At 36.2% G+C, this 143,017-nt stretch overlaps 13 protein-coding genes and 1 long non-coding RNA gene across 16 annotated transcripts; 5 read left to right on the top strand and 9 right to left on the bottom strand.

The window, feature by feature from the left end:
- Window positions 1-6,934: 6,934 nt before the first annotated feature.
- Window positions 6,935-15,177, bottom strand: tap2a (transporter associated with antigen processing, subunit type a). The gene is made up of 11 exons (XM_030148094.1): window positions 14,619-15,177; window positions 13,579-13,693; window positions 13,356-13,486; window positions 13,017-13,222; window positions 12,418-12,615; window positions 12,188-12,316; window positions 11,145-11,333; window positions 10,815-10,988; window positions 10,050-10,209; window positions 9,765-9,901; window positions 6,935-7,402 (listed from the first exon to the last, which is right to left on the bottom strand). The coding sequence occupies exons 1-11, from the start codon at window positions 15,130-15,132 to the stop codon at window positions 7,196-7,198; spliced, it is 2,160 nt and encodes a 719-aa protein (XP_030003954.1). The 5' UTR covers window positions 15,133-15,177; the 3' UTR covers window positions 6,935-7,195.
- Window positions 15,178-15,948: 771 nt separating this feature from the next.
- psmb9a (proteasome 20S subunit beta 9a) lies at window positions 15,949-18,097 on the bottom strand. The gene is made up of 6 exons (XM_030148095.1): window positions 17,782-18,097; window positions 17,613-17,680; window positions 17,351-17,482; window positions 17,056-17,185; window positions 16,656-16,797; window positions 15,949-16,481 (listed from the first exon to the last, which is right to left on the bottom strand). Exons 1-6 carry the CDS (start codon window positions 17,830-17,832, stop codon window positions 16,354-16,356), a joined length of 651 nt encoding a protein of 216 aa, XP_030003955.1. The 5' UTR covers window positions 17,833-18,097; the 3' UTR covers window positions 15,949-16,353.
- A 643-nt stretch (window positions 18,098-18,740) lies between these two features.
- psmb12 (proteasome 20S subunit beta 12) lies at window positions 18,741-21,936 on the bottom strand. The gene is made up of 6 exons (XM_030147144.1): window positions 21,801-21,936; window positions 21,232-21,302; window positions 19,920-20,051; window positions 19,625-19,754; window positions 19,383-19,527; window positions 18,741-19,034 (listed from the first exon to the last, which is right to left on the bottom strand). Exons 1-6 carry the CDS (start codon window positions 21,846-21,848, stop codon window positions 18,907-18,909), a joined length of 654 nt encoding a protein of 217 aa, XP_030003004.1. The 5' UTR covers window positions 21,849-21,936; the 3' UTR covers window positions 18,741-18,906.
- Window positions 21,872-24,880, top strand: LOC115428264 (proteasome subunit beta type-7-like). The gene is made up of 8 exons (XM_030147141.1): window positions 21,872-22,005; window positions 22,265-22,349; window positions 22,665-22,762; window positions 23,117-23,257; window positions 23,380-23,495; window positions 23,910-23,968; window positions 24,187-24,338; window positions 24,628-24,880. Exons 1-8 carry the CDS (start codon window positions 21,944-21,946, stop codon window positions 24,737-24,739), a joined length of 825 nt encoding a protein of 274 aa, XP_030003001.1. The 5' UTR covers window positions 21,872-21,943; the 3' UTR covers window positions 24,740-24,880.
- An 848-nt stretch (window positions 24,881-25,728) lies between these two features.
- psmb8a (proteasome 20S subunit beta 8A) lies at window positions 25,729-31,913 on the top strand. The gene is made up of 6 exons (XM_030147142.1): window positions 25,729-26,166; window positions 27,044-27,185; window positions 29,277-29,388; window positions 29,683-29,812; window positions 30,795-30,999; window positions 31,473-31,913. Exons 1-6 carry the CDS (start codon window positions 26,032-26,034, stop codon window positions 31,559-31,561), a joined length of 813 nt encoding a protein of 270 aa, XP_030003002.1. The 5' UTR covers window positions 25,729-26,031; the 3' UTR covers window positions 31,562-31,913.
- Window positions 31,914-34,635: 2,722 nt separating this feature from the next.
- On the bottom strand, window positions 34,636-43,738 carry LOC115428263 (H-2 class I histocompatibility antigen, Q9 alpha chain-like). The gene is made up of 8 exons (XM_030147140.1): window positions 43,601-43,738; window positions 41,266-41,532; window positions 37,063-37,341; window positions 36,311-36,601; window positions 35,478-35,579; window positions 35,362-35,379; window positions 35,135-35,207; window positions 34,636-34,757 (listed from the first exon to the last, which is right to left on the bottom strand). Exons 1-7 carry the CDS (start codon window positions 43,656-43,658, stop codon window positions 35,161-35,163), a joined length of 1,062 nt encoding a protein of 353 aa, XP_030003000.1. The 5' UTR covers window positions 43,659-43,738; the 3' UTR covers window positions 34,636-34,757; window positions 35,135-35,160.
- A 10,862-nt stretch (window positions 43,739-54,600) lies between these two features.
- LOC115428262 (major histocompatibility complex class I-related gene protein-like) lies at window positions 54,601-63,096 on the bottom strand. Of its 2 annotated transcripts, none has more exons than XR_003936596.1 (8): window positions 62,966-63,096; window positions 60,621-60,887; window positions 57,306-57,584; window positions 56,602-56,910; window positions 56,175-56,273; window positions 55,945-55,962; window positions 55,684-55,780; window positions 54,601-55,432 (listed from the first exon to the last, which is right to left on the bottom strand). XR_003936596.1 is itself a non-coding variant. In XM_030147139.1 (8 exons), the coding sequence occupies exons 1-7, from the start codon at window positions 63,021-63,023 to the stop codon at window positions 55,737-55,739; spliced, it is 1,074 nt and encodes a 357-aa protein (XP_030002999.1). In that variant the 5' UTR covers window positions 63,024-63,096; the 3' UTR covers window positions 54,601-55,432; window positions 55,716-55,736. The 2 variants fall into 2 exon arrangements, 1 of the variants encoding a protein (XP_030002999.1); XM_030147139.1 differs by having other exon boundaries at window positions 55,716-55,780.
- Window positions 63,097-67,657: 4,561 nt separating this feature from the next.
- Window positions 67,658-77,318, bottom strand: LOC115428261 (major histocompatibility complex class I-related gene protein-like). Its single transcript, XM_030147138.1, has 8 exons — window positions 77,199-77,318; window positions 74,892-75,152; window positions 72,268-72,546; window positions 70,874-71,164; window positions 69,468-69,569; window positions 69,364-69,381; window positions 69,155-69,206; window positions 67,658-68,327 (listed from the first exon to the last, which is right to left on the bottom strand). Exons 1-7 carry the CDS (start codon window positions 77,299-77,301, stop codon window positions 69,160-69,162), a joined length of 1,101 nt encoding a protein of 366 aa, XP_030002998.1. The 5' UTR covers window positions 77,302-77,318; the 3' UTR covers window positions 67,658-68,327; window positions 69,155-69,159.
- Window positions 77,319-79,729: 2,411 nt separating this feature from the next.
- On the top strand, window positions 79,730-87,940 carry tapbp.1 (TAP binding protein (tapasin), tandem duplicate 1). The gene is made up of 8 exons (XM_030147137.1): window positions 79,730-79,936; window positions 82,571-82,762; window positions 82,883-83,131; window positions 83,818-84,177; window positions 85,383-85,706; window positions 86,560-86,661; window positions 86,894-86,922; window positions 87,048-87,940. The coding sequence occupies exons 1-8, from the start codon at window positions 79,876-79,878 to the stop codon at window positions 87,057-87,059; spliced, it is 1,329 nt and encodes a 442-aa protein (XP_030002997.1). The 5' UTR covers window positions 79,730-79,875; the 3' UTR covers window positions 87,060-87,940.
- Window positions 87,941-88,435: 495 nt separating this feature from the next.
- On the top strand, window positions 88,436-100,336 carry daxx (death-domain associated protein). Its single transcript, XM_030147135.1, has 11 exons — window positions 88,436-88,754; window positions 89,297-89,553; window positions 90,187-90,627; window positions 91,500-91,631; window positions 91,724-91,840; window positions 92,278-92,509; window positions 92,782-92,951; window positions 95,332-95,476; window positions 96,351-96,888; window positions 97,382-97,517; window positions 98,421-100,336. Exons 2-11 carry the CDS (start codon window positions 89,320-89,322, stop codon window positions 98,478-98,480), a joined length of 2,205 nt encoding a protein of 734 aa, XP_030002995.1. The 5' UTR covers window positions 88,436-88,754; window positions 89,297-89,319; the 3' UTR covers window positions 98,481-100,336.
- Window positions 100,337-108,304: 7,968 nt separating this feature from the next.
- zbtb22b (zinc finger and BTB domain containing 22b) lies at window positions 108,305-118,367 on the bottom strand. Its single transcript, XM_030147838.1, has 6 exons — window positions 118,210-118,367; window positions 114,514-114,738; window positions 112,450-113,196; window positions 110,687-110,965; window positions 108,748-109,595; window positions 108,305-108,675 (listed from the first exon to the last, which is right to left on the bottom strand). The coding sequence occupies exons 2-6, from the start codon at window positions 114,736-114,738 to the stop codon at window positions 108,471-108,473; spliced, it is 2,304 nt and encodes a 767-aa protein (XP_030003698.1). The 5' UTR covers window positions 118,210-118,367; the 3' UTR covers window positions 108,305-108,470.
- On the top strand, window positions 116,433-123,069 carry LOC115428676 (uncharacterized). Its single transcript, XR_003936669.1, has 3 exons — window positions 116,433-116,647; window positions 121,881-121,953; window positions 122,970-123,069. It is a non-coding gene; the product is annotated as an uncharacterized LOC115428676 (long non-coding RNA).
- Window positions 120,846-128,004, bottom strand: kifc1 (kinesin family member C1). 2 transcript variants are annotated; one of them, XM_030147837.1, is made up of 17 exons: window positions 127,916-128,004; window positions 127,182-127,276; window positions 126,805-126,904; window positions 126,486-126,539; window positions 126,175-126,252; window positions 125,729-125,924; window positions 125,448-125,613; window positions 124,736-124,903; window positions 124,474-124,587; window positions 124,304-124,390; window positions 123,906-124,103; window positions 123,568-123,732; window positions 123,232-123,370; window positions 122,985-123,124; window positions 121,919-121,992; window positions 121,667-121,742; window positions 120,846-121,504 (listed from the first exon to the last, which is right to left on the bottom strand). In XM_030147837.1, the coding sequence occupies exons 2-17, from the start codon at window positions 127,260-127,262 to the stop codon at window positions 121,460-121,462; spliced, it is 1,881 nt and encodes a 626-aa protein (XP_030003697.1). In that variant the 5' UTR covers window positions 127,263-127,276; window positions 127,916-128,004; the 3' UTR covers window positions 120,846-121,459. The 2 variants fall into 2 exon arrangements, with proteins under 2 accessions (XP_030003697.1, XP_030003696.1); XM_030147836.1 differs by lacking the exon at window positions 127,916-128,004 and adding an exon at window positions 127,825-127,846.
- Window positions 128,005-128,762: 758 nt separating this feature from the next.
- On the bottom strand, window positions 128,763-140,060 carry znf384a (zinc finger protein 384 a). The gene is given in 15 exon segments (XM_030147201.1): window positions 128,763-131,952; window positions 132,512-132,636; window positions 132,639-132,669; window positions 132,791-132,856; window positions 132,858-132,870; window positions 134,735-134,902; window positions 136,597-136,821; window positions 136,964-137,040; window positions 137,176-137,339; window positions 137,992-138,113; window positions 138,878-138,992; window positions 138,995-139,049; window positions 139,052-139,176; window positions 139,179-139,203; window positions 139,992-140,060. Coding segments are annotated over 15 exon segments (1,788 nt in total). The 5' UTR covers window positions 140,055-140,060; the 3' UTR covers window positions 128,763-131,538.
- Window positions 140,061-143,017: the final 2,957 nt, after the last annotated feature.

Raw genomic sequence — 143,017 nt, 5'->3', positions numbered from 1 at the left:
CAGTTGGTGACATCAATTGTTGGAAGGGCTTTCACTGGGTTTCAGTAGTTTGGTTATTGAAGACAAGATGGCCTTGAATTGAGGGAACCAGGCAGCAAAACTCCAATGCTGTGATTTTTAAATTTCATAAACCTATATTCACAATAGAATGAAGAAAACATATCATATTATGGTTTAAACTGATAAAACACACGATTTTAATAAAATAAGTTTGCTTTTAATGGCAGCAGTGTGTCTCAAAATAGGTGGGTCAGGGCCATTTTTAATACTTCTGTAGCATTTGTCATGTTTTTTTATTTTATGATGTGCTACACATTTTCACCCAGGTCAGTTCAGACTCAGGCTCTTCTACTACAAAGCAATGTTGTTGTAATGGATTCAATATGTGGTTCAGCTGTGACAGTTTAAGAAGAGAAAAGGTCAGCGGCAAACAAGTTAAAGTCCACAATCTAGGTCTCTAACCCAAACTTCAGAAAACAGGTCCAAACACAGTGAAGCAATACAAGGCAGGTTCAAAAAAGTACAAAGAGAGCAGGCAAAATCCAAGATCAAACACTGTCCAATCCAGAAAAGGCCATCCTGAAGACAAAAGAATGCAAAAAAGCGGAGTATGAGGGAAACACAAGACAATCTGGCAAGGAACATGAAGTATATACAAGGGATAACTAAACATACACTTTAGACAATCAGATGTGGCAGGAACACAAGGGAAACAACATGAAAGACACATAACAAGCACCAACACTTACAAAATAAAACAGGAAATAGGAAAAACTTCAAAATAAAAACACAGAACTAACACATTTGCATTGTTTTGCTGAGATATGCAAGACCTTCCCTGAAAAAAGACATCATCTGAATGGGAGCATTTGTTGATCAAAAATCTCTATATCCCCCTGAGACCCGAAAGTAAAGTTATGGATTTTTACATTAAATAACTGCCTTGATTGGAAAATGTATGATGCAATTTTATATTAAGTAACAACATTTTGAAATTGTTTCACAATGCAGTTTTTTGCCTATGAGTGCACTTCTGCCCATCTTTAATTTTCAGAGACTGCTTCTAGAAGGTGCTCTTTTCATATCCTGTCATGTCACTGACCTTTTGTGTATTACTTCGTTGTAAAATGTTTCTCCTGCTGTTTCTTTTTAATTGTATATAGCCTTTGTTACCCTCGTCCCCCATTTTGTAAACCTACTGTAGCCATCAAATCTAAAATTACCTTATTGAAACCTTGAAATCTCTGCCTGATTGTGATAACAGAGCCCCCCCCCCCCTTTTTTTTCCCCTCTCTCTTATTTTAAAATTTTATTTATTGAGTTTTTATTCTTTTTTAATTATTATTATTATTTAGGTATTTGTTGTATGTATTCAGTACTGTTCACATGTCAGTATTGGATTTACATCAAGAATTGTCTTCTTTCTGGTAGGGTGGGAGGGAATGGAAGTCTTTTCAGTCACATTGCACTGTCATATTGTTGCCTGTGAAATGGCTTCCAATAAAGAAAGTTGTTTTTTTTAATGTTTAAATTACCTTATTTTTATGTAAAATGCAAAATTTGAACATTTAATATGATTTCTGTGTTCTATTGTGAATAAAATATAGGTTTATGAGTTTTGCAAATAATTGCATTCTGCATTCTTTTTGCATTCTGCATTTCATAAAATATCCCATATTTGTTGGTTTCTGGTTGTATAATTTCTAGGCTCCTTCATTTGTATGGCGCTCACCCAGTGGAACCATCTCCACCACTGATACCATCAACAGCAGATCTACCTGGGTCATGTTTAGGAGTTTCTAACTAATATAATAGGTTTAAAATTCAGATATCAAATATACTTGAATAATGAACATTGTATTACGTAAATAATAACATTTTTCTACCACTTGTACCAACACTTAAAATTAGTTTCTGTAAGCCTTTAAATGTGGCATAAAATCACCATGCCATATTCATCATTTTATGTAAACAGTATCTGGCAAACTCTGATTTGGAGAATTAGTCTACTATTGCGAAAATGTGTTAATTGATAAAAGATCTCTGCCAATCTGTTGAATCATGCACTAGTTATTTCCAGTTTCATTCCACTTGGGGGCAATAAAGAGCTACCATTCATGTCTTTTGCCAAGACTTGTGCCAGCCAGTTTGTTCTACCAACTCGGGATTTATAGGAAATCACGTGGTTGCTTGGTTTGTGTGGTGAATATGCCTTTGATAAACACTTGGGGTGCTGTTGCATTTTTAAATAGCATCATGGCACGATAGCAGCATCAATCACCCTCCCGCCATAATGCCACAGGGCTCCAGTTCAGGCTGTGTGGTGTGAGCTTAGACTTCTGATTCAGTATTAAGTCAAGTATTAGGTTGTAGTTTTTTGGTTAGAGAGTCACAAATTGAAGTGTAATAATACATCTGCAGTGGCTTCAGACTTAGTTTTCTGTCTGTTGTGCAAAAGTCTGCATGAGATTGTGTCTATTTTTAAACCTGCCAAGACACAGCATATTTAGATGCACAGAGTTTCAAATATCTGATGCCTCCTCTGTCTCAGATGAAACAAAATATGATGCTGTAAGCTGTGTAACTGTTTTGTCATTTGTCAGCTCAAGTGGGTTTCATATGCTCTCATGTGGCTCTGTGGCTTTTCTAACAGTTTTCACTTTTTCTCCACTCAGATAATTGTGGTTTCCTGTGGATCTGCACCTATCACGAGCTCTCCCTGAATGAAAGCATTTCCCAAAGAGAACTGAAAATACTGTTTCATACAACACCACTGCTGGAAACCACTTTTCAACCTCTTGGGATTTATTAATTACACTGGTCTACAATTTTTTAGAAATGATTTGCTTCGGAGATTAAATGTGCTAAATGTTACGTATTTTAATAAGACTAATTGGAAAATAAATGACAAAAGTGCCGGTTTGCTGATGTTTTCAAGGTACATGATAAAGTGTTATTACACATATATATTGGTTTATGTACATTTATATAATAGTTTTATAAATCTTCCACTAAATAGAACCTGTAAAGTGAATGTATTCTAATGTGCAGACAGTGTTTTGAAGTAGATCTTGTAGCTCTGAGACAAATATTCCTTTTGAGTCAAACCCATTCTCTCGTTAATTCTTGAGTTTCACATTTTGACCCAAGGTTGTATCTTGGAAAGTTCAGCCACCCAGCATTTTTTACTTGATTTTTCTTTTTTAGTGACTCTCATGTGGTAAACTTTCATTACTTTTATTCTAGAAGCATTTTCCTTGTAGACCAGTGATATTTTCAGCCTACTGAAGATAGTTTGCAAACTTGTTCTGCTGTCATCAGTAGGTGGCAGTCACGAGCAATGATACCACTGTTTACTGGGACTTTGTGAGAGTCACTAAATTTCACCAAGCAGGGTTGAGCATTTACAAGAAATCACATGGCTGATGATAAAAATGCCAAATCCAACCAACTGAGGCGCTGTCACATCCCTTAAAGGCTCTGTTACAGCCTGGTGTTGTAACTGATGCAGGATCAGTTCATGTCTGTACAGTTCTGCTCGTTGAACTCATTAACAGAATTCAGATCAGTAGTTTAGTTATTGCCTGTTACAGTCTGTGTTTGGCTCCCGGGACTTTCCTCCATTTATTATGAGCCCTGTGTGTTTCACTGAATGTTTTTTTGTTTTGTTTTGTTTTTGTTTTTAATGGAAACTGTCGACTACGCAATGCCTCACAAATAAGTAACCAACTCCCTGGGGAAATCAGGGGATTCTCACAACACAAAGGGGTTTACCTGACTATTAAACAATCCAAATGCTTTCACTGGTTCATGCCAGAACATTGAATATAACAATTAACACCTCAAAGAAACACACTAACCCTTCAGCTCTGGCTTATAAGAATCACTTGATTCCCCAATATCAGATTTGGTCCCATTTACCGGCTCATTTTTCAAAAATATGTCAAACAATATTAAATGAGGGGTGCAAAACAAGCTACGATGGTGTCATTTCTGTTGGGCGTCATGCTGCTTCAGTTCCTTCATTAGTTTTGGTTTGAAGAGTACAACAGTAAGTAAGTATCATGTTAGTGACGCTCATTCATCCTGTCTCTCTGCTTGTTCCATGTAAACAGGATTCATGTAAATAAAAATGTTCCATTATATTTGTATCTTGTTGTAAGTACACATATCATAAAAGGCTAAAGATGAAAACAACTGATTTCTGAAGGATGTCTTCTCTAGTTGTTGAATGACAGATGTAAAGTAAATTTGCCTCATTAGGAAGTCTTATTAGGAAAAGCCTGTATTTTGATCTGTCTGGAAGTTAGTAAAAGAAGAAATATCCTGTTTTGTTATTGTTGTTTGTTGCTGCTGAATTTTGAGCAGTTGTCCAAATGCTGATATGGACGTGTAACCCTGAAATATTGCTTGTCTCACCAGGGCTGTGGGTAATGCGGGTTACAATGGTATTCTTGGTGTTGATATGTTTTGTTGTCTTCTGTGCTAATAATCACCAAACGGCAGGACGGTTTCAGCATGCTTTATTATCAGCAACTCAGCACAACATACACTGCTTGCGCTCCACCATGGACTTAACTCTCATGTCACGCCAAAACAGGTCGTACTACAACCAATAGGCAGGAACCAAAATATTAAGAAAAGGCAAGAAGAAACATATAAAAGAATATATAATATAAACTGACTAAATAATTAATGAAATAATATGTAAATTACAACATAACAAATGTCAAAATAATAAACAAAAATTAATGATTTGGAAATAAAATAATATTCAAATTAAATGTTACAGACGTATAGATGTATATGGAGGGAAACATGCATACAGCCTGGTAGCCTTTGTGGAAAATGTATTGAATTATAATAAATACAGTGTGTGTCCTAAAGATACATGTACAAAGAAATGTTGTGCATTGGAATGCGGTCTGTCACATGGCACTGGGAATATTTAGAGTTCGGCAGAGTCCGGCAGGTTGGTGCAGTACAATGGTAACAGAAAGTGAAAGAAAGCAGAGACGGGACTTTCCAGCAGTGTTGTCAACTTGGCAGAGATGTGGTTCAGCAGAATGCATAACTGGTTTGGCAAAAACTCTAGGGCAATAAACAAGTCTGAGGTTTCAAACACATACTTATACACTTCAAAGAAACGTAGGTCTGAGCATTAATCTTTTCTGTTATACTGAAAGATACAGTGAACATGCCCATGATATGTATATCCTTTTTTTTTTTTTTTTTTTAAATTTCCTTTAACGTGCCAGGTTTTCAATCCATCCCTGCGCCGTCAGCCATTTTGTGTCCAGGTTTTGAGCTCTTACCCTAAGATGGCGGGTACCGGTTTTTACGTTCACCTGCTGTTGTCATGTGCAGCACACAACTGTGGATGAGAAGCAGCCAAGTTTACCACTGAGTCACCATACCACATGTAAAACTTGTATCTGTTTTTTCAACAACAATGAAAAACTCAACCGTATTTTATTAGCTCATCCTTTTTTCTTTTATAGACACCAACGAAAATTATTATCACACAAAAGAGCACACACACTTCTTGAGCTGATGTTGGAATAAAAGATGTGATTGGGAGCAATGAAGTATTAGAAGTTATGTAGAAACAAACAATCATTGGACGTGACTTAGGTAATATGCACAGATTGTATAACTGCATATCAAGGTATTTGAGTGACAAAACTATTGCATTTTGTACTAGTGCATTTTCTTCTTGCATCTTGAAACTACATTTAGCACCCCAATATTATGAATAATCACTATTGTGCTATTGTGCTGTAGACTCTCAAAAAATTAATAACAAATGTTTTTGTACTTAAAACTTCTCAAAATTTAGGTGAATTTAACTCTCACACCTTTGTTGCACATAGTAACCATTTTGTAGAAGCACCGATGGTTTGACAAAATGGCGACATGATGTTTCCTATTTCCTGTTACTGAGTTTGTTCTTGGTCGATAGAGGGTGATGGTGTTTGCAGGTAATGTTGCATATCACGTCATTGCATCTTTATGATGCATATCACCAGGCAACTCTCCAAAAAGCTTTGTGCCAAACAGAAACAAAAACATGCTGTCTGTTCGGGACTTTCCAGCTTGTGTAAAACAATGAAGCCAAACCTGTACCACATTTTAATGCACTCAACCAACTGCAGGCAAAACTAAAACTACATTAGATTATTAGATTATAGATAATTTAAAAAAAAAAAAAAAAAAAAAGGGCAAGCAAGGTAACATATTTACAACTGCTACATACCATATCATTTTAGTCTTTTGATTATTATTCACTTATTGAAGGTGAATCCCTGAAACCAAACACGAACTTTAATTTTTTTGCTTTGGGAATTAACCCTAAACTAGGGGCAGAGATAGTTTTTCGGTTTTTGGGCTTTTTTGCCTTTATAGGACTGAGGATAGTTGAGAGAAAGCAGGAAGCAAGATTAGGGAGATAATGGGGAACACCATGTGACAAAGGTCGCCCATACTGAGGGCCAAAACAGGAGATACAGTTTACCGTCAATGTGCTAACACGCCCTAAGACCAGGCCACACCTGCCTCTGTACTTTTGTTTTTGATTTGTTTAGTTTTATTATCTTTGCATCCACATATTGGCATTTAATCATTTGTGTGTGTTGAAGAAATGCTGAAACCTTTGTAATTATGTTAATGTCCTGAATGTGTAACACAAGCCAGAATATTATGGATCCACATGGTGTTTAAGTGACTTTCTGGCAGAGGTTAGGTGAAATGACCATGACCCAAAATGTTTGATACTGTTATCCAGTCTTCAGTTTTGGATGAACCTACGTATAAACCTTTGTTCCTTCTGATCATAAATGAAGGTTTATGGTAGTAAGTAGATGCCAGTTGTTATGTTTCACTTTTATACATCTTTACAAACTGCAAAGGCATGAAACTAAAACACACACCACGATTTAACCATTCAACAATCTTATTTATTTACAGATTCATCACAAAATTCAGCAAAAATGAAGAAAAATTCACAAAGTTCTGAAAGTGTTATTAAGTCCATATATATTGAAAATAATGTAAATATGAATTATTGGTTCATTCTTCAGTATTTATACAACCTATCTGAAAGTAGGCTAGTTGCTGTTGGACATTCTTTAACTCACACAGAAAACAGATATTTACAGAAAACCATATCATACATATCATCTGTCAAATTATCACTTTACTGAGGTGAGTTTCCCTCATTGAGACACTTCTCCCTCAGTTTGTAGTACACCCCCTTCATGTCCATCAGCTCCTGGTGAGTTCCTCGTTCCTGAACACTGCCGTTACCAATCACAATAATCTGATCTGCCTTCTCTATCGTCTTCAGCCTGTGAGCGATCACCAGCAGAGTCTGGTTGTGACAGTTGGCCAAGGCCTGTTGAACCTGTAGAGTCAGTGACAGAAATATTGTTTGAGCTCTCTATTTTTGAAAGCCACAATATGTCAGCGAAAGCAACAGTTTTTATTGTTGTTGGATAGATAGCTTTAACTGAATTTAGAACATTTATATATAGAAAAATAATGGAGTGATGATATTTATTTTTACTAACCCATAAAGACCCTAACAGCCACCAGCGACCAAAACCATCCACTGATCTAAAATTATTGCCTGTTGATCCATTAATCCTATCAATACATGTAAATAATTGTTGTAAAATGCAGTTTGTCATCTTTTCTTTTCATTTGGACGTTCATATGGTCCGTAGTGAACGTGGAAACACCGTCATCTTCTACAGTGTTGATTCACCAGTAAAACTCATGGAGTTGGATCAATGACAGTGGATGGAGACACTTAGTTTATGTTCAGTTAGTGACATATTTTACTGAAAAAGTCATTTTCCTTCAGTTTTCTCTGTTTCTGATATAATAATCCTCAACTATAATCTGAGCTTTTATGAACATCTACATGATCAGTGAATTAAACATTAGAAAATACCTCATTTTTACTGTAAAAAGCCAAAATACAGAGGGTAATTTTATAATAAATGGTGATAAATCACTTGAGAAAAGTTATATATAGAGAAAAAACAATTTTGAAACTGCCACATAAGTAGCACTGGGTCGTTATGGGTTAACATAAAATCACCAATGACCAGAAGCTCATTAAAAGCAGGATATATTATTATGTGATGGATCATATTTAAAATATAAAAGTAATGTTTGTCTGTTTTCTTATATCTTGTGAAATACATTTGGGTTAAATGACGGTGCTGCACTGTTGGTAATAACACATGTAGCACTACATTGGGAGTCAGTACATTTACATTAAATATAATATTCCATTATTGTTCAGAATTTGGCAATATTCTGAATTTGAGACATATTCCAAATGAGGAATATGAGGTCATGAGCATTTTCCGATTCAGGCATGTGGGATATGTCAACATTATTCTGGTTTTATGAGGATTCTTTGGACATGTACATTTGGTAAATGAAGTGACATTTGCAGGTTGTGACACATGACCTGTGTTTATGGTCAGCTGGTGAAAGATGGAGAAGATACAGTTGCGGAAAAACATTAAACCACCCTTGTTTTCTTAAATTTCTTGATCATTTTAAAGCCTGGCACAACTAAAAGTATATTTGTTTGGACAAATATAATGATAACAACAAAAATAGCTCACAGTAGTTTAATTTCAGAGCTGATATCTATCCATTTTTCATGGTTTTCTTGATAATAACCAAAATCACTTCAGTTCTTACATCAATAGCTATGGCATTGTACTGACAAAAACAGTGCTTTTAGGCATTCCATGTTTTCTTTTCTGTCTGTTTTGATCACATGATACACACAGGAAGTAGTACTTGATTGCATAACCATTGTTTTTGATGACTTTTGATGGTCTAATAATTCTTTCCACGACTGTAGAAGACCCTCTCTGGTAGAGAGGAAGGAATCCAAAGAAAAGAAGAAACACACCGACTGTAAAGTATAGTGACAGAGGATATAAACAGGTGAATTCACACACTGGAGTGTCTGCCACCACTCGAAAACTGCGATAAATTATTTTTGATGGGGGTATGCACAACTGTATGTAAACAGGAATATTAGAGAAATATTCATTTACATAGGCCATGTAAACAGCTTATTTGGAATATTGTCTTTTTCAGAATTAGGGAAAAACAATATTAGTGTTCATGAGAAGTAAACGCTTTGGATTAAGTGTACACACTAAACATGGATAAGAACTGGATGATATTTTTTTTTAGGGCAAGTTGTATTTGTTCCTTTTAACACTTTTAGCTCTGAAGAGTAACAACATGACAACTACTGAATTCTGTCAATGATGTAATAATCATCCTAATTACATCTTTGTATGATTTGTTTTCAATAAATTGATAATTACTGAAGCACCTCCCTATTTACCTCTTTTATGTTCCTGAATGTCCAAAAATATATCAAAATATCTAAAATACTGATCTTTTGGTGAAGCTTTTGGTGAAGTGTTTTTGGGACAGTGTTCATTGATTTATTTATTAGAGGTCGACTGTTACTGTATTTTTAATGGCTTATGTCACAACGATAGTTTGGAGCTGATTAACTGGCCAATATGCCTAATATTAAACATCACCCTCCATAAGCACAACAATTCCATTATTGATCTAAAGTATTCTGTTGGTCTATTTCTATGCCTATCTATCCATCATATTTAACCAATACCAATAATTTGTGTTTGAAACGTAAACAAATCTACAGACATCTGACCTTGAGGGCATGTTGTTTCAGAAGTACCAATAGACTGTACCTTATTTTCACTCTCACTGTCCAGAGCGCTGGTTATTTCATCCAGAATGAGAACCTGTGGTTGTCTAACCAGGGCTCGAGCAATGGCAATCTGCTGCCTCTCACTCTTGGATAACTGGCCACCCCCTTCACCCACCTCTGGAAAAGGGGCAATAGAAACCAGACACAGAGATATGAAGGGATTGAAACGTTACATCAAACTAATTATTGTAATCAACATTTCAGAAAATATTAAAGGAAATCTAATGGGTTTTTCCAATGCTGAGGAGCAGTTGTAATAGTTTACCTGTATCATAGCCTTTCTCCAGTTGTTTGATGAAATCATGGGCGTTGGCTTTGCGTGCAGCTTCCTGGATCTCTTCCAGTGAACACTCAGGAAGCCCGTAAGCAATGTTGTCTTTGATGGAACCAGAAAAGAGCACAGGCTCCTGGCTCACCACTGCTATCTGTTAAAAACACACAGACTAACCTTATTACATATATACATATATATGTTTAACAGACAGAATAAAAGTTCATTTTACATTTAAGTCATCCTGAATAATTTCGTAGCATCATTTTGTGGATTTTTAAAAATCATATTATTAAAGCTTTTATGGAAACAAAGAGACAAAAAAAAAAAAACAAAGACCTGGGAAACAACAAATAAATATGCTCATCAGGCTCCACTGACATTCTGATTTATAAAGTCGCCTTTTTCAGCTTAATATTTTCCTCATAATTACGCACATTAGATTTATATACTCAACAGTGTTTTGTCTCACAATATGGGAATTTGTGAATACAAGTTGCTTATGTGGTGTCCTGTATTCAGCTGAAAGTCCTTGTCTTATTCATTAGCTCATGAAGAAGAGCCATGAATTTGTTGACTTTGAGATGAATGCCTGAGGAAATATTATAAGCTCTTCCAATGAGTCTGGATCCATGTTTGATCACACAGTAAATTATAGATGAGCCAACCTCAATAGGTTCAGTCCTACTGAATTCAATGATGTATTGCAATGCAGACATCATAACTAAATCAAATCAACATATAAAAAATGACAAATACCTTCTTGTGAAGGTATCGGTGCTCATAAGATTTCAGCTGCTCATTGTCCAGTAGGATTTCTCCACTTTGAGGTTCATAGAATCGCTGCAGCAAACTCACACAGGTGCTCTTTCCTCCACCAGATGCACCAACCAGTGCCGTCACCTGACCTGGCTTCAGCTCCAAAGAAAATTCCTGAAAAAAGTTTACAGTTTTAATGCACAGTAGAGCTGCATGATTTAAGGTTAAAATGACAAACAGTAGCAATAAAAAGGTTCATTAACTGTCTGATTTATAAACATAATCCTTACAATAAATCCATTAAAAGTCCACTTGCTATTATAACCTCACCTGCAGCACAATTTTGTTGGCATATGAAGGGTAGGCAAAGCTGAGTTGGCAGAAGCTCACATGTCCTGTCACCTGGTCCGGTGCTAATTTTCCCTCTGTGCTGACCTCAGGTTTTCGGTCCAGGTACTCAAAGACTTTGCCAGCAGACCCCACAGAGTTGAGCATGTCACCAAATATGTAGGTAAGAGTCTAAAAGACAGCAATCATATGACAAAGATCAGTGGATTGTTAAATACACATAAAAGTCATTATAAAGAACGCACTGTTCTTTTTTTAAAGTGTAGAACTGGCTAAACACAGTATGTTTGGTTTGACATTATTTTGTTGTAGCTATGAGCCAGCTATTACTCTAAAGTCATCTGGTCTGAGCTTCCTGTGTAGTCTGAAGTGATGAAACTTCCTTTTCAGTCTCTACTGAAAACAACTTTATGGTTGGGTACATACATGCATATAACATTTATCAGCCACTTAGACTTTAATATAAAAACTCTTCATTTGTTGCATATTTGTCAGTTGCACATAAATGAAACAGACAAGGTTATATAAATGTATATTATTTATTGATGTTAAGTGGGTGAACTTAGTTGTATGTGTGTGTGTGTGTGTGTGTGTGTGTGTGTGTGTGAATAAACTTTACATATCTAAAATACTCTGGGTTTATTAGACCAGTGCATAAATCTTATCCTTGCTTATTAAACTGACAAATATGCATTGCACATATTTTCTTGATTTATGTTAATATGTAATCCAGACAGATGGAAATTCTATGAACACATAAATCTTAAATGTTAGGTTTTAATATTTTTTAATGTGCGCAATTTTCCTGTTACTCCAAAACAATGGTTCATGATTTTGTATGATTTTTGGTTGTTATGTTTATTAAAATAAGTAATATGACTGTCTTGGCTTGCCACACCTTTTTACCTGATTATGTAATGTTTACTGAGCTTTCAATACTTTCAGTTTTAGTAACTTCTATTGTGAGTTGCGACAAGCAGCAACCCAGAGAGCATCACAGAATATAGACTAAATATTGGCCTTACCCTGATGTTGTCTCCAAGATCTGACTGGTAGAGGATGAAAGAAACCAGGTTACCAGTGGTCATCTGTCCCCTCTGGATAAACAGTCTGCCATAGTACAACATTAGGACCTGCATGGCCAACCCTGTAAACTAGACAGACAGACAGACAAACAAATACTGTAAAGAAAGTCAAGTTAAACAAACACAGGTTAATCACTTTTAATAAATAAAAAAACAAACAAACTCCTCACCCTTCGTGCAAGCAAGTAAATGGCACCGATAATATCACGACGGGTCTTGAGCTTATGTGTGTCCATCAGACGGTTGCCATAGCGATGGGCTTCATATTTTTCAGTGTTAAAGCTTCGCACCAAGTGAATACCAGATACAACTTCATTTGCTGCTTCATTTGAATGAGCTAACGAGTCCTGCAATGCCAGGGATAGTCTCTGTGGGAATAATCAAAAACAGGGATGTAAGACTATTTATTTTTCAATTTTGTATTTTAATCAAATTAAATTAAATGATATTAAACAAAGTTGTGGTGGAATGAATAAAGTCTGTTTTATTGTATTGTATATTCTAAATGGTTAAATGGTGAAGGATTACCTTAATGTAATGGTGACTAATTGATATTTTACTTCAATTGGTTTAAAAATAAAAATTGACAACCAACAAATGTGTTTGACTTTTTTTTCAGATTGTTTTAAAAATATCTGCTGAATTAGTGTGTAGTGTATTTTTGAATATGTAATTATTAATAATACAAATCAAAAATTACTTGTTGGTACCAAACTTTGTATACATGCAAGTCTGTGGATCACACTGTCATTGCACTTGTTCCCTTTACCTGATAGTGTGTGTCATAAATATTCTGTATTAGACCAGTGATGGGTGTCTCCATTAACATAAGGAATGTGAGCTTCCATGAGAGACTCATCATCAGGGAGATCATGCCCATTGTCTTGATGAACGTCCTCAGTAGCACGTTGACATTCAGACCCACTGTTCTTGCCATCAGGTTTGTGTCTTTAGACAATCTGGATGTGATTTCACCTTCACAGAGAATGAGGAGAAAAGAGTTTTTTGTCTTTACTGTCAGGTTCTCTTACATGTAGCATATTCTCTTCATTATAAAGAAAAAAATATCCATACAGATTACATGTGTATTTCATTATGAGATTCTTACCTGTCTTTATGGTCTCAAAGAATCCAATTTCCTGTTTGATTAAAGCGCCAAACAACATGACTTTCATTCTGCATGTGTATGAACTGATGGCACACATTAGGAGGCCTCCTCTGCAGCCTGCACTGGCAGAGCTAATGGGTCAACAAACCAAAGAGGAAGTCAGACGGAGTAAGCAGCAGACACATGATGGTGGCTGAATGTAGAATAAACCACTCTAACATACCCTCCTAAAGAGTACAGGCCCATGAAGAGGAGCGCAGTGAAGAATTCATTTGGCTGGTACTGACTACCAAGGATGTCAATGACTCTCCCAGTGTAAAATGGAATGAACATCTCACCTGAGGAGACAATCACACAGTAATCATGGCACATGTACCAAATACAGTTACACAACTAGCTGTCAAAGAGTATTAATTACACACAGCAAACAAACTATTAAAATGCAATTAATTAAATTGTTTTTTTTACCCTTTGGGGTTTTACCCTTGGCCATAGAGGTATTGTCATATCTTGTGTCCTTGGGTGTTGACCTTGACCTTCTTTGTCAAGGTCAAATTTAGGGTCATCACATCAAATTTGGCCTTTGACAATGGTATCGACATGATTACTCTTTACCAAATAAACCTATCTCCTTCATGTTTGGTATTCAGGTGCAGCTCAGGAAGCTTTTGGATGAGTTGTTCGGGTATTGACCTTGACCTTCACTGTCAAAGTTAAATTGTGGTTGACACATCACAAGAGCTGGATGACCTACACTTTCATATCCTTCAGGGTCAGGTGCAGGTTTAGTCATGGGGGAGATGTAAAGCTCATAATAGTAAGTGCAAAGGTCATTATAATAGAACACAGAAAAGTGAAGAAAAAGTGACTTTTTCAACTAAATATATAATTTACTGAACATAAAAGCAAGTGTCTACAACCAGTCATCTAAAAACATGGGTTTTACTGGTGAATCGCAGAGCCTCTGAACGTCTAAATGGGTAAAATATGATGAAAAGTGTCAAATCTGTGACACTTTATTTTACATGAATTATTTACAGGTATTGACAGAGCTAGTGATTAACAGTTTATTAAATATTTTCCATCACTAGATGCTTTTGACTGAAGTCTTCAAGTTAAGTGGCCAATATATTTATATTCTATAATTTTAAGGTCCATGGCTTTGATCATGCCCTGTTACTCATGCCAGCTTTTTTAGAGGAAGAAATCATCATCATCATCATCATCATCATCATCATCATCATCATGCATTCAAATACTCACAGAGGACAGCCAGAGTCAGGAATATAAACCCTCCAAACAGCAGTGGATACTCGGGTTTGCATAACCACAGGACTCTCATAAACAGTACTCGAGCCTTTTGCTTGTTCTTTTTACCGGCAGCCTCTTCATCAGTGTCCGGGAGAATGACTTCCCAAAACAGAGCAGCGGCCACCGACGCGCCGGTGCTCATCAGCCAACACCACACATCCAGAGCCAGGCCACATCCACTCTCCTCCTGGTACACCACTCTGGTCCCGGTCTCAAACACCGCCGGGAGCGCACTGTGCGTTACAATGAACCGAACCGGAACCGGTGTGAGATCTCCGAGAGTAAACAGAGTAACGGCAGTCAGTGCCAAACACCGGAGAGCCGCGGTCAGCCAAAGACGCGCAAAATATCCAAAGACGCTCAGACTCACCGCAGATCCCGATGCGTAAAATACACAAAGGTCGACGATAACTGCAAGGGTCAGAGCAAGGAGTTTACGTTGAACTGAGGCTGTAGTCCCTTCCATTTTACCGCTGATACACGTCCTCGAATGACCTGCTGCGGTGCGGGAACTTTATTTTACTGCTTATTTACTTTCAGTTTCATTTTCCTGCAGCTGTAGGGGTTTCCCTTAAACACATCTTCATAACAGCCCATACAAATACACAAAACTATCTGAGATAAACATGTATAACAGGTCCGAAACATGGGTTAGTTTATTCTAATGTGTTATTATTACCACCAGTTAGACTGAACTACAAATGCTTTATGTAGAGGACAGTTCTGTCATGTTGGTATCTGTGAAGACAGTGGGACAGAAAAATTTATCATTCAGTGTCAGTCTTCATGGGACTTATATTTTTGGAAAACGCTAGAACCCTTCTTAGACTTTTTTTTAACATCCAAAAATGAATATGAGCTCATAAAACCAATGCATCTTTTGTGACAAACATAATATTCACCAAAGAGGCTTAAACAAGGTCTTCAATAGATTTGATCAGTGACTTAATCTGCTATCAAAACGTGTTTTGGACACATTCTGGTCTAAAATCAGTTTCAGTGGTTCCTGACACATCTCAAAACACATAAATGTATAAATGTTTAGTAGGTATTTAGGATATCTGAACAGATATTTGAAAACAGTGTTTTGCAGTATATTCCATTAGAGTATGTGTGTGTTCTTTCACATAAATACTGACATTACCACCACAAACTGATACAGAAAAAGCAAAACTGGTGCATAAAAGTGCAGGACATTAATTGATGCTCAACATTTCTTGGGAGATAAACAAAGAGGATGAACTGTTAACTGTATAACCATAGTCAAACATGACAAAGAAGCTTAGGGTATCAGAATTTTATTGATCAATCTGCCATGGAAAGATTTGACGATAATGAGCTGAACTGTTTATTTTTTTCCCATCATGTAGTTCAGTGACAGTGGATATTTAGTTAGCTCGGCCCATCATCATGTTAAGAAGAGTGAAATGTTATTAACAGGTATCTGCTATGTCTTAATATCTCAGAGGTTTATCAACTTTTAAATGACACAAATAGACTTTACATTTGAGACAGCTTTATGAAATATAATGTGATATTTTTATTGAAAGTATTGGTTAAAATATTCTAACTGATGTTTTTAGTGTCTAAACACTTCTTAAGGTTTTGGTTACTGTCAGTTGAATGAACTAGCTGAGTGTGTTCTGCACAACAGTGACTTGACAGAGTAAAGACAACAGTATACTGATCACTGATCAAAAAAAGTGGGTAAATCATTTCCCAGAATGACTTTCTCCTCTGTGCTCTGTTCATCTATGGTGACAATGTAGGCCACTCCGCCACTGGAACCATCACGGCTCATCGCCAAAGACAGGGCTGAAAGAGAAAGTAAAAGGACAGCTGAGATATAAGGAAATTAACTATTTGAATGATAAAAATAATTAATACATCATGAAATATTAAAATACAAGATCCATCAGAATCCAAGGCTTCAACAATCCAGTTATGAATAACATAAAAAATCTGCATTTTGTGTAGAAATAAACTTACTGTTGGCAACAAACTGCTGGCACTCCTCCTTGCTCATGCCTTTACGATATTCAGCATCAACAAACCCATACACATATGAACTTCCAGAACCACCAACAGCAAATGGCTGCCTGGTCAGGAGACCATTTAGGGTTGCAAACACCTGAAATGTCAAAAGGCAAAAAGGAAAACCAGGTAATGATAATGTCGTTCTTTGTAGCCACATAAACCTTAAAGTCAGGTTAAGATATTTAAACCATCTTGCAAAACTACACCTCCTCCTACATCTCCTCTATAATCCAGAGAACTTTATCAGAAGTTGTAGAGTAGCCTATTTTTATCATAACATTTTAATGATCTTTATCATTTAAAACTTGATTCTCCTTCATCCTAACTGCAGATAAGACATGTGATTACTGACCTGCCCTCCTTCTCTCCTGTCCCAGCCGGCCACAATGAGATGTGCTGAAAGCTCCTCCTTGTACTTGTATGAGATGTTCCGCACCAGGGTGGCAGCTGAGCGAACCTGAGGATCTTCACCGATCTCAATACTGACACAAGAAGACAGAACATCATGAACTCTAACAAAGAAGTTAAAAAAAACAATATGTTTGATGATTTATAATATTCAAAATTTTGGAAATGGAATCGTCTCTATTAGAGGAAGACTATGTATGTACTATGTATCCCTAAGTCTACTGTTAATGTGCATGTACCTGTGAACATCCAGCTGGTAGTTGACAATCTCTGCAATGGTCTGAGCATCTGCTGCAGAGCCTGACAGAGCACAGTAGATCTTGTCATGGAGGGGAGACAGTTTGTTCATTACTCTGTTCACCACTGATGCTCTGAAAGGAGGAGGAGACCATGATGGAACAGATGGAACAGATCATATGAGACACAACAAAGACAGTTGGAGAAGTCTGAAAGTCACTACTGCCACAACAATGACAGCATAAATGCAGTGGACAAACCTACCCTGCTGATACTCTGGAATCAGACCCCAGCACAACTCCCCCATTATATTCTATGGCAATGATGGTGGTCTACAAACACAGGGAAACAAAACTATCGGTTTTATTACATTTGATCCGCACATGCGCATTCCAATTCATCAAATGTCTTCAATACACAAAAGTCCACTTACACCAGTTTTAACCTCCTCTGACAACCATTCTGGCCCGGTTTCTCCCAACATGTTGTGTTCTGTCCTGGAGCCTCACTTGACCGATCTGATGAAGTATCGACGACGCCAAACGTAAACTGAAAAGTTTAGTCGAGTCCAACAGCTTTCATGTAACTCTTATTTCCTTTTTACTGCGTATAAATGTATTTAAGTAATTTGATTCAAATCGAGCTTCTGTTATTTATCAGACGGACTTCACCTCTTCTGTAAATCGAAATTGAAAGTTCAGTAGTCCCTCCTGTGCCTCTGCAAAGTGCGCTCCTGCGCCGAGTGCGTAATGCGCACAGCTCTTTTCACTGAGGAACTGGATCTTCTACGTCTGCTGCAGACTATGTGATAGGATAACTGGACAAAAGCCTTAATACATGTCACCCACATTCTTCATCGTTTGTCAATAAATGCCTAAATATCATTTAATTTAATTTTAAATAAATAATGGTATTGTGAATATGACTACATTGTCTGAACCTATTTTTACAATGGAAAAAAAAACTGGTGATTAAAGCCTGTGTTAAACAGTTTAACCTTATTTTTTGAAGGACTGTGATTATTATTGCTGTTTTTTGTGGACAGGAGTAGTGAGGAGTAGGAAAAGTGGTAGAAGTTCTAGTATACAGGGCCCATGTAATGTCTGTCAATCAATCAATCAATCAATCAGTCAATCAATCAATCAATCAATCAATCAATCAATCAATCAATCAAACTGTGTTTCTAAAGTGCCAAATCAAAACAAAAGTTGTCTCATGACACTTTACATTTAGAGCTGGTATAAACTAGACTCATAATAATTCAATTCACAGACACCCAACAGATAATAAACATTTTGTTCATATTTGACCAGTGACGATAAATGTAAGTTTAAATCACTGAACATACTTCACAGCCCAGAACTCAAGTTAAGAAAAGGAGAAAAAGCAAGATGTTTTTGGCAAAGCTTTATCTTTATTTTTTCCCACAAAACTACTGTGCATGATTTTTAATAGCATTCCTGGTAATAAGAGTATGGCTCATCGTGGCTTCAAACGTCCCAGGTCACACTCTCCTTTATGCAGTGTTATCAAACTCCCATTGGTGTTTGGAGGGCAGTCACTCATCATGGAACTTGGGTAGCTTGTCACCAGGTACAACCACATGCTCCACTCCTGTTTCCGTGATCACCACCAGGTGAGCCACGCCCCCACTGACGTTGTCTCTGCCCATGGCCAGAGCAAGAGCTGGGAACACAGGAAGACAGAGACGAAGCAAAGAGAGAGCAGATGAGGAAGGACGATCCATGGAGGATGAACTCAACATGCACAGACACAACCACCCAGTCATCAAAATAAAAAATGATTTTTAATTCACTCTGTTTCTGTTATGTGCAAACAGAAGGCTTTACACTAAAGACAAAAACACATACTATGGCCATTTTCAGGCAGTTCTAAAAATTACTTTGACAAACATAAACCTCCTGACCAAGAAAATACAATCATCTGATGAGTTTTGGTGCAAAAGTAATATAATATAATATAATATAATATAATATAATATAATATAAGATAATATAAGATAATTTAATATACCATTGGTGGCAAATTGTAGGCATTCGTCTTTGCTCATGTTTGGTTTGTATTTAGCATCAACGTAGCCATAGATGTAAGTGCTGCCTGAGCCTCCGATGGTAACTGGTTGACTGATTAACATCCCACCAAGAGACACGACATAAACCTGGAGAAAGATAAAGACATAAAGTATTATCATGTATAATCATTTTACATCAGTAAATGATGCACCTTTCATTTCTGGTGTTGTCAGTGCGACTCACCTGTGGTCCTTTTTTCCTGTCCCAGCCTGCTGTCATAAAACCAGCCTGCAGCTCCTCTTTGTTTTTATAACACAACTCTTTCAACACTGATGCTGCTGCTATGACTAGTGGAGGGCTCTCCATCTGGACACTATGGGTCACAAAAAATCAGGAGGTGAGATTGTACCAAAATATTGAATATTCTGCTTCCTCCTGTCTATTCCTATGTGAAATGGTATTTCTGTGCAGACAGGTACATAGTGTTTGTCATGTGTGCATGCATGTGTAATATGTTAAACAGTCCTATATGTGGCACCTGTGGAAGGACAGGTGAAATTTAGCAGCTTTGATGACAGCCTGGGCGTCAGCCAGTGAGCCAGCCATGCAGCAGAAGATCCGGTCATGAACCTGAATCACTTTGTTGATGGTCTTTGAGGATACATATTCCCTAAAGAGAGAAAGACAACAAAGACATAATGCTGTTAGTTAATCTGAAGTTCTCAGTACTACAAATGTGTCTACATGGATGACTTCAACATTTTACTCATTTAGTTTCCCATGGATTCATTGGTCATAGGCCATTTTTTCTCCCATTAGATAGATTTTTCTGAATGTTAGCATTTGTTGCAATTCTCCAAATTATTCAGAGTAATAGTCCTTTCAGATGTATAGATACTCTGTTGTGTTACCATGTCCCCAACTCTGTCCTAATAAAAGAATGGCCTCTTATTAACACATCAGTAATGTTTAATTATTGGTTTCATTCCATCACTTTTCACAATAGGAACTGGATGCAGAGTGCTGTCAGAGTCTGTTCTAAGACTACTATTAGAAAGCAGAGTGGTGCAGTGGAAGTGTGCTGGGCCCCCAACCCAGAGGTCGATGGATCAAAACCATCCTCTACTGAGATCTCTTTCCTCAATTTCCTAAAGATCCAAAGGATCTATAAAGTTCTATCTAATCTAATCTAGTCTAATCTAATGGGCTCCCTGTCAGAACCCTCTACACCCTATGTGAACAGGAGACTGTGAGAAAACTGGGCAGAATCCTTCAGGATACTGTCCCACCCTGTTCCCTGAGTGAGACCCCTTAAACCCAGGCCCAAAGTACAGGACACAGAGGAGACATACAACCGTTATATACTGTACATGGCTATCCAGCCCCTTAACTCCTCAGTCACCCAAATTACATTTAAATAAATCTCATATATGCAAAGATATATGCACTTTCACTGCAAAAAATTGCAGTGACACAACTATATATTTAAACTGGTGTGTTTTATTTTTTTACTGAAGGACTCATGCTTTCTGGATAAATAAAGTTATTTCAGTTGAACTGAACTAAACTGACAGTGACAATAGCTCTGTTCATTCCGGCTGTATTTCTGATGTATGGATGGCAAGTATTGATCAGATCTACAGTTAGATCACACTGTTGTTAAAATACTTAGCAGTATATTTGAAAGTTTGAATAACTACACACAATGTTTGGTAAAATGTTATGGGAAGCTCTTATTGTTTAGAGCTGAACACACTGTGCTGTGAAAACATTACAGATCTTCTTGCTCATTTGTAACTTGAATTTGTGAAAACATCTTCCTAAAAAGTGTTTTGTCACAGCATCCTCACCCTCCAATAGAAGCCCTGGAATCTGACCCAATCACAACCCCTCCATCAAATACGGCTGCCAGGATGGTGGTCTGGGTCAAACAAAGGAGGAGACAGCAGTGATCATTAGAGAGGTTTAGGAGGCTGTACCTTTTATTCATTTATTTATTGTAAATGGTTAAACTGTAACATTTTTAGTATGGCACATGATAGGGGATTATGCATCATCCCAGGGATGTCCACTCTATCCATTCACTCAGACTGAATGCAATCGAATTGAATTGTGGGATATGAAGTTCTCTAGGGGCGACTTTGACAAGTCACTAAAAATGAAAGTGTAGGTTTAGTCGTACACTTATTTATCAAAACATATTTAATGTTGATGTTCGATACACCTTCTACAAATGTACCCACACATACACTCAGCCGATTCAGTGGACGTAAGTTCATTTTATTTTGGGTACAAATCAAATATGGCATCACCTGTTCCATTCACGGACCCTCTTATCCATCATTTTACGCATATTAAGCCGCAGTGCTGCATCAGTACTAAAACAGCCCATAACAGTGGCTCGGTTCGGTTTACTCACCCCTGTGCTGACTCCTTTGACTTGTGAGTCCAAACAACGCTTCTCCATTTTTACGTCAAAATCGAAAGAGAAGCAGAGCTGACGTTCTGAACAGCGACCTCAGGCGCACCGGGACGCGCACAGAAGCCTCAGACCGCTCCGGTATGGCGCTCTCAAATATCCTCGAAACTCCAGCTGCTGGGTTTAATTTCGACAACGTTGTAAGGTATGGGCTTCTTCTTATGTCCTTAAAAACAAACTGTAACAGTAATGACCAAAATGAAATGAAACTGTAGGCTTCAACTTTCATCGGGATCAAAAGTGAAAGTAACTTTTTCCTGCTTGTTAGTTGAACCTCAACGCCAATATTATGAGGATGCGTTGACTTTTAATATATCTGTAATATAAAGTAGTCGTCAGTAGTTTTAAACAGACTGCACCTGTGACCCCCCCCCCTCCTCTTTATCCTTTCTCTCTCTTCATAGAAACGCTGCATTAGAGGGTCTTTTGGAAGAGCAGCCACCTAAACCTCTGAAAACAGGCACCACAATAGCAGGCTTGATTTTCAAGGTAATGGATATGATGATGATGATGATGATGATGATGATGATGATACTTGATGAAGACTGCAAAATCTTGATTTCACTACATAAAAGACCTCTCCAGCCTGCACAGGACATGAGCTGTAGTGTCAGAAAATCAAATCTGGAAGACAAGCATATTTTTCTTGAGCCATCAGTTCATATAATAGCATCCCTCAGTACACCAACATGTATTCACCATAATGCATCACAAAATATAACTTTGAAGATACAGTTAATGTCTCTACAGCTCATACCAGGTACATCCATGTAATATGAATAACCTTTGTTTGTGTTGGTGCAGGATGGGGTGGTGCTGGGAGCAGATACAAGAGCAACTTCCAGTGAAGTGGTGGCCGACAAGATGTGCGCCAAGATCCATTACATTGCTCCAAATATATAGTGAGTTCTGCAAAGACAATTATGGATAAATCCACCCACTGTGAATGGTCAGTGTCAAGCTACATATGTCATTTGTTTCATATTTGTTTTCTATACACTTATACTCTTCTTCAGAGATTTTCTACCCAAAATGCTCCACACTGACCCCTTAATAACTGTTTAGGTTTGCTACAAGTAACAAGTGGAAATGGAAATAAACAATTCCTAAGTGTTTTCCTGTTCAAGATGTGATTGTTGAATTCAGTACATGCAAAATAAGCCATCAGTCTATCTCACTATCTGTGTATTCCCCAGAGTGACAGAGAGCTTTTATTCCCTCACAGTCCTCTTACTCTGTCCTTTTCTCTCTTCCAGTTGCTGTGGAGCAGGTACAGCAGCAGATACAGAGAAGACCACAGAGCTTCTGTCCTCCAACCTCACCATCTTCTCTCTGAACAGTGGGAGGAATCCTCGCATGGTCATGGCTGTCAACATACTCCAGGACATGCTGTACAGGTCTGTGTTCCACGCTTCCCCCTGTCTGTGAATGAATGACACATTAGGCAATATTAAGTAAAGAGTCTGATACTCTGTAAACTCTCACTTCATCATGCACATGATTTTGATCTTTCCCTTAGGTATCATGGGAATATTGGAGCCAATCTTATACTGGGAGGAGTGGACTGCACTGGAAATCACTTATACACAGTGGGACCATGGGGGAGTGTAAATAAAGTGCCCTACCTTGCAATGGGTATGCCACCTAATAGTATAATCCTGTAAAAACATATCATTCACTTGTAACACTGGTGTAACATATTCATCATATTACTGCCATATGATTTTGTTCTTGTTATAGTTATACACTTATCTCTGTCTAAACCACTACATTCATTATCACAGCTGTTCTTTATTTTCGTACAGTTTAACATGCTGTTCTATATATAACAGAGCTTTTTCAAACAAAGTATTTGCAACAGGAAAAGTAAATGTTTCCACTTTCTAGAATGATTATTAGATAAACAGACCTACACTTATATAAAAATATCACATATTATGATTTAAACTTTATATGTATTGTCAATATTAATTAACTGTAACTGTTAACTGTCTTTTGTTTACTTGAAAATATCCAGTTTGTGATACAGCTGAGTTTGTTTTCATGCAGGATCTGGTGATCTGGCTGCTCTTGGTATTCTAGAGGACAGATTCAAACATGATCTGGAGGTACATCACCTGAGTAGCTGCTGCCTATTGTGACAGTGACAAATAAACATGATTATTTAGATGTGATTATAAAGTTAGCAGTACCTTTGGGTCTTATTGCACTAGCGTGAAAAAGAAAATGGCTCTTAAACTTGATTTACAAAATCTTCTCTCTTCTATTTCTTATTTTGCATGTGTCCATTTGTGACTCTCTACATCATTTACCTAAACTCCCTCAGCTGGAGGAAGCCAAAGAGCTGGTGCGTGCTGCGATCCATGCCGGCATCATGTGTGACCTGGGCTCAGGCAACAACATTGACATATGTGTTATCACCAGGAAAGGAGTTGACTACATCCGACCCTATCAGGAGTCAGCGTACAAAGACACCAGGTAAGAAAATATGTTTATGCAAGATCTACTGCCCAGATGCATTTTAAAAAGGCATGTCTCCATTAGATTATGTTGTAAGTAGTGAATACATTTTGTCTGTCCCCACTTTTGTGATTAACATCCAAACCCTTTTGTTTTTTATTACCACTGTTATAATATATCCCACAATAGCAATGCAGCACAAACCATTTGGCCTAGTTATTACTGTCACATTTCAACACTACCTTCATTGTGTATTTTCTATACAAGGATGCTGTCATAAATCAATAAAGTTTTCTCTTTTTTTTAGGAAGATTAAATATAAATATCGTCCAGGCACAACCCCGGTTCTGACACAGAAAGTCGTCCCCTTAAAGCTGGAGGTTGTACAGGAGACTGTGCAGCAGATGGATACAGCCTGAGACATGGAAACCACACCAGCACTACGAGGAACTGCTATAAATCTTGTCCTAAATATTTTCATTGTCATTATGTTTTCTGCTTTGCTGCTGTGCTTCTCTGGGATTTCTTTGAACTGAATAAACGTTTACTACAAACTATGATTATCTATGTGTCCAGAATGTTTGACTGTTGTAATTTGTTTCTTGTATTATATCAATCCCCAAAACAGCTGGTAATAAGATAAATCTGTGATGATAGCATTGTGGAATCATTTGCTTAATGTCAGAAAATGGGATGAATAATACATTTTTCTGTGAAGTAAAGTCAACAGAGGTTTAAGGTGACTTTTGGATGCTGATTTACAGTGTATGTGAAGGACTAATCTATCATGTAGCATGAAAAACATCAAAAAAGTTACTGGTGGATTTGAATAAAAACTGTTAAATTATAACTTTGTAAAAACCCAAATTATGAACTCAAATTTTGTACAGTTTTGACCCTGAATGATGAGCCACAGCAAAATTAACAGGGAGTAAGTGGTCATAAATTGGCAGAATAAAAAACATCCAGAATCATAACAGGTTGCGTGGAATGTATAAGTTTGAGAATCAGATTTCTTTTTGTTTTTCTTATTTTGATTATCAAATAATGTTTATATTTATACTTTGGTTTTCTGATGAGGACAGAATGGTAAGGTTGTGTAAATGTTCATTTTCTGCACGTCAGAAGGGTTTATTTATAAGCTGTCCAGGTTACATGGATGACAATAAATGTATATTAATAAAATACATATATGCAATCAATCTAACAAGAGAACACATGAAACAACATAGAACCAAACAGACATTCAGAGTCATAATACTGTGTACATTCATTTGGAAATCCAACCATCATTACACAGAATCTTAGCAAAACCTAAATACTGTATTTTCACTTAGTAACTGATGATGAGAAATAAACAGGACGCTCTCCTATTGGTTCCTGCTCCTTGAACCAACTTTTGCTTTGTCATCGGAACATCATAGTTTTATGGATACATTAGATTTACTTTAAAAAAAAAAAAAAAAAAAAAAACAGCCAAAGTTTTGTATAAGTGTGTGTATTTTGGAATAATTCTTAGTTATGTGCTGTTTTAGATACGTTCTGAGAGAAAACGCGATATAAAATTGTCCTTAAAATCTCTTTCACTTTCGAATTCTGTGTCGTAAGAAGGTGAAATTGTCCTCGACGCGTTATCCGTCGTATTTTGAAGCTTTTTACAGTTACTTTAATCCCACAGGCTGTACAGTACTTCAGACATATATTCTAAATAATGGCTCTCTTTGAGGTGAGTGGGTTCAGGTCTTATTCTGAGGTCCGAGGCAGACAGACGCATCTCGCTGATCGAACCAACCACTACAACTTTGGAACCAAAACGCAGGAGTTTGCAGTACCTGTGGGTGTAGATGTGAGTATTATTTCACCAGGTTTGATCAAATGTTAATATACTTAGAGTCAATGGAGCCACAAGCGTCAGACGCGATGCGGATATCAAGTTATTTAACGCGTCGTTTAATTTGTTTGTGTGGTGTGTTTGGACTTTAAGGAAAATCGCATCAGGCATTAAATGTGAGACAAATAAAAAATAATAAGTACACTACTGTGCAAAACGCCTTGCTCACCTTTAGATTTGTTGGTTTTAAAGGGTTGAAATGAGCATACATTTTTATTTGTCATTCTCTTGCCTCCACATACAACAACAAAATACAGGAAATAATGTGCACAGCCTTATAAGACACACAAAAAACTGAACTAATTAGGTTTTAAATGTTAAAGTTACAATTTAATGTGACCCCTGACCCCATGAGAGGAAGCAGCACAAACAATTAGAAACATCTGACATGTGTAGAATGAAACTTAGTATAAAACATCAGAAAGTTAATGCAATAAATCTCATATTATCTGAAAAACAGGGTTAAAGACATGTTATGTGCAAAGGAAGCTCACACTAAATACGACCACTTTGGTTTATAGAAGCTATTTTTCCCTGTAACTTGTTTTTTTCTGCTGCACATACTTCACATACAGTATATCCAGGTTTGATCTTTATACAGAGACTGAGAAACACATATGTGGTCATTAGAACCTTACTAAACCAACAAATATAATGTTGGACTAGGACTCTTGCACAGTACTGTATATATTCTGAAAAACCTATTCATATACTGTATATATAAGAAATCAAGTGATACATAATTCAGCTCTGGTGTTCCTTCAACCTGACGTTTAATGTTCCAAGTCACTCATCACCATTCATCCCACTGTCTTTTTTGTTTTCATTACAGCCATCAGGGTTTCTCAAGACCTGTAACCATGATGGAGGTGTGTGTATTGACATGAACCATGGTACGACCACCCTGGCTTTCAAGTTCAGACATGGGGTCATTGTGGCTGTGGACTCCAGAGCCTCAGCTGGACGATACTTAGGTAAATATGGATGTGTGGAGAAGGAGATGAAAGTATTGTTTATTTGGAAAAAGTTGGAACTGCACAAAAACTTATGAATTGTGTAAATTATATAGCCTACTCCTTGACTTTCTAAATGCATTTTGACACAGTTAAATCCTTGAGTAAATCTTCAAAAATGTCACTAAACTGGCATTACTTATTGGTCTCAAATGACTTTTTGTTAATAACACAGTTATGTGTACTGTGCAGTAATGCATTCAGTCAGGATTAAGTCAACATATTCTTGTTGGTGTTTGTGAGTTAGTGAACAAAGGCTATAAAACCCAAGTGAAAATATGTGTTAAACCTTTATAGGACACTCAGAAATACTCTAAAGTTCAAAATTTCAACCTTAGTGTGATATTGGAGGACATAACAAGACTTTATTACTTTTGTGAAAATTTTCAAAAATGTTTGTTGTCATGTAGAAAATCAAGATCAGTGAAGTTACCATATTTGGTTCCTTGCCCATATGTGGCAAAAAAAGAGAAAGGAACATATATTTTTGAACATTAGAGCGTCATGTTTAGATCAACATAAGTGCTGATCCAGGCACCTTTCAACATCAACATTATCACTTTGAACATCATTCAGACCTCAGAACACTGAGGTCATCAAACGCAGGGTTACTAGCGACTCCCAGAAATATTACAAAGAAAATGGGGGACGCAGCCTTTACTAACTATGCACCAAAGTTATGGAATACAATTCTAAAAGACATTAGAGAAGCCAGTTCACTGAATATATTTAAAACCAAATTAAAAACATTTTTATTCTCATTAGCCTTTGAAAGGAGATAAAAATGGGGTCACAATTCAGGAACGAGGAATGTGCGGTTTTTATTTTTATTTTATTTTATTGTATTTCTGTTTTTATTTTTTATTTTATTGTATTTCAAATTTCATCTTATTTCTTGCACTTCAAAAATTATGCATAATCAAATATTTTAATGTGCGCTGCTTTTATTTTTATTTTTATTATCTCTCAAATTTCATCTTATTTCTTGCACTTCAAAAATTCTATGCATAGTCAAATATTTTAATGTGTGCTGTTTTTATATTTATTTTTATTTTATTGTATTTCTCTCAAATTTCATTTTATTTCTTGATGTATAATCGAATCTTAATGTATTTTAATATTGTATTTTTTCAATCAATGTGAAGCACTTTGGCTTACAATTTCTGTATGAAAGGTGCTATACAAATAAAGTTTATTATTATTATTATTATTATTATTATTATTATTATTATTATTATTATTATTCCTTACATTAGTACCATTACTTCATGGTACCTAACAAAGCAGGTACACTCACTGTTCATGCAGAGGTGGACCTTACAGACCCTGTAGACCACATTTGACCTGAGATTGTTGTCTCACTGTCCTCAGTCTAACTGTTGCTGTCACTGTCTTGTCATGTAAATGCGCGGAAATGACCAAAATTACTCACTTGCCCTTATAAGTAAATTTTATCATCCCATCATGAGTGCAAACAGATGTGAACACTGCGCTGTTATCAGGACAAAACAGATGGATGTGGTAATGCAGTCTTTAGTTCATCACAGCACTAAATCAAGGCTAAACAGACATTACATACAGACTGACAGCACTGTAGACCTCACAGTGGCCAGCCTCATGTGCCTCAGCTCCTATTCAGGATCACCATACGTACCTGGTGCATTTCCAGGGACTGAAGTTGTTATACATGGTATGGACTAAAAGTTCCATTTGCACATCTGTCATTTCATGATTATTGCAGTCATTACACAACCTGGAACTGTCTTGATTCATGTTAACGTGTGAATTATTCAACAAACATTGATACAAAGTTCCTCATCTGCAAGTCATTAATTTCAGTTTGATTATTGATGGTGCATTCCTAATGCCCTTCAGTAAAGAATGGATGTTGAATACTTTGCCTGAAGCCACTAAAAGCAAATTTTTCCCAAAACTGAGCCAGTTATGGTTGCTCATTCACATACTGTACAAGAGAATATCAAAATACCATCTTAGGGGTTACAGATAGTCAGTCTGGGTCGTTAAATATCTTAAATGACTCTTGTCTTGCAGCATCCAATGACGTAAACAAGGTCATAGAAATCAACCCCTACCTCCTTGGCACGATGTCAGGTAGTGCTGCGGACTGTCAGTACTGGGAGAGACTCCTGGCCAAAGAATGCAGGTTCATCACATTTATAAGTTTCTTTAAAATGTATTTTGTGTTTATTTTTCAGTATTGTTGAATGTTTTTCTCACTATGTTAGCTTTGTCTTCTTTTCACATATCTAAGTGTTTGTTTCATTTTATTTTTTTCTTTTAATGTCAGTATTAACATTCTTACACATATCCAGTTTCTGTTTTAAAGCTTCATGAGCCGCAAAATAAACTGTAGATATTTACTAGAAGGTTGAGTGCATACGTAATTGATCAACTTCAAATACATTAACAAAGTATTTTTTGTATTTTGTCATTACAGGCTTTACAGGCTGAGGAACAACCACAGGATCTCTGTGGCCGCTGCCTCCAAACTTCTGTGCAACATGATGCTAGGATACAGAGGCATGGGCCTGTCTGTGGGAAGCATGATCTGTGGATGGGACAAACAGGTAAACTATAATGAATATGCACATCAGTGTTGGGAAAGTTACTTTTGAAACTTAGCAGTCCATAGATTACAAGGTACCCTGTTAAAATGTTATAAGTAATGCTCTTTTTAATGCAAATTGCTTAATTTTGATTAGTTTTATAACAGTGGAGCAATACAGATGAGTGGTCCAAAAGACAAGATTAACAGTAATGTATGAGCCCTTTTCTTACTTCATAATGAAATTATGAATTTCAGAACTGGAAGCCATTCGTGTTTTTTGTGTGGTCGGATGGTCACAGACTTGGGTCACTTTTTATTGATTTGATTGGCATTTGAGAGGCAGTGCACATTTAACAAGAGAACTAATCAAAAACAACCCTCAAAATGTACAGCAAAATACACACAGATTTTCTAGACACAATGACAGCTCCTTGCAAGCTTGATGTCTAGAAATCTGTCAAAAGAAGGAATTCCTTATCAGCACAAAGATACAAAGCGACAGAATGAATCCTACATTCTACATACAAGCTTTACTGAAAAGAATATACTCTGATGAACCTTTGTATTTATCAACATGTTGATTTTAACAGTTATTTCACTACAACTAGCTATTTTTTTCAGTGATTTAATGGGTAATGATTGCATTTATGTTGTAATACAATATAATTACACAATACTGTTAAATGTAACGGATTATTCCCCATCAATGGTTCTAGTTATGATTTAATAGTTATGGTATAATATCTAATTATAGAAGGGGTATGAAAAGTAATTTAATTTGGAGGCAGTGTATATTTTGATAAATACTGTATGTAATCATAAATCAGTATTTTACAAAGCTGCAATAAAATATAACAACTTAGAGGCATTAAACAATGAGAATATAGGTCATCATTTGTGGACTGGTTCATTGTTGGTAGAGATGTTTTTGTCCTTCTTAGTCCTAGTTGTTTGGGAGTGAAGACCCGTCAGTTTTTATCTAATGTGTTTGTGCCCTTCAGGGTCCTGGTCTCTACTATGTGGATGATAATGGAACACGTCTGTCTGGACGTATGTTCTCTACCGGCTGTGGAAACGGTTATGCCTATGGTGTGATAGACAGCGGTTACAGAGAGGACATGACCGTCGAGGAGGCGTATGAACTGGGCCGTCGAGGCATCGCTCACGCTACACACCGAGACGCCTACTCTGGAGGAGTGGTCAATAGTGAGGACTTCATTATTCAATTCAGTTTTATTTGCATAGCTCTATATCACAACAAGGTTGATTCCCAGGACTTTACAAAATCAGTTGGCTATGACACTAAACAACAGTCAAATAAATGGTAGATGAAGAAAAAGGATGAATGTACCTGGCAAACTCCAAAAACCCAGTGGGAAAAGAGAAGCCTCGGGGAGGAGGAGTGAAGGAGAGATCCCCTCCCCTGGACGGACAGGCTGTGCATTTATGTCGTCTGTCAGGAGTGAATCCCTGCTTTTATAAATTAATTTCCTTTGCTCAGTCATCATTCAATATGTCTCCTCTTCTGTCCTTGTCTGTCAGCTATCAAATGAAAGTATAAAATGCGTAATATTAGTTCTGAAATGTGTAATGCTGTAATTTTCATTCATTTTTTTGTTACATGTAGATAGTATATGTCGGTATATGTGTGTTAATTTTTGTGTTTTGTGTTTGTCTAGTGTACCACATGCAAGAGGACGGCTGGATAAAGGTGTGTAAGGAAGATGTGTCAGAGCTGATCCACCGCTACAGAAAAGGAATGTTCTGAGTTTGACACAAAAATTCAAACAAACCTCAACACTGAACATTGTAATGTGTTTCTTTCTGCAATTATATGACATAATAAATGACTTTTCAATTCAACAACATTAAAAACTGTTGTTTTTGGGGTCAAATACAGGTCATGATACAAAGAATTACTTTCTTTCAAATGATGCATTGCAGTTTCAAGTCATCATGGTTAAAATGTTCAAAAATATTTTTGGGATGTTATTTTTGACAGTCTGTAATGAATTCCTTAGAGTAAGTAAAGAATAATTGTATTACCAGTACAACAGCCATCTCCAAATAAAGATATTTGTTCAACTGTTGTGCTTTCCTGTAATAAACCCTTAAAGAACTATTTCTGTGCACACTTCCAAATAATTTTTTCTTTCAGTGATGCTATGAGATTAATCACCAGTTATTACTGTATTATTCACTGCATTTTTCTTTTAGTAACTGAAAATCAGGTATTTTCCTAAATTTAATTTTAATGTTAATAAAAGCTTGGGGTAAATTCATATGCTATTAAACCTAAGAAAACTGAGGCAACAGTACCTTTTCTAGCAAAGTAAGCCATATGTTTAGAACTGTGACAAAAGTTTACAGTCACTGTCATTTGTCAAACTACACGTTTTACTGGTGAGTCAGTGTTTCAGAACATGAAGGTGTTTCCACATTGAGTCTGGAGCCTCTGAACGTCAAAAACAGACTCATCTGATACTGTTGATGTTTAGGCACGACGCTTGGTGTGGACCCAAAAGCTCGAGACACTCAAAGTTCACTGATAAAGGGATTTATTTTAACAAAAATACAAAAACAGATGAACAAAAGGAGGAAGCACAATGTGCTCAATATTAAACTAGAAAAACCTAATGAACTAAAGGAGGAAGTACAACGTACTCAACATAAAACTAAAAACCTGATGTACAAAACACATGGAAACAAGATACATATTTAGCACATGGAGGCCTTCACAAGGAAACAGAAACAACACACTGACAACAGACAAAGGGAGAGGGGAGAATATATAGGGAAGGCAGGGATCACAAACAGGTGTGGGCAATTACAGGAGGAAACCCAGGTGCAGAGGGAATTAGGGAAGACAAAAACGAGACTGATAGAGTGCTGACAAAACAGGAAGGAGACCACCATCACCAAAATAAAATGGGAAAAGGCAAAAACCAAAACCCCTAAACTAAATCAACACACGTCAACATATGACAGTTGAAAAGCTGAGAAACTGCATTTTACCTGAATTATTTAAAATTGATAGGATTAGAAATTAAAAATTTTAGATTAGTAGTGGATTCTGGTCACCAGCAGCTGTTTAGGTTTTTTAAGATTAATATGGTACAGCATGATACAAAGAACAAAGTACGTATTTTAGAGTATTGAGGCAGTTTGAACTGAAAATGAGAAGAAAAAAAAGGTGGCGGAAAGCCACAAGTAATATATGTTGTAGAACATGATGACATGATGTATTGCATTTGTTAACAGTAAAACATTCACTAAAATATTATCATGAATATTTTTAATAGTATAATAGAAACAGTTGTGATGTCACCTGTTGCTATGCAGAACTCATATCCATAGGTTTTACTTGTGAAGTGATTGGATGTCATGAAAGTAACAGATCAAACATTTCTAGCAAACATTTCATTATTTTAAAATATACATTGTAAGTTATGCTTGCACAAATAGTGGCTGAAGTTGTTAGTGATGACGTTATTCTACACTGGAAAATTGTTGAGATGCTGGTATGTGTAGTGTCCTTACGAGCCTGGATTTTTAGGCAGCAGGGTTTTTTTGTTTTTGTTTTTTTTGTTTGGGTATTCAGTCATGTATTTTCCAAATTGGTGCTGGGACCTATTCCAGACATGCAGTCAGTACAAGTGTCAACAAGCATTGACTGGATTTGACAAACTGTACTGATGCAATACAGACACCTCAATGAGGAAATGAATTTTCACGTAACGTTGATGAGAATTGTTTCATTTACCATTTGAATCTATGATCATCTGACCACATACAATGCATTTGTCTTTCAGTTACAAAATGAAAATCCAAGTTTTTTTAGCCTTTAAGAACAGCTGACTTTCATTTGGTCACAGCTGTGTAAGCCTGTGTAATTCTAAAAAGACAGACTTTTTTTTTTTTGGAAAGTTGGAGATTTTATTGAAAAGCAAAATAATAAAAGAGACAGGTGCAACTTAATTTGACATTCATTTGCACAAAACACAAAAAATGATTTCCAATATTGTCTTCCCGACATACTACAGCAGAAAACATCCTTGCAGTGCTGAGAGATTTAGAACCATACACAACCCTTGTACTATCCAAACTAAAATGAAAATTCACAGAACAAATCAAACATTAGAATAAAAAGCAAAAGAACCACATCCATAATCTACCTCCACACACCTAGTTCAAAGCAAAACATTTTAATAATTATGTTAAAACGAAATATATAAGAAAAAGTATATACACAACTGGATTAAAAATTTGACTGTCGTTTTGGGTAGAGTGGCAGACAAGACTGATACAACCAATATATGATGATTAAGTGGTTTAACTGACAAACTAAAGTGGGACACCAAAGGAATTTAGTCATTAATAGAAAATCCACTTCATATTTCTATTCTGCTTTCACTGGTGACTTGCTACAGTTACAGGGTTAAACAGAAAAATAATCCATCACATGTATACATACAATTGATGGTTCTGTGGATCTTAACATAGTTTTAACTGATTTACAATACTGGTTGCAGTAATCTAAATAAAAAATGAAAAATGTATGTTATGTCAGATCAGGATTAATCAGTATGTGTGGGCAGATTGAAAGAACACATAAAAAACAGGAATGTGTCTATGTAAAGCGTTTTTGACACTAACAGAAAAACCCTCCATCAACAGAAATATTTAACCACATATATGGCAGATATATAATCAATCAATTCCAAGAGATTTATTTCATTTTAAATCAAATTACCAAATTATCAAAACATTTTAAAACAATTTAACTGAGATAAAACACGTTACTTTTCTGTGAACCAAATACCTTTTCAACTCTGTTTTGTATTTAACTAATTCAAAACGTCCAACCCTGATTCTACCGCAGTATCTGATAAACAATTCATACGTTTCATGTTTTCATCAGAGGAATATTCTGGCACAGCTTCTTTATCCACAGCAAAATCTGTCTGAAACAAAGAAAAAAAACACAAATTTCAGAAATAAAGACAAAAAATATTTCACATGCATTTAGACAAAGACACATTAATTTTTTTTACCTAAACCTAAGACTTAAAACAATTAATTCTGTTGGTCACTGGCTTAAAATAATATCAATATGTCAGATTTTTCTAATTAGTCTAAACTAATTTTACAAATAATTCTACGTTATAACTGATTCCCTAATGTGAAGGATCCTTAACATATCTGTATCTCAGTCTTAATCATCTTAATTAACATCTTATGAGAAAATGTCACAAAACCCATTTAAAATGTTCCGTGTTTCTAATGTGGATGTCAGACAGACTGGATCTGTGAACAGGATGACCCTCCTGATTGAACTCACTGTGTTCAGGGTGGTGTGTTCATCACTCAGACTTTAGGATTCAGTTCCTGCTCAACCTCAGGGTCGCTTACAGCTGAAAGGTCAGAGATATGTTATTAGTTCAATCATCAAACAATAAAACACCAAGTTATTTAATTAACTGCAAAAAAAAACAAGGGAATATCAAGAAATCATTTTTATCTACAAACTGTTTTTTTAAGAAACAACTGAAAGAATAAAATACTTACGAGATGGAGGACGTTTGACTGAAAAAAAAGAAAAATAATAATAATAATAATTAAATGCTGTTTGCTACACTTTGACTCATATATATTCAAAGATGATTTTTGGTATTGTCTCTCACCATTCTTCTTTTTGTAAATGAAGAGTCCAACACCAGCAAGGATCAAGGTACAGAGAACAACTAACGCAATGACGATGATGATGGTCACGGTAGCGGTCTTCTCTATTGAACAAATAGAAGAAAAAAGAAAAAAAGTTGTACAAATGGAATGACATCCTTTAATCACTTCCACAGTATACAGATAACATTGACTTTGAATTTTTAGTAACATTTATATTTTTATTTACATAACTTTGTCTATTTAGATGTATTCTATGAAAATGTGTAGATTAATGAGCAAAAACTATGTTCAAATTCATTACAGCCAGTTATACTGAGCTAAAACTTCACTTGGGCTGATATATAGTTGCATAGATAACTATTAAAATTCCTGAAAAAAGATTGTTGGTGAAACTACACAATAACTTTAATATAATAAATATTTTAATCTGCTGACAATGATCTCCTGCTGCCTACTTTATGCCTAAATATCTATGTGAAACTGGAGTTCTTTAAATTTTTCCATCGATAAACAGTAAAATTAACTTGGTACATTGTAAATAAACAGTGCAAAAGAAGAAGAGAAAACACAAGTGATTACAGGATTTAAAAAATAACTCCTTTACAAACATTCTGTCTTTAAATTGACAGAAATTAGAGAATTGTTTGACCTTTATGAAAGTAACACAAAAATCAGAAGAAGAGAATACACAAAAAACTAATTAAATAAACTAGTAGTAAAATCATACAGGGAAACAAAAGTTCCTCTCAAACACATTAAATATTACTATAAATAAACTGACAGACTAATAAACACTGTTCTCATCCTACATCACTTCTAATTCCAGTCTCACCGTTGGTCTTGATCACTTCTTTCTTCAGTTCGTGGGTGATGTCATCAACACCTGAGAGCTGAAACACACACTCGTACTTGGTCTCGTCGTCCAGTTTGACCGATGAAAGGTCAATGCTCATCTGGAAGGTTCCGTCGTTGTTGGGGAGGATCTCGCCCATGTCAACGTTGTCATGGATTTCCACTCCGTCTTTCTTCCAGTGCATCGCGGCTCTGTTGGGGTAGAAACCTGTAGCGTGACAGGTGACTGGGGCGGTGGGAGACTTCTGCAGGAAGGACACTGTGGGACGATCTGGAGTAAAAACACACACAGTTTAAAGTCTGTCTGTTGTTACGTCATATTCATGTTGTCATTTCTGTTTGATGAAATAAATAAACCTGAGTGAAAGGTGATAAAGAAAATAAGGAAATGAAGGAGAGGAAAAGATGAGTGAGGGGAAGAAAGAAGAGAAAGACAAGACAGAAGGAAAAAGAAAGCATGACAATAAAGGAAAAATTAAGTACAGAAAAGTGTCAGAAGAAAAGAATCTAAACAAAGGAAAAAGCAGTGATGAAATGTTGAAGACTGACAGAATAAAGTAAAAAACTGGAAGTGACATGCAACGATTTGAGAAAGAGAGAGAAAATCAGTACATTGAAAAATATTGAGTTCTACATGTTGGTTGGTATTTATAGTAAATATTTTTTGTTACTGATGGCAAAAAAGAGGAGCTACATGAAGTTATCAGTTGATTTGTTATCAGGTTATTCTACCTGTTCTCATCAGAGAGTTCCTTCCATACTCCACGTACTTCTTCAGCCACTCAGGACAGATCTGGGTGTAATAGTTCTTCTCTCGTGCGATGTAACCTTGGATATTTTCCCACTTGTGTTTGGTGATGACAGCCTGTGGTACTGGAGCAACAAATATCTCTTCCTTCAGGTCTAATGATACGAAGTCTTCTCCATCATAACCCCACTGAGTGAATCCATTGACCTCTTTAGTCTCATCATCCCATTCACAGCCGTACATCCTCTGGTAAATGTGGGCACCTGACAGAGACACAGACATCCATCAGTAACCCACAGTGACATCACACCACACACACCTATTATCACTGAATATCACATGTTCCCACAGAGACCCACTGATCCACAGACACTAAACACAAACCCTCCTCCTGCTGCTGTTACTGACTCTACATAAACCACTCACAGACAATCATCATGTGGACAGTGTGGACGTTTTACAGACACACACACAGACCAGAGACTACTGGGAGACACAGACAGAATCCCACTACACTGGAACACCCACTACACTTGAACACTGCCTCCACACAGACCCACACAGTTTATCTACACTGCTGAAGGTCCAGTGGCTTCATGTGACCCGGAGCTGAGGTCCGGACCGGCAGACGCAGATTCAAGCCGGTCCTGGACTTGACATGAACACCAGCTGAAACCCTGCACCAGTAGATCAGTCCTATCACCTCCTCTTCCTGTGAGATACTAGAGCGGACTGTCCTGACGCTGATAGAAGCTTCCACTGGAGTTTGAGTCCAGGATGAACCACTGGAGTCCACCTGCTCCGTCAGAACACAGAGTCCAGACCAGCAGTGTGTTACTACTACTGGGCACAACACAGCAGACACCGGCAGGACCAGTACACAGACTGGGAGGCCGTCTGTGTGTCCCCACTGGTCCATCCATCAGTCATTTCATAGAAACCACAGCTGTTTCTACCTGCACATGTGACCTGATGGACGAACCAACACACTGTGTCTGGACAGTAGAGGTCAACTCATCTCATCTGAACTTCTATGATGGATTTACAGCTGCAGACCATTATTCCTTTCATTAACAATTAATCTGTTGGAATTTTATTCATCTGTTAACCTTTTACTTTACAACATGTCAGAAAATACAACAAATGTCCATCAAGTTTCTAAAACCTGTGGTGAAATCTACAAACTGTTTTTTCTCCTTATTGTCACTGACTGTTATTTCAATGATATAAAACCGAAAAGAGCAGAAATATTTTGGTGTTTTTCCTCAATAAAAGACTTTAATGATTATCTGAATATACAAACTGGTGCTGAGTAATGTTTTGTTGATCAGCTAGTAAGTTTATTGATTAATCGCTTAAGCTTTGTAACATTTATGATAGAAAATAAAAATACAGTCAAATAATCAATCTAACCTAAATTATAGTTGTATTATATGTTTAGGAGAGACACTGATTTCTTTAAATATTGATGACTTGCTAGAAAAAAGTTGGATTAATCTATAAATGTTTTTCTTCACATAATGACAGAAAATTAAAAAAAAAAAAAAGTTTCATTATCATTGGCTGATTTTTATTTCAATGATATAGAACAGAAAAGTGCAGAAATATCTTGGTGTTTTTCCTCAATAAAAGACTTTAATGATTATCTAAAATTTAAATTGGTGCTGAGTAATGTCTTACTAATCAGCAAATTAGTTAATTGATTAATCACTTCAGCTTTGTAACATTTATGATAGAAAATAAAAATACAGTCAAATAATCAATCTAATCTAAATTATAGCTGTATTATATGTTTAGGAGCAACACTGACTGATTTCTTTAAAATACTGATGACTTGCTGGAAAAAAATTGGATTAATTTATAAATGTTTTCCTTCACAAAATGACAGAAAATAAAAAAAACAAAAAAAGACTCATCATCACCGTCTGATTTTTATTTCAATGATATAAAACAGAAAAGAGCGGAAATATCTTGGTGTTTTTCCTCAATAAAAGACTTTAATGATTATCTGAATATACAAATTGGTGCTGAGTAATGTTTTGTTGATCAGCTAATCAGTTTCATTAATCACTTCAGCTTTGTAACATTTATGATACAAAAGAAAAATAGTCAAATAATCAATCTAATCTAAATTACAGTTGTATTATATGTTTAAGAGCGACACTGACTGATTCCTTTAAATACTAATGACTTGCTAGAAAAAAGTTGGATTAATTTATGAATGTTTTTCTTCGCAAAATGACATAAAATTTAAAAAAAAAAAAAAAAAAAAAGGTTCAACATCACCAGTTGATTTTTATTTCAATGATATAAAACAGAAAAGAGCAGAAATATCTGGGTGTTTTTCTTCAATAAAAGACTTTAATGATTATCTAAGATTTAAATTGGTGCTGAGTAATGTCTTACTGATCAGCAAATCAGTTTATTGATTAATTACTTCAGCTTTTTAATATTAATAATAGAAAATAAAAATACAGTCAAATAATCAATCTAATCTAAATTATAGTTGTATTACATGTTTAGGAGCGACACTGACTGATCTCTTTAAATACTGATGACTTGCTAGAAAAAAGTTGGATTAATCTATAAATGTTTTTCTTCACAAAATGACAGAAAATTAAAAAAAAAAAAAAAGTCTCATTATCATCGGCTGATTTTTATTTCAATGATATAAAATAGAAAAGAGCAGAAATATCTTGGTATTTTTCCTCAATAAAAGACTTTAATGATTATCTAAAATTTAAATTGGTGCTGAGTTATGTCTTATTAATCAGCAAATTAGTTAATTGATTAATCACTTCAGCTTTGTAACATTTATGACAGAAAATAAAATTACAGTCAAATAATCAATCTAATCTAAATTATAGTTGGATTATATGTTAAGGAGCGACACTGACTGATTTCTTTAAATACTGATGACTTGCCAGAAAAAGTTGGATTAATTTATAAATGTTTTTCTTCACAAAATGAGAGAAAATAAAAAAAAAAAAAAAAAAAAAAAGTCTCATCGTCACCGGCTGATCTTTATTTCAATGATATAAAACAGAAAAGAGCAGAAATATCTTGGTGTTTTTCCTCAATAAAAGACTTTTATGATTATCTGAATATACAAATTGGAGCTGAGTAATGTTTTGTTGATTAGCTTATCAGTTAATTGATTAATCCTTTCAGCTTTTTAACATTAATGATAGAAAATAAAAATACAGTCAAACAATCCATCTAATCTAAATTATAGTTGTATTATATATTTAGGAGTAATTCTGATTGATTTCGTTAAATATTGATGACTTGCTAGAAACAAGTTGGATTAATTAATAAATGTTTTTCTTCACAAAATAACAGCAAATTTAAAAAAATGTCTCATCGTCACCCTCTGGTCTTTATTTTAATGACATGAAACAGAAACAAGAGGAAATATGTTATATTTGAGGAAAATCTGGTGTTTTTGCTTGATAAAACTGACAACTGGAATACTATAAATAACTGGTGTTGATTGTTTTGTTGATTTGTTTAATGACTCATAATTCTAGCTGCATAAATGTTTACAACAGAAAAGAAAAATGCATTCACGTTAAATTAATCTAATTTAATCTGTTTCTATTATATATTTGAGTGCGGAAACTAAGATTCCTTTCAGTGTCAATTAATATGGAGATGAATTATTTACTTTTTTACAAAACAGAAAAAATACAGATTACATGTTTTTAGAGTCCAACTGTGAATCTACTAATGTTTTTTTTTTTATTTGACAAACATTTAGACATTATTTAATCATTAATTCTATAAAACAGACAAAAGCAGAAAATACTGACATTTGAAACCATAAACTATTAAATCCTTTGGTGTTATGTTTGATATCTCAAATATTTTCTAGTTCTATTTACAGACTAATCCTTTCAGTATTGAATATTATGATGTATATTTTTTATGGGAAATATGATGAACTGAAGTAAAGGTAAGGAAGATTTTTTGTAATCAATTATCTTATAAAACATTTTACCTGAAAATAAAAAAGGAGAATGTCTGTCAGGTTCTTGAGCTTCAGACTATCTTTTATATGTGTATGTGCTTGTCTTTGGGACTGTGTGTGAGTGGAAAGTCTTATATTAAACAGCTGAATAAAACACTGATGAAACGATGAAATAATAAACATTATTTTAGTGACGACTGATTAAACATGAACAAACCTCCAGTCTGGTTGAAACGCGGCTTTATATTCTCAATGCTGACTTTGAAGACCTGCTGGGCATTCAGACAATTTCCAGTGTTCCTCTCCCAGTACTGTGGATCATCTGCTGTGACTTTGTTCATCCACTCCTGTTTGGCTTCTGCTTTCATGGTCTTGCTGTCATAGTAATCCATCTGAACATCATCAACCAACCCAACAGTCACAAACTCTGGGAAGTTTGGGACTTGAGACGACGAGGTGTAGAAATACTTCAGAGAATGAATCCCTGTAAGAGAAAAGTAGATGTGATGAATTTACTTTTATATATGAACAGTTTTATAAACAACTTAGGCAAATATTTATCTCTTCACCAAAACCAAAATTCTGTGCTGTCTTCAGGTAAAACCATTTATACAAAACTTTAATGGAGAAATTCTTAAATGTAATAGTTCGAAAGTTCAGTCTTAAATAATGTATTTACTGAAATTAAACCAAATATGTGAATCTAGTCACATGGATTAGTGTTTGTTTTTCCAAGGTCTAAAAATTATCCAGTTTAAAAACGAACTGACTGAGAAAAGTATTATAGTATTAAATGCATTTATATTGTTTTAATGAAAAGAGTTTGAAAATATACATACTATATTTTATTAACCTGTAACATTAGTGTTACTCTAATGTTTAGATAATTACAAATGACCACTGACATGTTTCCTTTCTAAGAATTAAACTCCCTTTTTTTCTATATTTAAGGACTACAAATATCACTTTTTAACTAGAATGAGAAAACAATAGTCAACACTTTGCACTTGCAATTTATATATTTTGTTTTATGTAGTTTTTAGCAGATTCAGCTCTGAGCGTTTGTGGCACAAAAACAATTACATTTAACTTAATTATACTTATTTTTCTCATATCACAAGATTCATTTTTCAGTTGTTATTTGAAACAGACATATTCAACCTGTACTATGTCCCAAAACGTTTTTTGTTTTGTTTTGTTTTGTTTTGTTTTTTCCAGAAAATAGATACACAGAGAATATAGATATAGCTTTTTCATAGTTGATTCACCTTCTTTTGTTTTTTTTTTAAAGAATCCTCTGTCTTTTCACATACTTGTCATAAGATTCTTATTCAATGTTAAGAATCAATTTATTACTGATGAAACAATAAAGTAAGTTACTTAATTCTGAAAAATACTTAATTAAAGCTTTAACAACCATACATTTTAATTCTGGATGAATGTATCGATTATTTTCAGATTAATCATTTGGTTGGTTTTGTCAAATTTAGGTGATTTAGTATTTTCACGTCTGATTTTATATCCATAGATCTACATTAATTAAACTATTAAATTACTATGTTACTCTGCGTCTATGGTATTTCATTAAGTGAAATAACAACAATATTACATTAAAAACATGGAATCCTTAACAGCATTTTTTTTTTTTAATTATTATATTATTTCTGCTTAAGAAATTACAACAGAAATTCCATTGTCTTATTAAATCTATAAATCATTCAAGACTGTAAAATATCACAATGCAATACTCTGTGTGTGAAGTTTTTATTTCATTGTTATTGTTATTAGATATACAATAGGGGTACATGTAATATCTTGTAACATGCACTTTTCTTATGAAAAATATTAAACAGCATAACATGCCTTAATTGGACCAAATCTTTTCGCTTAAATTAGTTCATTATTTCAATTGTAATATTTTAAACACAAAGCAGGAAACTGTTTGGCTTCATCAGGGGTCAAACAGCGCCATCAACTGACTGAAACTGGTACTGTGAAATCTAAAATGCAGTTTCATGTGAAAATATGGTATATGTATAATAACTACAGCCTAGAAAAATATGTTACATTAACGAGCCAAGTACAATTACATTTCCTTATATTTTGTTTCTTCATTTGTGAATGTGCGCTGGTTCTTCTTCGCTCTGCGCAAATGCGCAGCGTCCTGTCATTTTGGAAAGTACCAGATCTGTGACCGATCTAAATACTGTTGATAAAATATAAAGTTACTGATTGAAACAACTAAAAAAAGAAAACTGATCTTTCTAAAGTCACATTTCAATAATATAGTAGATAATTCCTGACAACATTCAGCACTGACCTAAAATATCACAAACCAATGAGATGAACAGACATTATTTACTAATATTATAGGAAAAATAACTGCAATGTCTGAAAATACTCCAACAGTCTGTAGACATGTCTTTAGCACCAACACAGTTCAACTAAAGAACCTGTAAAATATAAGACACATAGAACAACTTTTAAGAAATCAACTCATATAAAGACTTTTTTTTCAATGAATATAATGATTTAAAAAGTCCAAAACTCACTTGCTGCTGCCTCATTCAGGACAATTCCCAGGATTAAAAGAAGAAATAAACTCTTCATTGTTGTTTGTTAGATCAGACAATAGTATAGTAGTTCTTCCAAGCACAGGGTAGAAATGAAGCTGCGTTTGTACAGACAGAAGGATAATACTGAGGCAAAAGGAGGAGGAGTTTAAATATTACATCCAATGACAATTCAGGATCAGGGCTCCGTCACATGTTTCTGAGTAATAATGTCCAACAGAGGTTAGTAACGAAAGTAAAAATAAGAACTGAGACAAAAAAAAGGAAAAGACAAATGAACATCTGACAGCTCACAGGTTTATTCATTCTCATTTATTTTTATTCATTTTTCTCTCTGTCCCTTGAGTCAAATAAAATCCAGTCTTTAGATAGATAGATAGATAGATAGATAGATAGATAGATAGATAGATAGATAGATAGATAGATAGATAGATAGATAGATAGATAGATAGGGCATCTGAGTAGAACTGAAAGGAACCATTGAAAGTCATTGTAGGAGGTATTTTTCAGTTTAGTTTTTTGTTTAAAGTTAATTTACCTTTTTTATTTACTAATTCAGTATTTTTTGCTAATAGTCTATTTTTATTTTTTATTTTTTTTATTTTTTTTATTTTTTTGTGGTTATTGCTTTCATTCTTTAGTATTCAGCAACTTTCTGTTTTGTGTTTTGTCATTGGTTTAGACCGTGGGCACCTGGGTATAAACAGGTAGCACAAAGTTAGACCAGCAGGCACCTGGGGGGCCTGTGGTTTTTTATCAGACAGGATGAGCAGGACAGACAGCACAAAAGGCCTCAGTTGTTGTTTGTCTGCAAAATCTTGAAAATAAACTACCTGAACTACATCTATGATGTGGACATTGTATTTTTTGACTGTGTAAACCACAAACCCATGGTGCATCTAGTGATTATTTGAGTTATGTTAAAGTCTTAAGTTCAGTCACTTTTAAGTTGATTTAATTTTGATGACAAATAGCCGTTACAGTCATTAAAAGTCAGCAGTGATCATAGGCTTTAACTATTTTAAGACGTCTCACATATTTGTATATTTTGTCTCTTTTTTTTTCTCGTGATTTTTGTCTATTGTCTTGATTCTTGTCTGTTGTCATTTATCAGTTTTTTGGGATTTTTTTGTTTTTCCCTTGTGGCTATTGCTTTTTTTTTTGTTTGTTTCTGGTGACTTGTAGTTTCTTGTTGTGATTTTGTAAGTAAAAATAAAAATGATAAAAAAAAAAAAAAAAGATATCTCCGTTTACGTTGGCCACAGCAGAGGGCACAAATACATTTTAGTTCCAGTTCTTTTTGTCAGAAGGACCATTAGTGTCCTGTCAGATCACAGCAGCTTAAACATTAGTTGTAGGAGGTGGGTCAGACCAATGTAAACCCAGGTTGTCTTTTTTTCCACAGCAGGTTAAATAAATCTTGGGTTACCTCTGATGGGGTCCAGTTCTGTTGTTGTCCTGGTTTTCCACCCATGTCAGCTTGTTTCTGTCTCTGACCAAAAGGTTCTCATCCCAGGAGACCATGTTAAAGGTGAGAACACTATCAGTCAGTGATCTGTACTTCAGTGACAGGGTGTGTTTGTTTACATGAACCCTTTATAGGACATTCACAGAAATATTATGAAATTCAAAATGTCAACCTTAGTGTGTTATTGGAGGACCTGACATGACTATATGACTTGTGTGAATTTTTTCAAAAATTTTTATGTAGAAAAAGGTCAATGAAGTTACCATATTTGGTTCCTTACCCATAAGTGACAAAATAAAAAGAAAATAATCAATCCAAGAAATATATTTTAAAGATACATAAAAACACATGTATTGTGAAAGGAACATGTATTTTAGAACATTCAAATATCACTATTAGAGCATTAAAGTAACATAGTTGTGGAAAAAATTATTAGACCACCCCTTGTTTTCTTCATTTTCTTGTTCATTTTAATGCCTGGTACAACTAAAGGTACATTTGTTTGGACAAATATAATGAAAACAACAAAAATAGGTATTAAGAGTTTAATTTCAGAGCTGATATCTGGTCATTTTCCATGTTTTCTTGATAAAAACCAAAATCACTTCAGTTCTTACATCATTAGTTATGGCATTGTACTGACAAAAACAGTGCTTTTAGACATTCCATGTTTTCTTTTCTGTCTGTTTTAGTCACATGATACACAAGGGAGTTAGTACTGGATTGCATAACCATTGTTTTTGATGACTTTTGACGGTCTAATAATTTTTTTCCATGACTGTAATCACTGATCCAGACACCTGTCAACATCCACATTATCCCTTTGAACATCATTCCTTACATTAGTACCTTTACTTCATGGTACCGAACAAAGCAGGTACACTCACTGTTCATGCAGAGGTGGACCTTACAGACCCTGTAGACCACATTGGACCTTACAGACCCTGTAGACCACATTGGACCTGAGGTTGTTGACTCACTGTCCTCGATTTAACTGTTGCTGTCACTGTCTTGTAATGTGAGCAGAAATTACCAAAAATAGTCACTTGCCTGATAAAGGGTTAAAACTCCTTAATTTTCTTCAAACATAGAGAAGCTCCCTGTCCTTTTTGTAAATACAGTCTGCACTGGGCTGAAAGGTCAACTTTTCATACATAGACATCAAGTCCATGTAGAAATGTGTAGTTTATATTTGAAAATAAAGTTCAACCTTAGAAACAAAGTCAGATAATGTCTTCCACCCAAACATGTGATCCTCTCAAATCTGATTTACTACGTCCTCTTGAACTGATGGAGAAATGAAAACTATCTGAACAGTGAAATTTGACACCAGTGTTGATGTTTGGACACTTGAGGCTTAAGTCCATGAAGATGAAGAGTCTTTTATTGTCTTAAACCCATCATCTGGCCCTTTCACCTCTGTCGGCTGATTCCACCTCAGCTGATGTGAAGCTGAAAACGTCTTGAACAGAGAAATTTGACACCAGTGTTGATATTTGGACACTTGATGCTGTTTTTCACTTCACCTTTGGAAAAGCTTTGCTACAGTAAAATGACCTGAAGACACATGACATTTAGTTTAACATGGATTCAATAATCTGCAAAACAGTCAGTCCTGCGATGAACTGGCGACTTGTCCAGGGTGTACTCTTGCTTCGCCCCTATATAGCTGGGATAGGCTCCAAGCGACCCCCATGACCCTAGTGAGGATTCAGAAAATGAATGAATGAATGAATGAATCTGCAAAACACAAAACCAGTATCTTCATATTTTCTCTCAGGCTTTCGGTCACCTAACTGTTTCTGTTCATTTGTTTTGTTTCATTTTACTTCTGGTCACTGTGAGTGTTTGTAAAAGTATTTCACAAAAAGAATTTATATTATATTCAAGAATAAAATACAGACATTAACTGTGGCTTTCTGTCATCTGATCTGACGTCTAGAAACATGAAAAGTTCAGACATTTTTAATTTCCTGTCAATTCAGCAACACTTTCAGAAAAAAACTTGTAAATTGTGTTGTTAAACATCTTTTAACAAAATCATGAGCATGAAAGTTGAAATGTTTTATTCATAATAGTGCTTGAAAAATACACTGTATTGCATTTTTTAATGCACTGTGACATTGTGGTGTTTGTTAACCCTTTATAGGGCACTCACTGAAACACTCTGAAATTCAAAATTTCAACCATAGTGTGTTAGTCTCCCTCCTCTTGCCATAAAACATCCAAACAGCACTTACTAAAAGGTAAATACATGTAATAAAATGACTGTTAAAAGATTGCAAATTAACAAAAATCACTCATATTCACTATTTACGGCTTCAAAATGTGTATCAAATCTCTCTGAATCACTGTTTCGTGTTATAAAAACCAACATGCCTCTATTATTATTATTTTATTTATTTATTTATTTTTGCATATTTATTTATCATTTTTTGGTGCAGATTTAAGTTACATTGAACATTTGAATATTCAATTTCAGAGGCATTAAGCATGTCCCATTCTTCCCACCCCCTCACCCCTGGTCCTACATAACATACTTGATGATACTAATAAAAACAGCAAAGTACTCATAGAACAAAAAAGTAAAATACAAAAAAGAAGAAGAAAATAAAGAAAGAAAAGAAAAAAGAAGCAAACAAAGAAACAGCCTAATAATATCAAATCTGCTTATTCACAATTACATCCTACACACAAGATATGGACATGCAGAGTTATTAACATTATCAGAGTACACAAGTATATATAGCACGCCAAACAGGAAAAAAAAGAAAAAAAACTGTGTGAAAGGGAAAACTGCACTAAAAGCATTTTTTGTAGTTTAGAGTGTCTTAAGTTGTTTTTAAGTATTTAACCCTGGACCACCGTACTACTTGAAATTTGGATGGCTGACCTCTCAAAATGTATTTAATTTTTTCTAAATTTAAAATTAACCAAAATCAGTCATATTCACCATTTACAGCTTCAGAATGTCCATCAAATCTCTCTGAATCACTGTATAATGTTATATAAACCAACATGCTTCTTGATCTCACTGAGGCACAGGATTGGCCCCAAATTTAATGTTTGTGGAAATGACCAAATATAGTCATTTGCCCAATGAAGGGTCTTTTTAGATGATTAAAATATGATTAATTAAATGTTTCCCTAAACCAAACATGTTTTCACCATGATTTCTGATAAATAACCAATGCATTTCATGTTTTTATCAGAATAATTTAGTGGAATAACTCTAAATCTGCATTTTATTTATCTGTACATTAAAGGCTCATAATTTTGTCGACAGTCTAGACAAAAAAATTAGTCAGAACTTGTGTCGGTAAAACTTGTACTGCTTTCCTGTAAAACTAAGAATTAAAAAAACCTCACACCATGAATAAGACTATTGTTATCATACTGTGTTTTCATGAAGCCCAAAACTTGAATGTGCTTTTTAATAGTTCAGACTAAAACACTTGATCCATTATGACAATAAATACAGAATAAATAATATAGAATAAAAATAAAGACTCCAGTAAATAAAGACGTTTCCAAATGTTTGTCATTTGATTATAAAGCTCAACAGTTGTGTCTCGATCAGTCACTGTTTATGTAACTTGATTTTACGATTAAACTCATGGAAATATGTGACTAATAAATCATTTATTGATTGATTTATCGATTGACATACCAGACTAATCCAGCACCCCAGTGATACAAAAGTCCATCATATATATTTTGTGTTCTGGTTTTCCTATAAAGAGATGAAGGATGTGAAAACTATCCCAGTTAACAATAGATGTGACAGATTTTTGGCTCACTGTGTTCACTGTGAAGATGCACTGAGTGGATCTGACAAACCAGTCTCACACTAATGAAATACATTACACACATAACACAAAGAACAAAGAGTGGAAATCATATGTTTCCCTTACATCCTGTTTTTGTTTTTAACATCTATGAACCACATCCATGTTTTTAAGCTTCTGTAAAAATCACTGATTCCATTTAATTGTATAAATGTTAAGTGTCTGCAGTCACAACGAACATGTGCACTTCTAAAGACAAAGGCTTTGTTGGAAATGGACGATTTTATTAACAGCAAATCTAAGGAAAATGATTATTAGTAAAGAAAAAAAATAGATAAATAATTTGACGGTCCTCTACACCAGTGGTTCTCATCCCTTCTGCTGCCAAGGCCCTGTGTCCAAGACCCCCTACATATGACTGTATGACTTTTCCCTTCTGTCTGTTTTCCTACAATGATAAAAGTCCTTTCTTTCAAACTAACATTAACCCTCTGACACCATTTACAAAAATATAACATTTGTACCATTCAGCTCAGTTCAGTTTAGTTCAAATATGCAACAAAAACAAAATAATCTTACATTAGTGCCAAGAAATAAAACAGATTTCAAGAATACATGAAAAGTTACAGCAACATTTAATGACTTCATTCACATATTAGAAAAGAAGTGGGAGGAAGTGTAAACTTATTTAATCCCACCCCTTCTCCACACAACAGTCTATCATTTAGTTTCTTATCGGCATAAGGCTGTGCTACCGTTAGTGTCAAATACAGTTCCCTACCTTAAGAAGTTCTGTAAAAAATATAATAAATTGATATTTTTTCCACTTTCAAAGGCTCAAATGGTTGATCAACTTCTCTCCTCTACAATAAAAGTTTTATTGATCCTTTATTGGAATATGTTTTACAATTTTACACTGTTTTTATTGCAAAAGCACCTCCTATTTCATAGAGAAAAAGTGGAATGTTTTCCCAAAATAAACACAAAGTGGATTATTTGTGTTGAAGTTATGAATCTTATAAATGCCAATAAGTTATAAAAACGCTGACTTTGATGCGTTACTGCGTTTTGAGTCGCATCAGTTTAGAAAAAAAATCTGACATTTGTACAATTAGCATCAAAAATAGTTCCCCAAATTAAAACGTGCTATAAAATTTTATTCATTCATTTTTCTGACCTGCTTTATCCTCACTAGGGTCACGGGGGTTGCATGGAGCCTATCCCAGCTACTTATGGGTGAAGGCGGGGTTCATCCTGGACATGTCTCCAGTTCATCACAGGGCTGAACATATAGAGACAAACAATCACTGTCACATTCACACCTATGGGCAATTTAGATTAACCAGTTAACCTATCAGTGCATGTGTTTGGATGGTGGGAGGAAGCCGGAGTACCCAGAGAGAACCCACGCAGACACAGAGAGAACATGCAAACTCCACACAGAAAGGTCCCACCCCCATCAACTAGTGTTGGAATCAAACCCAGGACCTTCTTGCGTTGAGGCACAAGCGCTATCTACTGCACCACCGTGTCGCCTATAAAAAAATGTAAACAAACCATTATTTTTCTTACTTTTAAAGGCTCAAATCTTTGATCAACCTCTCCTCTGACAAGAACTTAAAAGCTTTTATTGATCTTTTAATGTTTTTTTTCTTTTTTACAATTTCAAGCACTTCTTTTTTTCTTTTGTGTAAGCTGGACTAAGTGTTGAAGTTATTCAAGCCTTGAAAATGTAAATAATTTGCAAAAACACTGAACCACTATCACAGCAAGTCATCCAGAAATAAAATATTACAGGTAAACACTTTCAAAAAACAGATACAGACATGATACAGATACAGAGATGTTCTGTAAAAGAAATAATAGACAGTTTCATTTATTTTACTATTTAATGTGTCTCATTTTCTACAGACATGTACTGCATGATATACAGGTGAAAAGAAGAAACAAGAGAGAAACTAAAATACCTGAAATAGCAAAACACTGAAATTTACCTTTTTTCTTTTTTTTTTTCAGGCTCCAACAGGTTGAATTCCATTTTGGACAGACTGTAGACGACTGTACACTTCCACTGGTGATGAGCAGGGGAATCATAATGAGAGAAAATTAGCACTGACGACCAATGGAGGGCCCTCAAGAAACCTGAAATGAGAGTTAGGTTTTATTTTATTTTTCTCCCAGAATAATTACTATCATAACTGAATTAAAACTGGGTGAGTGGCTCAGCTGAGAGAATGAAGTTTTACATCCCAAAAAAAATAAAAAATACAGGAAATACTAGAGTGTGTCTGAAACCCCTTTCACCACTTAAAGGTGCAAAACACTTTGGGATGGTGGTTTTTAAGATTTGTTTTATAGCTTGAGAATAATAGACGCTCAGAAATGAAGAGAATGTTTTTTTGAACATGACTCTGAGCAGTTTCTTTTAACCACAGCAAAGGTATTGTAGCAGCCCTCGGCATCAATGAAACAGCGTGAAGTTCAACTGGTACAAATCTGTATTTCATTATTGAGCACCATGAAACTAAAACACAAACATTTGTACATAAGCAATTTTGGAAAGTTTACTTAGGTTACATTTTCTTTTAAAGCACAAACATAATGACAAGCAAACAAGACATATTACTCATAATTAAAATTTTAATTTAATACACACACACACGTCAAACAAAGGAACAAAACATGCCACTACAGTTAATTACCACATACCTTGCTCCTCCTACCAAGGGTGCAAACTCCTCACTCATCCAGTGAATAGAAAGAGGTATGCGAACCAAACTGCACTTTAAAAAAAAAAAAAAAAAAAAAAACCAAAAAAAAAACCAACCCATTCCACATGAATATCAAGCTTGATATTTGTTCCAAATAATATGTCAAATAAATCAAACTCACATGTTCTTTCTGCTCACCTCACTTCTCTGTTCAGCACAGTCCTGCTCTGCTCTGTGTGGCAACCCAAACACATGTGGCAAAACAGCTGTGTGGCAATCAGCCTCATTATATCCCAAAAGGGGGTGTGGCCACAATAAAACCAAATGGGAAGAAAATCCAACAGAAACCAAAAATAAATTTAAAAAAAAAAAAAAAAAATCTAAAATAATAAACCCATCAATCAGCCACTAACAGGTGTCATAGTTATTGTAGGTGATGAAATTTGGTACGAACAGTTCATTAGTGATGACTCCTAGAACCACAAGATTCATCTGTACAGTGTTGTTGACTTGATTACAACTCACACACACACACACACACACACACACACACACACACACACACACACACACACACACACACACACACACACACTCATTACGGTCATTACTCAAGTATTTTATGTTCAGTTATGTTAATATTATAAAAATCATACATTTTCTTGTTCATTGACATGTTTGGAATAGTATACTTGGTTCATAAAACAGTTCAAATATTTATATAAAAAAATACTAGTTCTTTTATAAATGTCCCATGTAGTGGACGCCAGGACAGTATTAATGTATTTAATGGACTGACTGTCTACAAACTGTGGTCAGAGACAGGACTGAAGGAGAGAGACTTCTTTACAAATTAGTTTGGGGAAAAATATTAGAAATTATATTTTTGCAGGAAACAGTTTATTCTAATGGTGATCCTCTAGGCTATAAAACCTACAATGCAGATGTATTGCATTAAGTGGAAGGTGAATTAAAGGAAAATCCAGAAGGGACAGAAGTCACATTTCCACACAGGTGCACTGTCTATACATCTGGATATTCTGAATTCATCTTTTTTTCTGAATGGAGAATTTTTCAAATAACACAGGTGGGATATACCAATATTATTCTAGTTTTATGAGGATCCTTTAGACATGTATAAAGTGCATTCAAAAAATTAACCTAATATTCTGCAGGTTGTGACACAGTCTGTGTTTTCATTCAGCTGGAGTAAAGACAAAGATCTTCTCTGGAACAGATGATGACTCAGAGAAAAGTTCACATTTTGCTCAAAAGGAGAAACACGCCTAATTTTACACATTATAACAGAGATCAAGTGCTTTTAGGAATATATAAATATAAAAAATCTTTCCTTTTTTATAAGATGAAAGAACAAAACAGGGAGGTTCAATTCACATAGTGGAACATCTGTCACTGGTGGAAAATTATGATCACTTTTTATTTAGGATATGAACTCCTTGTAAACAGGTATGTGAGTGAAATAAAAAATTTCATAGTTACTTAAGCAGCTTATTAGGAATTTTGTCTTTTTCGTAGCAAGAGCAAAAAACTGAACTTTTCTGTTCATATGTATGTAGGTAATATTGTCATCCATAGGGTACAAAGGCTCATGTAAAGGTTTGATGGCTGTGATGTTTTCAGTCACCACATCTCAAAACAACTCTGGAAGATTCTGGAGCGACAGTTGCGGAAAAAATTATTAGACCACCCTTGTTTTCTTTCATTTCTTGTTCATTTTAATGCCTGGTACAACTAAAGGTACATTTGATTGGACAAATATAAGGATAACAACAACAAACAAATAGCTCACAATAGTTTAAAGGAATGATATTTTGCTTCTTTTTTTTAAAAAATGGAATTATACATTTTAAAACAGTTCCCTGTGGTCTACATACACTGTAAATGCTATACTTGGGTCTGAATTGTTCATCAATTCAACTCCACAGGTCCATCTTCAACCCTACGAGGGCCGTTCAATAAGTTCATGGCCTCGCCCAGAAATACTGGTTGTTATAATACAGGATGTTACATTCTTTCGTGATGGGATAGTGATGCTTGAACATCGATGGACCAAGTGCATTGCTGTAAATGGAGATTATGTTGAAAAATAAAATAAAAAATTATCAGTCTGTGTTGTTCTGTTCTGGGTGAGGCCATGAACTTATCGAACGGCCCTCGTATTTCTGAGTAATGACACCAGAAAGGTTCTTTTGAGCGCTGGCCCTTTAAATGCAAATGAGCCACTTCAAGCCCCGCCCCCTCCAGGTTGTTGGCTGTGCTGCTCTGCTTCAACCAACAGCTGAACATTTTAGGTAATCTGCTCAACATTTGGACAAATTTTCAGTTTTTACTACAACTGCTGCTGCTGACAAACAATTATGTCGTACTCAGAGAAATGTTCATCAAAAGTCTTGACCTTATATGTGCAAATGTCCTGACGTAACTACTTTAAAAAACTAACAAATCAAGCAGGAATTAAAACAGGTTGTAGAAATCCATTCGAGTTTTGCCAAAATGAATATAAAGATAGCTTTGCAGCACCTGGAGGGTTCAAATTCAAACTGTATGAACTATTAGGGTCCAAACACACAAATAAATGAACCACAGACTAATAAAAAAGTGGGTTTAGATAAATATGACCCCTTTAATTTCAGAGCTGATATCTATCCATTTCTGTGTTTTTCTTGATAATAACCAAAATCACTTCAGTTCTTACATCAATATCTATGGCATTGTACTGACAAAAACAGTGCTTTTACGCATTCCATGTTTTCTTTTCTGTCTGTTTTAGTCACCTGATACACACAGGAGTTAGTACTTGATTGAATATCTATTATTTTTGATGACTTTTGATGGTCTAATCCTTTTTCCTTGACTGTAAGTGTTTGTCAGCACTCACCACTTCCATCTGAAAAAACAGAAGTCACCAAAATAAAAAATAAAAAATAATGATTCCAATAAACAACAACAAATAACATTATATGCTAGACCAAATAACCACTCTGCCCCATATTGGATGTCTGGAAGGACTTTATTTATCAATAAGCCTGGAATCAGTACAAGTATTAGAAATGACAGCAAAAAAAAAAAAAAGTACAATATAGTCCCCAAGAATCTCCTAAATAAACACATAAAACAGCAGAACATGCCCTAAACAAACTCAAATCCCATAAAAAGTGTGATTCAAAAACAAAACTATTGATAAAATTAAAATAAAGCATTTTACATTCATTTACACTATACAAAACATCTCCTTGGTATCACTTGTATGCAATGAATAAAATATATTCTGAAATAAATCACCTCTCAAACATCTGTAGTCAGAGATCATTTACACACAAGGCTGTGATTCCTTAAAAAGAATCCTGAAAAAGTGTTAAACCAAAGTCTACATAACTGATATAATCTAAAAAAAAAATGAGAATGTTCCTAGATCGTTCATTTACATAAAACTCAAACATTGTGAGGCTCTGTGGTCTTTCCAGTTTCTTTGTTAATGTCTTTAGTCTCAGAGTCCATAAAACATCTGCAGAAACAACTGAAAAACAGCCTCATTTTGCTCCAGATATTTGGAATCACACAGTGGAGGATTATCTAGACACAATGTTTCTGATGAACTGTGTCACAAAAAGCCACAGCTGTATCAGTACTAACAGCTGTCAAAGCCAATCCTACTGGAATGAAACATGATTACAGGGAAAAAGATGAAAAAGAAGATTCTATGGTGTGAAAATAATGCATATGACTAATTATTCTTATTTTTGTCACAAGAAACAACAAAATAACTTTTAATGACACAGACTTTTTAGGTTCTATCTGTCATTCTTCAATCATCGCTGGTCTCCTGTCAAGATAAAAAAAAAAAAAATCCTGAACTTCAACCTTATTTTTAACACACTCGTCTCTTCTCTGTTACTTCATATGCAATGAAAAATGCAGGTAAAATACAAATTATATGGAGAGTGATGAAACTGATTTTGTACACCAGTTTTATGTTGTTATAATGAATCATGAAAAATAAATTGATCTTAACATTGTATTATGTAAATGAATATTAATGTGATCAAATATTACTTTCACTTGTGAAGAACTTACACTGTATATTTAGTGTGAGGAGTTAAACTTACACGACTCAGTTTTCACTGTCATTAGGTGTAAACCCGAAGGTCAGGATCAGATGAAGTGTCTGAAGCTATAAAAAGAAAAAAAAAAAACCCAAACACATATTGAAACTACAGTTAGCACTCTACTGTCAAAGATAATAGGATTTTGGGAAAATAAAAAATATTTTAAGCTTATATGTAACAACAAAAACATAAAAATGTGCATGAGATTTACAGAAAAAACAATACTCACTGTTAGCACGTTTAAAGCCTGAAAAACAGAAAAAGGTGTAACACTTATTAATAATCTATATTTAACAACGTGTCATTACAATATTTATCATCTACTAATGTATTACAAGTTTACACCTGAAAGACGCTGAATGATTAAAGTCAACCTGGCACATGTGTAAGTTAAATAAATAAAATCAAAGTGTGACGTCAAAACGAGTGTCATGAGTGAAATAAACTTCTCCTTCTCACCTTCATTGTTCCTTCTTCTCCATATGACGACTCCAATAATGCAGATGAGGAGCAGCAGTCCCACAACAACTCCGATAACAGCACCAGTAGGGAATGGATCTACACAAAATAAAACACAGAATACTCTATAAACCAGAAAAGAGGTTTTTAACAAGTGCATATTTTTGTTTCCAGATCTAATTAATAGTTTTCCAAATAATGTGCATTACTTGAGAATCCAACCTGGAAATTAAATAAATTATTAAAGGAAGTTTAGTTTAATTTGTTTGTGTAGAAGCGAAACTGATGTGAAACGGACTGACAGTGTTCATAGAAGCATCTTAAATATAGATGAGTAGAAACACAGCCAGGGTAGGACCAACATGAATAGCATCACACCACACTAATACACATATATCTGCTTCAAAACATCATGTTTCGTGCGTACCTCCTTCAGTTCCAGGTTTGTCCAAGTTAGACCGAACGTTACGCAGTCTGGTGACAATATCATCAACACCAGAAAGTTCAAACACACATTCGTACTTCTCCCACTCTTCAGGTGGGATCGATGAAAGGTCAATGCTCATCTGGAAGGTTCCGTCGTTGTTGGGGAGGATCTCACCCATGTCCACGTTGTCATGAATTTCCACTCCGTCTTTCTTCCAGTGCATCGCGGCTCTGTCGGGGTAGAAACCTGTAGCGTGACAGGTGACTGGGGCGGTGGGAGACTTCTGCAGGAAGGACACTGTGGGACGATCTGGAGTAAAAACAAACACAGTTTAAAGTCTGTCTGTTGTTACTTTAGATTCATGTTGTCATTTCTGTTTGATGTAATGTGTGGAATGTGAATAAACTTTAGTAAAGGTGATAAAAAAATTTAAAAAAAACACAGGATGGACGGAGGGAAAAAAACAGAGGACTGAGAGGTGGGAAGGGGAAGTGGAGAGGAGACAGTGGGGGAAAGATGAAGGAAATTAAATGTTGAAGAAATGTCTGAGTGTAGTGTGAAAGTGTGGTGAAAGACTGAAGCAGAGAGAGGCACTCAGATAAAGAGTTCTGAGATAAAAAAGATACAGAAAGGACAAAGAACATTCAGATATGAAACTTGAGGCTGTATGAAGTTTGTCAGTACATCAGATAATATGATTTTACCTGTGCGCATCAGAGAACTCCTTCCATAGTTAACATACTTCTTTATCCAGTCAGGACACTGCTGGCTGATGTAGTTCTTCCAATAGTCAGTGTAGGCTGTATTTCTGGCCCACTTGTATTTGGTGATGACAGCCTGAGGTGTTGATGCGATCCATGTCCCGGTCTTCAGGTCCAATGATATGAAGTCTTCTCCATCATAACCAAATTGATCATATCCATCAGTTTGACCAGTCTCATCATCCCATTCACAGCCGTACATCCACTGGTAAATGTGGACACCTGACAGAGACACAGACATCCATCAGTAACCCACAGTGACATCACACCACACACACCTATTATCACTGAATATCACATGTTCCCACAGAAACCCACTGATCCACACACACTAAACACAAACCCTCCTCCTGCTGCTGTTACTGACTCTACATAAACCACTCACAGACAATCATCATGTGGACAGTGTGGACGTTTTACAGACACACACACAGACCAGAGACTACTGGGAGACACAGACAGAATCCCACTACACTGGAACACCCACTACACTTGAACACTGCCTCCACACAGACCCACACAGTTTATCTACACTGCTGAAGGTCCAGTGGCTTCATGTGACCCAGAGCTGAGGTCCGGACCGGCAGACACAGATTCAAGCCGGTCCTGGACTTGACATGAACACCAGCTGAAACCCTGCACCAGTAGATCAGTCCTATCACCTCCTCTTCCTGTGAGATACTAGAGCGGACTGTCCTGACGCTGATAGAAGCTTCCACTGGAGTTTGAGTCCAGGATGAACCACTGGAGTCCACCTGCTCCGTCAGAACACAGAGTCCAGACCAGCAGTGTGTTACTACTACTGGGCACAACACAGCAGACACCGGCAGGACCAGTACACAGACTGGGAGGCCGTCTGTGTGTCCCCACTGGTCCATCCATCAGTCATTTCATAGAAACCACAGCTGTTTCTACCTGCACATGTGACCTGATGGACGAACCAACACACTGTGTCTGGACAGTAGAGGTCAACTCATCTCATCTGAACTTCTATGATGGATTTACAGCTGCAGACCATTATTCCTTTCATTAACAATTAATCTGGTGGAATTTTATTCATCTGTTAACCTTTTACTTTACAACATGTCAGAAAATACAACAAATGTCCATCAAGTTTCTAAAACCTGTGGTGAAATCTACAAACTGTTTTTTCTCCTTATTGTCACTGACTGTTATTTCAATGATATAAAACAGAAAAGAGCGGAAATATCTTGGTGTTTTCTGGAATAAAAGACTTTAATGATTATCTGAATATACAAACTGGTGCTGAGTAATGTTTTGTTGATCAGCAAATCCGTTAATTGATTAATCTCTTCAGCTTTGTAACATTTATGATAGAAAATAAAAAATACAGTCAAATAATCAATCTAACCTAAATTATAGTTGTATTATATGTTTAGGAGAGACACGGATTTCTTTATATATTGATGACTTGCTAGAAAAAAGTTGGATTAATCTATAAATGTTTTTCTTCACAAAATGACAGAAAATTTAAAAAAAAAAAGTCTCATCATCGGCTGATTTTTATTTCAATGATATAAAACAGAAAAGAGCAGAAATATCTTGGTATTTTTCCTCAATAAAAGACTTTAGTGATTATCTAAAATTTAAATTGGTGCTGAGTAATGTCTTACTAATCAGCAAATTAGTTAATTGATTAATCACTTCAGCTTTGTAACATTTATGATAGAAAATAAAATTACAGTCAAATAATCAATCTAATCTAAATTATAGTTGGATTACATGTTTAGGAGGAACACTGACTGATTTCTTTAAATATTGATGACTTGCTGGAAACAAGTTGGATTAATTTATAAATGTTTTTCTTCACAAAATGAGAGAAAATTTAAAAAATAATAGTAAGTCTCATCGTCACCAGCTGATCTTTATTTCAATGATATAAAACAGAAAAGAGCAGAAATATCTTGGTGTTTTACCTCAATAAAAGACTTTAATGATTATCTAAAATTTCAATTGGTGCTGAGTAATGTTTTGTTGTTTTGTTGCTAGAAACACATTGGATTAATTTATCAATGTTTTTCTTCACAAAATTACAATAAATTTAAAAAAATGTCTCATTGTCACTGGCTGGTTTTTATTTCAATGATATGACACAGAAAAGAGCGGCAATATCTTGGTGTTTTTCCACGATAAAAGACTTTAGTGATTATCTAAAATTTGAATTGGTGCTGAGTAATGTCTTACTAATCAGCTAATCAGTTAATTGATTAATCCCTTCAGCTTTGTAACATTAATGATAGAAAACAAAAATACAGTCAAATAATCAATCTAGCCTAAATTATAATTGTATTATATGTTTAGGAGAGACACTGATTTCTTTAAAGATTGATGACTTGCTAGAAACACGTTAGATTAATTTTTAAATGTTTTTCTTCACAAAAGTACAGCAAATTAAAAAAAAACATCTCATCATCACCCGCTGGTTTTTATTTCAATGATATGAAACAGAAACGAGAGGAAATATGTTATATTTGAGAAAAATCTAGTGTTTTTGCTTGATAAAACTGACAACTACAATATTATAAATAACTGGTTTTGATTGTTTTATTGATTTGTTTAATGACTCATAATTCTAGCTGCATAAATGTTTACAACAGAAAAGAAAAATGCATTCAGGTTAAATTAATGTAATTTAATCTGTTTCCATTATATACTTGATTGCGGAAACTATGATTCCTTTCAGTGTCAATTAATGTGGAGGTGAATTAATTATTTGCTTTTTTACAAAACAGAAAAATACAGATTACATGTTTTTAGAGTCCAAATGTAAATCTTCTAGTGTTTTTTTAATTTGACAAACCTTTAGACACTATTTAATCATTAATTCTATAAAACAGACAAAAGCAGAAAATACTGACATTTGAAATCAGAAACCTTTGAAACCTTTAATGTTTTGTTTGATAAATAACTTCAAATATTATCCAGATGTTATTATATTTATAGACTAATCCTTTCCATGCTGTATATTATGATGAACATTTATGACGGGAAACACAATGAACTGAAATAAAAGGTAAGGAAGTTTCTTTTGTAATCAATTAACTTATAAAACATTTTACTTGAAAATATAAAAAAGGAGAATGTCTGTCATGTTCTTGAGCTTTTATATGACTGTGTGCTTGTCATAAAGACTGTGTGTGAGTGGAAAGTCTTATATTAAACAGCTGAATAAAACACTGATGAAATGATAAAACCATAAACATTATTTTAGTGACGACTAATTAAACATGAACTAACCTCCAGTCTGGTTGAAGCGCGGCTTTAAAATCTCAATGCCAGCTTTGAAGGTCTGCTGGGAACCCAGAAAGTTTCCAGTGTTCCTCTCCAAGTACTGTGGATCATCTGCTGTGACTTTGTTCATCCACTCCTGTTTGAGTTCTGTTTTCATGGTGATGCTGTCATAATAAACCATCTGAAGATCATCAACCAACCCAACAATCACAAACTCTGGGAAGTTTGGGACTTGAGACGACCCGGTGTAGAAATACTTCATTGAATGAATCCCTGTAAGAGAAAAGTAGATGTGATGAATTTACATATCTATATATTAACAGTTTTATGAACAACTTAAACAGAAATATTTATCTCTACCCTGAAAAAAAAATTTCTGTGCTGTTTTCCAGTAAAATTACTTACACAAAACTTTGATGGAGAAATTCATAAATGTAATAGCTCTAAAGTTCAGTCTTAAATAATATATTTACATAAATATTAAACCAGTCAAATATGTGAATCTAGTCACATGGATGAGTGTTTGTTTATCAAAGGTCTAAAAATTATCCAGTTTAAAAACGAACTGACTGAGAAAAGTATTATAGTATTAAATGCATTTATATTGTTTTAATGAAAAGAGTTTGAAAATATACATATTATATTTTATTAACCTGTAACATTAGTGTTACTCTAATGTTTAGATAATTACAAATGACCACTGACATGTTTCCTTTCTAAGAATTAAACTCCCTTTTTTTCTATATTTAAGGACTACAAATATCACTTTTTAACTAGAATGAGAAAACAATAGTCAACACTTTGCACTTGCAATTTATATATTTTGTTTTATGTAGTTTTAGCAGATTCAGCTCTGAGCGTTTGTGGCACAAAAACAATTACATTTAACTTAATTATACTTATTTTCTCATATCACAAGATTCATTTTTCAGTTGTTATTTGAAACAGACATATTCAACCTGTACTATGTCCCAAAACGTTTTTTGTTTTGTTTTGTTTTTTTTTGTTTTTTCCAGAAAATAGATACACAGAGAATATAGATATAGCTTTTTCATAGTTGATTCACCTTCTTTTGTTTTTTTTTTAAAGAATCCTCTGTCTTTCACATACTTGTCATAAGATTCTTATTCAATGTTAAGAATCAATTTATTACTGATGAAACAATAAAGTAAGTTACTTAATTCTGAAAAATACTTAATTAAAGCTTTAGCAAACATCCATTTTCCTTCTGGATGAATATATCAATTATTTTCAGATTAATCATTTGGTTGGTTTCGTCAAATTTAGGTGATTTAGTATTTTCATGTGTCTGATTTTATGTCCGTAGATCTACATTAATTAAACTATTAAATTACTATGTTACTCTGCGTCTATGGTATTTCATTTAGTGAAATAACAACAATATTACATTAAAAACATGGACTCCTTAACAGTATTTTTTTATTACTATTATTTCTGCTTAACAAATTACAACAGAAATTCCATTGTCTTATTAAATCTATATATCATTCAGGACTGTAAAATATCACAATGCAATACTCTGTGTGTGAAGTTTTTATTTCATTGTTATTGTTATTAGATATACAATAGGGGTACATGTAATATCTTGTAACATGCACTTTTCTTATGAAAAATATTAAACAGCATATCATGCCTTAATTGGACCAAATCTTTTCGCTTAAATTAGTTCATTATTTCAATTGTAATATTTTAAACACAAAGCAGGAAACTGTTTGGCTTCATCAGGGGTCAAACAGCGCCATCAACTGACTGAAATTGGTACTGTGAAATCTAAAATGCAGTTTCATGTGAAAATGTGGTATATGTATAATAACTACAGCCTAGAAAAATATGTTACATTAACGAGCCAAGTACAATTACATTTCCTTATATTTTGTTTCTTCATTTGTGAATGTGCGCTGGTTCTTCTTCGCTCTGCGCAAATGCGCAGCGTCCTGTCATTTTGGAAAGTACCAGATCTGTGACCGATCTAAATACTGTTGATAAATTATAAAGTTAATGATTGAAACAACTAAAAAAGAAACTGACCTTTCTAAAGTCACATTTCAATGATATAATAGATAATTCCTGACAACATTCAGCACTGACCTAAAATATCACAAACCAATAAGATGAACAGACATTATTTACTAATATTATAGGAAAAATAACTGCAATGTCTGAAAATACTTCTACAGTCTGTAGACATGTCTTTAACACCAACACAGTTCAACTAAAGAACCTGTAAAATATAAGATACATAGAACAAATAAAAAGAAATCAACTCATATAAAGACTTTTTTTTTTTTTTTTTTTTATGAATATAATAATTTAAAAAGTCCAAAACTCACTTGCTGCTGCCTCATACAGGACAATAATCAGGATGAAAAGAAGAAATAAACTCTTCATTGTTGTTTGTTAGATCAGACAACAGTATGGTTGCTCTTCCAAACACAGGGCAGAAATGAAGCTGCGTTTGTACAGACAGAAGGATAACACTGAGGCAAAAGGAGGAGGGGTTTAAATATTACATCCAATGAGAATTCAGGATCAGGGCTCCGTCACATGTTTCTGAGTAATAATGTCCCACAGAGGTTAGTAACGAAAGTAAAAATAAGAACTGAGACAAAAAAAGGAAAAGACATATGAACATCTGACAGCTCACAGGTTTATTCATTCTCATTTATTTTTATTCATTTTTCTCTCTGTCCCTTGAGTCAAATAAAATCCAGTCTTATGATAGATAGATAGATAGATAGATAGATAGATAGATAGATAGATAGATAGATAGATAGATAGATAGATAGATAGATAGATAGATAGATAGATAGATAGATAGATAGATAGATAGATAGATAGATAGTGCATCTGAGTAGAACTGAAAGGAATCATTGAAAGTCTTTGTAGGAGATATTTTTCAGTTTAGTTTTTTGTTTAAAGTTAATTTACCTTTTTTATTTACTAATTCAGTATTTTTTGCTAATAGTCTGTTTTGATTTTTTTTTTTTTTTTTTTTTTTTTTATTTATTTTATGGTTATTGCTTTCATTCTTTAGTATTTAGCAACTTTCTGTTTTGTGTTTTGTCATTGGTTTAGACCGTCGGCACCTGGGTATAAACAGGTAGCACAAAGTTAGACCAGCATGCACCTGGTTTTTTACTGGATGAGCAGGACAGACAGCACAAAAGGCCTTAGTTGTTATTTGCCTGCAAAATCTTGAAAATAAACCACCTGAACTACATCTATGATGTGGACATTGTATTTTTTGACTGTGTAAACCACAAACCCATGGTGCATCTAGTGGTTATTTGAGTTATGTTAGAGTCTTAAGTTCAGTCACTTTTAAGTTGATTTAATTTTGATGACAAATAGTCGTTACAGTCATTAAAAGTCAGTGGTGATCACAGGCTTTAACTATTTTAAGATGTCTCACGTATTTGTATATTTTGTCTCTTTTTTTCTCATGATTTTTGTCTATTGTCTTGATGCTTGTCTGTTGTCATTTATCAGTTTTTTGGGATTTTTTGGTTTTTCCCTTGTGGCTATTGCTTTTTTTTGTTTGTTTCTGGTGACTTGTAGTTTCTTGTTGTTGTGATTTTGTAAATAAAAATAAAAATGATAAAAAAAAAAAAAAAAAAAAAAAGATATCTCCGTTTACATTGGCCACAGCAGAGGGCACAAATACATTTTAGTCCCAGTTCTGTTTTGTTAGAAGGACCATTAGTGTCCTGTCAGATCACAGCAGCTTAAACATCAGTTGTAGGAGGTGGGTCAGACCAATGTAAACCCAGGTGGTCTTTTTTTGCCACAGCAGGTTAAATAAATCTTGGGTTACCTCTGATGGGGTCCAGTTCTGTTGTTGTCCTGGTTTTCCACCCATGTCAGCTTGTTTCTGTCTCTGACCAAGAGGTTCTCATACCAGGAGACCATGTTAAAGGTGAGAACACTATCAGTCAGTGATCTGTACTTCAGTGACAGGGTGTGTTTGTTTACATGAACCCTTTATAGGACATTCACAGAAATATGATGAAATTCAAAATGTCAGCCTTAGTGTGTTATTGGAGGATCTGACATGACTTTATGACTCGTGTGAATTTTTTCAAAAATTTTTATTATTATGTAGAAAAAGGTCAATGAAGTTACCATATTTGGTTCCTTACCCGTAAGTGACAAAATGAGAAGAAAAGAATCAATCCAAGAAATATATTTTAAAGATACATAAAAACACATGTATTGTGAAAGGAACATGTATTTTAGAACATTCAAACATCACTATTAGAGCATTACAACAACATACAGTCATGGAAAAAATTATTAGACCACCCCTTGTTTTCTTCATTTTCTTGTTCATTTTAATGCCTGGTACAACTAAAGGTACATTTGTTTGGACAAATATAATGAAAACAACAAAAATAGGTATTAAGAGTTTAATTTCAGAGCTGATATCTTGTCATTTTCCATGGTTTTCTTGATAATAACCAAAATCACTTCAGTTCTTACATCATTAGTTATGGCATTGTACTGACAAAAACAGTGTTTTTAGACATTCCATGTTTTCTTTTCTGTCTGTTTTAGTCACATGATACACACAGGAGTTAGTACTGGATTGCATAACCATTGTTTTTGATGACTTTTGATGGTCCAGTAATTTTTTCCACTGATCTAGACATCTGTCAACATCCACATTATCCCTTTGAACATCATTCCTTACATTAGTACCATTACTTCATGGTACCTAACAAAGCAGGTACACTCACTGTTCATGCAGAGGTGGACCTTACAGACCCTGTAGACCACATTGGACCTTACAGACCCTGTAGACCACATTGGACCTTACAGACCCTGTAGACCACATTGGACCTTACAGACTCTGTAGACCACATTGGACCTGAGGTTGTTGACTCACTGTCCTCGATGTAACTGTTGCTGTCACTGTCTTGTAATGTGAGCAGAAATTACCAAAAATAGTCACTTGCCTGATAAAGGGTTAAAACTCCTTAATTTCCTTCAAAGATAGAGAAGCTCCCTGTCCTTTTTGTAAATACAGTCTGCGTTGGGCTGAAAGGTCAACTTTTCATACATAGACATCAAGTCCATGTAGAAATGTTTGGTTTATATTTGAACATAAAGTTCAACCTTAGAAAAAGAGTCAGATAATGTCTTCCACCCAAACATGTGATCCTCTCAAATCTGATTTACTACGTCCTCTTGAACTGATGGAGAAATGAAAACTATCTGAACAGTGAAATTTGACACCAGTGTTGATGTTTGGACACTTGAGGCTTAAGTCCATGAAGATGAAGAGTCTTTTATTGTCTTAAACCCATCATCTGGCCCTTTCACCTCTGTCGGCTGATTCCACCTCAGCTGATGTGAAGCTGAAAACGTCTTGAACAGAGAAATTTTACACCAGTGTTGATATTTGGACACTTGATGCTGTTTTTCACTTCACCTTTGGAAAAGCTTTGCTGCAGTAAAATGACCTGAAGACACATGACATTTAGTTTAACATGGATTCAATAATCTGCAAAACAGTCAGTCCTGCCATGAACTGGTGACTTGTCCAGGGTGTACTCTTGCTTCGCCCCTATGTAGCTGGGATAGGGTCCAAGCGACCCCCATGACCCTAGTGAGGATTCAGAAAATGAATGAATGAATGAATCTGCAAAACACAAAACCAGTATCTTAATATTTTCTCTCAGGCTTTCGGTCACCTGTTTGTTAATTTGTTTTGCTTCATTTTACTTCTGGTCACTGTGAGTGTTTGTAAAAGTATTTCACAAAAAGAATTTATATTATATTCGAATAAAATACAGACATCAACTGTGGCTTTCTGTCATCTGATCTGACATGTAGAAACATGAAAAGTTCAGACACTTTTAATTTCCTGTCAATTCAGCAACACTTTCAGAAACAAACTTGTAAATTGTTGTTAAACATCTTTTTAACAAAATCATGAGCATGAAAGTTGAAATGTTTTATTCATTAATAGTGCATGAAAAACACACTGTATTACATTTTTTAATGTATTGTGACATTGTGGTGTTTGTTAACCCTTTATAGGGCACTCACTGAAATACTCTGAAATTCAAAATTTCAACCTTTTAGTGTGTTGGTCTCCCTCCTCTTGTCATAAAACGTCCAAGCAGCACTTACTAAAGAGTAAACACATGCAATAGAACGACTGTTAAAAGATTGAAAAATGACAAAAATCCCTTATATTCACTATTTACAGCTTCAAAACATCTATAAAATCTCACTGAATCACTGTATAATATTATTAAAACCAACATGCTTCTATTATTATTATTTTGCATATTTATAATTGTTTGGTGCAGAGTTAAGTTACTATGAATTATGAAAGAGCTGCTGCATCTGAAACCAACCACAATGAACATTTCAAAGATAAACAGTTGCATAAATGTTTAGAACAGTGAAGAAAAATGCATTCAGATTAAAACAGTTTTTGTATTTTGTCATTTTATCCCTTATTCATATCCATGTATTTATGCATTGGTTGGTGCCTGTTTGGATCATGTTATCCAGGCTTTAGAGGCTGAGGAACAACCACAGGATCTCTGTGGCTGCTGCCTCCAAACTTCTGTCCAACATGATGCTGGGATACAGACGCATATTTGATTTTCATTTGGTCACAGCTGGGTAAGCATATATAATTCTAAAACAACAGACTGTCTTTTGGAAAGATGGAGATTTTATTGAGAAAAAAATAAGAAAAAGGTATACAACTGTAGTGCAACTTGCAACTTCACTTGACATTCATCTGCACAAAACTCAAGGACTGATTTCCTCTGTTATCTTCCAGACATACTTTCATATACTACAACCCTTGTACTATCCAAAGTAAAATGAAAATTCACTGAACAAATCAAACATTAGAATAAAAAGCAAAGGAAAAACCACATTCATGAACTACCTGCACACACCTAGTTCAAAGCAAAACAATACATTTGAATAATTATGTTAAAATGAAATATACAAGGAAAGAATTTAGACATCAGGAAAATAAATTTGACTGTCATTTAGGGTAGAGTGGCTGACAAGACTGATACAACCAGTATATGATGATTAAGTGGTTTAACTGACAAACTAAAGTGCTACACCAAAGGAAATTAGTCATTAACAGAAAATCCATTTTATATTTTCTATTCTGCTTTCACTGGTGATTCTGAGCAGTTACAGGGTACAACAGAAAAATAATCCATCACATGTATACATATAATTGATGGTTCTGTGTCTGTGGTTTTAACTGATTTACAATACTAGTTGTAGTAATCTAAATAAAAAATGAAAATGTATGTTATGTCAGATCAGGATTAATCAGTATGTGGGGGCAGATTGAAGGAACATACATAAAAAAACTGGAATGTGTTTATGTAAAGCGTTTTTGACACTAACAGAAAAACCCTCCATCAACAGAAATATTTAACCATATACATGGTTGATATTTAATCAGTCAATTTCAAGAAATTGATTTCATTTCAAACCAAATCATCAAAACATTTTACTACAATTTAATTGAGATAAAATATGTCACTTTTCTGTGAACCAAATACCTTTTCAACTCTGTTTTCTTTTTAACTGATTCAAAACATCCAACCCTGATTCTACCACAGTATGTGATAAACAACTGCATTTCCTGTTTTCATCAGAGGAATATTCTGGCACAGCTTCTTTATCCATTGCAAAATTTATCTGAAACACAAACAAAACAAAAAATTATAGAAATAGAGAGAAAAAAATATTCACATGGATTTAGCCCTGTAAAGCCAGAACCATTAAATCACTGACAGAAAATTCCAGTTCTTTGAAACTGGAGCCTTTATTGGTCCTCTTGAGCAACCAAAAAACAAAAATTTCTAATATCAATTTCCATGTATGACTTTCAATTTAGTGTCATACTTGATACATCAGGTCTCAATGCTCAAATATTATTATTTTTGAACAAACAAAACATAATATAACACAAACGTGTCTAACAAATTGGTAATTCCTTTTCAAAATTAGCAAAGTTCTGCCTCCTTCCACATTAATGAATTCCTCCCCCTGGTGGATTATCCGTGTATTGCATGTATCTAATTGTATACATCAGGTTTTTCAAGAAGAAAAATAACACACTAATCATGTAGAGAGCTTCAAAACTCATGTATCAAATATGATACGTTTGGAGCTATAGCGTTAGACAAAAACACATTTTTTTATCACTGTATAATATTAAATAAGACCAATTACAAAGATCTAAAATAATTAATTCTGTTGGTCACTGGCTTTTAAAATATAATCAATATTAATGTCAGATTTTTCTAATTAGTCTAATCAAATTTTTCAAATAATTCTACAACATTATATCTGATTCCCTAATGTGAAGGATCCTTAACATATCTGTATCTCAGTCTTAATAATCTTAATTAACATCTTATGAGAAAATGTCACAAAACCCATTTAAAATGTTCCGTGTTTCTAATGTGGATGTCAGACAGACTGGATCTGTGAACTGGGATGACCCTCCTGGTAAAACTCACTGTGTTCAGGCTTTAGGATTCAGTTCCTGCTCAACCTCAGGGTCGCTTACAGCTGAAGGTCAGAGACATGTTATTAGTTCAATCATCAAACAATAAAACACTGTCTTTTATAAAATGCAAAAAAAAAAAAAAGCAAACAAAGGAATATCAAGAAATCATTTTTATCTACAAACTATTTTAAGAAACAACTGAAAGAATAAAATACTTACGAGATGGACGACGTTTGACTGAAAAAAAAAAAAAAAAATTAAATGCTGTTTGCTACACTTTGACTCATATAAATTCAAAGATGATTTTTAGTGTTGTCTCTCACCATTCTTCTTTTTGTAAATGAAGAATCCAACACCAGCAATGATCATGGCACAGAGAACAGCTACCGCAACGACGATGATGATGGCAAAGGTAGCAGTTTTCTCTGTTGAACAAATAAAAGAAAAAAAAAAAATCACAAGTTGTACAAATGAAACAAAATCCTGTAATCATTTCCACAATACAGATAATATCGACTTTGTATTTTTAGTACTGTTTATAATATTTTTATTTGTATAGCTTTGTCTATTTTGATGTTTACTCTGAAAATGTGTAGATTAAGGATAAAAAACTGTTAAAATTTATTACAACCAGTCATACTGAGTTAAATCTTCACTTTGGCTGATTTGACTATCTAATTTATGCATAGTTAATTATTAAGATTTATGAAATAAGATTATTGGTGAAACAGAACAATAATTAGAATAAATATTTTAATCTGCTGACAATGATCTCCTGCTGCCTACTTTATGCCTGAATATCTGTTTGAAACGAGTTCTTTAAATTTTTCCATAGATAAACAGTAAAATTAACTTGGTAAATTGTAAATACAGAGTATAAAAGAACCAGAGAAAACACATGTGATTATGGGATAAAAAAAAACCTTTACAAACATTATGACTTCAAACTGACAGAAGTTAAGGAATTGTTTGACCTTTATCAAAGAAACACGAAAATCAGACGAAGAGAATACACAAAAAACAGATTAAACAAGTGGTGCTAGGCACAACAAACCCTGCCCCTCGCACGTATTGTAGCTTATTTTGGCATCGATCCACACTTTCATCCATATTCAATAATTGTTAAATATATAAATTCTATATGTGCTAGATTTGAAGTAAATTGAAACAAAATTGATGGTTCTATAGACACTTGAAATTTTGCCCATTATAAGTAAATGGGAAAACACAAAGATTTAAAAATGTAACAAAAATTTTTAAAAACAAGCTATCACTTAGATATTTTGCAGAGTGATCTCTAAAATTAATCACTATATCTCTGCAACATTTTAAATAAATTGAGTTAAAATTGACGTTTTAGAGGGATTTGAAATTTCGGCCATTATAAGTAAATGGGAAACAAAAAGATTTTTAAAATTCATTAAAAATTTGAACTTTAAGCTATTTTTCCTAAAATGTAATCCCATCTATTCTGGATCACTGGCAATCTATAAACCCAAATTGGTATGAATTCAACCAATAGTTTTGCTGCTGAAGTGTTAACAAACAAACTGAGCCAAAAACAATACCCCTTGCCTCTTTTTGGGGGGCCGAGGTAATAAACTATTGGTAAAATCATACAAGGAAACAAAACTTCATCTCAAACATACATTAAATATTACTATAAATAAACTGACAGACTAATAAACGCTGTGTTCTCATCCTAAATCACTTCTAATTCCAGTCTCACCATTGGACTTGATCACTTCTTTCCTCAGTTCGTGGGTGATGTCATCAACACCTGAGAGCTGAAACACACACTCGTACTTGGTCTTGTCGTCCAGTTTGACCGATGAAAGGTCAATGCTCATCTGGAAGGTTCCGTCGTTGTTGGGGAGGATCTCGCCCATGACCACGTTGTCATGGATTTCCACTCCGTCTTTCTTCCAGTGCATCGCGGCTCTGTTGGGGTAGAAACCTGTAGCGTGGCAGGTGACTGGGGCGGTGGGAGACTTCTGCAGGAAGGACACTGTGGGACGATCTGGAGTAAAAATAAACACCTTTCAGTAAATAAATGTGTGCATGACATCTCTGATTGCAAGCCTTCCCCAAGAAGATACTAACCCTAAAACTAAATCTAGAATAAATTATCTGGACAAAACTATTGGGACACGTTGAATTCAGGTGTTTCTTTTCTAACAGGGGTCTGGGATACAAAACAATAATAACAAAAGTCACAATATAGTTTTATACTAGGATAAATATCATTGCATTGGTTAATTTGGTTTAAATTCTTAGCTTTCCTTCATAAATGCCTCAGAGATGGTTTTTAGTTAATTTCTCTCAACATAATTTTTTTTTAAAAAACCATGACTATTGTTAAAAACTCCACTTCCTGGTTGGGGAAGGTCAGGACCTAACCCTCACCTATCAGACCACACCCAACCCTTTAGGAGGAAGGATCAGGCCCAGCCCATCCTCTTTTTCCCTTTGTTTGATGTAGAGCATGCGGCCTGAAGAAGAATCAGACTTAAATGCACAGACTGGATGGATGCATACATGAGTGAGTCATTTGGTGTTATTGTTAATTGAATATCTTTGAATATGTTTGGATTTGTTTAGTAATACAGTTATTGTTTTCCTTTGTTTAAGATTAAAATCATCCTACCCATGTCATCACCAGAACTGTTCCACCTGTAAATAATCTGCATGAAGAGAGACTAAAGCATTGAACGCAATCCCTGACCAGTTGTCATATTTGACCGTATGCCAATGAAGAAGTTTTAATTATTACAACACAAATCAGCCCTTCATCATCAACCTTCATAGTTTTTACAACGATGATTTTAAATGTTCTACTTCTAATTTTCTAAAATATTTTTCATCTCTGACTGTAAATAATAATTTTCTACCACCATTAACCATCTACTTTCTTCACATCTCACTGAGGAAGATAAACCTCCCACTAAACCCAAGGAAAATATTGATATATATTAAATATAAATATAAATATATGTATATGTATATAATTATTGATATTTATGAACTATATGGACAAAAATATTGGGACACATCATGTCTGCAGCTGTAAGATGTTCTGTTCACTTATAAAATAAAAAAATAAAACATGTTATTTGATCCTACCTGTTCGCATCAGAGACTTCCTCCCATTATCAATGTATTGTTTCAGCCAGCCAATGCACTCGTGTGTGAGGTACTGTTTATCTAATTTAAACTTTAATTGGTCACGGTCCCACTTCATTTTGGTCAGTAAAGCCTGTTGTTTCGGGGCGATCCACGTCTGTGTTTTCAGATCAAATGTGAGGAAATCTTCTCCATCATAACCAAACTGATTAAAACCACTAACTCTATCAGTCTCGTCATCCCACTTGCAGCCGTACATCTTCTGAACAATATGGACACCTGGTTAAGAAACAGAGAAGCAGCAGTTAGTACTTTATCACACCTTTACCACAGACATAGAAAAGGTAAGGATCTACATTTACTGATGTTACCGCCACAGAAAAGTATGTGGCAAAACAATCTGGTTTAATTGAAACCTTTATCTCAGTTACTACACATGTTCATTATTGAAGACGCAATATCACCTGTTTGCTATAAGTTACTATAAAACCACTGTATCTGAAATATATTGTTTCTGTTTTCTTTGTCATATTTACAGTATAGACATGTATTTTCAAATAACTTGCATGTACATATGTTTAATACACATTTAGATTTTATTTCTTCAGTTAAGATACCTTGAATGGATGTAAACATTTATTTGATGTTTATTCCTACAAAGGAGGATTTGTGGTGTCTTTCTACATGTGAGGATGAATTTTGTTTTAGATAATTTCCCCAATGTGGGACAAATGAAGGATTATCTTATCTTTTTTACCACTTTGGCTCATCCACACAACTTCAGATGGCGTTTTGAGGTTTATGACTCAGCTTTAGGGTTAATGTTAGAATTACTGACAAATGACCCATGAATTTACGGAAAACCCTGACTGTCTTTTCTTTTTTTATTTAACCAGGTAGGTTAGTTGAGAACTGATTCTCATTTGACATATAGAGAGAAACAACCCATCACTCTCACATTCACACCTACGGCCAATTTAGATTAACTGGTTAACCCATCAGTGCATGTCTTTGGATGATGTACCTGGAGAGAACCCACGCAAACATGAGTAGAACATGCGACCTTCACACAGAAAGGTTCCTGGTATGGGAATTGAACTCAGAACCTTCTTGCTGTGAGGCACCAGTGCTATTCACTGCCCATGATGTCTTCAAACATCATGAATGTGGTGCAGATGTTTGATGAATATGAAAATGACTCAAAGAAGTGATATTTTGCTTTTTTTAAATGACATTATGTATTTTAAAACATTTCCCTGAGGTCTATATAAACTGTAAATGCTATGCTTGGGTCTGAACTCCACAGCTCCATCTTCAACCCTATTTCTGAGTAATGACCCCAGAAAGGTTGTTTTAAATGCACATGAGCCATGTCAGGCCCCGCCCCCTTCAGGTTTTGATCACTCTGTCCTGTTCAACCAACAACTGAACATTTTAGGTAATTGGCTCAAAGTTTGGACATATTTTCAGTATGGACTACAACCACTGCTGCTGAAAAACAATGATGTCGTACTTAGGGAAAGGTTTGCCGGAAGTCTTGACCTCATATGTGCAAATGTCGTGATGTAATTACTTATAGACGTAACAAATTAAGCAGAAATTAAAACAGATTATAGAAATCCATTTGATTTTAGCCAAAATTAATATAAAGATAGCTTTTGAGCATCTGGAGGGTTCAAATTCAAACTTTTTGAACTATTAGGATCCAAATACACAAATAAATGAACCAAAGACTAATAAAAGTGGGTTAAGCAAAATATGACCTCTTTAAATCTCATGCTCTGGCCTCCAAAGTAAAGGCTGGAAATTTTTGACGATTGTTACAGGATTTCTGAAGGATGAAAGTCGCTATATATTAAATCTACTCAAAAATCACCTCTTTAGAGAAATATAAGGATTAGCTGCATTACACCTTCTAATAAATAATGAAGCACAACAATGGAACTGTATGGAACATGAGTCATAATTCTACTTTATAGACTCCATATTCCAACCCAACTGAACACCAATGGGAGATCCTGAATCAAAGTGTCAGACCTCAATCATCACACCCCTGAATGTCTTTTGTCAGAATGGTGTTCATCCCTTCCATCTCACAGACTTGCACAATCAATTTCAAGACTCACTGAAGATGTTTTAAAGACACATGACGGTTCAACGCCTTTATGTCAGCTTTCCTGTGTGTGACATACAGGGGTTGGACAAAATAATGGAAACACCTTAAAACATCAACAAAATATAATTTAATATGGTGTAGGTCTGCCTTTTGCGGCAATTACAGCCTCAATTCTCCGAGGTATTGATTCATACAACAAGAAGGAATTTTAAACCATTCTTCAGTTAGAATACCCTCCAACTCTTTTAGAGACGATGGCGGTGGAAATCGACGTCTTACTTGAATCTCTAAAAACTGACCATAAATGCTCAATAATGTTGAGGTCTGGGGACTGTGCCGGCCATACGAGATGCTCAACTTCATTAGAATGTTCCTCATGCCATTCTTTAACAATTCTAGCTGTATGGATTGGGGCATTATCATCTTGAGGTGAAGGTGTTTCCATTATTTTGTCCAACCCCTGTATGTGTACATGTTCCATTCAACACCACACCTCTGTACTACTCACCTTTAGTCTGATTTAAGCGTCGCCTGACATTTTCAATGCTAACTTTGAAGCCTTTCTCGGCCTGTACAGAGATCTTAGTCTGCATGTCCCAGTACTCAGGTCCTTCAGTCTGTTTCATCCAGTCCTGTTTGGGGATTTCTTCTCTGATGATGCTGTCATAGTAGGAGACTGGCTGTCCGTCTACTATGCCAATTGTTACAAATTCAGGGAAATCTGGGATTCCTGATGATGCCGTGTAGCCGTAGCTGAGAGAATGCAGGACTGTGGCACAAAAAACATGATTAACACTTTTTGAATATGTAAATTTTACAGAGGTCATCAGTTTGGGAGACTGTGGAAAATACAGTCACAGAAAAAATTATTAGATCATGAAAAGTTATCAAAAAACAATTGTTATGCAATCAAATACTAACTCCTATGTGTCTCATGTGACTAAAACAGACAGAAAGGAAAACACAGAATTCCTAAAAGCACTGTTTTTGTCAGTACAATGACACAGATATTGATGTAAGAACTTAAGTGACTTTGGTTATTATCAAGAAAACCATGGAAAATGGTTAAATATCAGCTCTGAAATTAAACTGTTATGAGCTATTTTTGTTGTTATCGTTATATTTGTCTAAACAAATGCACCTTTAGTTTTACCAGGCATTAAAATGACCAAGAAACTGAAGAAAACAAGAGGTGGTCTACTAATTTTATTCCGCAACTGTATAAGTGTGGACCATTTATTGTAATAGAAAAATTCCAAAACAATAAAAATAAAACATGTACAGCAACTCTACTAAACTCTCCTTTAGCAGAAGAAATATATGTACTTATAAAAACAAGAGCTCCTCTGAGCTAAATCATTAAAAAAATTAGATGAAGTATTACTAGACTCAAGTCATCTCAATATCTACACAAGATATAATACTAATTTCTGTCCGAGATATTGAGTTTTGTTATTAATTATGTTAAAAATACAACAAATTTAATAGTTTACAAATGACTACATGGAAAATCATGGGCTCACCAGATCAATTTAAACTGCAACTAACTAGAGAAGTAACTTTTTCCACTTATGGTGAATTTTATTAGTCATACTCCCAAATAGATACATGTATGTACCCCACATAATGACTCAACATCATTATGTATTTTCATACATATTCTACAGATATGAACATGACTTTAAAAAGAGTAATCTGAGTCTCTGTTTCTTAGCAAATATGTTTTATACTTCTGATTTACTATGTATAGTGTGTTTGCTCTTGTATTCTATTGTTAATCTTATATTCTAGTTTGAGTCTGTCATGCTGCACTACAATTTCCCAGTTTGGGATCAATAAAGTCTATTTGTCTGTCTGTCTATCTATCTATCTATCTATCTATCTATCTATCTATCTATCTATCTAATTATCTAATTATCTAACTATCTATCTATAGTACAAAAGAAACATATATGACTAGAAAGACATCAATGCAGTATTATGTATTAAAAGGACTGTTGATACAAGTATGAGCCAATAATTCACATGGATTAAGCAAAACATTTATTACATTCTTTTCCAGAATTAATGGATTAATTGATAGTTTATTTTAATCATATGTAAATAGAGGGGAAAAAAGATAAACAAGCACGATGACTGTACAATATTTACAAGTTAAAATACAGAGACTACTAAGAATAGTGATAGTTGTACATATTTATGTACATACACACAAATATATACCTGTACATATACATATATAAACACATATCTATACCAACATACATAGATCTACATTTATGAAACACATATACATGTACACATATTTGCCCAAAAAGGAGGGGAAAAAAGTCCAATTTCTTTACTTCCACCCTCATTCCACAGTCATATAATCCTTTAGCATTAGTATACATGTATTCAGCTGCCTCCTATCACTAAGTTTCACATATAGAGGATATAATGATCTTATTGTAGTCAATATAGCAATAATATTTCCAAGATATGAGCCGTTTTTAATTTTGGTAAAGATCCAACATGTATTATCATCTACATTATTTATGTTAGAATTACTGTCGTCATTATTACCATCATTTGTATTCCTGTTTTAAAATATAAGTTACTATTATTGTTATTATTATCATCACCATCACCACATCATTAATCACCATGTAAACTACCATCAATAGTGATAATAACAATACCAATATCAATATCAAGTGCATAATAGTCTCCTACATCCACACTGAATGCGTCTGTATCTGAAGTTTAGGTTAATTATTCCTATGATCTACTAAACTGGCCTCCTTCATGAAGGTATAAAAGCACTTTATCTTACCAGCTTCGGCTCCATGGAATCCGAGGAGAAGAATAATTAATATATTCATTTTTTTGTTACATTTTTTAGAGCATGAAAGGTGGTTTCCTTCTCGCGGACACATCCATCCTGATAGAAACCAAACAGTCAAATGACTGATGAACACGCCTCCCGGGAGAAAATAGGAGCCAATAGGAAATCAGTTTGTCTCTGACGTCAACTAAAGTTAGGTAAAAAATGTCAGCAAAGGTTTGAGAAGAAATTGAAAGGTTTAATTATCTGTAATAAACAGGCCAGTGTTTGGACTCTGTTTAGATTCAAGTGCACAGAGCAGCACATGTTTAAAGTGATAGTTGAAGATAAGTTTTAAGAAGCCATGGCTGCTATAACTAACTAACTAACTAACTAACTAAATAACTAAATAACTAAATAAATAAATAAATGATGTAGTGCTTTCCACTTTGACATTGAAGACGTCACTTCTTAGAATAACTCCTTGTGCTGCTGTTTTGTGATTAAATGATTTTTTAGATGAAATAATTGTGATATGGAATATTAATAGGACACAAATATATAAAGACAGGTTATTATCATTTCCTAATCTTAATTTGTCCAAACACATACACCCAAAAGATGTCAGCTGAGTGAAAGAATAAACCTTAAAACAATCCCTAAATATCTGAAGAGAAACCAGTAAATTCCTTTCATTTTATACCTTTATTTAAATAAGAATTGGTCTTGATATTGAAAGTCATGGTTATGTATGATAGGGCTGATTGGTTATGATTCACATTTTAAAACTGTAGCTTCATTCCTCTTCAGTATGCTTACATTTTCCATCCTCTTTTATGATTTTGATTATTTATATGTTTCTGACATGTGTTATTCTACATATTCTGTGTAATATTCCACAGTCACTGTGTCAAATAACTGGGTCTAAAAAAAAAAAAACTCCCTTTGGTTCCGATGGTTTGGGATCTAGTGACTGAAGGCAAGACAATCAAACCTATAGATGGAGTCATCTAGGAAGTGGGAAGAAGGCATTCTCATCAGGCTTTTCCAGTCATTTGTCACAGGTTACACCATTACAGCCCCGCCTCTTCGCTGTTTCTGGGAAATCATCTGATGATCTCTTAGGTTTCGTTTGTCTCATTGTGTGTTTGCATTTGTGTGACCATGGTTTGTTTGCACACAAACCACAGGGCTGTTGGCTGTTGTCATTTTATCTCCTGTTATTGCTGAATGTCTTGTTCTGCAACATTTATCTGGTGTTGATGTATAAAAAGTATGATGAAAGTATTTACAACAGAAAAAATGTTTGGAAGACTACCATCTGTAAAACTTAAAACTAAAACTCAACTTCCTGAGTTCACTCATCTGCAGTCTGACTCATACTTGGAAAATACCTTCTTGGTAATGGGTGGATAAATATAAACACTTAATGATGTGGGTGCAACAAATTCTTTTTTTGTTTTTTTTTTTCTCTCTCCATATTTTTATGGTTTCTGTTTCTGTTATCCTTATGTGACCTCTTGGTTTGCAACTGAAATCTTGCACATCCACATAAATTGCTTTGTCATTTCCTCATTTTGTCTATCTATTCTTTCCTTTGTTTGTTGTGTGTTTTAGGGCTTTACTGATACAACCAACTGATGTTATTTTAGTCAGTAAATAGTATTATTCTCATTTGTTTTATATTTTATAACAAATATTCTGCCTGTAAGATAGGTTTATTTCTGTATTTATTATTATTATTATTATTATTATTATTATTATTATTATTATTATTATTATTATTATTATTATTATTATGGACAGTTCCAATATTAGTCACACTCACACTAAACATATTTTGTGCTTAGAGCATAAAATAAGCATAAAAATATTCTTTTTAAAAGCAACTTCTAAAAATAATATACATTAATATTATATTCTACTTTCATTGAGCTTTTTTTTTTTTTTTTTTTTTTTTTAACTTTACTTCTAATTCTTCTAATGAGTAAAATGATGTAAACTTTGTAATTACTGAATGAATGGCACCATTTTTTCTTACAAAAAACAAAACAAAACAAAAAAACACATCGGTCTTTCCTGTTTCATTTAGACAACATTACTATTTAAAATAATTAAAATATGCTTCTTGTTAACAGATTATTGAAATGTAAGTTTATTTGTCCACGCAAATAAACTTGTAAGAATATCCTGATCTTAAAAAACACAAGGAAATAGTATCTATCAGCTGCAATATAATAAACGTTGGCATGACATTAGTAATTTATATGCTGAACAACAGTTGGTTTAGTTAATAAATACATAGAGACCATATCATAGTTTGTTAAAGAGCGCCATCTATCGGTAGAACTGAGACACTGCTCAATATGTGATGGTATTATGAGGAAGTTAATCCGTGTTCTTTATTAGTTTGACTCAAAGTCTTATATGAATTTTCAGAAAACATTATTTTTTATTATATATTTGATCATTGGAGGAGTTTAATGTTGATCATTCATGCTTTTATTTTTCACCATCCACCGGAACTGGCGCATGTTCCTTTTAAAATTGACGGACACATGAAGCAGATGAAAGTGAAACTAACATGAAGGAACATTTAGGGGAAAACCACTGACATAAACCTACATGTTCTGTGTCAGAAACAGCTAAAAAAGACAAACTGAGAAGAAACAGAAGACAGGCAACCATGACGAACTTCTCTACAATTTACAAACTGTCCCTGGTCGCCGTTGTTTATCTCATCCAAGGTAGGGAACGCAAATACTCTGAACTGTATTCTGGTTGTATTTTAGGAGAATTACAATAAGCACCTCTGCATGTATTCTACATAGAGTCATGTATGATGTTTGTAAAAGGTAGAAGGTGGAATAGAGTGTGCAACAGTGCAGAACAGTGGGTTATTTATTTAATATGAGTTTTCATTCTATGTGATCTATGTGCATGCCGAATCCGACAGAAAACCCAGATAGGTGGTACTATTCCTAAATTACTGTCACTACTACAATTTAAGCACACTTAAAAACATGCAGAATCTAAAATTTGTTCTATTTTCTACAGAGTTCGGTGCGCAGGAAAGAGGCGAAAATAATAAGTACCTTTAAACAGAAAAAGAATCAAACAAGATGATGAAACTAAAGAGAAAGGATGTTCTATTGTCATATATTTAAAGGTCAAAGTAAAAACAACTGAAGAATTAGTCATTATTTTTAACAGATAAGGAAATGATGAAACTTGAAATACAACAATAAATGTTATTACAGTTGGAGTCACATGAAGGGTACTGATGAAGTACAAATAAGATGAAGAGGGGATTAGTTTTGCTTTTGGTTTTATTTGCCTAGCTTTAAAGTTCCCTACAATACTTTATATTGCAGTTAGCACTGGGATGTGCTTATAATTCTCTCTGTAAATGTTTAATATAATCACTCTTCTCCCCTTTTGTGTCTTTTGCACCTTCTGGATCCACTGTTTGTCACTTATAATGATACTATAGGAATGCACTGACACACCAACTGGACATCAGTATCAGCTGATATCAGGGGTAAATAAAAATAAAGAAAGAAATAGGAAGTAATATTGGCATCAGCATTGGATAGTGACCAAAATGTAAACTTAAATATCATATTGACCAAGAACTTTGCACCGCATCCCTAGTTCTGCAGTAGATGATTAATGCTATCTAAAATAATTAAAAAAAAAAAAAAAAAAAAACACCATGCACTGATCAGCCATAACATTCTGACACTGACAGGGAAAGTGGTATTAATTTTGATTTTCTAATTCCAGTGGGATCTGTTAGTGGACTGGATATATTAGGCAACAACTGAACATGGAGACCTCGAAGTTGATGTGTTAGAAACAGCAAAACAAGCAAGAGTAGAGATTTGAGCAACTTTGACAAGGGAGAAATTAGTGATGTTCACACTGCAGACCAGGAACACCCAACAAGACCTGCAGCTGTGGAGATGCTCTGACCCAGTTATCACCATTACAGTATGGACCAGGTCAAAGCCACTCAGTTCTATACGTTGCTCATTTTGCCGTTTCCAACACATCAGCTTTGAGGACTAAATGTTCAATTGCAGCCTAATATATCCAACCCAGTGATAGGTATCATTGTAATGAAATAATCAATATTAGAACCACTTCTCCTGTTGATGGTCAGAATGTTATGGGTAATCAGTGCATATTGATTAGACTAAATAACTACAAATGCAGTGAAATGTATAATAAGACTTTAATCTTACATTCAATTCATTCATTATCTGAACCCGCTTTATCCTCACTAGGGGGTCGCTGGAGCCTATCCCAGCTACTTATGGGTGAAGGCGGGGTACACCCTGGACATGTCACCAGTTCATCGCAGGGCTGAACATATAGAGACAAACAATCACTCTCACATTTATGGGTAGTTTAGATTAACTGATTCACCTATCAGTGCATGTCTTTGGATGGTGGGAGGAAGCCGGAGTACCCTAAGAGAATCCACGCAGACGCAGGGAGAACATGCAAACTCCACACAGGTCCCACCACCGTTGACTGGTGTAGGAATCGAACCCAGGACCTTCTTGCTGTGAGGCATGAGTGCTATCTACTGCACCACCGTGTCGCTCACATTCAGTTTAATTCAACTTTATTCCAGACTCAAGGTCCAAGATAGACAGAGAAACACAATAAAAACAGGAAAAACTAGAAGCACTTGGAGAGCGCAGACCTCCGCCAAAGCAGATCAGTGGGCCACCGTGGCCCCCCACCCCCGATCACCACCAAAATGTAATCATTTGTTCCTTGTGCCAGTATCAACATTTCCTGAAATTTTCATCCGAATCCGTCCATAACTTTTTGAGTTATCTTGCACGTAGACAGACAGACAAACCAACGCCGGCAAAAACATAACCTCCTTGGCGGAAGTAAAAAGAAAGAATTAAAGAGTCACTTTAACAGGACAGCTATGCCAGTACCTCCATATCCTGGACTGGTAGCAAATGGGACTATATCTGATATCAACCAGTGACACAACCATTTGATTCATAGACGTATTCAGTTGACAGATGAAATTGTACATGAACTTCCAGAGTGTGGGCTGCAGTGTCTTTATTCCAGCTGCGACCAACATCTCACTCGTGATATTCCATCTCGGCCCCCTAAGAAGCACACACAAACCATCATTGTAGGCCACCTGCAGCCTTTGCAGACTTCCTGTTTTACAATTGGACCAAAGCTGTGCTGTGTACAGACACGTACAATATGATTTAAACAACATTATTTTCACCTTGTCCGCACAGGATCTAAATTTGCGTACCATTGTGTTTGCTGTTCTACATTGTGTATTTATGTCATTGCATTCATTAATATTGACTTGTTAATTCTCTTTTGTATAGTGTGTGGTAGCAGCTGTCCTGTGTTGGAGTGCTGGTTTGTGCAAGAGAAAGCAGGTCGAGGTGGAGGTTTAACAGGGGCTACGAGCCAGGAAAAATCCCTGCTTCACATCAGGACAGAGTCACACATCCACAATGACAAATCCCATAAGGCACCAGCTGACATCAGCCCTGACAGAGTCTACTTTATCACCGGTTTGTTCAAAATGCTGATATTTTTCACCATAGGATTTCTTTAGTTGATTGCAGAGTTTGTTCAGAATTATGTGGTTGTCTATCAGTTTAACGTGACCTTCTTGTCTCCTCTGTCCTCAGACCCAGCTGGTTCTCTGTGCCACAGCTCTCTGAACCCCCCCAGAGGATCCATCAAGAAACCCCAGTGTGAGATCAACCCCTTCCTGCCACAGCCCTCCTCTCTTAAATGGGTTGCTCCGCTCACAGAGTCCGCTCTCAGCCCCTTATATCTTCAGGCTGATTGGATTTCAGCTGCTCTTCAGGGTCTCGACAAAGAGATGACCATAACCAGCATCATGCGCGCTCCCACATCAACCAAAGAAAACAACGGTAATGATTTCAGTGAAAAAAACCTTTTTGATGATCGTCCCCCCACATTAGATTAGATTTGATTAGATAAAATAAAACTTTATTGATCCCATGGGCAGAGTCCTTAGGAAAATAATTTTCCAGTAGCAGCACAAACCTGAATGTACACATATAAGAAATATTACACAACAAAAGTAAGTAATAACAATAGCTATAACAAAAAAAAGTTGTGAAAAATGGGTGATTGCACATTAGAAAGTACCAGTGGAAATAAGTAATAAAATAGTGAATAATAAATGAAGAAGTAATTATGTTATATAACAATATGTACAGTACGTATATGTATGTACAGTGTAATATAGCAGAACTATTAATGATAATTATAATAGAGGGATAATGTGGCTGTTAATACAACTACTAGATCATCTAAGAGTGAATTTTTAAGAGTGATAGTTTGGAGCAGGAAAAAAGCTGATAGCTGATTTATTGGCCAGTATCTCCATCTGAAAATTATGATGGAAATAAACTTTGGTCTCATCTAAGTCAAATTAATGAATCCCTAAATCTGGAACTGAGCGTCAAAGTAACAAAAAATGTAGGTTGTATTATTTTATCTTTTCTGCATGAATCTTTAACAACACTCAGACATTTAAAAGCAAGTCTTAGAGGTGGTTTGTCATTCTCCTCTTCGTCCTTTTTTTCCTCAGTCATCCTGAGTGTGACCAGTAAAACAGTCTCAGTCCAGTCCAGACTTGGAGAACCGGTGCTGCTGGACTGTGGCTTCTGGGTTGACCCTTCCTCGCCGCTGTCTGGGTCGGGTTTTGCAGTTGAGTGGCGTTACCAGTTCAGAGGCAATGGGCGGTTGGTTCTGGCTTACGATGGCAAGACGGACCGTTTGGCTGAAACACAGGAGGAAGGGGCCACGCTTGACTTTGAGGCTTTGCACCGTAACGGAAATGCATCTCTGATCCTGCAGGAAGCCAAAGTGCGTCACTCTGGGACGTATATTTGTACGGTGTATCTGCCGTACCTTCTGGCTCAGGTGGCACTGGAGCTGGAGATTGTAGGTGAGGGAAATTTTATTATTAGTTTGTTGTATGATTAATGAAAAATTTGCAGGCTTTACGATAATAATTGGACCAGGAATTACAATCTTAAGGAGTTGAAAAGTGTGGAGAAAATTTTCTTTTATTAGAGGTAATGTAGGAGATCCTGGAAAAACAGTTTGAGCAAGCTACATTTTGAAAATACACAACTCAAAAGGCAAGGCAAGTTTATTTGTATAGCACATTTCAGCAACAAAGCAATTCAAGGTGCTTCACACAGGACATTGAAACAAAAGAAACAAAAAGAAACACATTTAAAACATTATAAAAGAAACATGTCAAAGGTTATTAGAAACAGCAAGTAAGAAAACAACACATAAAATAAAAATAAATAAATAAATAAATAAAATAAAAATAAAAACACACACATATTAAAGTAAGAGTTGCAGTGCAGAGTTTCAAAGAGAATATAAAATTTAAAAAGTCAAAAGCCTTTTAGTCAAAGGCAGCAGTGAACAGGTGAGTCTTTAACCTTGACTTAAAAGAACTCAGACTCTCAGCAGACCTGATATTTTCTGGTAGTTTGTCCGAAGTCCAAACCCCTTTCTGCAAACTTCCCCGTAAAGCCACGCCTCCAGAGTGACTAAAAAAATTTTTATTTTTGTGTTAGAGCATTTAATTAATTGGTTGCAATCGAGGTGTGAAGTTGATTTTAAGCAATATAATCAAAAAAATGCTCCAGGAAAACATCTCCTACCCTACCTTTAATGGAGGCAACTGTCAGTGCTTTTCAAAAGATGCAAAGGGTTTATAAAATGTAGGAAACGGATTTATTACAGGTCATTAAATAAGAGGTTAATTATTCATTACAGGTACTTTTGAATTCAGCTTCTGCAAAAATTCCCCCTCTTCTGCACCATGACAGAAATGATCAATTTATCACCATTTGCAAGTACAAACAGGATTTCTAGAATGAGATTACTTTTTGATTAAATCACACGTTGACTTAATCAAAATTAATCCTATAATTTTATTTTAAGTTGTAAAGTTATACTGTTTTTACTGATGATATTAGAAGAACTATAACGGTTGACAGGAAAGAACATTGCTCAAGATTAACTAACCTCATTTTGGTCACATTTTTTATTAGCTTCAAATTCTGATTTAAATGATTGAAAACACAGAAGTACATCAATAAACCTCTCTTCTTCTCTTTCTCTACCCAGAGCCTCCATCCCTCTCCATCCACCCCTCCCCTCTGCCCCTCACTGTCCCAGGCCAGACCCTGACTGTCCAGTGTGAGGCGTCCGGCTTTGCCCCTCTTTCCCTGGAATTTAGCTGGGAGTTTAAAGGCGCTGACGGGAAGTCCAGGCAGCTGGGATCTGCCGGTGTGACGGGCCACAGGCAGGCCTGGGATGGCACCTACAGCCAGAGCTCAAAACTGGAGCTGGATTCATCAAAACTGGACCTGGGCAGAGGAGGGGAGCTCACCTGTGTGGCTGCGCATCTGGGAGGAACCCAACGGGCCAGTGTGACTCTGAACGTCATCGGTAATGATCAATACCTGATTTAAGATGTTTCTTTTTTAAGGTGCATGAAATGAAAACTGATGGAGCGGCATATAGGTGTTAAAACACAACACAAATGAGGTTCACAGTGGTTCTGATTGCCTTGAACAAGTTGGAACACAAGCTGAATGATTTGTTTTCATCATGATGGAAAAAATTCTAACTCCTCTTTCAGCCTTGAGAATGAACACGCAAAAAAGTGGAAGCAAATAAGAGACGCATTTGCTGTGAATAAGAATAATTAAGAGCTGGATTATATTCAGTTTTCAGTCTGTTGCTTATAGTACCCCTCCTTCTTTCCTCTACAAAGCAAGTATAGAGCAAAGAGTGTAGTAGAGGTAAAAGTATAAGTGTTTTGTGTGATGTAAGTATATGTGTAAGTATAGACAGGACAGGAGAACATAGAGGGGAGCAGCACATTATTTATGGTAATCGTAGGAAAAATACAGAAAGCACACAGATGTTGAAGGAAAATAGCTGAAATAAAATAAAATGTCACCTAGAATTAGGATTATTATGGTTACCTTGATATTTAACTCTAAATTTATTTCTTTATTAATTTGTTCTTGTAGGTATTTATGACTGACTCAGTTATCTACTTTTCCAATAAAATCTAAAATAATACATTTCCAACAGTGTTGAATTTTTCTCCAAGGTACTCTGATATAAACAGATTCAGTGGTTAGTGATAATATAATTATGAGAACCCAGTATCAGTCAATTTTTAACGTACGAAATAATTAAATATTATTAGTTTAAAGAGTTAGATGTATTTATCAAGCTGAGTATGATTTTCTGCAAACCTGAATCCACTTTAAAATTTGTGTTCATTTAGGTTTCAGTACTCCATCCATTGAGGACTCGATGGCGATGGTTGGTGTGGCCCTTGTACTCTATGGTCTCATCAAGTTTGTCTCTTGGACCTTTACCAGTTCAGGTATCAGGAACTACAACATCATTAATAACATGTACATATCTATGCACAGTATTGACACGAGTATATATGATTCATTTAAATATATGAACATTTTCATTTTCTCCATCAGTGTTTCAGCAAAAGCCACTGCCATTTCAATTAAAAAAACAACAAAAAACCTTAAATAATCGCCAAGACTGCGTTGTGAACTCACTGTAGAATCTGACTTTGTCTTTTATTCCACTGTTTGTAGATGCAGATGAGGCTGATAAACAAGATAAGGTAAAAAAAACATATTTGAATAAGCAGTTTATAAAAACACTTTAATTTAAATGTAATAAATAAACCTTAGGATCTACTGCTTTTGTTGAATTTTCAGTGGTAACTTTCATTTTTTCCACTTGCAGAAAGAGAAATAGAAATGAAGACGACGGTAGAAGTGGACATGTGATCCAGAAACATCGAATACAACTGTTGGTGCATATGGGATGGGGTTTCAGCAGTGACTGTTTTTCGTTTTATATTTGCTCTTTTTTGCAGCTAGAGCAGTGATAAATCTATTATTGGGTTTTTCAAAGGACCAGAAGAAAGTCTCCTTGAGCTTATTTGTTTTATTTTACTTTTTATTTTCTGTTTTGCTATGACAGTAATTAATGTGCATGGATTAATTTTTTTGTCTCACTTGTGTCGATGGAAGATTTTTCCACCTTATTGAAAAGTTCTGAGTTGACTTCGAGCATCATGTTCTTCAAATGGTATATAATATTTGGGTCATCCTATTTATATAATGAATTATGTCACAGCCACTGGGAAAAAAAATAGAGAATATGTAGATTTTTGAGTCGGTAATGTGCTTTAATATCATCTTCAGTTTGGTCTCGCAAATACCTTTGTGTTCAAAGGAGTATGAAAGAGAAAAATCAAATCAAGTCGGTTTTATTTGTGTAGCCAAAAGTCATACATTTGCACCAAGAACTTTACAGTATGTACAATATACAAAAATGTGTCTATAGACCATACATAAGAAGACCCAGAAGATCATCCCTATCTAGGCTAAACCGCCCAAGTGAATTCTGTAAATAGACTTTATCAAGTATGTGAATATTTTTGATAGCTTTCTTATTTTTCTGTTATTTTGTGATTTTTTTTTGTGGAATACATCACTCTTGTAAGTTCTCAATATGGTAAGAAGGACGCTTGGCTGTAAATTTTACTGGTAAATAAGAAGAAAATGTCACAATTCAAAACAATAATTACTTGAGTGGGTACTTTGTGTCTGAATAAAAACTTACTTGTTGAACATGCAGCTTTGTGTTTTTGTGTACAACTGGTCATGGTGGTGCCTCATATAAATACTTTAATAGAATAACTGAGAACATTTTATAGAAAATGTGATTGCTCAGAAGATAAATCAATAGAAATACACGATGTATTTCCGTGTGAAAGTTCGACAGCAGCATCACAAATAATGCAAATGTACACAAAATAGGAAGCGTGTTTCACAGGGAACTATAGAATATCTTTCAAAATAAAACTACGTAGCGGACGCCGGTTTTCTTTTGTTAGTTTGAATCGGTTAGAATGGGCATTTTGTACGGTTTATTTAATGTTAGTACAAAACGTATGCTGTGACATAAAGAAAAAAAATGTGAATACGTGTAGCAAACAACTCATCGCTAGTGTTTTGAAAAAGACGATCGATAAAATACTTGATAAGCGACATAGTGAACGTTATCCAATGAACGTCGACTTTACTAAACCTCTCCCGTCTCTCAACCAATCAGAGACGTCGGAGCTGACAGGACTTTAGCGGGCTTACTTTCGATGTAGTGTCGACAGTGTAATACAGTTAGCAAGCAATTTTTGATAAATAGGAAGGCTTCTTAAAAGTAAGAACTTGAACAGTATATGAGGCGTTTACTTCTTACGTCGATACGCAACAAAAACGAATTGGAGTTTTTTTCCTGCCTCGTATTCTTTAGTAGCAAAGTCTCCACGCTAACTAGCTAGCTAATGTTATTGTTAGCTAACTTGAATATTTAGAATTTTAGTAATGCGTCGTATTGGACATTTATCCTATTTTATTTTCACGAGAAACGGCTCATAATCAAGAGGTTTGTATACGTGATTCATAGTTGTTGTTTTTTTGTAAATCTGAGTAAACGTTTTCTTCTTTAATGTGCCTTGGACTGTAATGTCCTGTTAAAAGTAGGAAGACGTAGCCGGTGGTTTCACATTTTCGTGTTAGCTGATGTGTTCTTTGCATTTTCTATTTTTACTCTTTTGGCCATCCTAGTAACTTGGTCATCTTTAGATTTGTTTGTGTGTCAGCACTGAACATTTAACCTAATACTAATGTTAAATGAGTTATTTGCTCTTAAATATAGGAGAAATGTTAGTGTACGTTATGTTATGCCTTTATGCTAAAAATGTATAGATAGTCCAAAACGATATATGAAATATATATGGTATCAGATTGGTGTTTGTATCGAAAAATCATACTTCTAAATAATAGAGCAGGGCACATTTCATGTTGCCTGATGTCATGGTTTCAGCTTGCTGTTTTTTTTTTTTTTTTGGGGGGGGGGGGGGGTTGACTGTTTTTAATCTATCTTGTACTTGCACTGATCATCTCCACCTTTTGTGTTTTCTGAAGGCCGAAAAAAATTACTATTTCAGATGGCAGTAGCCCCTTCTTCAATGGCAGATAAGATCATAGTCCTTGATGATGAAGAGGAGAGTCCTCAGCCTTCCTGCTCTGCCTCCACCTCATCCTCTAACCATCAAGCCAAAAAATTTTCACAACTCAACGCTCAGCAACCAGCTCCTACTCACATTACAGAGTCACCTTTTGCAACTGCAAAGAAGAAGACACATGTTTTGCAGGCAGAAAATGAGAGACTGTTCACTGAGGTAAGCGTTTATTATGGAGTTTTGTGTCCAGTAGCCTAGGCAGACAGTTATTTCCTAAAAAATAAATTTATCTTTCACACCAGATCTCAATTATTTAACTCAAATATCATCACTAAGCAGTGAATGAGTATTTTCTAAACAATCATACTTCAAAAAGTCATCTTTGAAAACAGCAGTAGTGTTGTTACTGTGATTTTGTTATTGGTACTAATGCTGATACATTTTTATCTTTGTATCATACCTTTGTACCTTTGTATCATGCCTTTGAGCTTTACTTTTTCGTCTGATGATGACTGGCATAAAAAGTACTCTGGGAATAGTACAGCTTAATGAGTGACGATTATGTTGGAGAAATGTTAAATTTGAAAACAGTGTGTTGAACACGCATTTTGTTTTGGTCTGTTGGACATAATGGAACTCTTCAAAAACAAGTCATCTAACAGAGATTGGAAAGCTATAACAAATGAGACTGAAGCTGAATGTAAAACAGAAAAACCCTGAATCGTATATAAATGTTGCATCATATATATATATTTTTTTATTTGGTCTGCTTTTATCCTATGTCCTCCATCTGTTGCCTTGTGTCTTACTCCTCACCACTGTTTTTTCACTGTCTTTCTCCCTTCTACCCAGTTTGTGGAGCACTGTTCACCTCTCACACAGGACTGCCCTGAGGTTTTATCTTTTCTCAAAACCAAGCATGCCAAGGCCACTCCTGAGTTCTTGACATCGGTGGAGTTTAGGAATACTTTGGGACGATGTTTGACTCGTGCTCAGGCCAATCGCTCAAAAACCTTTGTCTATATTAATGAACTGTGCACTGTACTCAGGCAGCATAGTGGCAAGAGGAGACAGAGCCTCAGTAGAGTAGAGCCTGGCCCTTCTACCTCATCAGGTTCTCTTCAGTCTACCTCTGCTCTACTCAAAAAAGAGGACAAGACTACAGCTAAGATGACAGAAGAAGACGGGGTGCAACAGGGGATGGAAGAACAACCTTCCACCTCAGGGATGCAGGATGACAACGAGGAGGATGCGGAGGAAGTCAAAAAGGCAAGAAGAAAGCTCAAGAAACAGGTTAGTGTTGAACACTTATGAGCCATCTCAGAATCTTTATGCATACAGCCTCAACTTATGTTAAAAATATCTAGTATTGAATAAGATGGCAAGGAATAAGGTAGGAAGAAAGCCTGAAATTCATCAAATATGATCTACAAAGCTACCTGACTAACCCTGAAAGTTTTTATTGTTTCAGTTTATGTAGTATGATTCATAGTTTTTTTTATGTGAAGTAGATATGAGTCAAACTGTATGTATTTAAGTAACTGTATATTTTAAAAAATCACTGTAGCTTTAGGTTTATTCAAATAATTGTTATTAGTTAGTTGTTAACTATAACTCATCCTCCTTGTCTTTCTTCTGTTTTCTTTTTTGCTTACAAAACTCTTAGACCTTTTAAGTTTTCTTTCCCCGTCACAGTCTCTCATTTTAAGACTTCTTTTAAAGGTTAAGATGCTTCATGAATAACTTTTCTTTTGACAAGGATATGTTCTTGCCTTCTGGGAGAATTCTCAGACTACAACCATAATTCTAAGAATTATCTTAGAATTTCCTTGATAGGAGAGAACCTTTGTCCTAGGAATCTGTATGATTATGGAGGAACTATGCAGTATAATTTTTGGCCTTTAAATTCTTTAGTCATCTAGTTTAATCATTTCATTGTTAACAAAAGTAAAAACTTGTGTAAGGAAATGGCATGTCTGAAAATCTTGTTGAGATATTTCAGAGACAACACAAACTGTTGTTTGTTGGTATTAAAGAAACCACTGACAGGTAACATCTAATTTAGATCTGAATTATTGTCAAGTCATTTGTCTTTGCCCAAAATCACGTTGAGAAGAATGCATAGGCAAACATTTCTAACCACGTCATTTTCCACCTGCTCTCAGATAGCGTATCTGGAGAACCTGCTGAAGGTATATAATGAGGAGATCCACCGTCTGCAAGAGGCAGAACTGAGTTTGGATGACATGGGAGCTGAGGACTCTTTATACATCCAGGAGAGCTCACTCAAACGCAAGGTTAGGCAGCACAATGGTAATGAATAGACCAGGTTTAAGAAAGACACCGGTCACTTACAATGCTCCTTTCTTTATTTTATTTTCTTTTTCAGATGATGAAGATTTATGAAAAGCTGTGTGAACTTAAGGGTTGCAGCACATTAACAGGCCGAGTCATCGAACATAAGATCACCTACAAGGGCACTCGTTATCCAGAGATCAACAAGAAGGTGAGCTTCTAATGTATTCAGTGCAGAGGTGATATGCCAAATTTACTTCGAAATTATCTCAATTACAGAAGCAGAAGATTATAAAAAAAAACAAAATTATAACCAAATACCTGACGTGGAGTCAGATAAGGAATGTGGGTTAGGTGTCTGCCAGAGCAGTTGTTTGATTCAATATTCAGAATATTTACCTCCGCCAAGGAATGGCGGAGGTTATGTTTTCATCGGGGTTTGTTGGTTTGTCAGCAAGATAACTCAAAAAGTTATGGATGGATTTTAATGAAATTTTCAGGAAATGTTGATACTGGCACAAAGAACAAATGATTAAATTTTGGTGGTGATCAGGGGGCTGATCTGCCTTGGCGGAGGTCTGCGCTCTCCGAATGCTTTTCTAGTTTGATATGTTTTTAATCCAGTGCCTGGATCTTTTCTTTTTTCAGATTGAGCGTTTTATCAACAGCCCAGATGCCCGGAAGAACACTCCCGACTACCCAGACATCCTTCACCAGGTGCGGCGTGCCACAGAACGTCATAATCTCTGCCTGAGCAAAAAACAGCAAAACGACATTGCTAAGGAGGCGTTCAGGGAAACCGCAAGCAGCATGCAGGAAAGACGCCACCTGGACCTCGTGTACAACTTTGGGTCACACCTCACCGATGAGTACAAACTTGGTAAAGAAATGGGCGGGAAATACTCTATTTTGTGTGCTAAGGGTCTTTGCTCACATGAACAGCTACTTAAAATGCCTGGTTACTGTTGAAAAATTAGTTTATCAAGGTTGATCACAAGTATTGCTTGTTGCACAAGCAACAAATAGAACAGTCACTTCAGAGGAGAAAAAAAGAAAAAACAAAGTAGAAGGGTGTACATTCTCATTGTATTTTTTCTTATCTATTGCCATCATTTACAGTTCTTTCTCTTTGTTGTCCTCTCTTCTCTAAAGGTAAAGATCCGGCTCTTTCTGACCCCTCTCTGCAGCGAAAACTGCGATCCAACAGAGAACTGGCTCTCTCCCGTCTGGAGGAGGTCATCACCAAGTATTCAGTCAAACAAGAGGACACAGAAGAGAGGGAGAGAAATGCACATTCACAGAAAGATCGAAAGGACAAAGAGGTATAAGAGCAAGAAGTTGTTTTAAAGTATACTTGTACTGGTCATGTTTACAAATTAATTGTGCTTTGTGTGTTATTTATAAGCAAGAGAGGTGCAAATTCAGTAAAAAAATTCCCATAAATGCACCACACTGGACTTTTTATTACGGGAATTGCGCGTGTCAGCAGCACCTATGAGAGAAGCCATTGCCGGCTGTAAGTGACATACCTGTCGTTGTTTCTGGGTGATGAGTGTGAGTAATAAAGCAGCAGTCAGTGAGCAACATTAAGTGGAAAGTACGCGTTTAAGCTCATTTTTATGCAGCCGCAAGCTTAGCATTTCGCCATAGTCCGAGGGACGCGATCCAGCACTGGCCGATAATGTGTCATCTTAGACTGGTGTCTTCTGCATGGGGTCAGTGACCAGTCCATCGCAGCCCAGGTAATCGGACAAACCAGCAAGTCTGCGTCACTACCGGTGCTGGAGCAGCCCGTGAAGGAGGCAACATGTGTCTGACCATGCCTGACTGACGGAGCAGCAACTTAGTACTCGCACATACTTGACAATGGGCTGTAACGTAAGTTACTGTACAGAACCACTAGTATTATGCGTGATCTTTTGAAATAGCTAGCAATGAAAAGTCACTACAGGTACCCTTTAACACGCGTTTCCATAAGGATAATTTCAGCTCATTAATACATTTTTTACATGCAGATGCACAGTATAAGTATCCTGAGCTGTTGGTCTTCCAGTAAGCTCATGAACACACCACTGCAAGATTTTGAAAAGGTTTGGGTTGAAATGATTCAGTCATAATTTATTATTATTATATTTTTTACATTGTTTTTGAAAAGTATCTTTTTCATATTTGTAAAAGAAACCCCCCTCTAGTTGGGAAAAAAAGTGTACTGCTGTCATTGGCAAGAGGCAGGTAATTTTTTTTAACCCTTTGAATTATATAGTTTTTTTTTAACCCTTTGAATTATGCATTATTTACACATATGATGTTTTAATGATAATTTAACAAATCTGGAAAATTGCAGTTAGTTAAAAAATTGTTGAACTAAGGTATTCGATAAACATAAAATACCAGGATAAACTAAGCCAATTATCAGTATGAATATAAGATTTTGCTTAGATTATATTATTTGTTTATATTATTGTCTAAAACTGCCATCTTGTTATCTTGTTTTGTTTCTGCAACTTTCCTTCTTGTAAATAGGGTAGGCATAAATAAGCTGTTGCTTTTGCCTACACCTTTTCGCCCATGTTTAATATAGAAATCCAAACTGTATGCATGTAAATGTCATGCTTTGTTAAATGGAGGAATAAATTACTTACTTACTTAAAGCAGACTGAAAGTAGTTGCAGTAGTGATGTCATCACATCGATCTCTGCAGCCTGTTCAGTGCTGCTCAATGTGATGAGACTTAAAGTAGAAGAACAAAGGGAAGTATGCTGAGACAATGTCCATTTTATAGTTTAGCACAACTTGTATTAATGTGAGACAGGAGATGCAGTAAACTGAGCCATTTCACACACAACACAATGCAGCTTTGCTGTCTTTACCACAACCTGCAACTTTCTTGACCTATAAAATTATATTTTGAAAGGACAAACATAATATGTGTGGTTCAGAATACAATTCAAATGGGATAAAAAAAAAAAAGTCTCTGACCACCGTTCAGATTTTTCTGAAGTAGGTCCCATTGGGAAGAGCAGTTGTATGAATAGCATCTGGATGGTGAGTTCAGTTAGCCAGGACCAGGTGGAATTACTGAATACTAGATGTTGCTCAACGCTGAAGTTTAGGCCATTTCTAAGGGACTTGTTGAGGCTTCTGTTGGATTGTCTGTTCATTGTAATGTAGCCATTTTGTGCAAGATTTAACCACATAAGAAAAGGTTTATATTTTTTCTCATAATTTCTGACTATTTTTACTACCATATCTGTTTACATTTTGTAAAGCTAGAGCAGATAATAAATTAACAACACCAAAAAAGGTTATAGACAGTACTTTGTAAATAAGTCCTATGTGCAGACTGACTGTATTTGGGAAAAATCAGTTTGTTGGTTTTGAAGCTCTCCACATTGATTCTACTGTGATTTGGCTTGGGTGGTGGTGTATGTAAGCCCTATTATGTTTGGGAATAACCTGCTGAGTGTAAAGGAATTTTAAAGATCATCCAAGCTTTTATTGGCATTATACCCCCATCATGTCTTTTAACTCGAGGAAAATAAAAGTAACCTCGTATTTGCAAGTTAAATTACACAAGTATAAATGAGAAACAACAGCTGAAGTTAAAAACAGTGGGATGGAAATGAAGTTCTGCTGACATGCAAAGTGAAGCTTAGTGTCTGTTTTTTAGTCATCTAATTTTATTTCTTATTTTAATTTCAGGGTAAGAAAAGTAAGAATATGAATGGAGTTGAAGAGGAAGAAGAAGAAGAACAGGAGGAAGAGGATGATGACGATGAGGAGGATGAATCGTCAGACCCGGATATAGAGGAGGAGATAAAGGCCAGCACTCAGCAGGACGGACCAGGTCAGAATAACTGAGATACAGTTTATGCATTTGCATTCCATTATAGTCATGGTAAATCCAGTCTTGGTAGGTAAATTCAGGATAGTATTTGTAAATGTTCTCTCTCTGTACAACGTAGTGCATCCCTTAAGATGAGTAATAATGATTTCTGAAAGTAAGAACAAATTTGGGAATTAAATATTTTGTATATAATAATTTTATATGGGCTGTGTTAAAGAGTAATATACAGTATTTTACATCGAGCTTTTCATTCATGGTAAGATTGCAACAACTTTGTGATTGTAGATAGTTTACTAGTCAAGTCAGCACAAAAAGTGTTCACTTATTCCACTTTAATCTAGATGTTTGTGGAATATATTTTGTTGCTGCTGTTGACATAGAAAAATAGGTTATATCATTGTGAGCTGCAGACATACAGTAATTCTTCTTCACACACATTCTTTCATTTAGACATGTTTTATGCTCTCATGAAAATGCTTTATTTTATTTTTTTATTTGTCATTATGAAACTACAGTCGGCTGAACAGTGAAGGTAATTAATGGGGAACACCCAGGTTTGAATCAATTACTTTAAGGATAAGTACAATATTTCAGTAGTAGAATAAGTAGAAATATTGGTATTTTTAATGTAATATGTTTAATTGTGCAAATAGATAAGCACTTTGGTTGTTCCCACACTCTACATCACAAAACTGAGAGGAAAGATCAGATCAAATCATCATGATTGTGGTTGAAGAAAAATATCTAGATCGGATCCCTTGTCCAGATCGCTCATTCCTAAACCACATTAAGTTTTATCGTAAGTGGCTGTGAACAGTCGAGGGTGGCAGAACCAAACAGGGGATTAATTGTATTAATTCTCCCTGTTCTTTAGATGAGGAGAGTGATGAAGATGACAGTAATGAAGCTGGTGACGGCGACGACAATGAGGAGTCAGGGAATGTTTCTATGAAGGAAGAAGGAAGCGTGAAAGATGAAGAAGAGGTGGTCACAAGTGAACCCAGTCCTAAACCTGGTCCTCTAAATAGGCGCCTCATCTCTCCACTGTCTGACATGCCCTCCCCCATGGACAGCCCCAGCCAATCAGAGCCTGTGGAGACTGACGATCAGAGGCTGTTGTCTAATGGTATCCCTGCAAGAGCAGAAGAGCCGGTTGATTCCTCCAATCAAGTTTCAGTTGTGCACGTGACCACCAGTAAAGCCACTGAGGGCACCGTGGATGCCTCCACAATGGCAGCCAATGGAGTGCCAGTGCCCTTAGCACCAACAGTGATCATAAAACCATCTGATACTCAGACCAACGGCAGATCACCTCCTCCCAGCCCCAGAACTACAAGGAGCAAGAAGAGGAAGAGGGAGGATATGACATCAGGGACCGCTGAAAATCATAAGCACATAATCACAAATGACAGGTAAATACTTACACATTTACAGCTTGAATAAGGAGAACAAAATATAGGCCCACATATTACAGAGGGTCGTTTAAAATGCAATTACGACTTTTGTTTGTGTCTGAGAGTGAGTTGAAAACATTGCACAGGATTAGTAGTTAATAGAATATACAGGAGCTTTTCTAATGTTAAGGATGATCTATTAATACTGTACAAACCTTACAATAAAATAATTCAGCATTTTTATTGATAGAATAGAAGAGGTTGGAATGAGTAGTTAAAGAGTAGTTATGTCTTGGTGATGTGAAGTCATTTTAGAAATATTTGCAGGTGAATTTTCCTCCTAATAATAAATCGGTTAAATAAAATCATTAATTGCAGCTGTATTTCCAGTTGTTAACCTGATAGATAATGACAACATTATTACGTAGAATGATTTATTTGTATTTTTTTAAATTATTTATCTTTTCCCCCTGTTCCTGTAAACCCCCCACCCCCCCAATCATCTCCTCAGTGAGACGGATATCACTCTGGATATGGGTGTTTATTGCTACGGTTCCCCGCAGCAGGCAGAGTCAACCCGAGCCGACACTCCAACGCACGACCTGGTCAGCAGCTCTCAGTCGACACCACCACCGAAGAAGAACAAGGTGGGACCACATATGTAGTTGGTAGTGATGCATGGCTCGGGTGGGTTCGGGTTAATTTATCAAAAAACATACTGAGTTAATGCAGGGCAGCGTAGCAGTCCAACCGAACAACCACTGTGGCTTGAACCTGAAGTCTGAGCCAAGGTTATTATCGTTAACGGAAACTAACGAAATGACAAAAACTAGAATTGAAAAACCATTTTCGTTAACTGAAATAAATAAAAACTAGAATTGAAAGAAAAAAACGATAACTGAAACTGTATTGTGTACTTATAAAATTAACTAAAACATAAAAATTATGAATAAAATTCCCTTCGTTTTCGTTTTTGTCAATGTTGCATTGATATGAAATAGATTTATTTCACTCCAGCAGTTTTAGCTGTTGGCACCATACAACACTTTACTTGGTTTTACTTGGACACTCACTTGGTTTAGAGTCGTCTTCTGGTCCCCACTGTACCTGGAAACATGGAGACTAAAGCAGCAGAGTCCTGTATGGGATTTATGTGAACGCACTACTGACTAAAAAAAAAATAACTTCAGCTGAGCTTCTCCTTGACTCTGGTCTTATCTGGTTTATGTGGACCTTCTGATAAATGTACCCGTGGTCTTTTTGTGAATGTTTTATCTGCTGATAAGGTTTAAGGCCTAGTCTGCTCTAACCGAGGCTTTACTCCAGTGGTAGTTAACCCTTTTAAGACCAAGATTTCAAAAAGCTGTAGCTTGGAGGTGGTTAGAGATAAAGTCATAGTGTAAATGAGAAAAATATTGGGTATGACCCAAAGTTTATGATGGATATAAATTTACTCATCTAATTTGCATCTTGTGATGTCATAGAGTGGCAGCCATATTGGATTGTGTAACTCTTAGTAAAGTTGACTTACACACTGTTTCTGTTTCCAGGTCAATGTCGCCACCCAGTGTGACCCCCTGGAGGTCATTGTCCTGTCAGACTCAGAGTGATGTTTGACATTTTAACTCTCATCGTACTGGAAGACTTTTTCTCATCTCTAAAATATTCAGGATGTTATTTCCTGAAGTCTCCAAGGACCCTCCTGTCTGTCAGGTTTTTCCAATCTCAAATCTGCTGAAAAAGATAATCATGACAAAAGCTACAGGCATTTCCAGGTATAGTATATATGACAGGGATCCTTATGTATGCCATTCAGTGACATGCTGCCACACAAACGCAGACACGTATTCTTGTAATAAATTAAAATGCTTAAAAGGATGTTTTTTTTGTGCACCAGAGGGTGGTTTTATTTTCCTCATGTGGACATTGGCTCATGTCAGTTGGACATCAGTTTCCTTTTCTCCTCGTTGGTGGAGCTAAAGGTGTTTTAGGTGAAGCCAACAGACAAACCTGGTCTTTCCCAGGCTCACAGTGCAACTTTACTAATACCTGTCGTCAGCTCAGAGGTGACGTTGACACTGATAAGCATTTTCTTCTGGGATGTGCGTCCTCTGGCCTAAATCCTGAACTTCCATTAATTTGGTTTAGGTCCCTTCTAGTGCCTGAGAAAATAAAATGTAGACTGGGGAGACGCACCTGACTGACAGAGGTCAGCACACCACCAGTTTGTTTACATTTTTATATGTCACACATTTTGTCATATGGGAGAAGGAAAGGAATGTCTGTATAAATTTTAGGATAACATTGTTCTACATTCTGTTGCCGTTTCTGATCCCCATGGAGTGAGTGAGCTGTGTGCTGTGTATGCTGGTGTTAACGGTGTGAGGACTGCGGCTGTGATTGAATACAATATTGACATGTTTTAATTCTTTCCTTAATGTTAAGAAACATTTTTATTTTCAGGTATAAAATAAATAAAGCTTTATTTTTGGTTTCGTTGACCTGTAGCTGCTGCTCATCATATGATTGTTGGATTTTCCAGATAGATAAATACACAGATGTCTAAAGGGTGACGCTTTAATGGCGGCAAATCCGAATTCATCCATTCACATTGAAATTGTAAAAAAAGATGGAAACGAACCATGAATGTTTCCTAATAAATTTTTACTATGATTCCTCTGTGCTGTAGTGCTCAGATTTTGTCTTAAAACTCTTAAGTTACAGAAGCCAAGGATCTTTTCACCTACCATTCACACAAATACTTTATTATATTATATCTCCATTTTTAAAACAGGAACTAGAACCGGCAGTGCTCAGATGTTGAAGGATAGATTGTGTCTGAAAATGGCCTATGACTGATGGCACTGATGTCTTGGATCAAATGAATACAATTATTCTCCGACTGCATTAAAACGAAAACTTTGTCTTTTTTTTTTTTTTTTTTTTTTTTTTTTAAGATTTCAACTTAACTCTGGTTAGAGATCTTAACAAAACCTTCCACAGCACATCAGCAGCATTAGAAAGAACGCAGCACAGTGATTTACTTTTATTTCGAAATAAAAGTAGTCTAAATTTCAGTGTTACATTAGCAGACTTCTGTTGCATATTTAGAGTAAATTCATGTTTTTTTTAATCCGTTGGACAGCTGATCACTCAGAGCTCCAACATTTAATGAGTGGCAGTGTTATGTGTCGTCCCAAGAATAAATAGAATTTAGTTTTTTCAGCTTTTTGTGTTTGCGCATTTTCACGAGATGAGGTTTTGTTGTTTTTGCAGCTGAGCTCATGTTGATTTAAAGTGTTGATTTCCAGGGTGAAATGATATTTCTGGGTAAATGATCTTTTCGAGGTTGTGACAGTACTGACCTGCAGTATCTGAGTTTATGCAGAGGAAGTATCTATTGTTCACTGTGAATCTTTTCTTTGTCATTTTTGATAATATGAAAATAAAAACTACATTTTGTAAAGCACCGTCTTCTTGGTCCAAACATGCGTCTGATGATCTTAAAGGCAGTTGTGACCAGTTTTGTTTCTCATTGAGTAAACTCCCACAGAGAGCGTCGCTGGTTACAACTAGATAACTTTAGTTCTTGCTTGAATAATAAAATTAAAAATTAAATTTGCTATTTAATCTTGTGAATATTGAATTGTTTAGATCAGGGGTGTCAAACCCATGTTAGTTCAGGGGCCACATACAGCCTAATATGATCTAAAGTGGGCCGGACCAGTAAAATAATATAAATAATAGTAATAACAACTTATAAATAATGTCAACTCCTGTTTTTTTCTCTGCTTTTGAGCGAAAAAAGTCAAATTCCGTAATGAAAATGTTCACATCTATGAACCGTACTTGAACATAACATGAACAAATATGAACAACCTGAAAATTCTTAAGAAAAGTAAGTGCAATTTTAAGAATATTACACCTTAATTTTTATGATTTATACATATGCATCACAACTTACAGATCACAGTGGATCTACAAATACACAAACATTTAGTAAGAGGCAGAATATTGTTAAAATTCCATGTACTTCTCTTAAGAAATTTCAGGTTTTTCACATTTTTTGCAAAAGGCTAGTCTGTAATTGTAAACATTTTTGTGTAATTTTACTTTTTTTTTTACACTACAACAAAGGAAAAATTTGTAGTTTTCATTATTTCTAAGTTATTCTGATAGTATTTGACTGGTTCTGACCCACTTGAAATTGAATTGACCTAAAATGATTCGAACATCCTTGAATTTTAATATCGTTTGTGTAATTTCTGCATTTCACAAATTCATCCCAGGGGCCAAATTGGACCCTTTGGCGGGCCGGTTTTGGCCCCCGGGCCGCATGTTTGACACCTGTGGTTTAGATCCTGCTGCAGTAGATTCACATGCATTTACCATCAGAACTGACACCTGTTCAGATAATTAGGAATAAGTTGAAATACATTGTGAAAAGTTAGCATTTATTTGTTTAGCTAAGTCTGTAAACTCTGCCTCAGCATTTATTTAACTTTTTCATGTTTTTAATACATGAAATTGTGATTGAATGAAATGTATTGCTCAGGTTTCCCTGTTTTTTCCCCGTATAAAGTCATGTGAAAATGTCAGTAAACATGGTGCACATTTATTTTGTCACATTTTAGCCGATATACACATTCTGAACTGAGTCACAATGGTTTTCATTTCAGATCCAGAAAAATAGTTTTGTAAATGATGGTGAAGAATCTGTAGTGACAAACAAATGGTGCAAAAATATGGAAAATATTTAAGTTTTTTAGACATCTAGAGCCAGTAAATGCCAGTCATTATGGCTTTAATAATAATAAAGCCACTAAAAAAATGTTTTATTTTCCAGTTAAGTTTTTCAGTTTTGCTTTTTCTCTCTTTTTTTTTTTAAATCACAGTGAAAGAAGTTATGAAAAATTACCACAAGATCTTGAGATTTGGACAGATAAAAAAAAAAAAAAAAAAGCAGACAAAGTCATTTTGCAACAAATAATTTATTAATCCATTATTTTATTACAGGGCAGAGGTGAATATCGATGCACTGCTGTTTATTACATTATTAGTACCACTCAGGAATTTACATAAAAATGTATATTGACAACTGTCATTATCTATAATCACCTTTAAACAATCAGCTGGTCAATCATGTATGAAGTTATGTAACGTCGTCTCTGGAATGTACAAAAATAATTAAAATTCCTCAGTCTAGTTTTCAGGAGCTCTTCACAAAGACCCTTCAACAGTTTCATTTCTGAATAAAGGAATGTTTAGCTCTTCTACAACTCATTAAAATAAGACACAATGTGAGAGAAAGTGTGCATTTGACTGATCGGGTAGCATCGCTTTATGGTCTGACTCCGCTTATGGTCCCATATTTAAAAGTTTAATAAAATGTAGATACTTGGTCAGAAATAAACTGCTTTCACTTAAACCCTGATCTGACCTTAACCCATAAAGACCCAGAGTTACTTTTATGGCAGTTCCCAAATGATTTTTTCTCTCAGGTCAGCCTTTTTAAGTGATTTATCACCATTTATTATAATATTATCATCTGTATTTTGTATTTTTCACAGTAAATCCTATATTTAATTAATTACATTTAATTTAGATGCTCATGAAAACTCAAATTAAAGGTTCTATTACAACAGAAAACTGAAGAAAAACTGACTTTTTCAGCACAGATCTCAATAACTGAACATAAAAACAAGGGTTCCCAAACCTCTGTCATTTATCAAACTATATGTTTTACTGGTCAATCAATGTTGTAGAACAGGGGGGTCAAACTAATTTTCATTCAGGGGCCACATTAAGCCAAATTTGATCTGAAGTGGGCCGGACCAGTGAAATAGTAACATAATAACATAAATAGTGTCGACTCAAAATTTTCTTCTATGTTTTAGAGCAAAAAAAGTAAAATTATGTGATGAAAATGTTTACATTTACCAGCTATCCTTTAAAACAATGTGAATAACATGAACAAACTGAAATTTCTTAAGAAAACTAAGTGCAATTTTAACAATATTATGTCTCAGTTTATCGTTTAAACATGTAAATTACAACTTACAGATCACAGTGGATCTACAAATACACAGAATATTTAATAACAGGCAGAATATTGTTAAAATTACACTTCAGACATTTCAAAATGTTTATATTTGTTGAGGTTATTCATGTTTTTGTGAAATGTTCATTTGTTTTAGTGTAAATACAGTAAAATTACATGAAAAATGTTGCATTTACACAGAAAAATGTGGAGTTATGAGTATTTATGGGTTATTATGATAGTATTTTACTGATCCGACTCACTTGAGATTAAACTGGTCTGTATGTGGAACCTGAACTAAAATGATTAATATCTAAAGTGTAATTTTTGCATTTCACAGATTCATCCCAGGGGCCGAACTGGACCCTGTGGTGGGCCGGATTTGGCCCCCGGGCCGCATGTTTGACACCTGTGCTGTAGAAGATGACGGTGTTTCCATGTTCACTATGGAGCCTCTGAACTGACCATGAAAAGATAACAGACTGCATTTTACACCAGTTATTTTGATAGTATTAGTGGATCAACAGGTATTAAATATTTTAGTTCAGTTGATGCTTTCAGTCGCCGGTGGACGTTTGGGTCTTTATGGGTTAATGTCTTTACATAATAGCTTACAGGCCTTTTTATTCATGTTTTCTCAACTTTGAAAAATATGAAAGAGCTCATTTTTCTTCAGGTGACAAGTGAAACAGTGTAGATTACTGTCCTACATAAAAACACACACATTTCTCAGAATGTAACCCCCCCCCCCCCCCCCCCCCCCTCATTATCAGTATTCGATGCTGATGAATATCAACCATCAAATAAATGTGCTTTTACCCACATAAAGTACATTCACCTTCAGCGAGGGTTATCTTTCTGCTTAGATGCATCTTAAACAGTTTAAAGCAGGGGTGTCAAACATGCGGCCCATGCGGCCCACCTAAGGGTCCAATTCGGCCCCTGGGATGTTTTTGCCAAGCGCAAAAATTCCACAGTCTTGAATTGAATTAAGCAAAAAAAATTTAGCTTGAATTAAGGAAAAAATTTTGAATTAAGCTAAAAAAAAAAAAAAAAAAAAATTCAATTAAGAAAAATCTTCAATTAAACCAAAAAAATCTAAAATTTAGCAAAAAATCTTGAATTAAGCCAAAAAAAATCTAGAATTAACAACTTAATTTTTTTTTTCTTTTGTTTTAGTGCAAAAAATAACATTAAACTACGAAAATATTTACATTTACAAACTATCCTGTAACAATAAAATGTGAATAATCTGAACAAATATGAACAACCTGAAATGTCTAAAGAAAATTAAGCACAATTTTAATAATTTTTCTGCCTGTTCCTCAGTGTTTACTGTCTTTGTAGATCTGGTCCATAATGCACATGGATAAATAATAAGTTGAGGAATAATATTGTTAAAATTGCACTAACTTTTCTTACATTTTTTATTTAAATTTCAGTTTTTTCAGGGTTTTTTTTTTTTTTTTTTTTTGGATAGTTTATAAAAGTAAGTGTTTTCATAATTTAATGGGTTTTTTACACCAAAACAAAGACAAAAATTTGGAGTTGTCATTTTTTATAGGTTATTATGTTATTATTTTTCTGGTCCGGCCCACTTCAGATCAAATTTAGCTGAATGTGGCCCCTGAACTAAAATGAGTTTGACACCCCTGGTTTAGAGCGTCAGCACACTTTAAAAAACCAGTTTAACTCTACATTTAACAACAGCATTAGATCACAACTGGACACATTTCTCACACATTCTGCTTTTAAAGTCATCCAGTGTTTTCTCCATCGCTGTTCAGCAGTAAACAAAGAACATTTGACCAAAATCACACAAAGAGGCACAGCTGAAGCAGAGCAGAAGAGGAAACACTGGACTGAACAGATCACTGAGAACATACAACCCTTCAGTCAGAGCTCCAAACCCGCATAGAAAAATATTCACCAGCCTTCACAGAAGGTAAAGCGTGCACCCATCACTACATCCATCCATGGAACTGGAGCTGTTCAACATCTCTAAAGGCAGGAACATGACGCGTTACTTCAGATCTATTCTGTGCTGCAGCGACACTGGCTCCATGTTTGTTTTTCCTTTTTCAGTTTGGTTAAGGATGTTTACTATGATTTTTTATGTTAAACTTTTTATCATTAACGTACGTCTAAATTTAACAAACAGCAAATGATCCTGACAGTGAACGGCTCCATCTGTTGGTCAACCTGCCACCTGCTACATGTCAATTTTAGGATTCAGAAGCAGGTCTGTGGTGGGGGTGATATTTATGTGACTAATGATCATGGTATGAACACTGGTATCTGTCCAGAATATGGGCTGAAATATGTTTATAAGACCTACTTCCACTGAAAACGCCCCCAAAAAACCACACTCAATTCCTACAGTTGCGGAAAAAATTATTAGACCATCCTTGTTTTCTTCAATTTCTCATTCATTTTAATGCCTGGTACAACTAAAGGTACATTTGTTTGGACAAATATAATGATAACAACAAAAATAGCTCATAAGAGTTTAATTTGTGGATGAAAATTAGCATTGGTGCTAACTCCGGCATATTTACCTGTTTATACTGAAATGGAATGTATAAATGTGTTCATTAACGTGCACTGTCCCGTCTAAATAAAGATACATACAAAGATACATACAATTTCAGAACTGATATCGATCCATTTTCCATGTTTTCTTGATAATAACTAAAATCACTTTAGTTCTTACATCAATATCTATGGCATTGTACTGATAAAAACAGTGCTTTTAGGGATTCCATGTTTTCTTTTCTGTCTGTTTTAGTCACATGACACACACAGGAGTTAGTACTTGATTGCGTAACCATTGTTTTTGATGGTCTAATAATTTTTTCCGTGACTGTATAAATGCCTCTTTCATATTTTTGCCTCAAAATAACCTACAGCTACAACTAACAAATCCTTTTCATTTTTGATATTTACTATCCTCGAGAATTTACCCTCATTTGCAATGACGTCAAGTGGCAGTGACACAAAATACCATGGATTTACATTTTTTGCAGATTAAATACACGTTTCAGATTAATAAGTGAGGCTTAGAAAATGCTAAATAAAAGATGCAGGTTCTCCACATCTTCCTGTAAAGAGTCTGTAGAACAATAAAAAAAAAACCTCTATCCTCATATAAGTGCAATGACAGTTTGTTTAAACTAAAATAATATTAATATAAAAAGTAAAAAGGACAGGACCTAAAACTGACCCTTGTAGGATGCCTTTAGTGACTGCTAATCTGTCATTTATTTGCTTGATTTATTGATAAGTTTCATCTATAAAATGTCAGGGAATGGTAAAAAAATATCCAATATGTGTTTGTGAAAGACATTGTCAAATGTCTTGTTTGGTCCACAACCCAAAGTTGTTCAGTCTTATGTCATAGAGGAAGAAAGAAACAAAAAAAAAGTAAAATTACAAGCCAGAATTGGAGAATTTCAATTTTTGTTCTCAACATGACTCAAACTGATAGTTGAGTACTCAGTTAATTGTTGCTCCTCTGCACTTTTGGAAAAACCAACCACTGTCTGTTGTGTAATATCCCTGTTCACTCTGGTCCCTAAATGCATCACACAGCTCCAGTGTAGATTCAGCACAGAAGTGATTTAGTGTTTCAAACACAAAGCAGAACAGAACAGAAAAAAACTGTCAGGTTACAAAATGAACAAACGGACCTGCATGCATTTACAGAAAAAAGTCTTAGTGATAATGATGATGATGAAGATGAACTTGGTCCTGAACTCCTCAAAGTAACATTGGCACAAATTACATTTCAGGTTTTTACCAAAATAAGATATCAGCAGTATATTACATTTTACTGTTTAGAAGTGTCGACAATAAGAAATGTAAAATAATAGCTTTAAACTGAATTATTTTCTTTTTATTTTATTTTTCTGTAGTTTGAATGTAAAATGTAAACCAATTATTTGATTCTGGGGGTTTTTAGTTGAAAACTGAACAAAGACACTAATGAACTACTAGAGTAACTCTTATATCAATAAAAACACACTTTTTAGGAGTTCAGGACCCGTGTGACTTAAAGACCCTTTTACATTACAGTGGAAGTAATAAGGTACAAAGAAAAATAATAATTGCATGTAACAGCACTCTTCATGACAAAATATTGTGATTTAAAATGAACGAAACAATAAATTGACTTTAAATTTGTCGAGCTTCGGTACAACTGCACGTACAGAACCATCATTAGACCGTCCACACCTCCCTGACACTGTTAGTTGAGTTTAAGAACTGGTGAGGCACACGTTAAAGATGAATTCAGACGAAAACAGAATATTCAGAGCTTTAACTTTTTACAAATATGTTCTCTACAGCCTTTCTGAAGATCCTTAAAGCAGACCGGGTGGCAGTTAACGCGTCGGCATAAAGCCATCTGATCTTGTTCTGATGAGTAAACGACATATATTTCTATATATTTACAGTAATAATAATATTCCTCATAGTGGGAGCAAGAAACAGCAGCAAAACTGGGAAAGCAAGAAGTGACTCCAGAGAAGAAGTTATGAGCTTATCAGTTACAGGTAGTGTTTGTGATCCTGCAGATGTCAATTATTCTGCAGATTCACCTTTGAGTTTTGCTTCTCGATAGAGCAGAGGAGGTGAATAAATAAGCAGCCAGAGAGATTAAGATGCACCAGTCTGGGATGAACCAGTTTATGTATTGACGAGGACATTTGTGAGTCAGACCTCTCAGGTAAAGCAGCATCAGAGTATCGTCTAAACTATATGGCAGTGCTGACCGTCGTTACATGGGACACTGAGGCAGAGGAGGATGCACAGTACCGCTGCTGCTGAGAGGACAGAACAAAACACAAATCTGCAACTTTTTCATACATAAAGAATTCAACAAATCTACTGAGGGAGTTGGAAAACTTGTTAAAACATCAAGTTAAGACAGTTCATTGACTGAGTTACCGTAACTTTTCGATGTTTCTTGCAGGTTTGTGTTTTTTTCCAAAGAACATCACAATGAAATACTGCAAAAAAAAATCACAGCAATTTATTAGAACAGCCATTTTTCTACTCTACTGATACTATAAAGTCGCCACAGAAGGTAACTGTTGTTGAAGCAAAGTCTTATTTTTGGTTTCCTCTCCAGACTCACATTCTTTCACTTACCAATAAAAAAAACGTAATAACAATAGCTTACTAACTGAGGCAGGAGGTCCACTTTTATGAGGCCACTTTTCAGAGGCGAGGTTCCTAAAATCTGTTGAATTGTGGGTAATTTAAGATGGCGTCGGCACAACCACAAGTCTATTTCAGAAACATCACACGCAACAGTCGACTGGAATCTCTAAGTCCCATTCTTGTGTAAACAGGTTCTGTACGCTGTGTGTCCAACAGGAGCCTCACTTTTAGACTCTTGACAAAATGTGCACTTCCTGCTTACGATGCTAAATGTTGGCAGTTAAAGTGTTTCAGAGGAACACTGCGCTTCTTTTTTACAGTTTATCATCAAAAGAGCAGCAGGAACAAGAGGCAGCTCAGACAGAGGCACCCGTTGGACTAAACACACACCGCAGGTTTAAGTCACGCTGCTGTCGTTGGCGCTGACCTCACACACATCCTCATCGCACACACCTCGACCCAGCGCTAAACCGCCGAACATCCCTGACCCCTGACCCTGACCGGGGCTATGAGAGACCACCCCCAGGAGCCCCCCTGCGGCGGCCATGTTGTTGCTCAGGGCAGAGCCGCTGCTGTTACTCATGCTGTTGTTGCTGCCGCTGCTTCCAGGGGCAGAAACGCTGGCGTGCTGCGGTGACAGAACACCCCCGGAGACGTGTGGAGATGAGCCAGACACCCCTCCCCTCCCTCCCCCTCCACCCAGAATCCCACCCTGAGCTCCCTCACCTGCTGACAGGAGCAGGTGGGGGGAGGACATCAAATCCGACCCATCGTCACCTCCTCCTCCACCTCTCCTCCCTCCCTCACTGCCGCTCCCGCCTTCGCCTCCCTCTCCGAGCCCGCTGCGCCTCTCGCAGTGTGAGCGGTGCCTCATGAAGCTGTCGCGCCACATGAACTTCTTCCCGCAGCCGAGGCAGTCGTACGGCTTGAGGCCCGTGTGCGTCTTCATGTGCTCAGTGAGGTGATGTTTCATCTTGAACTTCTTGGCGCAGACGGGGCAGTGGAAGGGCCTCAGGTCCAGGTGCATGTTGATGTGGCGGTCCCTCATGCTCTTGTGCGTGAAGGTTTTTCCACAGTGACACATGAACACTTTCCCTGAACCTCCACTGCTGCTGCTGCCGTTGCTGCTTCCACCTCCACTTCCGAGCCCCCCGTTGTCGGCCCCGTCGACTCCCAAACCGCCCTGCAGTGACAGGTGGACCGCGCCGTGCTCCAGACCGGGACCTTTGAAGGAGGCGCCTCCGATCATACCGCCCGCCATCCCCAGAGGAGGAGGAGGAGCATCCAGGGAGAGTCCAGACGCCTGGCTGTATAGGAGGATCTGGTTCCCCTGCATGTCCAGGGGGAAGAGCTGGGCTCGGGCCGAGGCTGCAGACTGGACCTGGCCCAGCAGCGCTGACACTGCACGGTTAGTGCTCTGACTCTGACCTGCAGCGCTGTCATGAAGCTGCTGCGCTAAAGTCTGGTCCATTAAACTTCCTTCAAACTTGAGGTAGTCTTCTGAAGACTGGCAGTAGTCCACCTAAACATGGAGAGAAGGGCAGCGTTTCTACAGGCTTCAGTCAAATCTAAGGCTCTAAATACCTTTAGGAGACCATTCTGAATATAATTAAGACCTATTTCACATGCTATATTGGTAAATGTGTATGCAGGATATAAAGCAGGGGTCAGCAACCCTGGTCCTGGAGAGCCACTATCCTGCCTGTTTTAGATGTATCCCTCTTCCAGCACACCTGACGGTCGTTATCAGGCTTCTGCAGAGCTTGATGAGAGGCTTATCATTTGAATCAGGTGTGTTGGAAGAGGGGTGCCCTATCCAGGTCCGAGAGAGCTACTATTCTGCATGTTTTAGATGTATCCCACTTCCAACACACCTGATTCAAAGGATAATGCAGGACAGTAGCTCTCGAGGACCTGGATTGGGCACCCCAGATCTAAAACATGCGAGATAGTGGTTCCTGAGGACCAGGGTTGCTGACCCCTGATATAAAGGAAAATCCCAAAATTATTTGCAGGCTTTTGTTTGTGATTTTTACATTGGCTTTATGTTTTTCTGACTTCCCATGTGACTCTACACTCCTAAATTGAGCCTTTTCCTACTCAAGATGCAGTGGGATTCGACTCAGCTTGTAAAGTCGCTGCTTTTAGAATGTGCTGTTATATATAGTTTTCCAGTATCTATGGGCTGTAGCTCACCTGTCACAGAAGAAGCACAGGGTTATTATCAGCTGGTCCCTGGTGAAATCCTGTCTCAATAGTTCATGCTTTTTCTGCTTATGTGAGGTGACGCCAAGTCCTCTAAATGATGGAACTGCTCCGAGAATAGCCTCTCGCTTTTTTTTTTTTTTTTTTCATAAATAACTCTATCACATATCCTCATTCATATTTTAAAACACTACACATTATATCGAGCTACGAAAACCTCCACACCCTACAGTTACAATGGAAATAAAGAAAAACACTGTACACAAATACTCTGTCTCATGTAGATGCATTGGTATGAAGTGGCTTTAACTGACACATCACACACATCCAACTCTATTTCTGTTTTTACCTGAAAATCCAAAGCTGGTAAACTTGCACACAGCTGCTTTCAGGTACGTTTCCCCTCACCTGTGAATCCATGTCGTTCTCCGCTCTGCCTCCCAGCTCGGCTGAAAGGCTCCTCACATTGGAGATGTTGAAGTCACTTCGTTCCCGTTCTCGGGCCAGTTCCATCTCCCTCTCATCTTCGTCCTCCTCTTCTTCCCCTCCCTCCTCCCCGGACACCACAATGAGGTCGTCGTCCTCGGTGCGCTCGGTTTTCACCACCACCCACTGCTTGCGAGGCATGATGCTGGGCTGACTGTAGGTGGGACGCTTCTGTGGGGGTAAGGCCGACTCCTCCCCGTCCTTTTAATACAAATGTTTCACAGTAAGAGTCAGAATCGATCAAAATTAGAGGGTTCACAACAGACAAAACACACTAATGATGAGTAATATCACAATATAATGTCATATCTTTACAACATGAAAGCTCTTGTTAAAAATGTAAACAACTATATGGAAGTGAAGCTTGTGTTATTGCAAATGTGAAAAGTAATGTTACTATGGGGAGGAGTTTGAGGACAGTTGGGAGGATTTTATGTAGTAATCAGTGGATCAGTCTATGCTAAATATGCTTCGTTTCTCTCCAACCACAACCAAGTACGGAAGGCGATTAACATTATCTCTAACAGAGTTTAGACAAGATCTCATCTGTGTCTCAGTTCACAGTTTCAACTTCCTCTTCATCAACAGTGACGTAGTCCTTCACTCTAATGGTTATGTCAGAGATATAGACTCCAGTACACATGTGTATATGAATGAATGTATTATGTGTCTGTAAATATCTGTGTGAGCCTAAGATGTACGCATCAGTCCAAAAAAAGCAATAAATAAATAAAAAACAGTGACATATACAACTGAATCCTGATCAGAAAATTAAATCACAATTGACAAAACAATAGTCATGGATATAAAGCATGTACCTTTATCATCTTATAAAACTGTAGACATTTTTTTTCTGAAAGCTGTCAAATATGGAATTAAATGAAAATAAATGAACCCAACTGTGAAAATAAGCCAACTGATTAATAAGACATGGAAGCACACATGCTTTAAGATTCCTACACAGATGTGCTTTGTTCTTCATCCTCTTCTGTTAAACTTATCGTCTATAATTATAAACCGTTCTTTCAGCAGGTGAACTGTTGTGTCCTGCTTCTATGAGCCGAGGAACGTCACAAAACTCAGACCCACCATGTCTGTAGCTGAGGTGGATGGATATGATTTATTAATGCATGTATTTCCTCTTGTCGTGACTAATGGGATTCCCTTTTCACTCATCTTAACTAACATCCCTGAAAGTGCTTAGAAGTGGTGTAAAATGCGGCTGCTTCCAACAGACCTCATGTGCCACCAAAACTGATTTTGTTTACACTGCCTTCCCATCAATTTCAGGATCCAGTTCAAGATATTTTTGCTTAATTTGCTTAACGTCCTAAGACCCAGCTATGGGCTTTCTGTCCACATGTGTGGACAAGAGTTTCACAACTTTGTACAAAAAAAAGAAAAGAAAACTGTTCACCACAAAGCACATTCCATAAAAAATGTAAAAACTGCATCTGAAAAAACTGTTGCATCATGATGTTTCCAATATAGGCACCTATTTAATAAAAAAAAAGAAGAAGCTTGTACTTTGCTGACATTTCCTGGGTCTCAGGAGGTTAATTCTTTTTTTTTTAGGAAAGCAGAAACATCCTCACATTGATAAAGGAATAACAGTTAAAACCAGAAGTGTTAAAGTAAACACTTCCACTCTAAACTGCAGACACACACTTCTGACTCATACTCACCTGGTAGGATGACACACCGAAGCTATCACTGACCCCGACCTCCTGCTCTGACACTGAGCTCATTTTCTTCCTCCTTGCGCTGCCTCCTACTCTTCCTCTCTTCCTTTGGTGGTACAACACCTCCTCCTCTTCCTCCTCTACCTCCTCCTCCTCTTCCTCAATGAGAAAGGCCTCCTCTCCTCCGGACGGCGTGCAGTAGCCGGGGGTGTTGCTGGCCCCTCCTCCGTCCACTGAGGCCCCGGCTGCAGCAGCACCACTCCCCCCAAAGCTGCTCCCATCCCTGGGGCTGAAGTAGTTGGTGCTGCTGGGCGACTGGCTCTCGCTGACCGAAGGCCGGCTGGGGGGCTGGGAGGCGCGTTGGGGCTCATTGGACTCGATGACCTGGGCTTGACCTCCGCCTTCACCTTCACCTCCACCGCCTGCACCACCGCCTGCACCACCCTCACCGTTGCTGCTGCTGCAGCCGGGGTTCGTAGACCCTCCTCCTCCACTGACAGCGGCCCCGTCCTGCACACCACCTCCTGCAGCGCTCCCTCCTCCCACCGTGGCCCGTCCCTCCTTCAGCAGCTCGGTGCATTTGTCCACGATGTGCCACATCTGCAGGACGCTGCCCACAGTGAGGTAGTTCACGATGTCCTCGCGCAGCATCTGGAGCTGGCCCGTGTAGGCGCAGCTCAGCACGCTCTCAAACGCCAGCGGGTCCATCACAGCCGGGATGGAGACTGTAGACATGTTCTTCAGAAGCACCTGGAAGCCACAAGAATCCAACTGTAAGGATTACTCATGTCAGTCAGGATTTTCACACATTTTCATACCTTACTGGCCATTTTTATTTCTTGAGGTTTCCTTCCAAGAGCATGAGCCAAGAAGGACACCCATTATTTTTGGGAAACGATCCAGAAAAAGGGTATGATCCTACAACTGTGAAACAGGGCCTCTTATTACATTTTCAATTTAATCTCTGTTTTTTTGAAAGATAATCAAAAATGTAGTCAAAAATATAAAGTCTTTGGCCCATCCAAAATCTGGTTGCATCATTGCTACAAAATGCAGCTAGTGATTATTTTGTTAAGTTAATCTTACAAGAGTGACAGTAAGTGGCGGGATGTAAGTACACTGTTGCCCATGAAGTTGGAATAATTTTGTTTTCAGAGACATTCCTCTTTTTCTTCCTATTTATATACATCAGTAATCACCTTTGACCTGGTACAGTGATTACACACTGAGTCTCAGTTACACTTTATCAAGAATAAATCACATTGTCACAATAATTTCATGAGAAGAGTTTAAAATATTTTATTACAACTTTATGGATAACAGTGTATTAGCTTTAACTTTTATTTTAGTACAAGTCAGTACAAAGTAAAGCAAAGTAAACTTTGTCCCTAGAGGGGTGTCTATGACACAGTGTGAAAGTCTGTTGCATTACATAAAATGAACCACACATCTTCATTTGACAGCAGAGGTAAAAACAAAGTATTAAATACATATTAATTTGTCCATAAGCTAAATATACTCTTTAAAAGCCTCTTGGATTTTGAGAAATATGTATTCTCACAAAGCTGAAAACAGGCCTCTTTATGATAAATTGACATTTCTCATAGAATAATGATCCATTACAATATATTAAAACTACCAACAGTATACAAAGTACTTCATATTAACACAGGCTTTAACATCTACAACAATAAAATGCAACAGAAAAGGAATCTTAAAAACATCATATATTACAGTAAAATGCTGACAGAAATCATTTTACTGCACAGAGATTTTTCACACTTAGCTTTACTTAAGGTTTTGAGTGAAGAACTTTTACTTGTACTGGAGTATTTTCACAGTGTGTTATTTATACTTTCCCTTTACTGGAGTTAAGGATCTGATGGTTTTTACACAAGTGATGTCAGAAATAATTATCTGTACATGAACTAATAAAGCTTTATAATGGAAACAAAATGAATCACACTCAAAGTGTGGTCGGTTACATGTCATCGAATCAAATATTATTCTAATCACCTTTTGCACCTGGTTGAGATGAACAATACAAATGAATGTGCCTGCACACACCTGGTCGTGGAAGTAAGGTGAGGAGGCGGCCAGGACGCAGCGGTGAGCCTTGAACACATGTCCCTGGACGTGGATGGACAGGTCACAGAGTCTGCCTTCCTTCCGCTGCCGGTTCAGGCTGTCCAGCACCGAAGCCTGAGCGCTGGGGAAGCACACCTGCACCACCGAGCCAGGTGTGTCGCTGGGGGCGGAGCTGCTGCCCACCTCCACTGGCAGGGACTGCATCTGGACAGCAGAGGGAAAAACACTTAAGCCCCAAGCCATTTGTTTCCAGGGGGAATCATTTCAATGTAACACAAAACAATAGATTAGCCAAAAGCAGAAGCTTCATTCATTTAGAACACGTTATGATTATAAAATAGCAAAGGAAAGACACAATTCTTGATCATCTCCATAATGTGACCTTTATTTTGTATTGTGTTCTGTTCCCTGACAATTGGTTTGTTCAGGTTTTAGCTCATGTTCTTCTAGTCAGTGAGATGCATAGAATTTGTATATTGCTACAAGCATCATATAGTGTTACCATGGCAACACAGACAGAAATGTGGCTGCCTCAGGTACCAGGGATAACTGGGCTTAAGAGGCTATCAACATAAGCATACACATATTTTTTATTTAACTGCAGGGCGCTACTGCTACTGGAAATTTCATTATAAACTGGTGAAAAAGAGAAATGAGACTTCTGTCGAGTATTGTACATTAAGTTGGTTTGTTTGCTGCACCAAGAAACAGTTACATTAGATGAGCGGTCAGTCAAAATGTTCCAGGAGGATTTGGTTTGGGGTGGTGAGTGCGGTGCTAGTGGTGCAAGTCCAATAAAGTGAGACAGTTAAGTTTACGCTTAGTTGGGTCAGTTGAATGTGGGGTTGTAATGAGTTGTTCTTTGTTCAAATGCAGAATCTTCGTTCCCAGTTGGTTACACAGTGCTCTTGACTGATAATAAATGTGAAAAACAAGTGGTACCAAGTGTGAGAAACAAGTGAGTGCATAGTAGGTTTGCTCTAGCACTACAGATATAAGTCTCAAGCTTAACCTCTTCTTCACTTCTATTTTGAAGTCATGCATGAATTAAAACAGCTGTAAGTAAAGACAATCTCAAAATAGTTTATTGTGAAAGTGTTGGAAAACACAAAAACAATTGTGCATCAAATAAATGTGATGGAAAAAATACTACCTCAATAAATCAGATATTAGTTGGATATCCAGCAAAAATATTCTTGGAAGAGAAGATGGTGTTTTTTATGGCAAAAATGCTCTATTAGACATTGTCAAGGAATAATTTTGAAAGAACAAAACAAGTAGTCATGACACATACAAAAGTACAAGGGAAAAAGATAAAGAATGACAAATCTGCCTAAAAAATTTCATCTAATGTTGTGGTGGCTTATTTTCTTTTCTGTGGACAAATTGTAGACACAAAGTCCCCATTTTCTTTGTGAACACATAAAATTAAGCCTGTCATTTACATTCATGGATATGAAATTTGCTAGAAATAGAATTAGGTTTTAAATAAGAAGGCATTCACATCTTTATCTCTACAATGACAGCAATCAAATAAAATATTACCATGGCAAAGAACACAACAACAACAAAAAAAATATTGTTACGGTCATATTAACATCCTTCCTCAGACAATATAAAACTGCAAAATAAAAGACAGAAAGATTCAGTATTTAATCACAGAAAGACTTATTTACATATATGTCAGCCTGTATTTTTGAGTGGAATGTTTCTCTAAGTAGCGTAGGCGTAAGCCAGCGTAGGCAAAACATTTTACCCTATCTGAGAAGACTTTAGTGTAAAAGTATTTACATATTTATTTATTTATTTATTTTATTTTTTGTGTAAAAGAAGATGTGTTGTGGAGCAGCAGGTCCTCTGTGCGTCATTACGCACTAAGTTCACCATTTGCTCCATTACGCATGGATTTACAGAGACTCCATCTGCTGAATGAGTACCAGTGATGCATTATTTGTAGCTTGAAATGTCCTTGAGAAGATGGACATAAAAACCCTAAAGTCTCTTTTAACGTCTAGTGATGACATGCAAACACCAACACACCGAATCCAAGATCGCACCACAAAGCCAAGATAGTTCCCTCCCCTACCTGTTCTACATTGACCACAAGCTAACAGTCAGTCACTGTGAAAATGTGTCGTATTGATAATCAGTAAAGTTATTTTCACATGTACACCATAACCCAATGTGACAATACAACCGCACAGGAAGCATAAAGACAAGATCCCGCTGCTTCTGACAGAAAAACAAGTTTGAGGTAAATGTTTTGACGCGTTAGCAAACGGCTAACACGCGCTCATAGGATCGGACGTTTGTTCTATTGCAACTTTATCCCGTAAAAAAAAAATCAGATTCATGGCATCGAGGAAAATAATGAAAAATACAAAAAAAAATCAACGAAGCAAAGACTGCGAGCTCACATTAAACACATCCAGGTTAAATTACACTTCCAACCCCTGTGAACGGAAGTAAACGAAACTCAAGTGGGAGGGACAGAATGATCCTGGCAGAGTTTGGTGATAATGAAGAAAATCCAAAACATTTCAGCACATTATTTCACATTCCAGTGCAGAATGACCCACTGTTTGTTCATGAATAGAAAAATCCTTTAGCTAAATTTCATATTTCCAGCTGCATTTAGATATAATCCTGGATGAGCCTTTACTTCAAACCTTTTATTGGTAACTAACATTTATTCTTATTAAATCAGTCTTTTATGACTTAATAATAAGACCATCATTCCCATCATCATCTCAGGATTCAAATAAAAAATAAAATACCCCTTGACACAACTTTTCCATCTGGCAGACTGCATATATAGAATTAAAAAAAAAAAAGAAACAGCTGATGATGGATATTACATGTCATATACATATCAATGAATCTCCAACAGTGAAAAGACTCTGATTGCATCTGTGTGGAAAAAACAGGTGGTGGTAAAATGCAGACTTGGAAGCAGTTTACTTAACTGTTGCTTCTTAAAAAAAACTATTTTGATGCATCCAGAATCCAGTACAATGAGATTAAATTAGACAACTTGTTCAAATAAAAATCTCAAGTTTGGATTTAATTAAAAACTTAGATTAACTGTGCTTTCCTGCAGGATGTTGAAATGTGATGACAAGCTGCAGGTTGCCTTTTTTTTTTTTTAATATAATTTTAAATTTATTTATTTTTGCATGTAATTTATCCTGAGTTGCATCTGACTGTCCCTGATGTGATGATACTGATGGTAGTTCAACAGACATGCAGCTCATATCAGCAGTATAATGATGCACTTTGAAGGAAATGAAAACACATGAACTCTGCAGAATGTCCTCATAGTGTGAAGTAGTGAATTCATCTCCATTAAACGTCTTCATCCCAAACATCACCACTTCACTTTGCAGCTGTTGTTTCTGGGAAAATCAACAGCTGGAGCCACTCTTTCATTAAGCTACCAAAGCTAAGCTGCTGATACAGAAAGGAGCCTGGACAGGGGTGTAAAGGCTTTGCTGGTGTTGGTCTTCAGCCTCCAGACAAACAGACAGACAGACAGACACAGACACAGACAGACAGACAGACGGACAGACAGTGGGTAGGTTTAGCTGCTCATACCGCTACAGATGTGACGTTAGCCTGTTAGCTAGCAGAGGCGGCTGGCTCCACAAACCGCGCCGCTGCCCGCATTAAACTCACCGTTTTTAGTTGACACTGCAGCCGTGAAAACAGCAGTCTGTGACCGAGCTCAAGGCAGTGTGTCCTGCCGCTTTATCCGGGCCCAGAAGTTTGAGGAGCATTTTTAGAAAATGTTCTTCCCACCAGGTTTCTGCAGCTGCAGACAGCGACGCGTCGCCTTTAACGAGATTCCAGACAGAAGAGCCAGACTTTAGCCGACACAAAATCCCATGCATAATTATCTGAAGACAAATATGTAGGGTTCTAATTTCAGAGTAATTAAAAGCTTGTATTCGAAATCAATTCCGTTATAAAGGATAATACAGGTTTATAACGTTGTAATGGTTAAAGTCACAATTTGGGTTTTTATGAAAAGTGACATCACTGATTCTAAATGTTTTAGTCTGTGTATTCATCATGTGTATTTACTGTGACATAGACTGGAAAAATACTTGGATCCTGTCAAAGAAATGTATTATTACTAATAAGGTACGAGAAGTTACTTTTAAATTGATCCATAGATGTTATCCGGTGAAGACGTATATGGTTAAATATTTAAAAAAAATAAAATAAAAATTGATACTCTGTTCTTTTTGCAGCAACGCAGAGGAAACAATGTCATTTATTTTGGGATTGCACCTACACACATATATTTTGGATTGATTTAAATAATTTTATCAACACAAAAATTGACTCTTCATGTAAATTGAACTTTTAACTCATATTATCTGGCCTATCACACATTGATAAAATAACTCCAGAAAAAAAAAAAAAAAAAAATAACCTTTTGATTATTTTTGCTAAATTTCACATTCATTGTTCCAAATTTGCACATCAACGTCCAAACATAACTGTTTTCAAAGCCCTTTTTTCTAATTATGTGGATAATTTGAGAAACAGTATAAATTCTAAAGCAAATAGAACAAAACAAAAAAAGTCAAATGTATAATCTTATTTAATTTGTATAATTTATATCTATACCTCGAGCAATTTTTATTGTTATTACATATTTTTATTTATTTATTTTTTTCTTTCCTAATATTTTTACTTACATGTATTTCTACATATTTGTGATGTAAAAGTTTCTGTGAATTTAGAAACTGTCTACTCTTGTTGTTGTATACGATTATGGATATATACTGTTCAATATTAATTGTTCAAATAAAAAAAGTATATTAATAATGTGTTTATAGGATTTTATTCAAGTAAAACGCATATTGTTAAATCTCATTAGCTATCATAAAAATTCTGTTTCATCACACAGTGAAGCAATGAGCACATATGACAGAAACATCATATACAGTCAGTATGAAAATTAAAAATATGTTTGTTTAACCCTTAAAGACCCAAACAGCTGCTGGAGACCAAAAACATTTGATTACATTAGAACCACTATACATGAAATAATTTAGTTAAAATGCAGTTTCTCAGTTTTTTATAATCAGATATGACCCATTTGGATGTTCAGACTCCATAGTGAACATGGAAACACCATCATACAACACAGGTGTCAAACATGCGGCCCGGGGGCCAAATCCGGCCCGCCAAAGGGTCCAATCTGGTCCTTGGGATGAAGTAGTGAAATGCAAAATTTACACTAAGATATTAACAAACATTTTAGTTCAGGTTCCACATTTAGACCAATTCAATCTCAAGTGGACAGGACCAGTAAAATACGATCATAATAACATATAAATACTCACAACTCCAAATTTCTCTTTTTGTAAATGTAAATATTGTCATGTATTTACACTAAAACAAAGTATAATTTCACCAAAAATGTGAATAACCTGAACAAATATGAACAACCTGAAATGTCTTAAGAGAAGTAAGTACAATTTTAACAAGATTCTGCCTGTTATTAAATGTTTTGTGTATTTGTAGACCCACTGTAATCTGTAAATTATAATGAACATGTGGAAATGATAAACTGAGGCAGAATATTGTTAAAATAACACTTATTTTTTCAGTTTGTTCAGGTTATTCACATTGTTTGAAAGGATAGTTTGCAGATGTAAACATTTTTATTGTTTAATTTTACTTTTTTCACTCTAAAACATAGAGAACATTTTGGAGTTGACATTATTTATATGTTATTATTTAACTGGTTTGGCCCATTTCAGATCAAATTTAGCTGAATGTGGCCCCTGAACTAAAGTGAGTTTGACACCCGTTTTTACAACATTGATCTAGTTTGACAGATGACTTGAAGTGGATGTGAACACATTATGTTCAGTTAATATATTTGATTGAAAAAGGCTTCTTCTACAGTTTTGTTCTCTGTTGTCATAGTAACCTTTGAATTAAGTTTTTGCAAACATCTACATAATCAGAACATTCATTATAGGTTTGCTTTTCAGTGAGAAATGCAAAATGCAGAGGATATTATAACTAGTAAATCAATAGGAAAGGTTAAGTGTAAAGAGAAAGTCATTTAAAAAATGTCAAAAATTATTTTAGGTCTTTAAAGGTTAAATTTTAGTTTATGTTTCCCAACAAAAGCGTACAATGACACCTCTGTGATAGCTGCATATCTTTCACACAATTTTATTTTGTAGTTTCCCATTTTTCTGTATTTTAATCCAATTCCAAAGCATTTCCACAAAATCCATTAAAAGAGAACAGGATTAATAAGCTTTACAATGGACATATTTTTGTCAGAAAGAAGCATCAGTTTATTTACATAGTCCAGCTACTTGAGTGGGCTAGAGAAATACCTCATGTTGGGTCAAAGAATACAGAAAAACATGAAAGAAATTCCATCCAATTATCATTAAAAAAAAGGAAAAAGATAATTAGGTTAAAATATGACAATGTTGACACGTATACCTTTAACTAAACTACATTTATTGCAATTTACAAGTAATAATGTAAAACCACAAATAGAATTTTAATGAATGAATATGGATAAGAAATAGAGTGACCTATGGACATGAAATGTTCCATCAAGACTTAATTCACCAAAAACCTAAATGAAAAACCCTTAAGAAACCGCAGATATATTGTACAAAAACCTGCAGACGTGAAGTATGTATAATGTACACGTCGACTTCATATACACAGAAGAAAAATGAGCCAGTTAGTGATTTCTAATTGTGGCCCTGAGAATAAATGTGGAAAATTTAGACTTTTTGGTTTTTATTTATTGGCACCACAGTGTGGGCCAAAAAGGACAAAATACATCTAAGTTAAAAAGGTACATGACAGGTACACTCAACAGTCATTTCGTTAAAAAATGTGAATAGTGATAAGTTTAGTGAAGAATTTCCATCTACTTTCTGTTTACACTCGCCGTCCCAATCACACAGTCGTTAACCTGTAGAAAAAGAGAACACAAAACATTAAATATGAATAAATACCATTTGTTCATCATTGTTTCAACAGATCAATTTGGTGTGGGAACGGATCAAAAACATTCTTACTGTATGGGACAATAACTGACCCAGACTTTTGTGTTTAATGTAAGTTATCCACTGACCTTGCTGGCAAACCTCAGAGAATTGAGGGTTTCTCCAAAGCTGTCTGGCTCTGGAGCGATGTTCACAAACATGAGGCTGGAGAGAGAAAAACACAATACAACCAGCATAAATCAATTAAATCAGTGATTCCTTTTTAATGATTCAGGGGGTTAATCGATTATTTATCTGCTCAGTGGTCGTCTGTATTGTCAAGGACGTTTTTTTGCTTTAAAGGGCCTTAATCAGCAGTCGTTGAACATTGATGAACTCACGTTTTGCTGTTTCCTCCCAAGCAACCCTGTAAAAGGTAGGTAAGCTTGGAGTTCCTGTATGGCACGTAGCTTTCCTGAAGGGGAGAAAAAAAACAGGGAAATTATTGCAGAAAAATTTCGCAGAGATAAAATGTATAACCTTGCTGATACATAGAATAGAGTATCTTATTGTCAAAATTAAAGTGCTGCCCAATTTTTGCATCATATACAGGGTTCGTATACATCTTTCAAGGTCAAATTCAAGCACTTTTAAGGGTCATTTTCAAAGTTTTCCAGTACAGCACCTTATTGCTGAGGTAAAATACAACATTTACATGAATACATACACTCAGGATTATTTTTTCACTTTTTAATCACAATGATGTACATTGTATTATGCTATAAACATCTAAAATTATCTTTTATAACAGCAAAAAGTTTAGATATTAAAGGAGAGCACAAAGTTTTATTCATAAAAAGGGAACCCACTTGGCGTTCTTCAGGCACACTCGCACCGAGACAAAGGTTAAGATAAGATGGAGTCGACCTGAGAACACCCGCTAATTTTCTTTTTTGACTTAAAGTTTTCTTTTTCACAATGTATCACTTCTCTTTAAGTAGCTTTGGCTTGAAATCTAACCTGGCAGAGTTAATACTAAAAATAAATATATTAAATCGCATCACAGAGTTACAATTGCAATGACTTAAACTAAAATTCAAGCACTTTTCAGACCTTGAAACACATTGAAATTCAAGCATTTTCAAGGGTTTCAAGAACCCGTACGAACCCTGCATATAAAACCTACTATAAAATACAACCAGCTAAAATAAATAGGAAAAAAAGAAAAGCAGAAACCCATCACACACAAACATACATTATGTCCTTACACTGATTGCTTTAAAACATATTGGACATCAGATGTGTGTTTCTGTATTGAGTGTGGCAAGTGCTGTTGGGTAAAAACTATCATTAAATCTGTGACATAACCAAGGGAGGACGTGAATTATATACTTTAGTTTTTTTTCCTCTATGTTACATATTAGTGAAATCTAGAATATTGTTTTCATTCAGGTCCAGTTTGCTGACCTTGTTTGCCAGTGCGGTAATGACGATGCCCAGATTGGACAGGGAGCCGTTAATGGCGGTCATTTCTTTGAAGCGCTCCCCCTGAGACTGACTCTTCAACATGCGCTCGCTGCCGGCCAGGTCCACCAAGCACAGAGAGGCTGAACAGAAAAAGAGTCGTAAGTGTCGATACATACACCAAAAGCAGTGATTTTGCTTCCAGTCGGGAAAGTACCCCAGTCAATTCTGTTAATGGGAATAAACTCACATTTGCATTTGACATCCCTGCCACCATTCACCCCCTCAATATCCAGCTTAAAGACTGAATGGGAGCGAGAGGAGCGGTCGTTCTGAGCCGTCTGGGCTGTGGAGCGATTCTGATTGGCCAAGGCAATAAGGCCAAGAACCTGGAAGGAGGAACGGAAAGAACAAGATTTGTTAATCGCAGCTTCTAATAAACTAAATGTCAACTGTCATTTAGAGCCAATAAATTATCTCATTTCTACAGTAGCTGACTGACATCTTTAAAGTGACAATTATTTTTTCTTCAAACATACAAGTTATGTTGCTGAACAAATCGTGCAATGTGAGATCTGCGTCACACCTGATCCTCGCAGTAGACCTTCTGATATGTGAGGTTGGTGACGGTCAGCTCATTGTTGTTGGACTTCCGGATTTCGTGCTCCGGTCTCTTGTCAGCCTTGCCAGTGTAAAGCAGATCTCGCAGGGTCTCATTGTAGATTTCCACAAAACTGGCCGTGAAGGTGAACTGAGATAAAACAGTAGTAGTTCAATATAATGAACATTTTCCTCATTTTTTCTCCATAGGTAAAACAGTGTCTTCAAATCGGGGTTAAAGAACCCAAGGTGGAAACATTTGATATAATATAACTACGACAACTCAACAAAATACACCAACCCTTTCTTGAATTTCTAACTAACCTCCCAGCCTTGATCTCCCAGCTTCTGTGCTGCTCTGAAGACTTGCTGCACAGCTCTGGGAATGACACCTCTGGTCTCATCAAACTCATCCCCTTCCATCGTGTACGTCTTCCCACTTCCTGTTTGCCCATAGGCAAAACAGCACACGTTATATCCATCCAGTGCAGACTGCACCAGAAGAGAAATCTCCTCAAATACCTGAAAACAAAGACACATTTACCATGAGTTCACTGGACAACAGCCACGAAAATACACAAATACATGCATACAACTATCTGAGAAGTAAAAAGGAACGTTTGTATCTCGATTCAAAATTATTTACTAAAAATTACAGAATCACAAATACAACAAAAACCCACAACTGTAAGCAGCTGATGTTATCAGTGTATATTATTTACCTCCTTCTGTGCAGCCCCAGGTCCAAACACCCGGTCAAAACTGAAGTTGTAGTTCTTCTGAGTGTCTCCACCTTTGCCTGTGTGTGACTGAGAAGCACAAAGTCAGAGTTCTGTCTCCAAAATCATAACAACACCATTTTAAATAGCAGGTGTTCTGATAGGGTTCTCACCTCCTCAGTTTTGGCCAGTGTTAAACTCTTTTCATCAGCAGCAGAGAGCTGAATATGCTTGCTCAGCCCTCCTCCCACCAGTGGGCGAACTCGGCAAAACACCCTGATGTTACCCTGCGTGACAAACACAACCACGCTCAGTAGTCTGGAAAATTATCATGGAAGGATTTGGTTCACAAATACTACTTCTGGTGACATATATCCACTAGGAAATAAAAAGTAAGAGGACCATGAAGACCTGCTACCCTGAGTGGTAACTTGCCTTGAGCTCCTGGATGGTGTTATGTAGGCGACGCCGCTCCATTTCACCGACATGAAGCTCATCCTTTTGCTGAGACACAGTGTCTTTCAGAGTGCGGACCTCTTCCTCTGTATCTCTTAGGGTCATCTGCAAACGGGCCAAAGCGGATTCCTGAACCGAGAGCTTCATCTGGATTGGGGGAAAAATTAGCAAATTAGCTTCTACACAATGACAGAGGATAATTTTACTACGTTTGGCACAAAAATCAAAGGAGGACTACAGAAATATATCATTGCGCTCACACAAAATATCATTCCTTGTCTTTATTAAAACATACAGGTACTCTACTTCTGCCTATTTGACTCAACTGAACCACTGCTTCTTGGAAATATGGCACATGGATAAGTTATTGTCAGTGTGTGTTAGAGGTACCAAGCTAAGAAGGTGGAAAGATTTTTACATGGCGTTTCATCTTGGTTGTCAAATCCTTCGAAAGTGACACCACTATGTAATTAATATACAGTACACTTCCTTCTTTAGATGTACTGTATCTTTTTCCTTCTTCAGTTGTATACACCACAAGCTGGTCTTGCAATGCATCAAGTATTCCGTTACAGTCATTAATGTGGGAAGTGTGTTATGACAGTATATTGTTGCAAACTAATTCCCAATTTACCTACACCACCATTAGCTAAATATCATCTCTACACGATGAACTATTTAACTTTTATACCTTGAGAGTTTGCAGCTCTGTCTCTTGGGTGTCTCGAAGAGTCTCCATGACTTTGTATTTTCCTTCCAAGTTGCTGAGTTCTTTCTCAAGAGTACCCTTATCACTGGAGACTTTTTCCAATTCTTCCCGGACCCCTAACAGGGCCTGCAGCTCTACTTCGTACTCACTGAAGCCACAGAATGAAAAGACAATGAACAGACTGTACACAGGCAAACTGGTGACAGTAAAAGGCATAATTTCATTATAATCCTCTGTTTCATGATCGTATTTGGTTCTTGCACCTGATCTGGCTCCTCTGCCTCTCCAGCTCCTTCTCCATTTCAGCCGTCTTCATCCGGCTCTGGGCCACTGAGCCTTTGAGCAGTTCATTCTCCTGGTGAACCGATTTGACCTTTGTCTGGTAGTTACTGATCTTCTCCTCCATGTCGCTGACTTTTCCCTTCAGGTCCCATGGAGCCCGTCGGGTCCCCCCTCCACCTATTCTCAGAATAATCACCAGTATGAGGTGTGACAGTTAAAACAAAGTTTTTCTTTTAGGTTCTTTTACAAGTTACTTTATTTACCCATGCCATTACCTGTGGTGCTGACATTTCACCAAGCCTTTATTTATTCATTTTAGCAGTAACATTGGGTGGTAGTTCCCAAAAACAAATAGACCATTAGCTAAAAATATTACTTATTTGAGTATAAAGTCCAAACCATACCCTAAAATCCATAGATTAATTACCTGCTTTGGTGCCTGTGGTTGTTTGTTTCACATTAATTCCCTTTACTGCTGCTGATGCAACAGATGGCCTCAAGGCACCTTAGAAAACAAGAAGGTGAACAATGTGAACAGCCAATAATAATACTAATAATAATAACAAAGTCAATTTCACCTAAAAGCAAGAAAATAATACCCAAAAGCTATGAGTAGTTAGACCCAATTTAATATTTAACTACTGTTATTATTCATCTCAACTGAACTACTCAACATCTGCACTTCTGATAAGTAAAAAAAAAAAAAACTTCCCCAGTTGTCCAATGGACATATCTTACCTCTGGAAGGCGCAATAGCCACAGTGGCAGCCCCTGCAGGTCTGACTGGCTTTGCTATGTGACAGCAAGAAAGGCAAATACAGAAATTATACCTCTTGACTTCTGCTATACCAGTGCCCTTGTATAACTGACAATTTGACAAGTTATCACACAGATTTTGTGAATGCACACGGAAAGGATTAATACCTAAATTAAAAGTAGAGGGAGAAAGCACTCATTTGTATCACATCTTATCCATATCGCTGAACTAACATGAAACATGAAAATGTTTTCTGACCATGCTGAATAAGAGAAAGAGTCAGTGGATCAAGTAACTTACAAATATGTGGCCTAGCTGCTGCAACAGGAGGCCGTTTGCCACCAATGACCGTAGCTGCTGCCTGTGGTTTGATAGGCTCTGCATCCTTACGAATCCTCTTCTGTAAACACAAAACCCCATCAGTATGAAGTGAGAGCAATGATTCACAATTCAGCACTAATGCATTTTCCATCCTGCTTGTTATTGTAAGCATGTCACTACATCAACACAGTGCGGAAACAGTACAACACATCAAACTCCAGAGCAAAACACAGGTTTCCACACAATCAATATTGGTTTAATCCTTTACACAGTTACAGCAGCTTGATGTGCATCGACAGAATATCGGTGACAACCAAAATTAAGAAACAAAATGTGAGGATTATATTATCACAGACCTGAGCAGGCACAAAGTCTTGAGTATTCTCTGAGCTGGTCGTGAGGACCCTTTTGTTGGACATCACCGGTAAACGGGACATCTGCTGAGAGTTTACTGGAAAACAAAGATCACCCAGTTAAAAAGAGCAGAGAAGTGAGGAATTTACATGTCTGTCAAAGTCGAGCAGGAGCATAAAATATTAATATGACTGTAAATTTAGCAGAGAAGACTTTCAACACTGGATTTACTGTACAAGACAGGAAAATGTGTTCAAGTGGGTGGGTGTGGTTTATACTCTGCTGTAGTCAGACTATGTTTCTGTGTCCAAATTCGCCAAATAACAGATTTAATCCCATAAACGACTATAATCGATCAAGTTAAAGGGTAAATGGTATCCTGTCCAGATAAGGCACTAATTTTCCAAAGTTAGCTAGCGTTACCTTTTAAGATCGCCATAACTATCAGATGGTCTGACTTAAGGCAGGTACTGCTAGCTGAAAGAATACCGCTTACAACCGTGTAGACAGTTATTGATCTGATTTGAGATGAATGTACTCTACTAGTAAAATAACAGCCCGTGTTGTTAACAGTCACTTGCTAGCTAACATTTGCTAACTTTAATTATGTTCGGTAGTTATTGGTTAAAAAAATGTTAAAAATACCTGTTACTCCGTACTACAGGCAAATCGCATTTCTGGGATCGTAAAATATGAGATTACCCAGATGGACTCGTTAATAAGTGAAAATAGTTACCTTTGCAGGGTTTGACCCTTACTGCTAATGAACTCCGTCCGACAGCCTGAACAATCTCTGACCGTTTGAATTTGAAATTGAACTGTTTTGGAGGAGCTACTGATGAGCCGCTGTGATTGGCTGAACTGTCATAAACTCCGCCTATGTGTTTATGTGAGTTTGCTTCATTATACGGATTATCGCGCACGGGCGGGGAAAGCCGGTGTTAACGTGGTCAACTCCGTCAGAGACAAAATTCGGTCAGCAGCGAGATTTACGAACAAACACATACGACCCAGTCCCATAGAAGGCATGTCATGAAGGTACTGCTTTGAAAACAGGCTGATTCTAGGACACGTGTGACAAGAATTAATGCTACTACTGATAATTAGAATTAAATTATAACATCTGGCATACAAAAAATAGTCTAAAAGCAATTAAAATTCCATGAAAAGAATATTCTGAAGGTCGTGTTGAATGTCTGTTGTAATGATTTTCCACAGAAAAATCACATCCTATCACTTGATTTCCAAATCTGTACATACATAGCAGAGAGCCGCTGTTTTTAACAAGTTTTTGATTAAAATGTGTAATCTAACAGGCAATACTTTCTTAACCCCTCCTCTTCCTAAATCCACAATTATTTACACATTATTTGAACATGCAATTTCTTTTTCATCTGCTGTTATAGCTTAGATACCTTTATACTTTTTCTGATATCAGTGATAATTTGTGAGAAAAGCTACAAAATGACACTGTGCTGCCATGTTTCAGATGGTTTAAGAGTTGAGTGGTAATACTAGAGAGGTCCCACAAACCTAAACTCAAGTCAAATGATTGTAATATATTCAAATGATCCCACAAAGTATTTCATCATAAACTGTTTTCCAACTTTATTCTCCTTGAGGGAAGAAACAGTCTGATCAGATGAGCAAGAGGTGTAACTGTGCATACAGTATGCAAGAGTGTAGCATAAGAGGGCAGTTAATAACTGGATTATTATCAGGAGCATCAATAATATTAACAAGAATATTGAGTGTGTTATTTTTCATAAAAAGACACAATGAAATACAAGGAGTATACATGAAGACAAGCAGCCAGTTGTAAAGGCTGCCTGAACATTTGAATGGGTAGAGATAGCTTGTGCATGAAAACATGGCAGCAGTGTCCCAGGTCACCAGTGCACAGCCACATTTCATTATTGAGACTCCTGGGTCATTTGTAAAAGGGTGTTCAGTGTTTTTGGAGGAGTTCTCACAGGTGACGGTTTGATTCTCAGACTGAATTTGATCACTTCATCACAGAGCTACAACAGACCTGTTTAACTGGTGCTAATGACAGTCAGTGATTCGTCTATCAATTTACCAAAATGGAACCATGGTGCCTTTTAAGTGGAACGAGGAATGGTAAATCAGCACAAAAGGTGACCTGAGACAAAGCCAGTTATTTGGTTATTGTTAATTTGAGTTCCTTTCATTTCCATATATGCTTTACACAGGACATACTTCCCTTTTACAGATGAAAAAGTTCTATCTATGTTATGTACAGCATACTGCAATACAATAATGCCTCGGATTGATAATAATGTGGATAACATTTGCAATACAGTTTGAAAGTAGTAATAATATGTATGAAAAGTTCTTAAAAAAAGATTGATAACAGTACCTGTCAGCCATTTTTATCACACAATCATTATTTCCCCAGCAGCCACCCTGACGATGCCGAGATGGGCTTTCATTACTTGGAGGATCGTATAACTGTCCTTGAACAGTACAAAAAAAAAACAAAAAACAAAAACCCAATAATAAAATAAAATAAAAATGGGACAAAACCTTTTCTCTCTGCTTCTTTCACATTCATGCACACACTTTGCTTTCTCTTCATGTTTGTTCACACGTTCTTCTGTTGGTAGAAAAATACATACATATGATATATAAAAAAAGTACAATGATGACAAACATAGGCGGTGAAGTACAAGCTTCATCAAGTGCTTTCATTATGCCCCCCCATCCCCACCCCAATTACCACATCTCTCCCTCTGGTTTCAGTTTTGCTCTGCTGCAGATTCCTCAGTTTTAGTGCATTCTTGAACTGTTCCATCTCTTTTGTACTTTGGCCTCTGTTACAGAGAGGTTCCTCAGTTACTTGCTGTTTGAAGGGAGGTGGGTGAAAATAAGGACACGATTTAGGAAATCAACTTTAAGAGTCTGCCCCAGGCTTTAGCCACATCCCACTGAACACCACATCCTTTTCTTCCTGCTGTTCCTCTTCCCCTGTGGTGTTTTTTCAGGCTCCATTCCAGTCTTTCTCTTCCAGCCTCTGCTGTTTATGGCACAGTGTCTCTTTAAAGTCATTCAAATGTATTTACTCAGCCCTCCCTCCATTTTCTGATCAATACCAGCCCTGCCATCTCAGCTACAACTGAGAATCTCTGCAGTCTTTCATTCCTTGTCCTCCCCACCTTGTTTTGGCATGAAACAGATTCAGATTGATGAAGGATGTCCAGATTAAAGTGACCTGACTGTTTATGAAAATGAGTTTACTCTCTGGAACATGACTGTCCAGAAAATATCTTATTTTTTATTTTACAGAAACAATTACTTTAATAGTGTGATATTTTGAAGAATGTGATGACAAGAAAGAAAAGGGACACCAGTGAGCCTCTTTTATCAAGGTTCTTGGAGCAGTACTGCTGGTCTCAGATCTGTGTATTGTGGCTGTTTTACAAAAACATAACTGGTCCATTTAATTATAGTCGGAGTTGAGTTAAAACCGAATGCCTTTTTGAGGTTCATGTCACATTTTCTTCTCCATCTCATTCACAATGGTCTAAAAGCCAAAGCCCATTTCAGGTTAGGATTTGAAATCTTCTCAGAGTGGAGAAATGTGACTGTAGGCTGTGGATTAAACTACCAACAGTATATCAGAGTCTTTCACCAGCATGTCTACTGAGAGATGTTTGCCACCAGTGGGCACAGGAACTGAGAAACACAGTAATATATCTGTGCTTTAACAAGTAATTTAAAAGTGCATTCAGTATCCAAGTAAAAAACTGCCATAGGGTGGAAGAATTAGACTTGTTTTAATAAACAGACCTATGTGAATTTAGGTCACACAAATCCTTGGGAAAATCTAAACCGATCTCATCTGAGAATCTTATTCGTTTTTGCAAATAAAACTGTCAAGATGCTATTTTTACATGATCAAAGCCCTTCTTATGTTTCACATTCTGACACAACACGCTGTGATGGGCTGAGACGTTTCACAGTGCTTACTTTCAAATCACAAAACTGCATCCAATCAGCCACTGGATGTAGAAACTCTGTTATGAGCATCTGGAAGGACTGTAAAAGTGCCACATTCTCATCAGCCTTTCACATTGATGTTGACTGATGGGCAAAAATCCATTTGAACTACAAAATCACGGGAAAACATCTCTATAAAGCCACTCCCTGCAGCTACAAAAATTTTAAATACTCTTGTGCATGATTGTTTCCATGCAAAGTAAAAACTTTTCACCCCTTGTGGCCAGTTTTTACCAGTAAGTGACAGTATTACTGAATGCATTTAAATTACTTGTCTATAAGAACCTTTTTTTCATTGCAGACATGATTAGTATTCCTTGAACTGATGGGAAACACGACCTAGGAGTTCATGTGCTCCACCTGTATGGCTGAAGTGGACACCGTTAGGCAGAGGTCTTTGTGGACCACTGGCAGGTCTGCCACAGTGACCGGTTTATACTGGATCTCGCTGGCTGCCACTGTCTTGTACTGGTGCAGGTCAAAGGGACATGGAACTACAGCCTCTGTGGGCTGCTGTGGCGGTTGGTAGCTGCCAGGCGGTCCGGGGTTTGGGTTCTGGCTGGCACTGTTAGGGTTGGCCGGACTTTGGAGCGGTCCTGCTCTGCCTGCGCCTCCTCTCCCTCGGCCACGGCCGCGGCCCCTCACTCCTCCCCCTCCTGGTGTAAGACCCTGGGCCTGCTGAGCAGCCACTGTTGCTGCCACTGTTAATGGGTCAGGGTTGTGCTTCCTCATGTGTTTCATTAGATAAGTCTCCTGGAAGTGGGGAGAGAAATGTCAAATGTATATTTTAAGACAGGCAATAAAAAAAGAGGGAATGGAACTGAAGACCAAACCTAAAACTAGCAACAAAAAACTACAAAAAAACAATTTTCAGTAACTTAAAAAGACAACAACTAAATATAATTATACAACATTAATGAATAAAACTGACAAATTAGCTTTTCAATTTCCATTTGTTAATGGCTCATTATGTACAGGAATAAAAATATTGGTGCATTTAAGGAGCTTCATAAGAATGATTTTGTAAATCATTACATGTCATGCATTCTTTCGACTTGCCTTTGAAGCATCATATCAAGGCTTTCCTCATCATACATGAGAAACTAAAACTAAACTAACTTTCCTCTTTGTTCCTGCTGCCACGTAACCAGCCTGTTTTACAGCTATCTGTATGTGCTGTCTTAATCTTTTTCCAAGTCTTTCTCATTTCTTTCAGCTAAAACTAAACTGAAACCAAAAATTAAAACAAAGGTGAAATAAAAAGCAAAGCTAATGAAGTAATGGCTTTATAATAACTGGTTTGAGAACCTACCGAGGTGTAGGACCGGTTACAGAGGCCACAGGAGAACAGCTTAGCATGTTTGACAGTATGTGTGGACAAGTGAACCTCGAGGCTAGCAGCATCTGTGTAACCACGGTTACAGTTGTGGCACTTGAAGGTTTGTCTTTGTTGTGCTGCCGACGGTGAGACTGACAAGAGATACACAAAAACAAAGAAAATAACCATAAGCAAGTTTGCCCAATATGATGCTGAAAATACCATTGCATACCCATTTGTGTTCAAATATGATTATTTTTTCAGCTTATTTACCTGTAGGTTAGACAACTGAGTGAAAGCTTTCTCACAGCCAGGATGGTTACACTTGTATGGTCGGTCCACCAGTATGAATCCTACAAGGAGATAAAAATCACAGTTAATACCCATTAGTTTATGTCAAAAATAGAAAAAAAGTTGTTTTGCATTTACGCCATTAAATAAACCGTCCAGGCAGACAGTGTTTATGACAGGGAGCATCTAGTCGATCTATGGTTGGATTGAAGGCCTGCTGCGCTAGATCTGACTCAATCTTTTCATGATAGTATTGCATTTGCTACAGAGACAGACCACATCGTCTTTATTTTGAAAAAAAGGAGGGAACGCCATAAGGTACTTTAAAGATGTAAAGGAAATTATTTGCTTCCATATGCATATTATGCAGAGTTTAGCACCTATGTATGTAGTAATCCAAAATGCATTTTGACAGTAAGACCAGAGCCACTCCACCTGTCACTGCTGCAGCTTATGTCTAATTATTGACAGCTGATAAGTCATTCAACAAAGCAGAAAACAAAGCCAATGGTATTCATTAATTCAATACAAACAAACAATACAACAATTACGTATGGGCTGCTCAGATGATACTCAACACAGTAGTCTTGCAGCCTAAAACTTATTTCACCACCACATTAATAGGGGTGAAGGCTCTACATTATCTGAATGCAAATAATGCTGAACTTTTGTTTTTAATTGTGTGTCATAACCACAAAATACTCTACATTTAATTGGCTAGTTTATTCATTTTTAAATACTGCTTAGGCATACAGGAGTGTGCAAAAGTCCAAGACAAACATTAGATCTTGATGTTTTTGTAAGTTCTAAATTTCCACACATACACATTTGTCAGTCACTGTGTTAAGATCCAGCCTGGATATATGTGACATCTGTACAGCAGGAAAAACAAAAGTTTCAGGGTAAAACAGCATCTATTAACCAAAGTGGGTATAATTAGTGTGACCTCCCTTTGCACTTAACATGTCCTTTAACGCCTTTTTGCTCGGACAGATTTTTTAATCCCTGCCCCTGATGGTTCGGTTTGTTTTGTTCTTGATAGTTAACACACTAGTAGCAAAAACTATTGGTTGAATTCAGACCAAACTGCGTTTATAGATTGCCAGTGACTAAGAATAGATCTGATTACATTTGGGAAAAGGTAGTCAAGGTTCCAATTTGTTTAAGTGAATTTTGCTCATTTTTACTTAGAATGAGCAAAATTTCAAATAGTCTATAAAAACATCAATTTGCATTCAATTTACTTCAGACTTGGCACATATATAGAGGTAATGTGAATGCTGACATCAGCACATGCATAGACAGGATGACATCACTGGATCGACGCCAAAATAAGCTACAATACGTGCAAGGGGTTTAGTGTGCCTGGCACCACTTGTATTTATTTTCTGATGTTTATACCAGGTTTCATTCAACACCATGTCAAATGTTTCTAATTGTTTGTGCTTGCTTCCTGTCATGGGGATCAAGACGTCACACTAAATAGAGACTTTAAAACCTTTACAGCACATTTAGATCACAGATTTCCTGTATTTTCTTATTGTTGTGTGAAGACGAGAAATAAACACGTATACTCATTTCACACTGCAAAAAACAACAAAGCTAAATGTACCTAAGACTTTTACACAGTACTGTACAGTTATATATTCACTATTTTGTGAAAGAAAGATGCTGTGTGGTTTGCTTTTTACTGTTTACCATATATTTTGGTTGGTTTTCATTATACAATAACAGATGTTGGTAAAAGTAGATGGAGATATGACTATTTCAAACTATCTTCCTCACCCTAATGAGTAAGATCATACCTTCTGGTCTGAAATGCGTGATACATGTGCTCATAAACAGGTGCTACAAGCTCCCCACATACCTGCTGCCACACATAAAAACACATCCAGCCACATAACCCCCCTGAGCCCAGACCAGTACCGTGTGTGCTGCTGTAGGTGACTGAGCTGCCTGAATGTTTTCTGGCAGTAGGAGCAGCTGTAGGGCTTGGCCCCGGTGTGGATGCGGATGTGCTGGGACAGGTAGCTGGAGTTGGCAAACGACTTGGAGCAGTGGGGACACTTGTGGGGCTTGGCCTCAGTGTGGTTTCTAACAAGGGACGCCGGGATCGAAGGGTTGGGGGGGGGGGGGTAGAGAGAGAGAGAGAGAGAGAAACAGAGAGAGAAACAGCGAGAGATTTTTAAGCTACAGCATGACCAAACTTCATAAAGACTAAATCATGCGTTAATTTTAACAGGATCTGCGACCAAACGTGTTGATCAGAGATCATTTCAGGTCTGAGGTGCTGACAGTGTGCTCTTTGTGCTGTGTCTGAGTTATGAAAACACAGAACGAGAACATACAGCAAGCACAGTCACGCTTTTCTCTTTCTCTCTCTCTCTCGCAGTCTCTCTCTCTCTCCACTTGGTGTGCCCTGTTTTGAGTGGAGTGTGTGTGTGTCTATGAGTGTCTGACTCTGCTGCAGTCAAATTGAAATGCAAATACAGGACGAGTGGCGGGCCAGTGCAGCGCCTCCTCCTGCTTAGAATTAATAGCTTGAAACCCACAGAGAAAACTCAGTGCATGGTTATAAGGGAAATGAAAAATGAAGAAGGGATATGACAAGGTCAGAGGTAAAATTAAATCGTTTGTAAGGCTCATGGCAGCATAAATGGATGGAAAGTGATTTAATGCCTTGTTTGAAGTTAAAATTTGTAGTTTTATGTCATGCAGGTACTAATTTAATGCCTAAATTGAAGGTGAGCCTGTTTGGAAGCATAGCAGTGGTGTGTAAGACATGCAGGACTGCCTTATGTATATAACTTTAAATTATTATTCAGTTAATAAATGTACTGTTTGTTAATACAACAAAGCGCCCCAGAGTGTGGCAGTAAATTCCAACACTAGTGCTTATTGGTTCCATGTTGGTTTCATTTTGCAATTCTATAACATGATCAAGATACAATCCAATTCAAAGAGAGACGACAATTAATGCAACTTTATAAAAGTAATGTTATTTTTAAGATTATAATCATCATCATATTCATAATCCTAATTTATTTAAAACTTAGAATTCAGACCATTTGGATTTTAATTCTAGTTAAATACCAGAGAAACCTGTATATGATATTAACATTCATGTTATCTGACAACTTTGTCCTTTATCAGAGAGGTCATTTCAAATTTTAATTAGCCAGTTTATTTTAACATTGTATATGGCTCCAGTAAGATGTCTGAAAGGTGCCTGAAACCAAAGAGGGGAAGTGTGGAGGGGTTGAGTGAGGGGATAGATGGTTCCAAAAAGAAAATATGTGACTAAATAAAGGAACACGCATGCAGTGTCAAGCCAAAACTGTGAAAGTTTCGACAGTAACAAGAGTAAAAGAATAAAAGGAAATAAGTAAACAATCACATGCTAAATTAAAATTTACTGTATTGTGGAAGTAGCTTATACTGAAAGTTAAATCTCCAAGCATTAAGTGCATTTACATTCAAATGTTGAACGTTCTAAGAGGGTTTCAGCTTGTAAAATATTCACCATTTGTTAAAACTCATGATTTAGAGTGGTTTATGTTCTTATTGTCAGTGTTAAAGGATACTTTACTGATCAGCAGATAAAAAAAAAACCAAACTGATAGCCTATATTTAAGTTGGATCAACACTGTGCAAAGAGCTTTACACTGTCAACACGCTCCCAAACCATCCCAGCACATCCTCCTCCCACCACCACATACACATACTGCAGGGGATACACACACATACAGCCACAGGTCCACATAACCCCCCAGAGCCCAGACCAGTACCGTGTGTGCTGCTGTAGGTGACTGAGCTGCCTGAACGTTTTCTGGCAGTAGGTGCAGGTGTAGGGCTTGGCCCCGCTGTGGATGCGGATGTGCTGGGACAGGTAGCTGGAGTTGGCAAATGACTTGGAACAGTGGGGGCACTTGTGGGGCTTGGCCTCAGTGTGGGACTTGGCATGGATCTGCATGTCTGATTTGCTGAAGAATGTAACTGCACACATCCGACACCTTGACAAATGAAAGAGAGAAGAAAAACATGATGTGGTGTAAACAGTTATTACACTGGCAGGTAGTTCGTTCTAACTGTTTCATATTTATCTGATGCCATCAACAACACTTTGGTTCAATGATCCAAATATCTGGTTACTACCTGTAGGATTTGGGACCGTCTTTGTTGGTGTGTTCATCTTCATCATTTGACAGGTCGTATGGGTCAGCAGGATGGTGCTGTAACAACACAAATTCATTTAAGATGTGAAAGATTATTTGCGTAATGAAAAAAAAAAAAAAATAAAAAATCAATGAGAGTTACAGCAGGAGTCTAAAAAACAGTGTGTAAGTGTGAAAAAAAATGTCCTTCACCTGTCCACCAGCTGCGAGGTGGGCCAATATTAAAGCATCACTTCCTGGAGGGAGGACTCCACCCACTCCAGTCACTCTGCCCATCATCTGTTTGCTCTTCCTGCCTCGCTTTGATGGTGTTGGCATGACAACTGCAGGAGGGACAGCAAGATCCTCCTTCTTGTCTGAGAGAAGAAGGAACACAATAAAGAAAAATGAAAATGACAGGAATAGCAGAGAATGAGGCAGTTATGGAGAATGGGCTCAAGAAATGGACACTTCATTTACTGAGTGAGCTGCTCCATAAGGACAATGTGTTATGAATGAACAGACTTGTATTTGTGTGGTACATGGGCTGGTATATACCAAAGGTTGTCAGAAAAGATTTATTGAATAAATGCTGGATGGAAAACTTAAGACACATTTGTCAATATTTTGCTAGTTGAATGATTTGTGTCAGTTTTAAAAAGCAACTTCTTAAATCAAAACATTTTCTGGTTTCTTCACTCCTCAGTGATTGTGAACTGAATATTTATGGATTGTGGACTAAGCAAAACATTTGGGGGCATCATCTTGACATTTAGGAAACACTGATGAATGTTTTTTACAATTTTACTAACATTTTGTAGACCGAACAAATAACTGACAGATTAATCAACAATGGAAACACTCGCAATTAGCTGCGATGTCAAGGAGTAATCCCACCTAATGTGTGACCTACACCAGGTTTTATCTGGCACGGTTTGTAATGCAGTATAAATTTGTTGTTCCTCCAAAAATCAAAAGGTCAGTGATAGCAATGACACATACTATCACTGCTGAACTGTTGTGAATTACCTCCACTTGACGCGTGCAGTGCAGACACTATCATGGTGGTAGCAGTTGGGGGTCCGGAGACAAATGACTGTGTGGAGGCAGTGGGGACCAGTGTGCCTTGAGGGGTGGTGATGACTAATCCGCTAAGAAGGAAGCAAAAAAATATACAATGATCTGGCTGCGTAACAGGTACAAAGTCAAAAACAAAATATTTTCAACACATGACAATCAGAGGCACATAAATTATAGGAGACAGAATTTGGTACAATTACAGTAGGAGGTAATGATGTGCTACTGATCATCAGTAACCAAGAAATGTTGCTGAAATACATCTAAGACTCGACAAAATTTATTGTGAGTTGTCACATTAAATTGGAAGAAGTAAATACAGGTCTGTCATTTCAAGTAAAATAGGATACATTTAAAAAATAAAATAAATGACAGAGCTTTTAAAAATGGGTTAAGATTAAGATCAGCTGAATTCAAGCCAATGTATAAGACTTCATCTGCAATAGGGTAAAATATGATTCCGGTAATCTTAAAAATTCTAAATTCTGATAATCAAACAGGTCAATAACACTTTATGTATATATCCATCCTTAGAAAACATACAGACAGACTTGATTTGATGCTATTATTTAGAAAGTTATTAGAAAAGTCTTTGACAGCTTCTACCAATTGCTGCCAGTAAAAACCTACTGACAGTGGCACAGAATTTATACCATAACTAGAGAAATAAAAAGCAACTCCTTTAATAAATGTATGAAGTCCCTTTCTCGAATGAGCCTGCATAAATTAATAGTAAAAAACAATTAAATAAGACAATTAAATTGATAAGACCCTTGATATTGCAGTAGCAGGTGCACTGTGATTCACATAATACAGGATGGAAAACAGTGCAGCAGACCGCTCACCTGCAGTCATGATACCCGTGGAGGGAACAGGCACAACGGTGACGTTCTGGGAGGTGTGTGACTGATGTAGATGTCCCCCGACTGCACTCAAGGCTGTGCTGCCACCACGCCTCCTACTCCTGTATTACCCCCACCTCCTTCCTGTTTGGGGACCACACGCACCCGGCCCCTGCATCCACTGAACTGGGGATGGCGAGCACAGCTGTGGGGTAGTGGGGCGAGGAAGTGGAAGACGCAGAAGAGTGTGGGAAGGAGGGAGCATTGGTCTTCTCTGGACCTAGCTGCTCCTTGTCTTGTTCAGGAACATGGCGTTCTCGATCTAGATAAAAGTGGATGGGAGGGTGGGTGGTGAAAGGAAGGAAAGGAGGAAGGGTGAAGAGATTAAGAAGAGACCAGTGTGGGACAGGTAAGGGTAAGATTTAATGAAGAATGTGGGGTTAAAGATGTAGGATCCGTGGAATTAAGTACAATGGATGACATCCACAGGGAGAAAGGTCCAAAAGACAAAGAAAAAAGGAAGACGAAAGAACAAGGGTTGAGGAGAAGAGTCAAAGATGGATTATATTTACATGGGAAAAAACACAGGAGCAGTGAAAAAGACGGGATAGGAAAAAAACAGGATTGCAAAAGAGAGGTGTAAGGTTAGTGAGGAACATGGTGAAGAAAATAAGGGGAGGAGGAGGAGGAATAGGGAAGAGGAAGTGAAAAGGATGGAGAGTGAATGGTGGGATGTGGTCAGATTCAGTGGAAGACAAGAGAGAATGAAGGCACGGTGAGATGCAACAAGTAAAAGAAAAAAGAACCAAAGAGGAGTTGAAGAGGTGAGAGAGGAGAGGGATGGGGAGTGATCACATGATCAAGCCAATCATTGCCTGTTTAAGAACTCATATTAAAACATCTTCTGTGTGAGATTAAGCCAACTTCACCGAATAAACGTGTGTTATTCGGCAATATTATTACAACAAATAGTGGGTTAAGTCAGTGTCAGGTGTAATGTTTAACGTTTTTCCAAAAACATTCAAACTCGCTTTTTGGTATTTTTGACATAACACATACCACTAAACCATGTGTATTTCAAGACAGTTCCAACAATAAGGATGTCTCTACCTGTCCTTGTACAGTGGGGACGGGAGACCAAAAGTATGATGAGTTGAAATGGGAATCGTCCATTATTTCTGTAATTAAAAAGCAACACACTTAGAAAACACCTGCCCTCCTCATTATTCTGCCCTTCTTTTGTTACCTTCATGTGAAACGAGACCATGCATGGCTACGTTTCAATCATCTTTGTCTGTTTCCTTTCCATGTATCCTCACTTCCATCAGCAGTTACACTGAACATGAGTTTTAATTGTCAGGATCTGTGAAAAGGAGTTTTTCTAACAATTTGGTGGCCATCTAATTTAATTTAATTCAAAATCACAAGTATAGCTTATTAATAATCTGACTGGTAGCAAGAAAATTGTTTTTTTTTTGCTTTGCTGGAGCAATTCATGTTTTCAAAATCAATTCATAGAAGGATGAGGATGTGAAAGGAATCAAGCAAAGTTGTTCAATTTCTGGAAATCAGAGAAATCTACAGGAGGACAAAAGAGGCACGAGTTGAGAAAATGATAATCAGTCTTTGAAGCTCATTAAAAGGTTTCGTAAAACAGCTCATGCACCTCCTTAGTAGTATCTTACACAGTAGCTATGTGTTGCTTTTAACAAATTGCACCACCTTACAGAGGTTGCTTTGTCAGCAACATGTGAATGTGTCCTATTTTGGAAAATGACCCAAACAAATAGTGTCAAGATGCTTTTACCCTTTAATGCCTAGATAAATTACATTGGCTATGTGCTCCTAAACTAGCACAGCAAGCAGTAGCAACAACCACCTTAAAGTACATGTGGTTTATTGATGACAACACTCACTGTTTAAAAGACTCAGTCTTTTTTGCCTTTGATTGCATGTATGTTCATCTAATGCTGACACATAAAATATTTTCTTACAGGAAGAAAAACAGCTAAGTGTAATTGTTGCGATCAAGCATCCACATATTAGCTTCTATAGTAGATCAGCAATAAAAATAAGTTTGAGATTTGACTGTACTTTTGTGAAGACTGCAAATGCCATACACAGGGTAAAAATTGCTCACATACCAAGAAAAGCATGCACATCACAATGTGTTAGTAAATGTAGATTGACATTTAACATGACTTGTAAATTTATTAGAGGGAACACTGACCCATGAAAAAGTTAACTTTAACATAACAAAATAACATAACTATGGCATGCAAAAAAAAGGGAAAGCATGTGCCAATGCATGACATCGACGTGTTTTAGTTTTCTTTTTTTTCATGAGCCTCCTCTCCCCTCTGCAGATGCATAACCTATAAATAAATAATGGGGCAGACATATAAAGCTAATTAATTAATTTACCACATGCTACAGGTTTTTGACAAGTCAGCGTCAAATAGATGGGGATATTTATAGTATAAATCAAAGTCAGTGTTTCAGTGGACTGAGAGCCATTTTTTAACGAGGGAAACAAGCTGGCTGCACAACTATGGCACTGCTAGCAACGGGCTAAGGGTAGCAGTGATTGATGAAATGTGCAAATACTGATCAGTTTATATGACTCGTTTAAATGGGTGAGTCCCCAGAATAAACACTGAGCCTCGGTGTGTTATAGTGCATCTACGTCGGTTGACGGTAGCTTGGATATATTTCACTTATAAACAAACAAGCCTAGCGTTAGCTAGTTAACGCAACAAGACAAGGGAAGCTAGCTAACTTGCCTCCATTAATTTTCTCCTTTTGTTCGCTGGCTTGCTCTAGCTACAAGAAGGCCTGCATAGTCATATGCTTAACTAGCTTGCCGCTTGGTAAACACAAACACCCTTGCTCCCTACGCCTTCATTCCTCACTCCCTGCTCATCTCGCTGAGAGAAAATAAAAAAAGAGAAAAAAAGTCTCGTATAAAAAAAAAAAAAAAAAAAAACGAAGACAGAAAAAAAACGTCGACGCCGTTGCCTCTGTAGGAGACGCAGCTTCATGCAGACTTCCGGCGGTTGGGACGACGGTGCTCTCAGACACACTGAAAATAACAGTTAATGAACAGCCGACTAATAACTCCTCTGTAAATTACCGGTAAAAGCGATTCCCCGTCAACCCCCCCGGTGCTTCCTCGGGTCGGGACAGTTGGGAAACTTTGTCCAAATCCGCCCCTCAGATCAGACCCCTCAGATATCCCTTTTTTTTCTTCGTTTTTTTTTCCTTTTTTTCCCTCCAGCTCTATTCAGCAGAGTGAAGCCAGTCAGACTTCAACTGCTGCACTGCCGGACCCACCTTTCAAAATAAGATACCGTTTGAATTGAAAGGAAAAAGTGACATCATATTCAGCCTCCTCAAAATCATTTTCATTTTTATTACTTTCGGCAACCTTGAAATTAACTACTAGGAACACATGGTTAAGAGTTTTACTACATGTGCTGCATATCTTATATGATACATTTATTGTAAAATGAGCGTTTCTCCTACGCAGTTTTGAATTTTATTTTGAAGAAACTTCCGGTGTTAGCTTAGCTACCTTCAGCTAACTTGTAACAGCTGTCAACATCCTACAGTGCCTTCCGGTGTATTCACAATGCATAAAGATGATCAATTTTAATTTTTGGACGCCATATACGTTTCATTCAGACACACGTATTTAATCAACATTTAACGGAATATAAAGCAAAACCTCAAGCCCTAGTTGTCCAAGCAATGAAGAAGCGAAATGACCAAAGACAACAAAGCTGTGTATTTAAAACATAAAGTACCCTGTTCAGAGATGCTCTGATAGCAGCCCTGAGAGGTCAAAGGTTGTATAGAACAAGTAACTTTATTTGTTTAAGTATTTTATGGTAGCCCTGTATTCCACTCTGTAGTCCACTCTTAGACTAAAAATGAAAGGTTTTAAAGCCACACTTTGCATTTGTTAATTTGGAATTTAACAAGGTTTCTCTTTGTTTCCCATCATAAAATCTAACACTGAAGGTGTTAAGATGATGTTATTTCTTAAAGACATGTTTGTATGTGAAATATGTTGTGAAGTCCACTGTCACTTCTAATAGTGGGTAGTTATCATGGACACTTCAGCTTTGACAAAT

Source organism: Sphaeramia orbicularis, chromosome 11, assembly GCF_902148855.1.
Source record: "Sphaeramia orbicularis chromosome 11, fSphaOr1.1, whole genome shotgun sequence".
Classification (NCBI taxonomy): Eukaryota; Metazoa; Chordata; class Actinopteri; order Kurtiformes; family Apogonidae; genus Sphaeramia; species Sphaeramia orbicularis.
The sequence above is the reverse complement of the archived record's forward strand: the minus strand, read 5'-3'. Positions and strand labels throughout refer to the sequence as shown.

Coding starts and splice junctions, on each gene's coding strand:
- psmb8a (XM_030147142.1), top strand. CDS start 26,032: ATGGCTCTCTTTGAGGTGAGTGGGTTCAGGTCTTATTCTGAGGTCCGA. Junction 26,167..27,043: donor CAGTACCTGTGGGTGTAGAT/GTGAGTATTATT, acceptor TTTTCATTACAG/CCATCAGGGTTTCTCAAGAC. Junction 31,000..31,472: donor CTCTGGAGGAGTGGTCAATA/GTGAGGACTTCA, acceptor GTGTTTGTCTAG/TGTACCACATGCAAGAGGAC.
- psmb12 (XM_030147144.1), bottom strand. CDS start 21,848: ATGGAGAAGCGTTGTTTGGACTCACAAGTCAAAGGAGTCAGCACAGGG. Junction 20,052..21,231: donor TCCAGGGCTTCTATTGGAGG/GTGAGGATGCTG, acceptor TTCTCTCTTTAG/GGAATATGTATCCTCAAAGA. Junction 19,035..19,382: donor CCTACAATTTGCCACCAATG/GTATATTAAATT, acceptor CTGTGTTCCCAG/CTCTTGCTCTGGCCATGGGC.
- psmb9a (XM_030148095.1), bottom strand. CDS start 17,832: ATGTTGGGAGAAACCGGGCCAGAATGGTTGTCAGAGGAGGTTAAAACT. Junction 17,483..17,612: donor GATTCCAGAGTATCAGCAGG/GTAGGTTTGTCC, acceptor TCCTCCTTTCAG/AGCATCAGTGGTGAACAGAG. Junction 17,186..17,350: donor TACCAGCTGGATGTTCACAG/GTACATGCACAT, acceptor TTCTTGTGTCAG/TATTGAGATCGGTGAAGATC.
- daxx (XM_030147135.1), top strand. CDS start 89,320: ATGGCAGTAGCCCCTTCTTCAATGGCAGATAAGATCATAGTCCTTGAT. Junction 89,554..90,186: donor ATGAGAGACTGTTCACTGAG/GTAAGCGTTTAT, acceptor CCTTCTACCCAG/TTTGTGGAGCACTGTTCACC. Junction 97,518..98,420: donor CACCACCGAAGAAGAACAAG/GTGGGACCACAT, acceptor TTCTGTTTCCAG/GTCAATGTCGCCACCCAGTG.
- LOC115428261 (XM_030147138.1), bottom strand. CDS start 77,301: ATGTGTCCGCGAGAAGGAAACCACCTTTCATGCTCTAAAAAATGTAAC. Junction 75,153..77,198: donor ATTCCATGGAGCCGAAGCTG/GTAAGATAAAGT, acceptor TTTGTGCCACAG/TCCTGCATTCTCTCAGCTAC. Junction 69,570..70,873: donor AGAAGTGATCAAGTCCAATG/GTGAGACTGGAA, acceptor TTTGTTCAACAG/AGAAAACTGCTACCTTTGCC.
- LOC115428262 (XM_030147139.1), bottom strand. CDS start 63,023: ATGAAGAGTTTATTTCTTCTTTTCATCCTGATTATTGTCCTGTATGAG. Junction 60,888..62,965: donor CCTGTATGAGGCAGCAGCAA/GTGAGTTTTGGA, acceptor TTTCTCTTACAG/GGATTCATTCAATGAAGTAT. Junction 56,274..56,601: donor CAAACCTGGAACTGAAGGAG/GTACGCACGAAA, acceptor TATTTTGTGTAG/ATCCATTCCCTACTGGTGCT.
- zbtb22b (XM_030147838.1), bottom strand. CDS start 114,738: ATGCAGTCCCTGCCAGTGGAGGTGGGCAGCAGCTCCGCCCCCAGCGAC. Junction 113,197..114,513: donor CACCTTACTTCCACGACCAG/GTGTGTGCAGGC, acceptor TGTGGCTTCCAG/GTGCTTCTGAAGAACATGTC. Junction 108,676..108,747: donor GGGGGAGGGAGGGGAGGGGT/GTCTGGCTCATC, acceptor TGCCCCTGGAAG/CAGCGGCAGCAACAACAGCA.
- kifc1 (XM_030147837.1), bottom strand. CDS start 127,262: ATGTCCCGTTTACCGGTGATGTCCAACAAAAGGGTCCTCACGACCAGC. Junction 125,614..125,728: donor AGGCAGAGGAGCCAGATCAG/GTGCAAGAACCA, acceptor CTGTGGCTTCAG/TGAGTACGAAGTAGAGCTGC. Junction 121,993..122,984: donor TTACCGCACTGGCAAACAAG/GTCAGCAAACTG, acceptor TCTCCCCTTCAG/GAAAGCTACGTGCCATACAG.
- LOC115428264 (XM_030147141.1), top strand. CDS start 21,944: ATGGCGCTCTCAAATATCCTCGAAACTCCAGCTGCTGGGTTTAATTTC. Junction 22,763..23,116: donor TACATTGCTCCAAATATATA/GTGAGTTCTGCA, acceptor TCTCTCTTCCAG/TTGCTGTGGAGCAGGTACAG. Junction 23,969..24,186: donor GATTCAAACATGATCTGGAG/GTACATCACCTG, acceptor AAACTCCCTCAG/CTGGAGGAAGCCAAAGAGCT.
- tapbp.1 (XM_030147137.1), top strand. CDS start 79,876: ATGACGAACTTCTCTACAATTTACAAACTGTCCCTGGTCGCCGTTGTT. Junction 79,937..82,570: donor CGTTGTTTATCTCATCCAAG/GTAGGGAACGCA, acceptor TCTTTTGTATAG/TGTGTGGTAGCAGCTGTCCT. Junction 84,178..85,382: donor ACTGGAGCTGGAGATTGTAG/GTGAGGGAAATT, acceptor TTCTCTACCCAG/AGCCTCCATCCCTCTCCATC.
- LOC115428263 (XM_030147140.1), bottom strand. CDS start 43,658: ATGAAGAGTTTATTTCTTCTTTTAATCCTGGGAATTGTCCTGAATGAG. Junction 41,533..43,600: donor CCTGAATGAGGCAGCAGCAA/GTGAGTTTTGGA, acceptor TTTCTCTTACAG/GGATTCATTCTCTGAAGTAT. Junction 36,602..37,062: donor GAACTCTCTGATGAGAACAG/GTAGAATAACCT, acceptor TTTTTACTCCAG/ATCGTCCCACAGTGTCCTTC.
- tap2a (XM_030148094.1), bottom strand. CDS start 15,132: ATGGAAGGGACTACAGCCTCAGTTCAACGTAAACTCCTTGCTCTGACC. Junction 13,487..13,578: donor GGCCTGTACTCTTTAGGAGG/GTATGTTAGAGT, acceptor TTGACCCATTAG/CTCTGCCAGTGCAGGCTGCA. Junction 9,902..10,049: donor GGAGAAAGGCTATGATACAG/GTAAACTATTAC, acceptor CCCCTTTTCCAG/AGGTGGGTGAAGGGGGTGGC.